At 36.1% G+C, this 144,179-nt stretch overlaps 2 protein-coding genes across 3 annotated transcripts; both read right to left on the bottom strand.

The window, feature by feature from the left end:
* Nucleotides 1–16,143: 16,143 nt before the first annotated feature.
* LOC148952410 (uncharacterized) lies at nt 16,144–17,622 on the bottom strand. Its single transcript, XM_089089202.1, has one exon. The coding sequence runs from the start codon at nt 17,620–17,622 to the stop codon at nt 16,144–16,146; it is 1,479 nt and encodes a 492-aa protein (XP_088945328.1).
* Nucleotides 17,623–34,069: 16,447 nt separating this feature from the next.
* Rpn9 (regulatory particle non-ATPase 9) lies at nt 34,070–106,893 on the bottom strand. Of its 2 annotated transcripts, none has more exons than XM_089088953.1 (10): nt 106,779–106,893; nt 88,209–88,330; nt 81,261–81,374; nt 76,802–76,991; nt 70,050–70,186; nt 66,287–66,401; nt 56,745–56,933; nt 48,203–48,283; nt 44,313–44,429; nt 34,070–34,217 (listed from the first exon to the last, which is right to left on the bottom strand). In XM_089088953.1, exons 2-10 carry the CDS (start codon nt 88,310–88,312, stop codon nt 34,119–34,121), a joined length of 1,146 nt encoding a protein of 381 aa, XP_088945079.1. In that variant the 5' UTR covers nt 88,313–88,330; nt 106,779–106,893; the 3' UTR covers nt 34,070–34,118. The 2 variants fall into 2 exon arrangements, with proteins under 2 accessions (XP_088945079.1, XP_088945080.1); XM_089088954.1 differs by having other exon boundaries at nt 106,670–106,815.
* Between the last annotated feature and the right edge of the window lie 37,286 nt (nt 106,894–144,179).

The following is a 144,179-nucleotide window of genomic DNA, read 5'->3' as shown; positions in this document are numbered from 1 at the left end:
TATTTAATGTGTTTAAATACGCCCGAAAGTGGTCAAAATAACGTAGTATACGAACTCAAATTTCTCAGTTCCAATGTATCATCATGGGAAAATTATCGGCTTACCAATATGTTAACATCCTCAAGCTCAAAAGCGGTACTGCTTGACGATGCACACATACTAAAACTGAAAGCCGATATCCGTGGAAGATATTGTGTATATAAATAATCCCGTCAGGATAATTAATAGAAGAGCTCACCAATATTAGTAAGCCGAATAGAAGAGCTCTCTCAGATTGATCAGTTATTATTTGAAAAGTGAATCATATAAATAGGCTAGTAGTGTATTAATATGTTATAAAACTAAGTCAGGAAGTAAAAACCCAAAAGACATATATTTATATATATATATATATATATATATATATATATATATATATATATATATATATATATATATATTTATATATATATATATATATATATATATATATATATATATATATATATATATATATATATATATATATATATATATATATATATATATATATATATATATATATATATATATATATATATATATATATATATATATATATATATTTATATATATATATATATATATATATATATATCGTTCTTTAAATTGAAAAGAAGGGAAGAAAAAGGTAGTTTTGTGGAAAACTCAATACTTTTAAACCTGTATGGATCTTTGGGGAATCTAATTAAGTTCGAAAAAGTAATAGCCAAGTGCAAGGTGGCAGTGGTGAACGAGTAGTTCAACCTCGACCTGAAGTTGCCTTACATTCCATTCAGAAGTAAATATTCATTATTGGTTAATATGGAGGTTTAGAAGTATCGAATTACGTCGAACGAATAAGTACTCGAGTATGAGGAAGTACTGGCGAAAATGTAGTTTGATCTCGACCTAGAGTAACTATGATTGTAATTGATCTTAAATAAAAGTAACTAGACAAAAGCCAATAGAAACTACCTTTCATTTCAGAACAATGGCCGAGGCAATGACACAGAGTTTATAACTATCAAGCATACAAAAAAAAGGTGATATATTCTGCAGCAATCCTCATTGCGAATAAATCAGAGGAAGAAGCTTTGGCGAAGAGGGAGAACGCTAAATATGATATAAGAAAATATAACGTAAATTCGTATTGTTTTGGACTACGATTGGTAAACACACCCAAATATCGACCCGCAAAAAGAAAATTGGGAATAAAATATAATGGGAGAAAGGGCAAGCACCTTCAATATATTCAACATGAGATAAAAAGCTTGCAAAAGCAATATAAAATTCGGTACTGGTTTGTTAAAGGTCCGTGTCAGACAGATTTATTGCTTCTAGACAAATGCAAAAAACAAAAATGTGTTACAAGATTGAGAAAAAACCGAACTGCGTAAAATATCAAGGTCAACATGACCCCCTCCAAGAGATAAGATATTATAAGCAATACCTCTAAAACCCAAAAAGCGTAAGATATAGTGTGAAAAGAAAAGAAATAATCTTTAAAAGAATAAAAACCAATGAATCGAAATTAAATGCAACCGAAAATTAGTAATACCTCCTCTATTCAAATAATATTGTGCCGCATAAATCAAAGTCAGTCCACACACCCCTCAAATTAAATGTGACATTCATTTTGAATTGACCCATTCAAAATAATTACCCCCTCCAACTTAACAATCATTCATACGTGGCCCATGCGTAATTAATTAATTCAGACACCAGAAACTTTAATTTCAACTTGTAGAATTCCCAGATCGAGTAAGATAACCCTTGTAATACTGATCTAAATTCTCGTTCGATTACCAGTCATAAAATCACAAAAGTTTATCCCAATATTATAATTATTGATGAGTTAATTCCAGAACTAACAAAGAGATGAGGCTAATAAATTGCATGACAATCTTCATCGTCCATGCTGTAGCCCAAGATATTGTAAAACATGAAATAATCTTCAAACACGAAAATTCATTGCTTGCAAGTCATAATGCCTGGAAGTTATTTATTAAACTGTATCCCAAACCATTCGAAACCTTGTTTCAACAAGTAATGAGACTAGAGAAAAATACTAATGAACTGTCGGACAAGAGCCTGCAATCAACCGAAGACATGCACAACAATAAAATTAGAGGAGATCTACCCCCCATAATTACTAAACTGAAATCCAAATTCATAATAGATAATTTTGAAAAGAAAATGGCAGAAATTGATAAGGCTCTAGGAACTAACACCAGAGAAAGCCAAAGAAGAGGAGCGTTCAGTAAAGTGGATGGTTCCATAAGTTAACGTACCAAGATAAAATCCACCACAAGCTCTTCCACTACTGAAAAACGTACTATGATGGGTAGTAAACCTTATTGATAGAATTACCAAACGTATGGATATACCTTAAGCACCTATAGCAAGATCATACCGCGATCAACGTTACTAAGAAAATATCACCAAAAGGAAAACATCGACAAGCCACTAAGAAGGAAAGATACCAGGACAACCAAACCCATGCCAAGGGCACGAGTCGAAGAAATTCAATCCTCACCATCGACAATCATATCAAATACGGTTCCAGGACTAATCAAACTCGATGGTGATACACAAACAAAATTAATCGCTCTGACTTATCTGAAAGCAACGGTATTCACAAAATGAACATGGTCGACCGGACAAAAAGCTACGCATACCCATCCCTTCGGCAAAATGTTTATACAAACAAGAGCAAGAATCCAAATAATGCATACCGAGACGCAAACTATAGTAGTTCAAGGGTACGATACCATAGCAAAAAGAAAAGCTCAGAGAATAAAAAAAAAAGAAAAATACGTACCCAAGAAATGTTGGACAATTGACGGCAAATATACGTGTGCCAGACTGGCCATGGCCGACGAGCCAACCAAAGATTACGTCGAATTATTACCTGAACTAAATGAGAAAAACGCCCTAAGAGTATCAATTCACCAATCCCTCTTAATATTATATAGGCAGGGACTACAAGCATTATTTGAATTATTCAATAAATAAATACAAAAGTTAAAGCAAAGTACCACGAGAATCTTCGACGTATTCTTTCGAAAAAGCAAATAACGCAGATCTGCTAGTCTAATACCAATTGTAGGAGAGTTGGCTTCACGCTTATTTGGGCTATCAACTGAAGAAGACCTGGATATCCCAAGGGAAAACGTAAGAAAACTAAATAACGCATTGAACTTGACTTTGCATGTCCAAAAAATACAAGCCAGCATAGCCAACTATCAGAGGGAAAAAATTGAGGCAATCTCAAAGAAATTCTCAAAGACAGGAAATACAATGAATTATTTGAAGAACGAAGTAGATCGTGTGATATCAGATTCGAGCCTCACCATGGTGTTACTCGACATAGTGACTATGTCGTTACGTAACCTAGCAACTAATATTAGCAAGTTTTAATTCGCGTTATTTGCTCTTACTGGAGGAACCCTATCCTACGACCTGGTAGATCCTTCGAACCTAAACAGCATATTAGATGAAATATAAACACATCTAACATTCGGTCTACATCTAACAACAGAACCAGAAGTAGCAAACCTATTCCACTATTACATCCAGCTGAAGGTTCATATCATAGAGACAAACAAACAACTGTTTGCAGTAGTAAAAATTCCATTAATAAATCAGCAATCCATATATAACATACCAAATCACTATGTTTCCAGTCAATATAAGTAAAGCCATTTCATTTATGACTATCACAACCGAAGGGGAATACTTGCTAGTCAATCAAGATAGAAAGAAATATGCCTTAGCTAATCCACAGGACATTAAGGAATGTGTAGCGTTCATAAATCTGGTATGTCAGCTAACCCTGCCTATTTACAATGTGAAATCCGGATGCTAGATATATTTTTAAAAGAAATCCAACAGGAAGAAATTCCTAATTCGTGCGAAGCTCTAGTAGGAAGTACCAAACTAGAGATACTTATTCATCTTAGAAATGATCTGTGGCTGTTTTCTGTTCCAAAAGAAAGAATTGGAACCATATCACGTTATAATAATACAGAAAGAATTGATACAAGTTACAAAACCGAATTACTATTACAAGACGTTTGAACAATAACCATAAAACAAGGGTGTCGATTAGTAACCAAAGAAGCCACAGTACAAACACCATTGATAACCACAAGCACAAATATAATAAGCCCAAACCAGTATATTTCAAACCAGTCAATTTATCATACACCATTCCAAATATTAATAACGAGGAAGTGAAAGCCACAATATGGTCAAAAATAGAGAATGTGAGAGAGAGATATTTATTTTAAAAAAATTACTATCACAGGCCCATAAAGGGCCAAATTCAGACTTCGGAGTTGTCAATATAAATGGCTACAATAGAAATGCAAGGAGAAATAACATAATAAATGAAACCCATAATTAACAATCATTTAAAAGTCAATTTTTAAAACCGCAAAAAGTCAATTAAAAATTTAAAAGATAAAAAGTGGTCAAATTAAACTTAGAGCGAGACATAAATGCATTAAAAACTGGTCAAACTAAACTTAGAGCAAGACATAAATGCATTTAAATTAAAAGGGATACTAAGAAAATGTCAATAATTCAACTACAGTAAATCAATAAAAGAGCTAAAAACAATAAAAACTGGAAAAAAAAAGGGGGACAAGCAAATGAGTGCAAGAACTTGGGCAGTACCATCAGCTAATAAAAAAAAGAGGGGCGGGGGGGGAATAAACTACTGAGAAATTTTATTTATTTTTTCTGTAATGAAGGGGATAAAAGTTCTTTCGTATCTGGAAGTAACGCAGCGAATGGGGGACAAAGCAGGGATGGGCTCAGAAACAGCTCGAGGCGGCCGTAATCTGGATGGGGAGTGACGTTTGGGGAAAATACTTGCCGTCCGAGGGTTTGTTATGACATTTTTTGCAAAACGGAGGCACAACGAAATCCTCCTCTGCTCCAGGGTTTTCAGACTAGCTTTTTTTAGGAGCCGAGAGTATGGCACCTTGCCTTCTTTGAAAATTATTCGCAAGGCCCTTTTTTGAATTGATTCGATTTTTTCCGATTCTTCGCAAGAGATACCAGGGTGCCAAACTGGACAAGCATATTCTAGATGCAGGCAGACAAAAGACGTGTAAATTCGAAAGGAGTGGGAAGGGGGGATGCTGAATTTATTTAGGAGCTTAAGGAGGGCGATAGACACATTAGCTCTATGGATGATGTCTTTAACGAGGATATCCCACTTTAAATTTGAAGAAATTGTGACGCCAAGTAGTTTATAAGAGGACACAGAAATTTCAGGAGGGATAGGATTAAGAAAATAGGGCGAGGATTTGAGGAAACAAATGGGCATTATCATGGACTTAGAGGCGTTTACTGTCATGTCTTAAGTCTAAGGCCTCGTCTCCAATTTCATTGATGATACTCATAGGGTCACTTATTAAATTTCTTAAGCAAGTTTCAACAACCGTTAGGTCATTAACAAATTTCCATCGGTCAGGAAATTCCTTTGCGAGGCTGTTAATCATTACTGAAAAAAGGAGGGGACCCAGAAGAGTACCTTGGGGTATGCCGTTGTGGACAGGGAGAGGATTTGAATAATGGTTTTGGTATTTGACAACTTGCAATCTATTTCTTAAGAAGGAGGCAACTAATTTCTCCAGTAAGGGATCAATATTGAACTCGTTGACAAGTTTCTCAATTAAAATATTGTGGTTAACAAGGTCGAATACTTTCTGAAGGTCAATAGAAATTAAATTTAGCCAGGAATTAGGCTTTTCAAGGGTTTTCCCAATGCGATCAATAAGAGAAACGAGGTAATGGGAAGTAGAGGTGGATTTTAGGTTCCCAAATTGTTTCAAGTCAGTAAGAGGTAGGATTTTTTCCTTTAGCTAATCTGCAAGTAATCCTTCATAAAGTTTCGAGAAAATAGGAGTAAGAGTTATAGGCCGAACGCCTTCAAAACCAGGCTTTCCGTTTTTCTTTTTCAAAGTGGTTATGAAACCCTAATTTCAAATGTCAAGGGAACTTTACCGCTTGAAAAAATAAGAGAAGCATTAGAGTCCCTAATCCCCCTATTCCCTAACGAAGACCAAAGATTGATGTATTTAGAAAGTAGATACTGACTGTTTTCAACAAATTTTTAGTGGAACATGCTCCTGATAGTAGCTTTCGTGTTCAAGATTTATCTGACTATAAGAAAGTTATTAACCCTGAATAATGGAAAAAATTATAAGAACACGTAGAAAAAGAATAAAGACAGATAACATCGAATCGAGTGAGATGCAAAACCTATACCCGGAACTCACTGATAATCCTTAAGCCAAACAATAAGGGAGGACATGATCGAGCGAATGAGAATGGAGGTCCTCATTCGTACCATGTCCAGTCACACCTCTCTAATTACTGTTTGCTTAAAACCATGCAGGTATCACGAAACAGGCGTTTCTTAAGCGGCATGAACGTGCGTAAACAGTAAAGGCATGAAAATTTATAGTAAATTAAGACCTCTTATTAAGCCATGTAAGCTACTTCACGTTCAATTAGAGAGTTAAAAATTAGTTTAATTATATTATTGAAAATTAAACGCAAAATTAGTTGAATGTTGAGAAACGTTTAAGATAAGTTAAACACTGAAATATGTGCTGAAGATATATGTAAGTATTGTTGTAGAAATTGACATATTGTGTCATTTTTCCTTGTAGTTAATCGTTTTTCTTATGATTACTGATATTGTCTCAAAGTAATCCAGTGTCGTTGCATTATGCAAAGAAAAGCATGAGAATTGATTTTATTTGTTTTATCTTTCAATTTAACTTTACTCATATTAATTTGATATCGTTAGTGTGATTAATCACGACAATGGCTTCAAATGATAGTCCCTTTACAATATTCTATTAATTATGTACTATTTCCTTATGTGTTTTAACTTACGTGATTTTGTAGAGCATATGATTCTTATGATTCTTCCTAGATATTTATATTCTAGGAAGGGGAGTAATAAGTGGAAATTCAATCATGGTATACCAGCACGCAACACAGATACAACCTAGTAGCATCTACTCTCATCATTCGTCAACCAACGATAAGTAATCACCAAATAAATCCCTGAAGGCAAAACCCTGATGACCATCCCAGTTACCAAAGCCTAGTACCAGGTAACACTATCTCAAACAATATCGTCAAAACGAAAAACCCCATATATATGCATTAATCGACGATTACCTAGAGAGCCCCCCCGACCAGTCATGTTGTAAAACTGCATAAAAATTCATCGAAAAACTATCCTTAGACGGCAAGATCCCAAACATTAAATACCAAGGACCAGGAATAACCCTGAAGGTTAATCCCTCAGTGATTATTTATCTTAAGCCCCGAGTCAAGGACAATATGTGCATACAAAATTCCAAGTTTGATTCTTGACCCTACCCAATCATTATTAGATGTCGCAAAAAACAAACCATCCTGCATGAAGAGAAGAGCGAAACAGGAACAATTTTGTGGGAAACATAAACTGTACGTGCTAAATTTTCCCAAAATAAAGTATTCAGAGAAGAGACCCAACCAAGTTATTGTAACTATAATCCCAGTGATTAAGCCCTCAATGATTGTGTATCATTGAACCAGGAATCAAAGACAATGCGTCGAACCGAGACCCTAAGATCAAGTTTTGATCCAACCGTAATAACCTTTATGTGTCGTAACGCAGCCCTGTATCCAAATAAAAGAAAGGCTGAGCATGAGTAATTCACAGGAAACACAGACTATACGCGTATTAAATTTTCCCGAGGATGAAAGTGATCAGAAGAGATGCCTACCCAAGTTATCAAGATACCCATCCCCAGTAATTAACTCCCCAAGGGATATGTACCCAGTAAACATATCAACGACTCTATAAAACCAACCCCTCTTATATGATGTGAAAAACCACGGACTGACAATTCTGTGCAAAAAGGCATAATTATGACCATTTTAAAATGACTTTCCCAAACACGAAGTATAGAACGGGGTATTAACAAGAAGACTAGCTAGACAAAGTTGGCCAATAAAATGAGTAACTTATTGAACGCACAAAATATAGTGATACTATATGGGAAGGTCTTAAATAAGTAGAACTGTTGGAGAAGTACTAAATCCTATGTATCTAACATATAACTTTAGTGAATATTAAGAAACATTTCATTAAACAGATGAAACAAGTGCAAGCGACATTATTCCAGTGTTGCAATCAGATATTAAGTTAAAATCTATCAATGTTTCAAATTTGTTTCCTTGCAAGTTATTTAATTCATATATATCAGTGTGTTAAAATCTAGATGTGATAAGATACTCTTAGAAGTCAGTTGCTTACAGTATCCGTAAAGCATCAGCCGGAAGAAATATATAGAATTAGAAATAATGAACGCATAATTTCATCATCAGTATTATATCAGGTAGTAGAATAGTAAAGCGTCAGGTGGAAATATTATATAGAATTAGTAGTAGTGAACGTGTAATTTCATTCTTTATATCATATCAGGTTGTAGAGTAATTGTCTTATCAGAAGTAAGATAATTGAATCATATAGAAATATTTGCATATCAGGTAAAGGTATTTTCAGTATTAGGTGGAGGAAAGTGATATTTGCATACTTAATTATATAATAAAATGCGTTAGTCAGTAGAAACTCTTTGGCCCTTTCGCCAAATAGAGTGAATAGGTGATGGATCTTTAAGTAATGTTTTCATATATGTAGTCAAATAAAGCAATCAGGAATATAAAAAAAATATACGTCTTACTAAATATGAGTTAACTCAAATAATCAGTTCCAAGTTTTAAAAACTAACAATGATAAAACGGGATCAAAATTCAAAAAATTAAAGGAGAAGTAGTAAACACAACGATGAGGACATCGTTAACAATGGGAAGGATGATATTTAACGGAATCAAAATTCAAAACCTCAAATCTTCCAAATTAAAGTTGCCCATGTAAAATAGAATCACCCAAAATACGAACCTAAAAATTCAAGGAACCCACAAATTGAGTAAGTCTTGGTCGTGCAATTTAAAATGTAACAAACAAGTGTATTTTGATCGACTAAACTTTGTATAATTTTTCCCACAGCAAATGTAGTAGCAATAAATAAATCTATCTTAGAAGGACAAATTATCAAAAAAATTTGTGAAAAATATCAGTGTGACCAAATGTTACGTGACAGGTGATCAAAAATATAGTTTAAATTTTAAGAGCTTGAATCTCCAAACTGTCAAGAGAAGGTAGAATTTATTATACAAAAAAATAGCCACGAGATATACAGAGTATTGTTCTGAAACTAAGCTTAAAGTTAGGTATTACAATGTAGCTAAATCGTATTGTCCCACAACAAATTTCACCATGACACATTATAAGCCATCTGGAAAACTAAGTCACATGTCGTTGGCAATAAGATCACAAAAGTAATACTTTGTCTGTGAAGAAAAATTCCAAAATACAAATCTTATAGCTATAAATCCTGTGAAAGTTGAAGCAGCCAATTTGTGTATTCCCTGTCCAATAGGAATATAGGACACATCATTGGACCAATGGGCCCAATGTAAAATACTTTTTAGCAACGCCTTAATGTAACCTCTGGCGAAATTGGATGGTATAGTTAGTTAGAACTTTGCAATTTCGTGTCAGTCTAGAGCAGTCTAGAGCAGTCTAATGTAAGTGAACTTATGATCTAACTATTAATAACTTTTCACAGTTTATATGAGATCATCGATAGACCCATGTTGCATTACATACATCTCAGTGTATAATTTTATCCCAGTGCCTATGACAGTGCATTAAAGTGCAGATAATTTGATGTTCCTGAATCAACTTTGTATCGCTAATGTGAGTAAAAAATAAATACATCACTTTCTTAATTTTATCTCTTCATGGTAGTATTTCTCAAGATAATTAGTCCTAGTGTCTCCAACCGCTCTCTAGGGAACCTGAATCCTTATAATCTGATTTTGACTCAGTATGGCCATTAACATATGCTCCCCGCTTGATCCGCTATTTTAATCCCCCGCCACACAAAATTCCCCCTCAAACTATGGTATAAAGTTGATATAGCCTCACTGCAAAGAAGTATAAAACCTCCATTTGAAAACGCAAAATAAAATGCCCCCATGTGAATTGTTCCAAACGAACCCCCCCCCCCCCCATTAGACTAGCCCTCTCAAGTTTCCTTTCATTGTCGCCCTAATAAGTAGGATAAAAATCAACGCCAATAGAGACAAACTATATGTTTATCAGTTTTGACCATTTTAGGTTAATAATTTTACATCAATTTTATTATTTGTGCATATAATATTATTATATATTATTATATTATTATATATATTATTATATATTATATATTATTATATATAATATAATAATTATTTTATTTTATTTTTGCGCATACCGTGACAGTATATAAATGACTTTCTATTATTTCATGCAAATAATAATAAACGTTGTGACTAAATGTTTCCTGATGTTTTTGTAAAAAGGTTGCTCACTACAACCAGGTGTGTTGTATAGGGTCGATTCGGGAATAATGTTGGTTGACTCCTTGAATCTCGTAAGATGAAGACCCTGCTACAACTCAAGGAGGCCTCTCAAACATATTCCTCTTCTGAAATTTCACTATTTTTAAGATTTTTCCTTAATTCTGTATAACTAAAAAATCTCATTTTTTTATTTTTTCGACAATATCCCCCCCTCCCCTCGAGCAAGTCCCTATGAATATCTACATACGCGTCTATTTTGCTCTGCAAATGGATAGCTTTTCTGTAGAAGTGAATGGAGTTGGAATTTCTTCAGGAGTCGGAGTCAGAGACCAAATGAAACATTAATGAATAAAAATAAATAAAGCTTGCTTTAGTGCTGAACTTCTGAAAATAAGCAGCGTAGGGTCGGATTGGATCTTTGATTATTTTGAACGGCCCTTCCATTTTGAAAATCTATTACTTTCAAAATATTCCCATAGTTTTGGATAACTTAAATCATCTTAACATTTGCTGTCTCAATAATCCCATGCACCCCTCCCCCTGGCCAAGTCTCCATGAATATCCACATGTGTGCCTAGTTAGCTTTGTACATGGAAAGTTTTTATAGAAGGGGAATGGAGTTAGAATTTGCTCAAGAAATAGAGTCAGAGCCCAAATGAAAATATTAGCGAACAAAAATAAATAAAGAGTTTGCTTAAATGTAAAACTTCTGAAGATAAGGGGAGTTGCGTCGGATTCGGTCTAATTTTTGAATGGCTCAAGTGACTTGGATATAAGTAGGGCTGTTGTACAGAGTAAAGTTGGTAGAAAGATGCAGTGCAACAACTCTCAAAAGGTGTAATAAAACTAAATATTATAAAGCTGTATAATATGTGATATATATATTTGTAATAGAATTTTATTCCTTATTCTAAGAAATATTTATATTTTGTTGCATTCCTTTTTTGATTGCTATACACTTTTCTCATTTCCAGGTTAATATTTATAGTTCTTTCGCTTTCAGCCCATGGTCTAAGCTCCCTAAGCTTAGGTGACTCTCGTGGTGGTATATCAAATGCACTGCTATATGTAATACTTGGAGCGTCTGGAGCAATTATTTTAATACTGTTGGCCATACTGCTTGTTTTTGCCTGATCACGCAAAACTGGGTCCACAGATGAATCTCCGGATCGATCAAAGAAGGGGTAACTTTTTTTTATTTCTTTTCGTTTCATCATGTAGAAGGAAATATTTTTTATTTCATCTCGTTCTTTGTTCATTTTGCACATTCACTTTTTTTTTCTTTATTCGTCTACTTTTCTTTTTGCGTTCGTCTAACTGTATAATTTTGTCGATTATAATAGACTTCATATATATAATGATTTATTGCTTCGGAGTCCAGAAAAGAGAAAAATCCTTCAGCATAATCAAGGCTACGGTATTACCATAATACTAACAGTAGTACAGATGAATTTTAGTTATAAGGCAAATCAATAAGAAAGTCCTCTTTCACACTTAAAAGCAGCAGAAGACTCATAGATTATAACCTTTAGTTTTTTCTACTCTGTAGGTAGCACGTTACTTGGTATGATGATACTTTTTAGACTTGTAAATGATGCAGACAAAGTTTTGAGAAAAGAACAGTGGGGTTTCAGGAAGGGTAGATGATGTGTCAAACAAATTTTCACTCTTAGGTTAATAATTGAGAAGTGCTTGAGTCATCAAAGAACTTTAGTCCTCAGTTTTATAGATTATGAGCAAGTGTTCGATTCAGCTGATAGTGAAGGTCTTATCCTTGTATGGTATACCAGACAAATACATAAAGTGATTAGTGCTACGTACGAAAATAACGCTGCTAGATGAAAGCATCCTAGATGAAAGTATGAGCAAAATGAATGAACCTTTAGAGGTTTTGCGAGTTCAAGGTACTAGAATAAGTTTGAAAATTCATGTTAAGAAGACTAAGTCGCTAAGGCTAGGAATAAGTGAAGATGAAAAGGTTAAGTTGGGTGACGAAAAGATCACTCAAGTTGACACCTTCACTTACTTGGTATTATTATTAGTGAAGACGGTTGAAGCAGTGAATATGTTACAAGTAGAATAGCCAAGGCTCAGGGTGTTTTTTTACAGTTGAAAAAGTTTAGAAGAATAGGAAGATTTGTCTGCGAGCTAAGGATATTGGAAGCTACAGTGATGACAGTGTTCAAATAAGGTTCTAAGCATGGGCGCTACGAAAAACGGAGAAAGATTTGCTATAATGTTTTCCAGAGAAATTGCCTACAAATAGTTTTGGGTATCCTGCTGACTGACCGTATGTCAAACAGTAGGCTGTACGATCCCGCTTTCTAGGACTATAATGACAGAAAGGTTGAGATGATTAGTACACATTCTGCGGATGACAGATGATAGATTGCCAAAGATTGTCCTTTTTGGCCAACCGTTTAGGGCTAAACGGAAAGCAAGCTTTCCGCGGCTGCAATGGGAGGATGTCGTAAAGAAAGATCAAGATCTAAGGGAAACAAAAACTTCCTGGGAGGGTGTAAAGAGGTAATATTTGAATAGATTAGGAGCTTGCGTAGCTGTGTTGGCCTCAGGCTGCTTGGTGCTGCGGTAAATTTGTTAGTAGTAGTAGTAGTTTATTCGGAGAACAAGGCTAAAGAGCTTTGAACTTACTTTCAGAAAAAAGATCTCCCAAATTTCATCTAACAACGATTTTTACCCCCCCCCCCCCCTGTTATGTGGACTTTTAAAGGGGATCGTTTAGTCCATCTTTTCAAAAAAAAAGTTTGTGTAAACGGAGGGAAGAGACCTGCTGATTCTGAGCAATGATTTATGTAGTTCAAGGCTGTTTTGAGTTTTTTTTTCTTTTACATATCACTAAGTCTATTAAGTTTTTTTTTTGAAATACCACAGTTTAGACTTATTATTTAAGGAACTGAGATCATTACTTATTTTTTTCAATTCTTATTCTTGTTGAATATACCTTCTTATGGACATAGTTCACGTATATTATGCAACGTCTCTCTCCGACTATCTACCTCCCTCTCTCTTGCTATTTCTCCTCCCTCTCTCCCTGTTTTTCTCCCTCCCCGTTTCCCTCCATCTCTTTGTGTATCTCTTTCTCCCTCCCTATCTCTCCCTCTCTTTCTCCCCTCTCTATCTCTTCCATCATTTCTCTCTCTCTCATTTTCACTATTCTCTGTTCTCCTAAGATTAAAAGGTCTCTCAATCCACTAATTTTTAGCAATGAACATTTTGAGGAATCAATCTTCTTCTTAATGTAATTTTTTTTTATTCATTTTAGTGCTTTTCAATTGATAATGATGTTTAACTGGAAATAAAGTTTTCAGATGATAAATTAATTCAATAAAAACCGAGAAAGAGACAAAGATTTGGTTTAAAACGCCTTATAGTATTAAAAGGGCCGCTGTCAGTACACTTTCGTTTGGTATTATTAAATTCTCTGTTTTGTCTTCTTCGGTTTCTGTTCTTTTTATTGTCATTTTCCTATTTGTTATTTTTTTTTTTAAGTAAATAACGTACGTTACATTTGGCGTACGTTAAAAGAACAGTACGTCCAAAAAACCCATATCGTCTCTCTCTCTCTCTCTGTCTCTTCTTCTTCTTTTAATTGTTTTCTACCTTTATTTTGTTTCTATAATCATATCTTTAAATGATCCATTAAAAGTTTTATTTTCTCTATGCTATTCTCTTAGCTATATTAAAGGAAATTTGCATCCTAAAAATCCTCCTGATCTGTGAATACATCATGGCAAAATGGAAATTGTCAGTTCACTATTGTTTGGTATTCTTAAATTGTCTGTTTTTTATTTGTCTTCTTCAGTTTCTGTTCTTTTTATCATTTTCCTATTATTTTTTTTTCTATGGTGTTCTTCTAGCCACGTTAAAAGAACGTCCAAAAGCCCCATCCGGTCTCTCTCTCTCTCTTTCTTTTTAATCTTTTCTACCTTTATTCTGTTTCTATAATCATTTTTTTAAAATAATCCCTTAAAAGTTTTAGTTTCTCTATGCTATTCTCTTAGCCACGTTAAAGGAACAATGCGTCCCGAAAATCCTCCTGATCTATGGATACATCATGACAAAATGGAAATGCAAACTCTGGATAAGCAACGCTCTGGTTCTCAAAGTACTGTTGATCCACTGCCGAGGCTTTCCCAGGACTTGGACTCAATAGATGGCAGAATTTCTGCTACTGGCTTGCGAGCAAATGATTCTCTCGACAGAAGAGGCTATTCTTCAGCTTATATGGGTATGCTCTTTCAGTAAGTCAGTGATATTGTTATGGTTGCAGTGGTATTGCCCTAAGTACCCAAAGACTAAATACTGCATAAAAAAAAACTGGTAAGTGAGAAAAAATTGCCATTTCTAAATGATTCAGAAGTGGCAACTCTTATTTAAATTAGTCTTAATGATTAAAATGATATGTTGCAAACAAATTTGAGAAAATTTTGAAAAATAAAATGAGACCTCTAAAAAAGGGCATTGGATCGATACAAAACATCATTGGAGTCCCCATGGCCAAAAACGCCAATCAGGAAACTTATAGTCCCCTAGCTTGAACTAGAAGTAATATGGAAAGACTGCGCAAAATAATTTTGTCTTGTACTTACGGGAGGAGGGGTGTCGGACCCATGCAGGCAATTTTTAAAAAAAGTTTTTTTTTCCCCAGAAAACTGTTAACTTGTGTTTCAAATTTACATATACACAATTATTGCTCATTTTATAAGATAGGTGGGAAAAAAGGTTAAAACAGTTTCTGTACCGTGTTTCATGCCAACGATATAGTTTTATCCTTATAGAAAATAGCTTGCTTCTTTCATCTATCTTTTTCTTTACTTGTGTTATACATGAGATTGCTGCCTCTCTGATATGCACTGGCATTTTAGGTATAATTTACCTTCTTTTATTTATTAGTATAGAATTTTATTCTTTTTTGAAGGGTTAGGTCCAACCAAAGACCTATAGACACCAAATAATGCTATTTTAAGCAATCTTCATGCGTCTTTTCTTTGTTGACAAAATACAACTTGTATAGATAGACCTTAGATAAGAAAAGAATAAATATAGCCCAATTATTGTAGCCCAAAGGCTTTTATGCTTGCTTTGGAATAACGAGGCTTAAGTTCAAGTCTTGGTTGCAGTATTGAAAGTTATTTGCATATGCACTTCTACTATAGGAACTTTAGTTGTTACAGCAAAACGGCAAAGGGCATGGGGTTCAATCTCAACTTCCACTGAGCCCAGAATTGCAAGGATATCATTCATTAGTGCCTTCAAATAACCAAACAATAAAAAGAAGAATATAGCCTACGAAAACTATAATTGCTATTCTTTGAAACACCAAAATGTTGCACGAAATTTTGGATGGACTGCTGACTAGTCATACACACGTGAGGTTTCTGATATAAACATTTTAGAGTTGATTAAGGATTTGGAACGGAAATTTGTATTCTACCAGTGACCAGTACCTAAAAATCATTTTTTTTTATTTAAATAAATATAATCGAACTTACTTAATAAAATTCAAGAAAGGTATACCACTTTCATCATCATCATCATCATCATCATCAAGGGTTTTGAGTTCCCCTTTGTGTTGAACACCTTGGGAACCAAAGCACTGTTTTATATATATCACTTCACATAACTTAAATGTTTTTATATCGTCAAGTCTTTTCCAATTTCCTTAAAGAATTGTATTACAATTCTGACTATTTTCAGGTTGTCTTCTAAGTCATTCAGCCCTCCAAGAATGGAGTGCAAACTTATGGGGTCAGGCCTCCCTCTGAAGAAAGCATATATCTTGTCTCTTTGCTCCTGATACTCCTCGCAATCCAATATTAAATGTTCCACAGACTCTTCTTCCGAACAAGTCATGCAATTGCTGTCTTCACCATAAAGTCTAGCTCTATAGTTATTCGTGCTGCAGTGACCTGACCTCAATCTGAACAGTAGGAGTCCTTCGTGTCTGCTAAGATTTTTATAAATTGACTTTTCGAACTTCCAATGCAGCTTGCTTGTAACAAATAAATTGCCAGTCTGATCTCTCACATTCTCAAAGCTTTCTCGTAATACAGCTTCACACACACACTCCAATTGACTGGGGGTACAGCAATTACGAATCATTCCTTCTGTGGCTGCATGTTTGGCTTTGCTATCTGCCAATTCATTTCCTATTATTCCCACATGTGATGGAACCCACTGCAATACTACTCTCCTCGATTCCATCAACATTAACAACTTTGAAGAACATTCAGCTATTTCTCCTGATTTGTACCGATGTGCCTGAATTGACTTAATGGAAGAAATCACAGCTTTAGAGTCAGAGCATATCAATATGCCAAAATATTCCTCACGCACGTCTGATAATGAAAACCCACGTGCTTCTGCAAGAGCTACAGCTTCTGCTTGGAAAACTGATGCTTTACTGTGAAGTTTAAACTGTTTTGAAACATTCATTTTAGGGACAACAAATGCAGCACCAACCATCCCTTCATTTTTTGATCCATCTGTATAAATGTCTAAGTATCCTTGATACTTTTCTAACTTCCATATCCGGAAACAGGTATTCCAATCTAAGTTATTAGTCTGCTTAAAGTCCAAACCACATACTACAGATTTCTCTTTCCAAGGAGGTGGTAGCATCACTTGAGGTACTCTTAACATCTCAGTAAAATTCAGTTCAATTCCCTGAGGTTTTGCAATACTGTCACATTGCTCAAATATATTTGCCTGGAACCTCTTATTTTTGGGGTTTGCAGTGATGATTCTTCCTTGTTTTATAACTCTTGACTTCAAAGGGTTGGTTTTATCAGCTATCCATAATCTTTGCAAATACTTCAATACACTTATTTTCCTTCTAGTCTCAAGTTCCGGTAGACCACTTTCAGATAGTAAGAATATCACTGGTGTTGTTTTTCTTGCTCCAAAAGCAATTCGAACAGCAGAGTTTTGTATTACATCCAGTCTTTTTAATGTTGAATGCGGTCCAGACCCATGTATCACTGAAGCATATGCAATTTTAGGTCGAATATACTTCACATAGAACTCCAATAACATATCTGCCTTCATCCCCCATGAGTATGAAGTGAGCAACTTCATAATATTCAATCTCTTCATACATGCACCACGAACCATTTCAACATGTGGGTACTAACTCAGTTTATCAGTAATTACACACCCAAGGACCTTAGTCTGTTTCACGTACTCAATAGGATTACCATTGAGATAAAGAATGGGTAAGTTCGTTTTTATCTTTCTAGTGATCACCATCATCTTAGATTTGTGAGGGGAAAATTTCAAATCGATTCCCTTGGCCCAATGTTCCATTTGTTGTAATGTGGATTTTACAACCTCCATTGTCTCTTCTAGTGTTCTTGCTACTGCCCAAAAAGAATTATCGTCAGCAAATATCATCCCTTTCGACTCTCCATTCTCAATTGGTATATCATATTCTGCAATATTATAATAATCAGGACCAAGTGCTGATCCCTGTGGAACCCCGCGTCTTCTTCTTAATATAATACTAGACTCTACAGAGCCAACTCTAACAGTGTCTTCTCTTCCTGTCAAATACTTCTCAGTAACAGCTAATGTCCTTCCTCTGATTCTGGCTTACATAACCCCACTCAATATCTGACGATGCACCATTGAATCAAAAGCACTATTCACATCCAAATGGACAATAACCATAATCCATCCGTTCTGCAATACATAAAGGGCATCTTGTTTAAAACAGAGCAGGTTTTCAACTGTGCTTTTCTTTCTCCTAAAACCACACTGGATATCTTTTAGAAAACTCCTCTTTTCTATCTCCCAATTTATCCTCTTTTTTATCATTCTTTCAAAAACTTTACCTAGTACTGGTAACAGTGTGATAAATCGATAGTTTTCTATTTTTGGTATATCCTTACCAGGCTTAGGTATCATCACGGCCTGGCCTTTTTTCCAAATAGTAGGGAACACTCCACTGTCCCAAGCAAGGTTCATTACTTCCAATAATGCATCCATCCATTTATTAGGCATTGCTTTCACGAATCGTGAATGAATTATATCAGTGCCTGGGGAAGTATCTGGAAGACTCGTCACAATATTTTCCAACTCTTTCATGGTAAATGGCTGGTTATAGGGTTCATCGTTACCAACTTTACTAAGTCTTCTTACTTTTGCTGTTGATCGTGCTACCTCATCATGAAAGGGATCTTCTCTTTCGATAGTCTTTAATAAATGCTTTGCACCTCCATTGGCTTTTTCTAAATTACTAATCAATATCTTGTTTTCAAAAGTAAGGGTTTTTTTTTTCCTGTCTTATCACTTTTTGCTTTCATATTCTTTATAAACTGGTAAACTTTAGACACTGGCTTCCTAAAGTCCCGACTTTCAACAAATTCTCTCCAACTTCTACGTTTTGCCTCAATCACACATTTTTTAAACTTGGTGTAAGCCTTTTTAACTGCAACATAATTCTCGACTGTAGATATCTGCTTGTAAATGTTTTGCTGGCACTTTAACTCCTTTTTGATCTGACTGCACTCCTCATTCCACCACTGTGAATTATTGCTGATGGTTTCACATCTCCATCAGACATGGATCTAGAGTTTTTGGCTGCTATTACGAGTACATCTTGAATAGCTTTCACTATTTCATCCAAGGACTGGGATTTCTGCACAATTTCTTTAATATCAATATTTTCAAGTTTACAGTTAAATTCATTACAATTTGTCTTTTTAATCCTAAATCTTGGAATGTTAGTTGTTTGATGTGGACATGGCTTATCCACGTGTACTAACACTGGTAAATGGTCGCTATACAGTGTAGGATCTTCTACCACCTCAACATCTACTTTGTTGCAAAATCTAGTCCTTGTAAACACCAAGTCTATAGTTGAATAAGTACTAGATTGCACATTCTTTCTTGTAGGTAAACCCTTGAGTGGCCAAGTATACATCTTCTTCAAGTAAAAACTGTTCTATACTTTTTCCGGAGTCATTAATTAAATCACATCTGCACCACATTTTACTGTGTGCATTAAGGTCACCAACTATAATAAGTTCTTCTGCTTTAGGTAAGGTAAATACACCACTTTAAATACACACACTGTAAGTTTTGAAGATTTACACTTCCGATCTGAACAGTATTGCCATTTAATTTTTCATTGCACACAACTGGATGTTTTCAGTGAACCACCCGTCGATAACCACTAAGAAGTAAGTAGTAAGTAAGTAACGATAACCACTAAGATATTTATATATCTTTAGAAATTTATTGATATTTATAGGGTAGATGTGAGAAAGTTTATGCAAAAATGAATGTTTTATATTTTTATATTTTTCGTTCTTCCGCTCAAAAAGGAACGACGTGTGAAATCGCTTAAAATCCAGTTATTTCGTGTCTATAGAATTTTAAGGTCTTCATTTCAGACTTAGGGCACCAAAGATCGCTGTTTTCATCTATCTAAACGTGTTTTTTGTTGTTGCTGTTTTTTGTAGGCAGAATAACCTTGCACGAAGTATGCTCAGAAAGTTAGCTCCGCTTTCTAGTTTTCATCGCGTTCGTGGTGTTATCTTGATTGAAGCTACTCCTGGGTATCTCATTTATCCTACAATCATATTCAAACCTCTTTATCACGTGGTAAATCTTTAAAATGGATACAAATTGAAAATCCTGTTACATCTGAGTTACGATCAGTGGTGTGCTTTTTAATATAGAAAGTACCAACCCAGCAAATGTCCATCGTCAAATTTTACGGGGGAAATGTGATGAGTGTTTTTGTGAGCAGAAGATGGATGGCCGCATCTTTCTATGACGAATTAGTGCCCGTTATGATAAGTGTTTAAATAATGGTCATAACTATGTTCTAAGGTAGCTTATTATTTGTACTAAAAGCCCCAATAATTTTTTTTTTAATATGTACATTATTTGACCTGTGCTCATTGCCCTACTCAACTTACTTCTTGATTATCTGTCATATGCAGGATTTTGAAGCGAAAAGAACATTAAAATGCCCTTATAAGATTCCCGCAGGAATCATATACATTCTCTTTACGGGAGTTCCGAGTCACACCTGACTTTGAGACATGATTTGACCAACATTATGAGTCTTCCGAAATAAGGTCTTTGGATCAAACTATGCAAAATTATTTTATTTTTAGACTTTGCATATGCGTAGCCTTTTTGTATAGAAATTATTTCGCTGTAGGCCTATATGCTGCATGCGTTTTTTATATTTTGTTTTGCCTTTAATTTCTGTTTTATTTTTTCTATAGGCGACTCTGTAAGTGATATCAGTAGAAGTTCAACTAATTCAGGATATCACAAAGCTCGCCGCACTAAACCTTTAATGTTACCCATACTAACTCAGCTGCCTCGCGATCATAAGTTTCGTGTTCTTTTCTTAACTAACTGCTTGTTTCTTTTTTTTCTTTTTTTTAACAGTGTCCTAGTTTGTGTATGATGATGAAGAAAATGAAGATTAAATTTAATTCCAAAATGAATATTTTTCCGTTACAGACAAGGGTCTGTAGCTGCTTTAATGTCCTTGTGGTATCCTTTGAGATAGGATGATTTTTTGACGAAAGGAGAAATAATGAAAAACGAAAGAGCCTAATGGAATAGGACCTGCGGTTGCTTTGGTGGCCTTGCTGTGCCCTTTAAAATATCAGAAATGAAATTAAAAGAAAGGAGTATAACAAAGGACGGATTGTGGTTACCCTTTGTTATGCCCTTTGTATTCGGTCAGTCAGTCGGCTACCCAAAACAATCCATGTGCAATTTTTTTTATAGAACATCTGCAAATCGTCCTCCATCTTTCGGTGTCCCCATGCTTCAGAACTGTTCTTGGCGAATGTCATCGCTGTAGCTTCCAATATTCTAATTTTGGCTTGCAGAATTATCTTTCTTTTCTTCTAAACTTTTTTCGACTGTGAAAAAACACCTTTGATCTTGGCTATTCTACATTTGAAATTTTCACCGCACCCACCGTCTTTACTAATAATGCTACCTAGGTAAGTAAAGCTGTCCACTTGATCGATCTTCTCCTCTTCACTTTCACTTATTCAACTCTTCAACATCATCTTTTCATTTTCACTTATTACCGGTCTTAGCAACATAGTCTTCTTAACATTAATGTTCAAACCTATTCTTGCACCCTGAACTCTTGAAATCTTTGGAAATTCATTCTTTCGCTAAAATTTTTGTCTAGGATGCTCAACAATCTACATAACCTAAGTCTAGGAGAGTTTTACCTCCCCAATTGATTCTGTGTTTTCCCGTTGTCGAGACCTCCGCCCAACTATCCTCAGTGCAAAAATAAAAAAAAAGACCGTTAAAAACAACCACTAGAATTAATAAAAACAAACCGTAAAAATACCACTTAAATAAAAAACAATAAAAGCAAGCGGTGAGAGGGGTTCATCGTGACTTGGAAAGGGTCTTGCTTTTATTTTAGTGGTGCTTTTTACGATTTGTTTGCATTTTAACTAGCATTTTTAACTTTTTGAATTTTTACATTTAACTTTTTTTAGCATTTGCATTTTTAACTTTTCATTTTAACTAGCTTAAAATATCCTTGTTTGTTCCTTCTTTTAGGGTTTTTTCTCATCTCATCACGCTTAGCCAGTGTGGTCTCAGAAATTACTTAATACAAACCAGATACTAACTTCATTTCCTACCTTAACCGCAGCAATGTTATTCTCGTACATAGCACTAATCACTTATATATTTATCTGGTATATCATACAAGGACAGGACCTTTACTAAAGCTCTTCTATCAGCCATGGGCGTAGGCAGCATTAGGCAGCATATTGTCTAGGGGGGGGGGCAGTCGATAGTGTGATGGAGTTTTATCAACTGCTTTTTCCAAACCATCTGCTTTTTCAGCCTTATCTAATTTAAATTTAAGGTCTAGGGGGGCAGCTGCCCCCCTGCCCCCCCCACCCTACGCCCATGCTATCAGCTTAATCAAATGCATGCTCAGAATTTAAAAAACAGGGGACTAAATGGGTTTGGCGACAAGACGAAAGAATCGTAAAGAAGAGAGATACTAGGTTAATAAGAGCCAGTGAAAAAAAAACCAAAGAGGACTATGCAAATATTTCGGTCAAGACACTAAGTATTGGTACGCTAATTCTTCAGTTAGGGTGAAGTGGAAGGGTAATGTAGGGGAGCATATTCCTGTTAAAAAAGGCGTTAGGTAAGGTGCCGTATTATCTCGGAGTATATTTAAGTGTGTTTTAGCTTCATGTCTCCGACGTCTTCAACGGTCAGTTTTTTACAATGATAGTTTAGGCATTAGTCACGTTGCTTATGCTGATTATGTTCTGCTTCTTAGCCTGACAAAACAAAGTCTAATTGCCAACTTTAACCTGCTTTCAGCCACCAGCATCGCCTCTTTGCTTGAGTTCTTCAACTATAACATGTTCAGCAAGTATTAAAAGGTTATGTCTATCTTTTTCCACGTTACTTTCGTCTACTTGCTCCGCCATTACGTCCAGCATTCTGAAAAGCATGCGGGTTGGTTACGGAAAAATTTCACCCAATCGTGGTCGGTATAACCGAAAAGGACTTTGCCGTCTTTATTCTAGTTTTTGTGCACCGGCTGTTTTTTATCATTCTGGTTTTGCTTTCCTCCTTAGCAAGAAGGATACGAAGAAAATACGCTCAGGATATTTTAAGTACATGTAAATATCTGCTGCGTTTGCCTCGGTGCTACCGGAACCATTGAATCGTTTCTAAATTTGACATTGTTGATGCGCCTTTGCGACTTAAACAAATATCTACAGATCTATGTTTCAAAACTCAGCAAATGATTGGTATTTTTGACCCTCTTTGGCCATTTCTTGAATTGAGTTAATTTATTTATGTTGTATCATAGAATCGTATGTTTTTTTTCTTTCTTCTTTTTTACTCCGCAATTTTTCTATTGTATTTTGTGGGTTATAAATAAATATTATTATTATTATTATTATTATAAAAACCAAACCTTATAACAAACTCTGAAACTAAAATAGGAAAGACCCTTTCCAAGCAAAATTATTGTTTTATTATTTGCGCTTAAGACGGTCGAGCGGAGGTCTTGACTGAAATATTTGATAGGTTCTCTTCGTTTTGTTCACTGCCGTTCTTTACAGTTCTTTTGTTTTAGATAAGATAAGATATTTATTTCAAAAGATGACTATCACAAGCCCCGAAGGGTCGAATTCGCATTTCGGAGTCATATAACAAAAACACAACATAAAAATAGCAAAACAACTAAAAAATTGGCTAAACAATGCCAAAAACAACAAAATCAGAAAGGCAGAGCCATTCATTAGTATAAAAAAAAGTGTCAAATGCAAGAAAGTTAAGAAGGCAAAAACTAAAACACAACCAAAAAAGAAGATTGAGATAAAAATAGTGTTAAAAAGATTTAAAAGAGAACATATAAACAAGGGGGAAGGAACGGAGGAACCAAACGGACACAAACTTGGGTATCACCAGTACAAAAAAAAAAAAAAAAAAAAAAAAAAAAAAAAAAAAAACTAGTGGTTTATTTGTCATGATTAGCCAGGGTGGTCACAGAAATTATTTGGATTTGATGGCCCTTTCAAATGTAACAAATCTTTTCTTAAAAGGAATGAATAACAAGAAAAATAAAAGGAACATAAGTGAGAAGTGCTGCGGTCACCTTGGTTACCTTGCTTTGTCCCTTCAAATAGAATATGTTGAAAAGGGAAAGAGGTGAATAAAAATGAATATTAGAAGAAGATTGTCAGGATCTGGTAAACGATTATGCTTCTGAAAATTAAAATGAAAAACAACCTTTAAATATTGGGAACAAATTCCACAGTTGAAGAAGAATCCTATAAAAAAGAACCTTTTCCTTTATTGAACCACAGCAAACACGCTTTTGAAGGAAAGCACCCCTTTGTATGGCTGCCCAGCATCAAGGAAAAACAGTCCAAAATCAATACAATTTTCCTAGAATAGCCAAGGATAAGCCAGGTTAGGATTAGTAAGTGCAAGAATCGAACAAAACAAAATATAGTACCTCAAACTAACAAGTTTTTCATTAAAAAAAATATAAATGCTTTGTAAATGAAAATAATAATTATAATTACAACAAAACGAATGACTATGTTATCGATCACAGCTTATCTGAAATAAGATGAAATAGCGGAAAATCGACACAAAAGTAATTTTAAACCCCATATTTATATTGAATCGTTTCGTTATTATCATTATCATTTGTATTTTATTTTATGTCATTGGGCTATTGTGGTCCAGTTAGGCTGCTTACCTTACCTTAGACCTTAGATCCTCCTGCGCCGCCAGGGGCGCCTAGGGCATCACTGAATAGTCGCCAATCGGGTCTGAGATGAGCCGCTGCGTATACATATTCCCAATCTGGTTAGACAGAGGCATTCAGGCGGCATATGTCTCTGTTGTATATTCGCGTCAATGTGCTTCGAGGTCTTCATTATTTCCGGCTTCCAACTGACTGGCCTGTAACCGTAGACTTCGGGATTCAATGTTTTTACATTATTAGAACGAGTCCAAGAAACCTTTTTCTACGCTAGCTGAAGGTTGTGGTTAAGCGTGATTATTGGGTGGTTCTCTAAGTGGTGTCGTTTAAAATCTTTTCCGACCAATGTATATTCAGAATGCTACTGAGGCAACTGTTTTCAAAAATCAGAATCTTCTTCTGTTGTGGAACGTTTTAAGTTCCAAGTCTCAGTGGCATACATGAGGACTGGTAAAACGTTACTGTTGAGTAAGCGCAGCTTCAGGCGATTTGAATAATTCCTGGATTTCCAGATTCTTTTCAGTTGATTGAAGGCTGCGTTAGCTTGACCTATTCTAGTTATGACTTCTTTTGTGGTAGATCCAGTATTCTCTATGATGCTGCCCAAATACTTAAATTCAATAACTTGTTCAATTTCCTCACCAGCACATTTGATATGTAGGGGGGAATTGGATGTTGCCATTGTTTTTGTCTTTCCTGCATTTATTTTAAGACCAAGATGGCTGGCTTTCATAATGACCCTGTGAATGAAGTACTACAAACGTTGCTTGCAGCCCTGAACTAATGTTATGTCGTCTGCAAAATCAAAATTGCTGACTGTTACACCGGATGATAATTCAAGGTCATCTGTTGTTGTGTTGCGAAGGCTATAGTCAATAGCTATTATAAAGAGCAGTGGTGACAACACGCATCCCTGTTTAACTCCAGATAAGATTCTAAAGTATCTTGTTTGGCCTTCTGGCGTCTTAATGCAGCATTCACTCCCTTCGTACAATGACATAATTATCTTAATAATTCTATCCGAAAAGCCATAATATTTCAGAATTTGCCACAAAGTTTCGCGGTAGACCAAATCGAAAGCCTTTTTGAAGTCGATGAAAGCCAAGTATATTTTGGACCGCCACTCTTGACATTCCTCTCTGGGTATGCGTAAAGTGAAAATAAGATCCGCACAGGAACGTCCTGCACGGAACCCATATTGCTCATCTCTCAGGTGTTTATCTAGTTCGGTCTGTATCCTTTCCAAAATAACATGACAAAACACTTTCCCGGACACTGATAGTAAGCTGATTTTTCGCCGGTTTCCAGGAACAGTAGCATCACCTCTTTTAAAAAGTCTGACCAGTGAGCTTCTCCTCCATTCAGCTGGTACTTCTCTATTCTCCCAGATTTTGGTAAAGAACTTGACCCAGTATGAGATTTGTCCTGGGATTGATGCCTTCATAATCTCTGCTGTTATTCGGTCTTCACCTGGCAATTTTCCGTTTTTCAATTTCCTTGCTGCAGTACCTATCTCCGTCAAACTTGGTGGCTCATCACTGATATTCAGGGAAAAAAGTCGTTTCGTTGGGATATTCGTGGTGTTTTTTGGTGGGGGTCTATTCAGAATTTTGTCAAAGTGTAACACCCATAATTCATTTACAACCTCTGGCTCTGTCTGTAAAGCATTGGAAAGGTCCCTAACGGGGCCATATTGGGAGCGTTGCTTTCCTACTATTTCATTTGTTATCCTATAAAGGGATCTAGAGTCAACTCTTTCGGCAGCTTCTTCTGCAAATTTCGCATTCCTTTCAACTTGACAACAGTGATCATTTCTGGCGCTTTTTTTGACCGCTTTGTCTGCTTCTCTATAACTGGAACTTTTAAAGATCATTTGGCTTGGTACTTGATTCTGAAGAAGGGTTTGTTTTATACATTTTCTTTTCTCTATGAGGGCCCATGTCTTGTCTGAAAGCCACTGATCTTTCGGGCTCTTTCTGTAGCCAAGAATTTCTGAGGTAGCCGATTGACAACAAGTCTTCATATCCTTCTATATGTGTTCTTGATCTACCTGTTCTGGTTGAGAGAGAGCTTGAAAGTGATTCGAAAGTTCTACCTCAAAATCGTGCTGTAATGTTATGTTTAGCAGTTTGTCTGGTCAAAAGGAGGGTCGGGACGGGGAGTCTTCTCTGTATTTCTCCTCAACTTGATTTTAAATTTTGCCATCATAAGTGAGTGGTCAGATCCTACATCAGCACCTCTAGCCGATCGTACATCAATGAGGCTTGAGCGCCACTTATGGTCTATTTGATTTTTAGTTAAACCATCAGGGGAGGTCCAAGAATATTTGTGGATGTCAAGATGAGCAAATAAGCTCCCAACAACAATTAAATCATTGGCTGCTGTAAAATCAGACGAGCAATTCACCATTCTCACATCGGTCTCCAAGCTCATGGTTACGTAGTACTTAAAGGCAGTAATCCCGGTCGTTGCCAATCTTTGCATTAAAGTCTCCAATGACGCATGTTATGCTATGCCTAGGTATATCGTTTGTTACCGCTTGTAAGGTTCTATAAAATTGGTTTTTTACCTCTTGATTTGCTTCATTGGCCGGGGCATAGCAAACTACCACAGAAAGCTTGGCATGCAATCCACTAAATCTAGCAGTGAAGATTCTGGCTTAGATTGGGGACCATTTGATCATGGCCTTTTTGGCTTCTTTTGTCATGATAAGAGCAACTCCTTGTTCTCTTCGCGAATCGGTTCCACTGAAAATAATATTGTAGGCATTTGGTAGTTGATTTGATCCCGCACCAGTCCATCTCACTTCCTATAAAGCAAGTAAATCTAGCTTATTTCCAATCATTTCATTTACTACTTGTTTAGTTTTTGATGCTTCGGCCATTGTTCGGACATTTCAAAACCCAAACCTGAGAGTATTTTTCCCAGTCAGAAATCTTGTCCCGGGACAGGCAGTCGTCGTCGCTGAGTCTATATTAGATCTAAGGCTTTGTTTATTTGATGTTTCTTTTGCGTATAGTCTTCTTACGGGTGTGGGTTGTAGGCCCACAGCTCAACCCACCCGCTTTATCTTGGCTTGGAGCAGGCTACAGTAATAGACAGGCTATTCATGCCGACGCGGTTAGTCGATAGTATTGCTGTGGTGGGTGTAAACAATTTATACTTCTTTAAGTAACTCGTTTCCTTGGAGAACCTCGGATAATCTCCCCGTAGGTAATACTCGAGAGTTTACTGCGTAAGTCATTGGTTTTTCCTAGGCACAGCTGCCATTGTTGCAAAACTATCCCTTCCCCATTACCAGTGTAGGTCTGTTCCAGGGTACCGTTGCATTACAGAAGTGAAAAGTGTAACTGTTACATAAAGTGTAACAGGAATGTAGTTCCTGCAACACAGGAGGGTAAGGGGGGCAGCTGTTCCCGGGAGGCGCCAAACTAAGGTTGTCTTTTTTTGACATTGCTATGATCTACTTTTGTTATGCTAGTGGTTTGGTGGGGGTTGTGCAAAAACTGACATAATTTATCTCTTATTGTTATACAATTGCGCTTTAACCATTATTGGTAAACTTTTGTTACTGGTTACCCCTCTGTAAGTACAGTTATATTACCTTATTGTAAGTCATTTTCCCCTCTTTGCCTAGGTTGCTATCGTTGCACAAATATCCTTTCGGTGTTATCGGTTTAGGTCTGTTTCCTGTTACCTGTTACTGTCACCTTTATTCTTTATACCAGAATTTATTACTAGAATTTTATTCTTGTCAGAGAATGATCTTTATTTTTCATCTGAGAAATGTACTTTTCTATGTAGATTTCAGTTCAGATTTTATAAGATGAAATAGAAGGGAAATGACAGGAAAAAAAAAAAAAGCTGCCCTCTCCTTGTTCCCGGCCTAGGTCATTTACCAGCTACTGTTATTTTACCGGAACATAGATTATTGGGTATCTCTGGACCCAGCTGCCATTGTTGCACAACAACAATTTCCCCATTACCGGTATAGGCTGTTACGTTTACTGCAACTGATTATTAAATCTCGAATATAGCGACGATCGAGCGGAGGTCTCGACCGAAATATCTGCATATGTATCCTTTCTTTATTTTCAGTGGCTGGAAATATCCTCCTTTTTTCTTCTTCACAATTTGGTTCATTTTTCTTACCGTGGTTACACAACTACCCTCTCCCGTTACCGGTATAGACCGTTATCGGTTACCGTTACCGGTCATTAATTTTAGGTTTTCAAAAATGAAATAAAGAGGAATTGGAAGGAAAAATTAGAAAGGCCTTTTGAAAAAAAAGCTTTTCCTTTTAGAAAAAGGAAGATTGTGTGCCGAAAGCCAATCTGACTATGTAAACTCACTTTCTATTGTGAGGGTTTCAACGATTTATATCGATCCGACACAGTTTTTTAGGATTTCCAGACTATTTTTAAAATTTCTTACATTTGTTTTCAGAGCAACATTTACTATTAAGACTAATTTAGATAATAGTTTCTATCCCCAGTGAGCTAGAAATGGCAACCTTTTCTCGCTTGCCAGTTGTTTTTTAAACTTATTTTGAATTAGATAATTTCTTAAACCACATTGGCCTGACATCACATAAAGAAAGAAAAACGAGCAAAATGGGTTTTTTATAGGCCACAAGAAAATACTGAAAAAACACAAGAAAGCGAATATTTCGAGAGGACCAACGCCTCTCTTCTTCAGCGCGAAACGAAATAAATTATTTGAACTCATGAATAGGCTCGAATCTGCCATAAATTTAAGCTGTGATTTGAAAAAGACTTATGAAAACATTAATGTTTGTGGTCAAAATTGTTCGCGCCGGCGGCACGCCGCCGACATCTTAACGGCGGCACGGTGGCGGCACGCTGTTTTCGGCCCCGCCGCCGCCGGCCTTCCCTAATCAGCGCGGCGCCGGGGTCTAGTTATAGAAGAGTAATTTTCGGCAAATACTTCCCCTAGTTTGTGCTAACATGCGCAGAATTCTTTTACTGTTATAAAACTTTAAGAGTGTACGAAGAGAAGCTTTCCTGCTTTATATAGCCAACAAGTTATTGTCTTTGACAGTAACATGGGCCTAGATTAAAAAACAAACAAAATTTTTCCATAGTTTCAAAGAGAGAAAAAAACAACCAGAATTTAGCTTGAACATGCTCATACAAAGAATTAACTACTGTATATTCTTTTCTAAATTCCAGAAAACAGATAAGTAAATTGTATACGGCTTATACAAACAATAAACTTTCTTTAGGTTATGATGTTTGAATTGCTTTATTGTTGCGTCTTAGTTTTGTGGTTTTTCATCACAAGTTTAATATTATGTATTTTTTTACTCATTTATATTGCTGAAAACGGCAACTGTTCTCCCCCCCCCCCCCGAAACGACGCTTTCGCTTGCAACGTATGTGGTTATTTGATATTTTTTTTTAATGAGTTCTTATTACACAACCCAGTGATTTTGATTTAGCTCTCACTGGAAGAGGTTACATTTACATCAGGTGTTGTCAGCTTGAACTCCAGTTTAAATAATTAGGCAGTAAGTTTACCGCAGATGATTTCTGGCTCTTCATTCTCGGTGCGAACAGAAAGCTCCTCCCACTTATTTCTGCACTTATGGGTTAGTGTGTATGCGTCAATCAATGAGAAATGGTTAAAGAACATTATTTGTAATTGCGAAAGCAGAAAAAAACTTGGTGAGCCGGCCAAGTGGTTTGCAAGTGTCCAATCTCACAGGTATGACTTAATTTGTATACGAATTATGACTTAATCTATTATTTATGTACAGTGGACTCAACTGATTGGCCTATGTAGGATTTTATAAAAAAAAGGGGCGAGGGGTTGATGAAATTTGTGAAAATAAGGACATATTTTTCTTCTAATAACTGGTAGAATAGGTGTGATGGTTTCAGGGGCGGATCCAGGATTTTTTAGGGGGGGGGGCGCAAAAAAGGTTTATCCAATAAACATACGTTAGAAGCATGTTTAATTCAGGCAAACGTGCATTAATTATGTAAAGTACACAACTTTAGACTACGTTAGGGGGGGCACCCCTCCCTCCCCCTCTGGATCCACCACTGGGTGGCTTATCATTTTTTTTTTACGTCGTGATATTTATTTTCTACGATATTTATTTTCTAGATAAGACTAGTTTCGTTTTCAATCAATGTTTTCGTATGAAATGGGCAGACCTTTCCTGAACTTTAAAAAAAAAAAACCTCTGTTTGAAAATCTTTGCACTTTGTGAATTTACATGGCAATAAGGGTTCCTGATTGAGACCAATTTTAGGACTTGGGGTCTAATTATTGGTTGCTGTGGTAAAAGTTGCCACAATAGCCCTATCCAAGAAAATACCAAACGTCTGTTAAGTGTTTTTCGTAAAATTCTTAGGGAGTTTTCAGAAAATTTATAAAACTTTTAAAACTGAAATATCAATGCGAAGCACCAAATATCATCGCTTTATGGCATTGTTCAAATAAAACTTATTTTTAACTTGATTATCGTTGTAAATTCATTCTTTGTCTTTCTTTCCATTCTTAAACAAACGTTATATTTTGCATTATTACAGCCGACTATATATACACTTATATAAATATATATGCAGTGTTACAGCCATACCAAATATTCTCCTTTCTTTTTTTATTCTTTAATAATAATTTCTGGTCGTCTTGAGTTTGAGTTATTGTAGGCTTCTATTTCTACTGATCTTAAGTTTAATATGGCCTTTACTTTTCTTTAAAAAAAAACTTTCTTTTTCGTAAGGTTTTCGTAATATATATATATATATATATATATATATATATATATATATATATATATATATATATATATATATATATATATATATATATATATCGGCGCGTACAAACAGCTTCTCTCATTTGATCTGCCATCAGCGGTCCAATTACCCTGGAACAGGTATTTTGGCAGAAACATTCTCAAAATGCCTTTGAAACCAATTTGAGACTTCGAAACCTATTTTGAATTCCTAAAAACATCTAATAATAACATTGCACTACTAATTACCAATTTTCCTGTATGTATTGGAATAAATTAATTTAAAATTAGTTTCTTCAAAATTAGAGTTCCAACGTTGAAGCCAAGTTTCGCGTTCAAGAGAGATCTGACTTGTCTACCCGTGAAAAGATCTAATGTCGCTTATGTTTATACCGGTTTATACATTCTTTGGAGCAATCGCACCTCGGTTCGGGTTTTTATAATGGTTGAGATAGGGAAAGATCATACTGCTATTATATATACTGTGGTTTGAACTGATTTCTATATTTCTTCACCTATCCTGTGAATTTATTTCATCCAAAACGTCATGATTTCTCTGCCATGTCCTATAATAGAACTGATGGCCCTCCTCCCAACCCCACCAAAATCTATCTATGGCTTGGCTTTTTCCTAACATGTCTTTCAAGGCCATATTCAGGGGAGGTGTTAGGGGGTTTGAACACTCTCCCACAAAATGTTTGTCCGACCCGTAAAACGTAATAAAAATGCATAAAAACATATTTTGATGAGAATTTTTAAGTTTTTTTGCACCCCCCCCCCTCCCCCAAACAAAATCCAGGATTTCGGTCCTGGTGTCTTATATTTTCCAAATAGAAGCGTCTGTTGTTCATTTAATCAAAGTTGTATTCCTCAAAATTTTGACCTCTCAAAAGAACATCCAGCACTCGTATCTGATCAAGTATGTACACACAGGGCCTTGCAACCCACCTGGAAACTAAAAAAACAAGATGATTTCCATTATTTTTCACATAATTAACCTTCCATTTGGTGTGTTTCGTCTCCCCCCCCCCCCCACCCCCCCCCCCCCACCCGATCCATATTTTAGTTACATAGTTTGTAGTTTAATATAATAATTAAATTCTGATACATATATTTAAAATACCTATTAAGTAATAGAAGCTTTAACAAAACTTGATCCAACTTAAATTTCGAACTTTATGCAGCAAATTAGACCCAAACAGGGGTAAATATGAATTATCTCGTTGTGGTCCATGTTTTGAGACCAGATTCTTATAATTTTGTACTTATCAATATTATATTCTTTTCATCAATATTATAATCTTTTCATCAATATTATATTCTTTTCGTCAATATTATAATCTTTTCATCCAACAAATTATGCATAATCAAGTCCGTAAATCATTCACTTCATGTATTTACAACAGAATTCACAGATTTTTTCACGAGAAATCAGTCAAAAAATAATGCAAGGCCAAAAAATTGAAAATCTTTGTACATATGTACGCATTGCATGCAGGCAATAGGAGGGGGATGGGATGCAGTCATACTGGAAGCAACACAAGAATTCCAATAATAGAAATTTCTTAAACGGTATGAATTTCGCTATTATAGTGTTTAGTGCCGAAAATAGGGTAGATTCAATGGTTGCCACAGCTAATTTAGAAGGGATACCTTGCACTAAAAATATTATTTTTTAAATTCATTTTCAGTTTAATTACATCCAAGCTCCCTGACCCCCCTAATACCTGGACATGGACCTAGGCTATTCCAAAAAATTATTGATTTTGCTGGAATTGGATAATTTTTTTTTATCGATTCGGCGTGAATATTTGATTCATAGTACCAATTTGAAACAAAAACTACAAAATCCACAAACTTTTGTAATTAACCTAGAGTTATATTTAGGCACCTGAGGGAAGTGACTGGTATACATTTGAGCTGGAAAACATTCTGAAATTCGAACAAGTACGAATTCTCTCAATTTAATAAAGTAAGAATTTGGTTATTGCAGTGTCTGGTTGAACTGCACTGTATTTTGTTTGTTTCTTTCAAGGAACAACAAATTATGAATATGAATGGTGTATTTTTCTTTCGATTTGAGGACGCATACAGGGAACAGACTGAGGAATAGAAAGAGAATGTTAGTTGACATTTTCCATAGCTGTTACAGACATCTAAGTTACAAACGGTGGCGTAATTTCATCAAAATCCTGGAAGGGGGGGGGGGGCAAAGTTGGGGCCAATTTTCCCAACTCAAGTGAAAATGACATTGAAAACTGGAAAATGAGCTGTATATTACAATAAAGGCACAGATACACTAAATAAAACTGGCCTGTTTCTATGGATGCTTGAAATTATGTAGGCTTATTTTAGTTTTGACAAGATTCTTGAAGAAAAAATTTTTATTTTGGCGCGGGGTAGGGGGGAAAACTGGTGTCTGGGGGGAATTTACACCCCCCCCCCCCCCTACCCATTAGAAAATACGCTCCTGGTTACAATAGAGCCAGTAAAGTTTTTATGTCTTTAAGAACTCTGCATTCTGAGATTAAGAGTCGAAAACACTAGCTTTTATTGTATATACAAAAGAAAGTTATGCAAAACTCAGAATGTAAGGATATCATGGGCTTTAGTTTCAAGCAACGACTCCATTGAGCTAATGTCCTGAGTCCATACATGAAGACGCTCAATCATCGTTCCAAGCTAAAAATGAAAAAAGAGATTAACAGAATGATAAATCACTAAAGAACCAAAAGAAAAAGATGAAATATATTATTTCGGAAATATGCAAACTTTAGTAGCCACCCTGGTTATTTTGTTGTTTTTTCATCAAACCTAACGTCATCGGTAAACACTGAGTGAAATGTAACGGCTCGTTTTTCTGTAAAATTATTATGAGAGAGAGGCGTCTTTCGAATTATGTCAGAGGAGGAAGTATACTATTTGGAGCCGTCATCTTCTTCGTTACATGTTGTGGCTTTTTCGGATATCTCTATTATTTGTATTTTTTTTCTTCTTTGTATTCTTTGAACTGAGCGTAAGGTTACACTGACAGAAAAGTACGATCGTTGCAGGCCCAATCTAGGGTATACTTCAACATGTCCTATTTTTCTACTTTACAATTCTGTTTTTTGTTAAAAGTACTTCTATATTTTTCTTTGGTTTTTGGATTTATGAGGTAGTTCTTCTTCTTGGATTTTATATTGTACATTCTTCTTACTACGAAAGGAACGCCAAGTAGACTGTATATTATTTAAAGTTTCGCTAGGTAATTAAGACGACCTGTAATGTCAGCTGTACATTATCAAAAACACTCCATGACAAAAACTCCAGTATTCAGAAATTTGCGTATTATGTATTGACGCGGCAAACTGAAACTTGAAAGGGATAAAATAGATTCCGAGAGCTTCTCAGCCTTTACAAGTCGTTATAGCTGGGCTAAACACAGTATACAATGCATGCAACTGAAAGGTGTGACAAATTAGCATTATGTCTTTTAGCACTGAGCAGACGACTTTTCATCAATGTTCAGCTCATGATTCGTATTTTGTAATTTCTCTTTCACAACGCAAATTTGATACCCTCTATTTTCAAAAATAATTTGGAGCTATTATTTTTTACTTCACAAAATTCTTTCTTTAATCATCAATATTGAGTATAGTGTAGGCATATTCAACAATGGGACTAAGTATGCTTTTATTCAAGTTTTGACCCTTCCACCTGCAGAAGAAACTAAGATAGACCCTTCTTTCCTTCCGCCTAAGGCTCAGGTCTAAGCGCATCTATGAATCACACTATGTGCTGATTACAACCAAGAATTTACTTTAGCAGGGCTCGGAATGATTCTTGCTCATTAGAAAAGAGACTTCACGACCTGTCAAGGGACTTTTAGGAGCAAAAAAAGGAACCAATAGAGGCCAAAGTGGGAAGGGATTTTGATTGCCATTAATGTTCAAAACATTTCTTTGCTCATGAATCAGAAATGGGGGCAAGTTCATCCATAGAATCACCATATTCATGAGCCTTGGAAGGAACTCATTTTGCCTAGAGATGGGCAGTTGTCTTTGTTTTTCAATTTTCTTTTCGTTCAAACTGTCAGCTATGTTTATTAAAACAAAAATAGAAAAACAAATCCTCAAACACGGTAGTCCGACTGAGACACTAAGCGGGCAAGCCTATTAGGCTTAGGTAGCATGTACGCCTATGAGTCCAAGCAATTTCAGCCCCCCTACCCCTTTTGCATACAAGTCCAGTCAAACGAAAAATGACGATCATCCCTTAGTTCTATGGCTATCTACCTTAGTTCTGCCCTAGGATGGATGGATGGATGATGGACTATTTATCAACATGTGAATATAATATCATGTATAAAACAACTTTTTAAAAAACATATACCAGCTGTGCCTCTCGGTCAGAATATCTGTATTGACTTTGTCTCCGATTGGCCATGGCTTGATGGCGACTTGATTTTAATTCAAAGGATATTATAGGATAGTAACGTGTTTTAGGATAGTAACAAGTAACAAAAATCCATAAGGCTTCCGCATGCAACCTAACTCATTCACTTCTTTGAGTTCTTTGAGAGATTAGTGAACTTGCTTATCAAGTTCAACTTCCTCTTTTGTATCTCCTTTTCAGCCCGCTCTTTTTCATCTGTTTCTTTTTTTTTGTCTTCTCGTGTTTTCATGACACTCTCTAGTAGGGAATTGACCAAGGCGATGTCAACAGAATCATTTAAAGTCACTGCTCTGTGTAAGCGATCGGGTGCCTCTTTCAAGAGGGCATCAACAATTGCTCGTTTTGTTTTTGAGAAGCCCGCTTTTCCTGCAATGATAACCTTTTTAGCTAAAGATGTCAACTAGTTTCAGCTCCCTTTCTTTCTCTTGGTCTTGAATGCTTCGCTCAGCAACTTGTTGTTTTGCCTAGCTCTCCACATAGTCTTGGTATTTTGACCAAGCCAACCTAGCAAAAGTCAAATATTCTTTGGGGATAGGAAACCTTTCTGGTTTGCCTCCATGTTCAATTCGTCAATCATACACAGCTTCGCATTTGAGACTCTTTCTGACATGGAGGCTCTGTCCGATGGAAGAGGTCTTCTTGAGAGCAAAAAACGCCTCTCTACGTCAGTACTACCACAGTCAACACATCTTTTACCAGCTTCGAAACAAAAGCATACACTTTTGCCCAACAAAAGCATCCATCACTGAGAAGATTTGATACCAGTAATGGTCGACGTGCGATGGCGTTGATTCTACTGAGTTCTCGGCTTGCAGCAATATTCACTCACTTTTAACATCGTCAGGACTTACTAGTACAGGGATTTTTCGGGCAAGCACAGAAATATTTGATAGACTTCTACCTCTTTTCCTTTCCGTGGGATCCAGGCACCTAAGCGTTTCGACAAGGCTATTAGAAGAGATGGGGCACTTCTTGATCAGGTGTTCGGCAGCTACCTTGAAGTACCTTCGCACCCTTCATTGGAATCCTTGTCTTTCTGCCAAGGTGAGTTTCTGAGCATCTAATGCAAGACTGAGCTGCTCACCTACAATATTGTCCTGCAAATAATTGTCCAAGTTCTCAAGCAAACAGGAAGAAATTTCATCAGCAAACATGATAATGTCAGGTTTCAAAACTCTCGCAAAAACAATGAGAAGTAAGTTTTACAGCTCGGCATGAAGAGCATGCAGAAAGGGTATGTTCTTCTGAAACGCTGCTGTGAATTTCGCAAAAAGCTCAGATGATGAATACACGAATCCGAGTTCTGCAAGCATATCTTTCCTTTTTAGGTAGCTTATGATCTTGAGCCACTTTTCTGATGACGCAACAATCTTCAAATGTTTCTTCGATGGCACGTAATGAAAAAAAATACTTCAAGAGTACCGGCCATTGATTAATCGCTCGGCGAACAGCAGGACCCAACGTCAGCCACCTTGTTGAAACATGCTGAAGGAAACTATTGCATGGGACGCCATTTTTTTTCTAGTATTCTAAAAAATCCTCACATCATGCAGGTCAGCTAAGGAAAAAAATGCCTCAAGATGAAAACAAAGACGGATGACTCTTCGCCAAATTACTGGAGCCCTTTCATGAATACGTTGTGCAAAACAAGGATGTTACGCGTTCTAAGGTTCACAAGCTCTTTTGAAGACTTTTTCTTCTTCAATGCATTCATTTGATATCATACCTTTTTATTGATATTAGGACCATTGCTACTTATCTTTATTAATCTTTCAAGAGGTAAATTCTCGCTCCAAATGCATGACATCACCTTTTATAAATTTTTCTCCCCACGGACACTTCATTGGTTTGGACATCTTTCGCAAGTGCCTACCAGCACTCCGGCTCGGGTTCTTTACGACACTGAACCAATCAGTAGCGACTGGAAGCGTCCAAGAGGAAGACCCAAGTTTCGGTGGAGTGATAGTCTCGGAATTTTCCTGGACCAAGCTGGAATTTTGCTGTCTGATGCAGAGGCCCTAGCTGCAGACCGCCTCACGCAGAAAAGGCTGACGACGCTCTCAACGCCACCCCGGCATGAGGATTAAATAAGTAAGTAAGTTGCATATCCAAGGAAATACGTCTACCAGATTGCGGCTAACAACTTGATCTCTTAAAGAGGACCAAAAGCGCACTCTAATCTGTAGCTCTTTCTTTCCTTCCCTGTATGTAGTTTTGTCATGTTCAAGAACAAAGTGAGCCTCACCTATGTCCTTCATAAGATTCTGTTTAAAGTGTGGATGAAGTGCATCAGTTATCGTGTACACAGCTTTCTTCGCACTCATCAGCGTCCCGGCCGGTAGCTTACCGAAGAATATGGCTTCAAAGACATCAATGGTTCCGTCAAATGAAGCTACAGACATAGAGGCTTGAAAGGACTTGAGTGCCCATACGATTTCTGCTGTGTATGCAGCATCTTAGTCACAAAACATCTCAGGAGTTTTACTTCCATTGCTAGCTGATGTTTATTCGCATTAGGACTGTTGCCTAGCAGATCCACACAATCGTAACTGCCATGAATTGACATAAGTCGCAACCTGTTGCTTGTCTTCTTTAGTTAAACTGGAGCGACAAAATTTGCAGTTTCCCATTGTCTTTCCTAGATACACCTGGGAGACCTGAAAGACAAGTAGGTTCAAACACAGCTGGATAAACATTAAGATTTTTGCCATCTGAATATTCCACTCATGGTACTCTCCTCATTCAACCCGCTATTAGTATATTAACTAGACCCCGGGAAAGAATGCATTATTTGTACCATTGGCATACAAGTCAATCCAAACAAATTCATACTGGTATGGTTCATTTTATGAAGCTACAGGAAATTATCTATCCTTGAATGTTATCACATCATGACCAATCCATCCCACCCACCCTATAGGTGAATGTTCCTCTCTATCCTTGAACAGTAGTACTATTTTACCTATCTATCCCACCCACCACATAGGCTAATTTTGTGACGTTATTAGCTGCCTTTGTTTACAGCAGTTAATAGACACTTTGGACACAGACAAAGTTCCCACTGTTTTGTTGCTTCTTTCTGGACTGCGAAGCGTAACCAAGAGGCCAGTATAACCGGATTTGTGGAGAAGCTATATTATTTAAAGAGGGTCTTTCAAAAATATAATGTTTCAGTTTTCAAATATACCATGCTCCCAAATAGGGACTTTGGGGAAGTTAAGGAACTTTCTGCATACAAAGGAACTTGGAAGGGAATTCAGCCCAAAATGGACTTTGTGAACTTTTAGGGACTAATTCCTAGCCCTGCCTTAGGATAGCAAAATGACATAGCCAAGGTGGAGATTTCGGGAATTTAGACACCCTCCAGAATTTGAAAACTATACAGAATTATTCAATAGTTTTTTAAAACAGCAGAAAATCCCCATGAAATTTAATTGACAGACAGTCGGTCGACTTCATAGTTGACACCAGAACACCTTTAAGAAGACCCTTGTGATAGTTGATCAACTTGATAATTGATTAAAAAAGTGGATCAACAATAATATCCACGAAAACCTTTTTTCATTATAGTTCAAAGTAAATGGCAATATTTATTTATTAATTATACTCTTGAAAACAATGTTTTGAGAGTTTTTTCCTACAAATTTTCACTGTACGACCAAATTATACAAGTTTTCAATTTTATGACACAATAAGTTTTCCAAGTTTATCAAAGGTCAGCGCTCTTAGGGGGTAAAGGGGTGGAAACTTTAAACGATAGTGCCTTCTCGCGTCTTACTAAAGATAGAAGATCAAGTTAATTATAACTACCTTCATAGCAAAATAACTGCTTTTGTCTCATAAAAATGAATTAATAAAGTAAGTTCTCCCCATTAGTATTCTACTTTGAGATTTACACTTAATTTGAACAACAAATTTAACAAAGAACGCTTTCAGCCATGGGCCAATTTCATCCATATTTTTGATTAAAAATACCTAACAAAAAAAGACTGTTGATCAACGACGCTGCAAGAAAAGGCATAAAGGCTTCTAGGGGACGGACCAGATCGAGCGTTTTCTCGACAGATTTTATGTCAAAACATCGCACCATAATAACAAGCTTCTTGTTTGAAAAGCTTAATCAACAATAATTTATTTCCAAGTATTGCAGAGGCTTTGATAAGGCACGATATAAACAAATCGCTGGTAATTACTGGTCTGAATATTCAACAAGATTGTAATATATAATTTGCTGATGGTAGCTTGCAGATCAAAACCGAGACAAACGGAAAATAAATCCCAAAATTCCCCATTTGTTTCAGTTTATGACTTCTTTTTGCTATTAAATTACTTTTGCACAGCAATCCTATCCCAACTAACAGTGGTGTCAATTCACGTCAGTGTAGGGGAGAGGGAGCAATTTTTCCATTTTCCAATAAAAGTACCGAAGCAGAGGTTTTCCATCAAAATAGACCCGAAAATGGTATTTTCCAAAATGTAGGCAGATGGAGGGAGGGTCATAAAAACCCGCTACGGTATTCTGCTATTAAAGATATAAAACTGCTTAAAGTAAAAAAGCATCATTCCCGTACAAGGAGCACTGGAACAGCCAGTGATGAGGTGTAGGGACTCTAGGACTCTTCGAAATTAGAAAACATATCATTCTTATAGGAGACCAACACTTTTTTTGTGACTGATTAATTTCTAAACGTGGACATATCTTAGTCCTCCTTCCAACCAGGGCTAATCACAAATAGTAAGTGCTTATGCTTCGGCTGTACAGCGCGAACAGTCTGTATTCGGAATCCTCGGAACTAAGATGTTCCAGAACAAATTTTAGGAATTTCAGATTTATGATAGCGACAGTTCTAAGACTAAGAAAACGTTACAGTAATTACACAGTCTAACTAACTAGGAATTAAGTGCAGAAGCGTGCACAGCTGCGTAGATTTCAAGTTGCTTAGCGTTGGAATGACTTATTGATAGTACTAGTAGTACTTAAAAACTAACAGATTGATACATATTGTTGACAATAAAAGACATTCCTGTCGCCGGAGCTTTCCAAATAGAAGCTTGCAAATATGAGTTAGGTGTTTACCCATAGACTTATTAATTTATAATAGACTATGCAATGCAGGTGTTTTGGCGAATTCATTTTATTTTTTTCTTCCCTGCCACTAGCAAAGGTTTCTTGTGTTTCTTCCTGCAAAGGTGTTTGTAGCAGTCAAAATCAGCTATTTAGGCCGCTCATCTAAACAAACTGCTTGATTTTCATTGTTTCAATCATTTTTGCTAGAAACATAGTCGCTGTTTACCTTTGCCCACTATATTTTTTTACATACATTTTTTTTGTATTCTTTTATTTTGACAGGCTATATTAATTATAAACAGCTTTTTTTTCTTTTAAATGAGGTCCTATTATCCGATAGGCTCTGTAACTTCTACCCAATGGTAATCAGCAACGTCGATAATGTTCACTGTTACTGAATTAAGTTTCGAAGATTGTGCCCTTTTCCGTTTTATTACATTGTCTTTTTACGTATTATATTATTACTTTTTTTTTATTTCACATTTTTTCATATTGTCTGTTATCTACCACGATTTTACATACCATTGGGTGATAGACACAACTGATTTTGAATTCGGACTTAAAAAGGTCAAGTGGAGAGGGGGAGAGGCATTGTTATTCTTTGTCACTTTTCAACATTCCCCTCAATCATAGGCAGCGCGATAGCGCTGCCTAAGTAAAGAACGATGTGGGCACAACGTATTATTTATCTTATTTTTTTTCCTTCTCCATACCCAGGCACGTTGTATAGAAAGAGTTGTCATAGAAACATCGAAATGAGCTCATTCGATTGAAAATTGGCGGGGCTCGTGCCCTTTTTAATAGACAAAAGTGATTGGAGAGCAACTAGCCCCCCCCCCCACGCCCATCATTCCCCCAAACATATCCAATAAAAATTGTGAGATAGCCATTTTGTTCAGCGTAGTTGATTTCCAGATAGAAAACATGTTTTTCAGCAGGAGATCCCCCAAAACCCTCGGAGCAAGGGTTTTAAGTTATGCCCTGAGGGCATATAAGAACGATGTGGGCACAATGTATAATTTTTTTTTCCTTTAGAGCAGGGCATTTCGTATCGAAGAAGTTGTAGTAGAAACTTTGAAAAAGGCTCATTCAATTGGAAATTGGAATGGCTTGTGCCCTTTCTAATAGTTGAAAGTGATTGGAAGGCAACTAACACCCCTTTCACGCCCAGCATTTCCCGAAACACACCCAATCAAAATTTTTAGGTCGCCATTTTGTTCAGCGTAGTTGATTTCCAGATAGAAATTGTGTTTTTGAGGAAGACACTCCCCCACAGCCTTCAGGGCACGGGTTGTAAGTTATACCCTGGGGGCATAAAAGGTTTTTTATTGAAAGCGTTGTCGTAAAAACTTCAAAACATGCTAATTCGATTAGAAATTTAAAGCGCTAGTGCACATTTTAAAAGTCAAAAGTGATTGGAAGGCAACTAGCCCCCCCCATGCCCATCATTCCCCAAACACATACAATCAAAATTTTGAGATAGCCATTTTGTTCAGCGTAGTTGATTTCCATATAGAAAATAGGTTTTTGAGGAGGACACTCCCCCACAATCCTCGGGGCAATGGTTGTACGTTATGCCCTGGGGGCATACGAAGTTTTATAGAAGGCGTTGTCATAGAAACTTCAAAAAAGGCTCATTCGATTGGAAATTCAAAGGGCTAGTGCCCTTTTTAGTAGTCAAAAGTAATTGGAGGGCAACTAGCCCTGCCCCACGCCCATCATTCCCCGAAACACATCCAATCAAAATTTTGAGATAGCCATTTTGTTCAGCGTAGTTGATTTCAAGATAGAAAATATGTTTTTGAGGAGGAGACTCCTCAAAAACAGGTTTTTACAGAACGCAATGTCGTAGAAACTTCAAAAAGGGCTCATTCAATTGGAAATTGAAATGGCTAGTGCTCCATCCCCACCATTTCCCCAAACACATCCAATAAAAATTTTGAGTAAGCCAATTTGTCCCACGCCGTTCAAAGTTCATAAAATTATACCTTTAAGCAGGACACTCCTTCAACAGTCGTCAAGGTGAGAGCTATAAATTAAGCCCAGGAGGTATATAAGGTTTTTTACTGAAATCTTATTTATAGAAAATTGAAAAAAGGCTCATGCAATTGGAAGTTCAAAGGGCTAGTACTGTTTTTAATAGTCGAAAGTGATTTGAGGGCGACTAACCCCCCTCTCACGCCCACCTTTTCCAAAAACACATCCAATCAAAATGTTTAGATAGCCATTTTATTCAACGCAGTTGAAAGTTTTGGAAATTAGGTCTTTAAGGATGACAACCCCTCCCGTCACAGCCCTGAGGGCAAGGGTTGTAAGTTATGCCCTGGGGGTATATACGTTTTTATTGAAAGCGTTGCCGTAAAAAGGCTCATTCTCATGACAGGCTCATGACAGCGTTGCCGTCAAAAGACTTCAAAAAGGCTCATTCAATTGGAAATTGAAAGGGCTAGTGCCTTTTTTAATAGTTGAAAGTGATTTGATAGTGAGTAGCGCCCCTCTCACGCCCACAATTTTCCAAAACACATCCAATCAAAATTTTGAGATATCCATTTTGTTCAACGTAGTTGAACGTTCTGGAAATTAGGTTTTTTAGGATGATAACCCCCTCAGAGCCCTCAGGGCAAAGGTTTTAAGTTATGCCCTGGGGGCATATAAGGTTTACATAGAAAGTTGTTGTATAGATCAACATTATTTTTTTTCCATACCAGGGCACTTTGTATCGAAGGAGTTGTCGTAGAAACCTCGAAAAGGGCTCATTCGATTGGAAATTGGAGTGGCTAGAGCCCTTTTTAATAGTCGAAAGTGATTGAAGGGCAACTAGTCCCCCCCCACGCCCATCATTCTCCATCATCATAACAAAATTTGCACTTTACTGAAAAAATACAAATGAATGTGCATTGTCAGTTTAATATACATATACTGATATTTAGTAATCAAAATGTTAATATTATTTGATTTATTAAAGTTATAAAAGTAAAAACATTTATATTTTTTTCAGTAAAGTGCAAATTATGTTTTGGCCTTGGGAAGGCATAAGGGTTTTGCGCCCAACTTATGTTAATTTTTGCTCGTTTTGAGTTTGGCTTAGTTATTTATTGTAATTTCTGTTCGTTTTTGGTTTCATTTATTTATCGATGCTGATTTGTGGTAGCTTGGTAGATTATTTGGTTTTATTTTTGCTCTTTTATTGTTTAATGAAGTTCTTTATTTTTCTTTGAAAAACTTATTTTATGGAAAAAGTTTTTTTTAATTAATATACTTTTAAAGCTTACCTGTTGCTTATCAAGTGTTCGAGGTTGTACCCAAGTGAAGTGAGCAGTTTTAGCCACTTGGTCAATTGTACCTTTCAACAGCTCCTGTGATAAAGCACGCATAACCAACAGTTCAACCTAAAATATATACATATATATATACATAAATTTAAAATATTTAACACATTAATTCATTACTCGCGAACTATTTGATATGAACAAAACGTATACCTTTTACATTGTGTCAGGTACAACAGGAATGCCCTAAAACACAAATGCACTGTACAATACACAGGAAAAAACAAGATTTAGAAGAATGAAAATTTGAAAAAAGTAACAAGAAAGAGAAATCTCAATAAACAATTTGAATCCCTCTGGATATTTAGAACATAATTAATCATAATTATTTAAATTATCGTCTTTGTAGAATTTATAATACAAAAAGACTGGCAAAATGAATAATTCTTAGGAAGCTTTGATGATTCTTTTTGGTACCCGTCTAACTGGCCGTATTTCAACGGTAAGCTGTACGAAAACGTAATTCTATCCCGGTTACTAGGGCTATAAAGAAAGAAAGGTTGCCAGATTGCCAAAGATCGTCCTTTTCGGCCAATTATCTAGGGCCAGTGAAAAGCAGCCGAATGGGGTGGCAGGAGGTCGTAAGAAAGAATTGAATGGAAATTGGAACTTCTTGGGAGGGTGTGAGGAGAGATGCTTTGAATAGACTGGGGTGGAGGGGAGCACGTTGCTGTGATGGCCTGGGACAGGTTGGTGCTGCAGCGAGTTGATAGGAGTATTAGTGTTGAGAGGAAAATAAAGGAAAAAGAAAACGAAACAAACTTACGCTATATTAACAACAAAACCAACAGAGAAAATGAGAAAATGAAAACAAATCTGGTAAATAACAACGTCATTTAAACACAGATACAGTTTAGAGCAAATCGGTAATACGTTCTCTGTACCTTGGGTATCTTCGCAGCCATGCATAAAATAGCCCCAACCACCCAGGACTCTTAATTTTGTGAAACAAAAAATTATAATGGGGGTGGTCCTTGAATAGTAGCAGAGTATCCCATGAAAACCATACACATTCAAATTCAGTTTTAAAACTTTCCACTGATCTGGATTGGGTAGTAGGAAAAAATAGTGTTTGTGGGTTTTTTAGCGTGTTGGAGATAAAAGAGTTTTTTTCTTAATTGCTGATTATTGTCCTTTTTGTTTTTAGTTGTTTTTTTTTCGCCAGAAAAGAAATAATTTCAAATTTCATCCTGTTCCATCAGGGAAGGCCAAGGAAAATTCTACACTATCTGACGAACTGTCTACTGATTATAAGGCGTTCCACCTTATTGAAAAATTTCCTAACTGGCATTTAAAAACATATGGGGTGTAAACTTTACACTGTAAAGCATTTCTATGCAATTCTTTTCAAACAGCCCTTTTCATCTGGAGCATACTGTATTTCTTTTGAATGTTCCTTCTTGATATCTAAAATAACAATGGTTTGTTACAGACAAAGTTCATATAATTATCCAGTATGATCATTCCCTATCTCACCCATTATAAAAACCCGGACCGGGGTGCGAGTGCTCCGGAGAACGTTTTTGCAGATAGAAACATAGGCGGTATCAGATCTTTTCACGGGTAGACAAGTCAGATTTCTCTTGGACGCGAAACTTGGCTTCAACGTTGGAACACTAATTTTGAAGAAACTAATTTTAAAATAATTTATTCCAATACATACATGAAAATCGGTAGTTAGTAGTGTAATGTTATTATTAGATGTTTTTAGGAATTAAAAATAGGTTTCGAAGTCTCAAGTTGGTTTCAAAGGCATTTTGAGAAAGTTTCTGCCAAAATACGTGTTCCAGGGTAATTGGACCGCTGATGGCAGATCAAATGAGAGGAGCTGTTTGTACGCGCCGATATAAATATAAATATATATATATATATATATATATATATATATATATATATATATATATATATATATATATATATATATATATATATATATATATATATATATATATATATATATATATATATACAACGAAAACTTTACGAAAAAGAAAGTTTTTTTTAAAGAAAAGTAAAGGCCATATTAAACTTAAGATCAGTAGAAATAGAAGCCTACAATAATTCAAACTCAAAACGACCAGAAATTATTATTAAAGAATAAAAAGGAAAGGAGAATAATTGGTATGGCGGTAACACTTCATACAAATTTATATGAATGTACACATAGTGGGGTGTAATAATGCAAAAGGTAAATATAACATTGGTTTAAGAATGGAAAGAAAGACAAAGAATAAATTTACGACGATAATCAAGTAAAAAATAAGTTTTATTTGAACAATGCCATAAAGCGATGACATTTGATTATGATATTTGGTGCTTCGCATTGTTATATAATAATTAGAACCCAAGTCCTAAAATTGGTCTCAATCAGGAACCCTTATCGCTATCTAAATTCAGAAAGTGCAAATATTTTCAAACAGAGGTGTTTATTGTTTAAAGTTCAGGGAAGGTCTGCCCATTTCATATGAAAACATTGATTGAAAACAAAACTAGTCTTATCTAGGCTCTCCGCCAAAACAGGTAACTAGATTTTTCAAATATCACAGGAACTACAATCTGAGAAAATAAATATCACGACGTAAAAAAAAAAATTATAAACTATCCAGTTGCGGATCCAGAGGAGGGGGGCGAGGGTTACCCCCGTATAGTAGTCTAAAGCAGTGTAATTCACCTAATTAATGCAAGTTTGCATTAATTAAACTTGCTCCTAACGTAAATTTGTCGGATCAACCTACTTTGTGCCCCTCGCCCCTAAGAAAATCCTGGATCTACCCCTGATTCCTTTTCACCTCTTCCACCAGGTATTAGAAGAAAAACAAATTCCTTATTTTCTCAACTTTCATCACCCCCCCGCCTCCTTTTTTACAAAATCCTACATAGGCCAATCATTTGAGTCCACTGTATGTAAATAATAGATTAAGTCATAATTTGTACATAAATTAAGTCATACCTGCGAGATGGGACACTTGCAAACCACTTGGCTGGCTCACCAAGTTTTTTTCTGCTTTCGCAATTACGAATAATGCACGTTGTAACCATTTCTCATTGAGTCAACACACTAACCCGCTAATGCAGAAAGAAGTAGGAGGAGCTTTTTGTTCGCACCGAGAACGAAGACCAGAAATGATCTGCGATAAGCTTACTGGATAATTATATGAACTGTGGTTACAGACAAAGGGTAATTATTTTACAGTGTAACATACGAGTTTCCTATTTAAAGAGAATATATCCACCACCACATGAATATACATCAATGGTCTACTTTTAGGCATTATTAAGAAGCTGGTCCCATTAAAAATCCCAACGTACACTCTTTCATAAGGTCTTGTGTTCGAGGAAAAGCACAAGGAAAAAAATACACAAGGATAGAGACATCCCTAAAGTTCATTAGCATTAGCCGAAGAAGATGACTGCTACAAACAGCATACTTGCACCCAGGAGGGGAATAAGTCCTCCTCTCAGACTAGCTAAACGGGCACACCCTCCCCCCCCCCCCCCCCAAAAAAATAGCAGTTTTTTTTCGTGTTTGAACATCGTCTTTTTCGTCGGAACGTCATCCCTAGTCACCAAGTCTATTTGCACCTTTAGCTCACTGTATATTCATGTTTAAATTATTTTTTACTAAATTAATTAAGAATATAGAATTCTATCCGGTGCGCAAAGTGGAGCAAAATCGTGCCCAAAAAATGAATTTTTCTCGTATTTTGACAGTCTTTAGAAGAAAAACCAATGAAATCCCCATGGCAGACACAGGTGGTATACGGTATAAGGCCTATATAATATATGGTGCACTCCTATAGTATATACAAACACAGTATCAAAAAAAAGTTTACCTCATTTTCAGGTAAGGCTGTAGTAGTTGCAATTTCGGTGAAGGTAAGTAGACGTTGAGTCGCTGATCTCTGGAAGGTCATCTGGAGGAAGAAGAAAAGAAATGACAATAGGATCAGAAGCAGTTAGCATTCAGAAGCCTTTGCTGAATTCTAACCATACCATACTTGAGGAACTAACCACACTAACCAAAACTGAGGGAAAGGACAAACTTCCCAGCATAAAGACCGTCTTTAAATGCTTGTTTCTAGAACAAAACTTGGAATATGGACATATTTGGATATTAAGCCTACAAATGTATTTTTCTAATGTTGCGGTTAATTAAGCTCAAACCAGGACCGTTCAATATTACAATGAAACTCGCTATCCTCCTGATTCTGAAACGATGCAAGACTGAAAGACTTCCAATAATATCATGCTTATTTAATGGTAAATGTCTATAACGATAAACCAGAACAAAGCAAAAAATTAGGTCACTAAGACTAAAATATCATTCTCAAAATATAAAAAAAAATCATTAAATCAGCAAAAGGAAGTAAAATATCTACAAAACAATATCAAAACTTCAGCATAAAAAATTAACTTATTTTATAGAATCCCATTATTTTAACTAAAAATATACCGAATTTCATTTTCTTCTTTGTATCTGATAAACCCGTGATCATTTCAATTATTGTAAAACAAATACAAATAAATGCAACATTGAATATTTAAAGCAAACAACGTCAGCAATACATCGTCAGTAAGATAACACAACTTCAGAAAAACAAAAATGTCACAAGCGTTCAACGTCAGTAAAACACATATACAACGTCAGCAAAATAAACACAAAATTGATACATCATTGTAGATTTAAGGCGTATCAAGTCAGAAATGTGTCGTCAGTAAAATAAGACAGCGTCGGTAAAATAAACACTTCAGAGCCATACAACCTCAGTAGAACACAGGCATAGTATCATAGGCAGCGCAAGCGCTGCCTAAGTGAAGAACTATGTTGCCACAATGTATTATTTATTTGTTTCTTTCTTTGTTTAGACGAGGGAACTTCGTAGTGAAGGAGTAGTCGTAGAAACTTCGAAAAGGGCTCATTCGATTGTAAATTGGAAGGACTTTTGCCCTTTTTAATAGCCGAAAGGGATTGGAAGGCAACTAACACCCCTTCCATGCCCACCATTTCCCCAAACACATCCCATCAAAACTTTCAGATAGTCATTTGTTCAACGTAGTAGAAAGATCTGGAAAATATGTCTTTGACAATAAAATAGTCGAAAGTGATTGGAGAGCAACAAACCCCCTCTCACGCCCACCTTTTCGCCAAACACATCCAATCGAAATTTTGAGATAGCCATTTTGTTCAACGAAGTTAAAAATTCTAGAAATTAGGTCATTGAGGATGACCGCCCCCCACAGACCTCAGGGCAAGGGTTGTAAGTTATGTCCTGGGTGTATATAAGGTTTTTATAGAAAGCGTTGTCGTAGAAACTTCAAAGGCGCTCATTTGATTGGAAAATGAAAGGGCTAGCGCCCTTTTTAATAGCCGAAAGGGATTGGAAGGCAACTAACACCCCTTCCAAGCCTACCATTTCCCCAAACACATCCCATCAAAATTTTGAGATAGCCATTTGTTCAACGTAGTAGAAAGATCTGGAAAATATGTCTTTGACGAGGACAATCCCCCCCCAGCCCTCAGGGCAAGGGTTGTAAGTTATGCCCTGGGGGCATATAAGGTTTTTTATAGAAAGCATTGTCATAGAAACTTCAAAAGTGACTCATTCGATTGAAAATTAAAAGGGCTAGTGCCCTTTTTAATAGTCGAAAGTGATTGGAAGGCAACTAACCCCCTCTCACGCCCACCATTTCGCCAAATACATCCAATCGAAATTTTGAGAAAGCCACTTTGTTCAACGAAGTTAAAAGTTCTGGAAATTAGGTCATTGGGGATGACCGCCCCCCACAGACCTCAGGGCAAAGGTTGTAAGTTATGCCCTGGGGGCATATACGGTTTTTATAGAAAGCGTTGTCGTAGAAACTTCAAAGGCGCTCATTTGATTGGAAAATGAAAGGGCTAGTGCCCTTTTTAATAGTTGAAAGTGATTGGAGGGCAACTAGCCCCCCCTCTCACGGCTACCATTTCCCCAAACACAGTCAATCAGTATTTTGAGATAGCCATATTGTTCATTGGTAAGTTCTAGAAATTAGGATTGAGGATGATAACCCCCCTCAGAGCTCTCAGGGCAAGGATTCTAAGTTATGCCCAGGGGCATATAAGGTTTTTATAGAAAGCGTTGTCTTAGAAACTTCAAAGGCGCTCATTTGATTGGAAAATGAAAGGGCTAGAGTCCTTTTTAATAGTCAAAAGTGACTGGAGGACAACTGACCCCCCTCTGACGCCCAACATTTCCCCAAAGAGATCCAATCAAAATTTTGAGATAGCCATTTTGTTCAACGTAGTTGAAAGGTCCGGAATTTATGTCTTTGAGGATGACAAACCCCTCAAACCCCTCAGGGCAAGGGTTTTAAGTTATGCCCTGGGAGCCTATTTGGGTTATTTATAGATAGTGTTGTCGCAAAAACTACAAAAATAGATCATTCAATTGGAAATAGAGAAGGCTAGTCCCTTTATTAAGAGTCAAAAGTGATTGGATGGCAACTAACCCCCCTCTTACGTCCACCTTTTCCCCAAACACATCTAATCAATATTTTGACATAGCCATTTTGTTCAATGTACTTTAAAGTTTAAGCAATTAGGTCTTTGAGGATGACAACCCCCAGGGAAACGGTTGCCAGTTATGCCCTGTGGGCATATAAGGTTTTTATAAAAAGTGTTGGGCAACTAACCCCCCTCTTACGTCCACCATTTCCCCAAACACATCCAATCAAAATTTGGACATAGCCATTTTGTTCAACGTAGTTTAAAATTTATAAAATTAGGTCTTTGAGGATGACAACCCCTCACAACCCCCAGGGCTAGGGTTGTAAGTTATGCCCTGGCGGCATATACGGTTTTTATAGAAAGTGTTGGGCAACTAAACCCCCTCTAGATTGGAGGGCAACTAACCCCCCTCTCACGCTCACCATTTCCCCAAACACATCCAATGAAAAATTTTTGATTTTTTTTCAACGGAGTTGAAAGTATTTGAGGATGAAACACCCCCCCCTCCCACAGCCCTCAGGGCAAAGGTTGTAAGTTATGACCTGGGGCCATATTAGGTTTTTATAGAGAGCGTTGTTGTAAAAACTTCAAAAAGGACTCATTCGACTGGAAATCGAAAGGGATAGGACCCTTTTTAATAGTCAAAAGTGATTGGAGGGCGAGCCCCCTCTCACGCCGTAAGTTATACCCTGGGGGCATATAAGGTTTTTTATAGAAAGTGTTAGTTCGGGAAATTATGTCTTTGAGGAAAACCACACCTCTCACGGCAAGGGTTGTAAGTTATGCCCTGGGGACATATAAGGTTTTTACAGATAGGGTTGTCGCAGAAACTTCAAAAAAGGCTCATCAACTGGAAATTGAATGAGCTAGTGCCCTTTTGAAAAGTCGAAAGTGATTAGAGGGCAACTAAACCCCCTCTTATGCCCACTGTTTCTCCAAACACATCCAATCAAAATTTTGAGATAACCATTTTTTTCAACGTAGTTGAAAGTTCTGGAAATTAGGTCTTTGAGGATGATACCCCCCCCCCCCAGCCCTCAGGGCAAAGGTTGTAAGTTTTGCCCTGGGGGCATATAAGGTTTTCATAGAAAGCGTTGTTGTACAAACTTCAAAAAGGACTCATTCGATTGGAAATTGAAAGGGCTAGTGCCCTTTTTTAATGGCCAAAAGTGATTAGAGGGCACCTAACCCCCCTTTCACATCTACCATTTACCTAAATACATCCAATAAAAATTTCGAGACAGCCATTTCGTTCAACGTAGGTTAAAGTTTATGAAATAACGTCTTTGAGGAAAACAACCTCCAACAACCCTCAAGGCAAGGGTTGTAAGTTATGCCCAGGGGGCATATAAGGTTTTTTTTTAATAGAGTTTTGTCGTAGAAACTTCAAAAAGGACTCATTCGATTGGAAATCGAAAGAGCTAGTACCATTTTTAATAGTCGAAAGTGATTGGAGGGCAACTAACCCCCCTCTCACGCTCACCATTTCCCCAAACACATCCAATCAAAATTTTGAAACATCCATTTTGTTCAACGTAGCTGAAAGTTCTGGAAATTATGTCTTTGAGGAAGACAAACCCCCCACATCTCTCAGGGCAAGGGTTGTAAGTTATGCCCTCGGGGCATATAAGGTTTTTGTAGATAGCTTTGTCGTAGAAACTTCAAAAAGGGCTCATTCAATTGGAAATTGAAAGGGCTAGTGCCCTTTTTAAAAGTCGAAAGTGATTGGAGGGCAACTAAACCCCCTCTCATGCCTAGCATTTCCCCAAACACATCCAATCAACATTTTGAGATAGCCATTTTGTTCAAAGTAGTTGAAAGTTCTGGAAATGAGGTCTTTGAGGATGACCTCCCCCCTAGCCCTAAGGACTAGGGTTCTAAAGTTATGCCCTGGGGGCATATAAGGTTTTTATATGCCCCCCATGCCCATCATTTCAACAAAAACTTCAGATCATCATTTTGGTACAGCCATTTTGTTGATCGTAGTTAAAGGGTCTAAAAATTATGTATATGAGTATGACAGCCCCCCCCCCTCTCAGCTATGAGGGCTAAGGTTGTAAGTCATGCCAAGGGAGCATATAAAGGCTTTATAGTAAGCGTTGTCGTAAAAACTTCAAAAAGGGCTCATTCGATTGGAAATTGAAAGGGCTAGTGCCCTTTTTAAAAGTAGAAAGTGATTGGAGGGCAACTAACCCCCCTCTCATGCCTACCATTTCCCCAAACACATCCAATCAAAATTTTTAGATAGCCATTTTGTTCAAAGTAGTTGAAAGTTCTGGAAATGAGGTCTTTGAGGATGACCTCCCCCCATAGCCCTAAGGGCTAGGGTTCTAAGTTATGCCCAGGGGACTTGTAAGCTTTTCATAGAAAGGGTTGTCGCGGAAACTTCAAAAAGGGCTCATTCGATTGGAAACTGAAAGGGCTAGTGCCCTTTCTAAAAGTAGAAAGTAATTGGAGGGCAAATAACCCCTCTCTAAAAAACCACCATTTCCCCAAACACATCTAATCTAAAATTTTGAGATAGTTATTTTTTTCAACTTAGTTGAAAGTTCCGGAAATTAGGTCTTTTGAGGATGATAATCCGCCACAGCTTTCAGTGCAAGGGTTTTAAGTTATGCCCTGGGGGCATACAAGGTTTTTTTTTAATAGAAAGCGTTGTTGTAGAAACTTTAAAAAGGGCTCATCCGATCGCAAATTGAAAGGTCTAGCGCCTTTTTTAATAGTCGAAAGTGCTTGAAGGGCAACTAACCCCCTCTCACGCCCACCGTTTCCCCAAATACATCCGATCAAAAATTTGAGATAACCATTTTGTTCAACGTAGTTTAAAGGTCTGGAAAATAGGTCTTTGAGGATGACACCCCCCCCCCCCCCACAACCCTCAGGGCCAGGGGTGTAAGTTATGCCCTGGGGGCACATAAGGTTTTTGTATGAAGTGTTGCCGTAGAAACTTCAAAAAGGGCTCATTCGATTGGAAATTGAAAGGGCTAGTTCCCTTTTTAATAGTCGAAAGTGATTTAAGGGCTAATAACCCCCCTTTCACGCCTACCATTCCCCCAAACACATTCAATCAAAATTTTGAAAATTTTGTCAAAAGCGATCGGAGGGCTAATGCCCCCCCCCCCCCAAGCCCATCATTTCCCCAAACACTTCAGATCAACATTTTGGTATAGCCGTTTTGTTGAACGTAGTTGAAGGATCTTAAAATTATGTCTATGAGTATGACAACCCCCCCCCCTCCAACAACTATCAGGGCTAAGGTTATAAGTTATGCCATGGGGGCATATAAGGTTTTTATAAAAAGCGTTGTCGTAAAAACTTCAAAAAGGACTCATTCGATTGAAAATTGAGAGCGCTATTGCCCTTTTTAATAGCCGAAAGTAATCGAAGGGAGAATCACCCCTCCCCCCCCAAGCCCATCATTTCCCCAAACAATTAAGATCAGCATTTTGATATGGTCATTTTGTTCAACGTAGTCTAAAGGTCAGAAACTTCTGTCTTTGACGATGACAACCTTCCCCCATAGCCCTCAGGGCAAGGGTAATAAGTTATGCCCTTGGGGCATATAAGGTTCTTACAGAAAGTTTTGTCGTAAAAGCTTTAAAAAAGGCTGATCGATTGGAAATTGAGAGGACTAGTGCCATTTTTATTAGTCGAAATTGATCAGAGGGCAAATCCCCCCCCCCCCCCTACGCTCATAATTTCCCAAAACACTTCCAACCATAATTTTGAGATAGCCATTTTGTTCAACGTATTTGAAAGGTCTGGAAATTATGTCTTTGCGGATAACAAGTCCCCCCAGCCCTCAGGGCAAGGTTGTAAGTTATGCCCTGGGAACATATAAGGTTTTTATAGAAAGCATGGCCATATAAACTTTGGAGGGGGCTTATTGGATTGGTAATCAGACACTCTAGTGCTCTTTTTCAGAGTCAAAGTAATCAGAGGGCAGCTATCCTCCCTCCACACACACACGTTGTATTGCACCCGAAATGCATCTAACAGAAATTTTGAGATAGCCATTCTATTCAAAATAGTCTAAATATCATAAAACAAGGCTTTTGGGGTTGAAACAAACCCCAGAGACTAAGGGCAAGGGTTGTAAGTTATGCTAAGAGGGTATTTAAGGTTTTAATGGAAGGAATGGTTGTTTAACTGCAGAAGAGGCTCAGTCTTTTTCCCTGAAAAAACTGAGTCAATATAAAACAAACAGAAATTAATTAAAAACCCTTTTTCCACAAAACAAGTTTTTCAAAAAAAGTAAAAACTCCATTAAAGTACAAATTATATTCTGGCTTTTAGAAAACATTGGGTTTAGAACCCTACTCATATTAATTTCTGGTCGTTTTGTGTTAGACTCAGTCATTTATTTTAATTTCTGTTTGTTTTGGGTTTCATTTATTTATTGATACTGATTTGCGGTAGTTGTATGCTTGGTACATTATTCGATTCTCTTTTTGTTAATTTTTGGTTTAATTGAGTTGTTTACTTTTTTGTACAAACTTTTATTGCGAAAATTTTTTTTTAATTAATGACAGTAAAATAAACATGTATTAAAACGTCATTTAAGGCATACAACGTCAGCAAAGTCCGTAGGCTTGAACATTCTAGAAAGATTTTTCTTTACTTAAAAAAATAAGAATCAAGGACCGTCGGCTTTCGATGGCTTCTGTCCCTCCAAAGGAAACTCCCCACATCTCCTTTATGCAGATACGGCCACACTTTTGAAGGGTTTTATAAGAACGACATAACTTTTATAAAATTTATATTAAGCGATTTACCAAAAAAGAAATGAAAGATGACAAACAGCCTTAATCAAGACTTGAAAGGAGCAGCTTGTTGTTAAAGCACACACACGCCAAATCTGATTGATTATAAATATTTTTCAGAAAAAGTATCTAAATGTATTAATAAAACACTACCACAACAGCTGAAAAAAAAAATCATATGGTAAGACTGCCATAGCATTAATTAGGGTCGTATACTAAAGCACACTTTTGACGCAATAGCACCAGCGATCAGTTACATTGCTGTATACAGTGCATCACTGAAGATTTAAGGAAAGTAGCATTAATACAATCATACTCGAACGTTCTTTGAAGCTTCTCTAAACTGAGAAAAAAGTAGTCTTAAAGACCCTCCTCTTCGGACGGAGCAGAGAAAAATAGCCAGAATCCTGGGTGCAGATATGGCTATACTAGCAGAAAAGAAAATCAGAATCAAACAGAAAAATAAACCTTTTGTGAAGATTAAATAAAAATTGTTTTATCCCCTTCCTCCCAAACACACATTTGAAGTCGTTTTAACCCTTCTCCCGACAAAACCCTCCATGGAAGTTTTAAACCGATGCTCAGTCGTGAGACAAAACAAGGTATGCTTAACAAACTAAAACTTTGGAAATACTCATTTGTAAAAAAAAAACAAAAAAACATTCCAATGTCTTTATTCGAATTCTTTTTCGACTTGCTTGCTCATTTTAGTTGAATATCGATTTTTTACTCCCAAAATTCAAATTTGACCTCCCCCTTCCCCAATAAACCTTAATACTTGTACCTTTGACAATCAGAGATAATTCTAAGTGTGGGACTCAATACAACGACGCTGTGATTAGGAGTCTTGTCGGTCACAGTCTCTACCCACACAGTCTCTGAGAAAGTGGGACTCGGTTAATGCATTTTACAACTAAAATAAATACACGTAAAAATAAACGGGTTTTCTTTAGACTTTACGGACACAATCGCTTATTACACAAGACTCGCTTAAGCCTTAATAAGGACACAAATTTTGTTTTCATCCAATCAAAATTGGATGAAAACAAATTCTGTTTTCATCCAATTGCTAACGCTTCTAACTGCACACTAACTTACAAAATAAGAAAAGCGAAAAAGACGACAAACCTCCATGAGAGCTAAAAGGACCAGCTTCTGTCGTAGCAACCTTTCGTTGGCAACTAAATCTGCTTGAGTAGACCAAAATGGACGCAACTTATCGAATCCAGCGATATCGCCACTATTAAAAGCAAAGAGCACGTCAATAAGCCAGCCTTTTTCAGTTGTACGCAACGTCTCCAAGACTGGATGGGCCAGCTGAAAATAGATTAAAATGATGTCAAAACTACAGGAACGTACCCAAGGGGGGGAGGAGACCTGAGATTCTGGGCACTTCTCTTTCAAATTATTAATAATTTGTATTTATTATTGCCCCTCGCACTGAACAAATGCTCCATATATATCAGTACAATAGAAATCATTTCATGTTATTTCAAGTAAAAAAAAAATTCGAAATTCAGCGTTGATATGGAAACCGCGTTGATCAAAAGACGACAGAACAGTTTTTTAGTAAATGCAAATAGCTTTCGGCAAAGAAAGAAATTTCACTTCAGCATGGATCCAAAAATAAGAGCCAAAATAATGTAATAACGCCTGAACAACGAGTTTTCAACCCTGACAAGACACTTCATGAAACACTGGCTTTAACACTAGCCCCCCGTTTTCCCCCACCCCTAAGAAGAAACTTTAGAAATTGAGTCCAATTTGAGCCCAAATCTGGACTTAGTCATGCAGAAGTCTCCCAATTACAAATAAATTTTCGGTTAAGCTCACATCTAGTACTTTTTGACAACTAAGAAAAGAAAATAAAATCTAAAAAAGAAAATTAATTTAATTTCATTCGTCCAGTGTCTTCATAAAAAAAAGATTCCCGGATTGTTTTGAATGCTTTACTCTTTTGTTCGATAATAATGAAAATACAACGTGCTCTTTGGCTCTATTTTGCAGATATAGAAAGCCAAATCTTAATTCTCAAATACCTTGTCTACGAACTTGCCTCGCTCATTAATAACATTAAAAAAAAATTAAAAAAAACTTTTTAAAAAACGACAATAAAGTAAAGAAAAACGACATTTAAGGGATATTAGAAAACCAGGTAGTAAAAGAAGAAAAGAACGAAAGAGACGAAGAGAAGAAAAGAGCCAAGTGAAAATACTGGGATTCTACATACAATTTTTTTTCATTGAAAACTAAGGTTTTGAAAATATTATATATTTGAAGTAACAATGTCTCTAAAAATTCTCCTCGGAGGGAGGGGGGGGGGGGTGAGTACAAAAAAATGTAAGAAACACACCAAAATTTGTTTATATTCATTTTCATTACGTTTCTTTTTTTGGGGGGCGGGGGGTCAAATCCCAATGTTTTCAGGGGGCAAAATACGTTTTCAGTTGATGTCCCTGGTACATCAACTATTACACTACAAACATGTGATTGATGTCAACATTGTTGGAAGCCACATCTAAAAATTCAACGTCGAGTTTTGGTATCATAATCATTGTAGTTAGTGAAACATCTTAGCGAATATGCAAATATTGACAAAATAGTTCCGAAACCGACAGTTTTGCTAAAATCTGAAGATTTTCTTAAGAGGTATGACATGGGTGCTTAAAAATGTTATAACTTAAAATCTTACTCCCGAAATGAAATGTCAAAATTGGTTTATAACAGATGGAATCCTTGAATCGTTGTAACCAATAAAATGGCATATTCCAAACTGTCATAATTTTAAAGTAGGATAAAAATAAGAGTATTTAAGCATTTCTCACTTTTTCAATAAGGTTTTTATTCGAAAACCTAATTAACTCAGTAAAAAAAAGATGTGAGACACTTTTTCATTTTGTGCATGACGAAATTTGAAATTATATTTACATCTTCTTCTCCTTCCATTTACTTCACTGTTCTGCAATAAATCCTCGAAAGGATAACCATGAATGCATGACAAAAAAAAAAAAAAAAATCCATATATCCATGACTATCCATGTAGTATAGATAGTTGGTCCACTTTAATTCGGAGTACTTTTAAACTTTTCTCAGACAAACCTAATTCAAAGCACTCAAACAAAAACAGAAAGCAAAAAACAGAGAATACAAAGCAAAAGCTTAGTCACACAATAGAAATAAGAAAATATCGTTATAACAAATATAAAGAGAAAAATCAAGTTGGTGATAAACTTTATAAATGCAGATTGGGGTCAGAAAAATTTAAGAACTACTACTACTGCTACTAACAACTCACTGCAGCACCAAGCTACCTGAGGCCAAAACAGCTAAGCGCGCACCTCCTCCATCCCACTCTATTCACAGCCTCACTCTTTACACCCTCCCAGGAAGTTCCCATTTCCTTTAAATCTTTCTTTATGACATCTTCCCACCCCAACTATGGACGACCTGCTTTCCGTTTAGCCCTAGACGGTTGGCCGAAAAGGACAATCTTCGGCAATCTGTCATCCTTCAGCGACAGAACGTGCCCCAGCAATTTCAATCTTGCTCTCATTATAGCCTTAGAAAGCGGGAATGAACCACATTTTTCGCTGGGTACCCAGAACAACCCGCAAGCATCTTCTCTGGAAAACATCTAGCAAATCTTCATCCGCTTTACGGAGCGCCCATGCTTCAGAGCCATATTTGACCCATATTTGATTGAAAAGTCTTAAATAAACACCAAATCTATTTCTGATATCACAATATCCAAAACCTAAATAAGATCTTAATGAGAGGCAACAGTCTAAAATAGATCAAAGCTCCAACGATGTGGTATTGAATGTTATGTTCTTGATATTAGTGACACTTTTATAAATATTTTTTTTTCTGGGGGGGGGGGGGGCACACATACAAATTAAAAGAAGTCGGCACAGGACCAGCCAAGCCCAGTCGAAGCGTGCTGGCACAGAACCAGCCAGGCCTCCTCAAAGGTATCACTTGAGGAGACCATTGCCTGCTTCATCCATATCTTCAAAACTACACTCATTATTTCTACTTTGTAGTCCAAAGCACTGTTCCATCTTTTCCCATGTTTAAAGCAAAACAATAGTAAAATATAACAACATACGCACATATATACCTAATTATGAGAAAGAAGAAACAATTGGAAGGTACGCTATAGAACGCAAAATTCTAAGAATAAAACCTAATTATAATGGTTCGTCCCACCCCTATACACAAAAAAGCGAAATCCCTCCCCCAAAAACATTTTTCCTGAAATATTCAACTTGATGTTTCAACTGACCACTGCCCGAGACAAAATTGATTATACTTACCAAACTGCGTATAAAATGTGTCACTTTTTAATAGAGAATGACGAATGTATAGCACAGTACGCATATCCATATCACACATTACTCCCATATTAGGGGAAACTCTTGTTTGTCTCTTTATCCAAACTCTTGTTTGTGGTAATTTTTGTTCGTTTCAAGCTTGATTTGCATATTCAGTTTAAGTTTCACTCGTTTTAAGATTTACGTATTAATTTACATTAATATCTATTGTATGTTTGTTTGCATTGATTGTTTATCATTTGATTAGAAATTGAAAGTTCTAGTTCAATTTTTTTTAGTCAAAAGATATCCGAGGGCAACTAGCCCCCCCCCCCCCACACACACACCCTGTTTTCCCCAAACCTATCCGATAAAATTGTTATAATAGCCATTTAATTAAAAATAGTTCAAAGGTCAGATAAGAAAAATTCCTGTGTTGACAAACCCGCCAGGGCCCGGAGGCAGGCGTTATGAGTAATGAGGGACATATATAGTTCTTATGGAAGGGATGCTCGTATAAACTTCGGAGAGGGCTCATTTGATTTGAAATTGAAAGTTCTTGTTCACTTTTTAAGTCAAAAGAGATTGGAGAGCAACTAGCCCCCCCCCCCCCCCTCCACGCTCTAAATGTATCAGATAAAAATTTTGAGATAGACATTTTGTTAAAAATTGTTAAAAGTTCTGATAACAAAAACTCCGGCGTCGACACAAATCCACCAAGCTCGGGAGTAGGCGCTTCAAACAATTCACTGGGAGCACGCAGGGTTGTCATCAACGAGATTTTTATTTAAGCTTTCGCGAGGGCTCTTGCAGCTGGAAATCAAAAGTTGTCATTCACTATATAAAAGTCAAAAAAGATTAAGGGGTAGATAGCCTCCCCCCAAATTCCATTTATTTTTTCCCAGAGGCACTGCATATAGAAGGGGTCGTCGTATAAACTTCGAAGGGGGCTCATTCGATTGGAAATCGAGAGTTCTAGTGCCATTTTTAAGAGTCAAAAGTGATCAGAGGGCAACTGTCCCCCCCCCTCACGCCCTTTTCCTCCCCTACATTTGATAAAAAATCTTGGGTGGCAGTTTTGTTAAAAATAGTTCAAAGGTCATATAACAAAAACTCCTTTACGTAAGACCATTTCGTTAAAAATAGTTCAAAGATCAGATAAGAAAAACTCATGTGTCGAAACCCCCTCACAGGGCCGGGGCAGGCGTTGTAAGTATTGCTCTGGGGGCATATATGGTTCTTATGGAAGGTACGCTCGTATAAACTTCAGAGAGGGTTCATTTGAATGGAAATGGAAATGGAAAAGTTGTATTTCATTTTCTCACAGTGAAAAAAGATCAGAGGGCAACTAGCCCCTCCCGCCCTCCACGCCTTTGGGTGCATCGGATGGATAAACCCATCCGATAAAAATTTCAGGTGACCATTTTGTTAAAAAGGGTTCAACCATCAGGTATTAAAACTCCAGGGTCGACACAACCCCCCAGGGCCCAGGGATAGTCGTTGTAAGTTATACTCTGGGGATATATATATGGTTCTTATAGAAGTGATACTCGTATAAACTTCAGAGAGGGCTCATTTGATTGAAAATAGAAAGTTTTAGTTCACTTTTAAAGAGTCAAAAGAGACCGAAGCTTAATCTAGTCCCCCCACGCCCTTTTTCTCCAAACCCATCCGATAAAAATTTTGAAATAGCAATTTTGTTAAAAATAGTTCAAACATCAGATAATAAAAACTCAAGGTATTTTTAAAAACTTGAAATTTTTGCAATCAAAAACGAACAAAAATTAATTAAAAAAAACTTTCCGAAAAATAAGTTTTTCAAAGAAAAGTAAAGGCCATTTTAAACTTAAGCTCAGCAGATACAAATACCTTTTTAAATTTAACCTAAAAACGACCAGAAATTACTATTGAAGAATAAATTAAACCCAACACAATCCGAAATTAAGTAAACAATCAGAAAAAAAACATACAAAAAGTAATAATATAAATGAATAAATAGATGTAAGAGCGAGTAATGATTGTATTGAATACGAAATTTATTCTTAAACGAAAAAACAATATTTCCTAATTGACGTATTAATAAAACTAAAAACAAAAATAGATTCACTAAACAATCAATTTGAACAAGGATAAAGTGGATATTCACTAGAATAAATAAATAAATCTATAAACAAGTGAAACTTAAATTGAATATGCAAATTAAGCTTGAAACGAACAAAAATCACCATAAACAAGAGTTTGGGTATGACATCCTTCTCTCGCTCTAAAAGTCTAAAACCTATTGCGTTATTGGCGCTTTACTGAAAACTATGTGTCTTGAACAGTCTTGGAAAGTATAAACAACATTAAATTGAATATTTGATGTATAATGATATTAATTGTTGAAAGATCCATCAGTTCAAGAATTTATTTCACTTTAATTGTATTTTTATTTTCAATTCTGTAAGAATTGGAAAAGAAATTTGTAATATAATCCGTTTTCAGTTAAGCGCCAATGACGCAGTAGGCTTTTGGTTTTTATTTACAGTTAGGACAGGAGGCAGTATCCAAACACTTGTTTGTAGGCAAACTATATTCGTCTTTAACAACTTTAAAAAGAGCTAATAAATTAAACTGAATATTTGACGTATAACGATATTAATTGCTGAAAGCACATCAGATCAAAATGTTACTATAATTTTAATGTTTATTTTCAATATTAAGTACAAAAGAAAATACTTGTCATAAAATTGGTTTTCAGTAAAGCATCAATGACTCAGTAGGTTTTAGACTTTTACAGCGAGAGAAGGAGGTCATACCCAAACTCTTGTTTGTGGTGATTTTTGTTCGTTTCCAGCTTAATTTGCATATTCAATTTAAGTTTCACTCGTTTTAAGATTTACTTGTTCATTTACGATAATGTCTATTTTATGTTTGTTTGCATTGATTGTTTATTTAATTTCTTTTCGTTTTAAGTTTCATTTATACTTCAATAGGAAAACATTTTGTTTCGTTTGAAGCTAGATTTTCATATTCAATCCAAGCATTACTCGCTTTAAGATCTATTTATTCATTTAGATTATTACTTGTTGTATGTTTCTGCTATGATTGTTTATTTATTTTCTGTTCGTTGTTGGTTTAATTTATTCTTTAATAGTAATTTCTGGTCGTGTTTATTTTTAAATTTAAAAGTTAATTTTATCTGATAATCTTAATTTTAAAAATGCTATTAATTTTATTTTTAAAAAATATTTTTCGGAAAGTTTTTTTTAATTAATAAAAATAAAACATTGGAGCCGTATGGCCTTTACTATAGGCAGCGCTATAGCATTGCCTCTGATTAAGCGCTTCATTGTATATTTCTCAGTAGTTAGAGCAACTTTGAAAAATGGTGGGAACCTGTATTATTCATGATTACGAAAGCAGAAAGAAAAGGGGTGAGCCGGCGAAATGATACGCTACTAACCCATCTCACAGGTATGGCTTATGAATTGACTGAGTGGCAAATCCAGGATTTCTAAAAGGGGGTTTGGATTAAATTTTAGCAAATACGAAAATTTCCAGTACTAACTTCTGATCAACGCTTCAACAGGGAAATAATCGAAATTTCATAAATATTGGAAGAGTGATCCGCAAAGTGGCGGGACTATTTGAAATTTGCGACAACACGTTTTACCATAAAGGGACAGCCAAATAGTTTTTGCACATATTAGTTTTTATGTTCGACAATAATATGTGCTTTTAGATAGTAATCTTGCGCCATGGAGCGTCTAAATGTTTTCCTTCTTGGTAAGGAAGACAAGTCCCTTGAATTGTTCCTCTTTTATATTCTTCAGCACTACAGCTCCTCAGTACTACAGAGAATAAATATCAAACCAATATCAATAAACATACGAGAAAAAAGGAAGTGACTAAATATAATTTAGCTGCGAGTCTGGATTCTTGCCGACCACATAATTTCCCTTTGAGAAAAAATTTATAAAACTATGGAACTGAAATATCAATGGGAAGCACTAAACATCCTAATCAAATCTCATCATGTTATAGCATTGTTCAAATAAAATTTATTTTTACCTTGATTATTCTTATAAATTCATTTTTTGTTTTCGTTTCCATTCTAAAACCAATGTTATCTTTATCTTTTGCATTATTACAATCAGACCAATTATTTTCTTTTTTATCTCTTCAACGTATTGAATTGTTTTCCTTATCCCTAAGACACCCAATTCGTCTTATTTCTCTTCCTGTTCTTTTTCTTTTGCTTCATATGTTCTCCGGAGGAGCTGCGTCGCTGTCCGACCACGTCCAGTGGTTGAGATAGGAGATGATCGTACTGTCTAGATATATATACTGTGGTGTATACACTCTATAATCAGATATAAATCCTTGTCTTTTCGCCCCAGGTACAAGAAAGAAAGTACAAAAGAAATAAATACTCCAATGAATCTTCGAAAGTCAACCAGCTCTGATTGTAAATGTACTCACAGAAACCTTTATCTGCTACATAACATCACCTGACTATTTTCACATTATTGATAGACTGTGTGTTACGGAAACTTATTGATCAAACAGTTCGTAATAACGAACTGGAAGTAAGGAGCGACCCGGCTCAATAGTAACCGAAACTCTAAAAAATGGAATTTTTATAAGATACATTAAAAGAATCGGATGTTTATGTATATTTGAAATATATAAGTTTCATCAAGTTTAGTCTTATCCATCAAAAGTTACGAGCCCGAGAAAATTTGCTTTATTTTCGAAAAAAGGGGGAAACACCCTCTAAAAGTCTTACAACCTTAGTGGAAATCACATCGTCAGATTCAGCGCATCAGAGAACTCTACTGCAGATGTTTCAAGCTCATATCTGCAAAAATGAGGAATTTTTGTATTTTTTGCCAGAAGAAAGATCACTCAGCGTTGGTACGCTGAGTGATCTGGTACAATCATAAAACAGTTTCTGGGAAGAGGCAATAATAAAAAAAACATCCAAGTACAATTCGAGTTTTAGGGGGAATCCCTCTTACCCCCATTGCGTACCTCCTTGAAGTTGGCTCTCAGCGTACAAACGTACCAACTGCGTACCAAAAGCAGATAACCAAAAGCAGATACATCATTTAACATTCTTTTTGTACTCTTTCCAAATGACAATTACTTCTGGAGCTAAGTCAATTTTTAGCCCTTAGAGGGACTCAAAACAGTTAATAGTAACCAACAAAAAAATTAGTGAGAAAAAACAGTTTGTAACTGATTCAGGAATAGTAATTATTATTTCCATTAGTCCTAATAGTAAAATGCTGATTTTGAAAACAGTTTTGCAGGAATTCTTAAAGAGTCAGAATCCTCAAACAAGGCATCAGAGCAAAACAAGAAGTATACTATCAGAACAATCATTGTTGAAAACTGCAAATAGGAAACTTACAGCCCCAACCTTGAACAACAAAGAAAATCACATTTTTGTAAGGGTAGCACTAATTTTCACATTTTAAAAGCTGACTTTCATATCTAATTAGTTTTTAACTAATTTTTTTATTTTCGAAAGTTCCTTAAAATCGTTCGATTAAAATTTTGAGATAGCTATTTTGGTCATCATAGTTGAAAGTCCCAACAAATGTGCTTTTGGATATAACCTGAGCCCCCACAACTCCCCCAGGGGAAAGGACTTCAAGTCAATAAATTGCCAATTGTTTACGCATAGTATTTGTTATTGGGAAGAATGCATACATTTTAGGGTGGGAAGACGAATTTTCTGCTTGGGTTTTTCACGGGGGAACTTTCCATGGGGAGGGAAGTTTCCAGGGGGTGAACTTGTCGGAGGAAATTTGCCAGAATTTCTACACAAAGTTCTTTTTGTATTACTTGCTTTCTTTTTTTCGTCTCAATTTTACGCGTGGATTTGTTTCACCGGGGGGTAGTTATCCTGGGTAAATTTTCACCGGGATTGAATTGTCAAGAGGATATATCCATGGGAAGCGTATTTCTCCGTGGAGGAAAAAAAAAACAAGTTTTTTCAACTGAACGTAAAGAACAACATTAAAACTTAAAACGAACATAGATTATTACGAATATGAAGGGGGTTGCCTCCTCCTCAACACCTCGCTCTTTACGCTAAAGTTCGAATTTTGTCCCAATTCTGTAAAAAGGACTCCTAAAACACAAGAGTCGTTTAATTGGAATAATAAGCTTTTTGCAAAAGTACTAAAAAACTTTAGCGTAAAGAGCGAGGTGTTGAGAAGGCAAACCCTTCATATACGTAATTATTTCTGTTCGTTTTAAGATTTAATGTTGCTCCTTACTTTCAGCAGAAAAAACTTTTTTTTTTTATTTAATCATATAAAGCATGATGTACTTCAATTTAGAAAGATTTAGAATAATACTCACCAATTCACCCAAATTGTACACTCCTTCTCCGAGCAAAGCAGCCATTCCCAGTAAGAAAGCATGTGTATGAGCCTCCTCCGATGATAGTGTGCTGATATCCGTGCAACCAAGGAACCTTGAACAATAAATGTTAACAAAATGATGAACATTTACTTTCGTAACAGGAGACAATCTGACGCTAATATTTGATATACAATACTAATGAAATACATTTCCTATTCAGCTCAATTAATGTCCGTGTCCGTTTTTATTTTATTACTTTTGCATTCAGTGCCAAAGCCAGATTAGCTTACTATGTCTGGAAGATTGAAAAAAAAAAAAAAAAAAAAAAAAAAAAAAAAATGTGTCAGCAGAAATTATGCTGATACGCTGCTTTATTTATCGATTACATGGGGAGTTAATCCATATGCCATTTGACTGTGGTTTAATTACTAAATACTAAAACTAATATAGTAAATACTAGAATACTAAAAAAAAGGCTATATACTAAAAAAACAGGCTATATAAACAAAACTAAAAAACGGCTACATACTAAAAAAACAGGCTATATAAATAAAACTTAAAAAAAAGGCTATATACTAAAAAAAACAACGAAGAGCAATCTAACAATTCGTAAAGTTTTTTTGTAAATAAGATTCAAGACGACAATAACAACGCTACCACTACAACTACACACAAGTCACTGTAGAACTAAGCCACCTGAGGCAACACACGTACGCACGTTCTTCCTTCGCCCCAATCTATTCAAAGCCTCCTCTTTACACCCTCACAAGATGTACCAATTTCCCTCAAATTCTTCTTAACGACCTCCTTCCGTCCGATTTGAGGAGGACCTGCTTTTTGTTTGGTCCTAAATAGTTAGAATAAAAGGAGGCGATATCCTACTATTAATCAATCAACCGTGGACAATCAACCGTGGACCTGCATCCTAAAGCTCAGAACATTTGCTCCTCTTCCTTCTGGTTGGCAATGCGCCAATCTTCGGTAGCTACTTGATAAAAGTTTCATGTGCTCAGCAATTGAGTTCTTAGCCTTCTTCTTTTGATAAACTATCACTAAATGCTTTTAATTGACAACGAAAAACTCAATCAAGCGTTGCTATACTATGGAGTTGTGATGTATTCTTCCGCTACTACAATAGAAAATACTGCATATTAAATTTATATATTTTTAAACTATCAATGAATATGTAGACAGGAGAATAAGGCAATCAAATACAGATGGGTTTAGCAATATCCTCGAAGGGTTTGAATTAATCTACCTCTATATCTTTTCTTCAATGCTCTGCTAATATAGAGCTACTATATATGATGCTGCATATATGACACTACTTGTTCCGGAAACTAGCATTTTAACTTCGTCTTCTTTTTAAAAGTGTGATTACCTGATTCACAGGATTACAATCCTCTTAGCTAAAAGCGTATCTTCCTTCTCCCCCATAAAATTACAATATTATTCCCAGTGAGATAAGATTTTACCCTGTCTGCCTGGAATTTACTCCATGGGTATAGAGGGCTGGGGGCTCAAGACCCAAGTGAAATTAACTATACTTAATACAATTATAAAATGCAAATACACTTGAATGTAAAATGTGAATCGTGACTTCCTCTACTGACACCTTCTGACTGCCTTTGAATCCATTACAATTGCTCTGTATCAACTTTGTACCGAGAAAATCAATTAAACTATTTTGGCTAATTGATAAGAAGTTTATCCCCCCCCCCTTGAAATTTTTGCCCTTCCCGTAAAACGTAACAAAAAACCGTATAAACAAATAAAATACAGCCTATGATTGTGCTGCATAACTAAAATTTTACCCGATGATGGCTAAGACGCTATCAACTGAAAATTATTAGATAATTCTTAGAACTATCGAAAGATAATATATATATTTTCTTCCAGTTTTAGACCAGACCCAGGAAAGTGTCAATTTCTGCTATTTTGTGCTGCGACAAAAACCTTGCATCCTGAAATTCAACACATCCATGAACTTTAGAGCAGAAGATTCAAGCTAATAAAGAGAGAAAATATCAGATTTTTCACACAAGTAGAATAGGTTTCTTTCAGGAGGCATCTTTTATTACAGAGGCAGTCTTCGTACCTTTTTTTTTATTAATTTATCCGTGTTTAAAGAGTAAGACATCATGTACTGGAGTGGTTCTTCTATTAGGTTGCGTTACCTTACCTGAATTTTGGATTTGTTGACAGTTAAAGACTAAACAGTCCATGGGAAGCTTGACAAGACTCCCGAAACAGATCACTTAATAATACAGGATAGTCATACTAAATGTTTTGCATGACAAAATAGAAAAGAAGGATAAAACCCTTTATTGTTCCTTCATTCATCCATATTTTTTTTACAGTATTTCTGCCTGGGCTTCTAACTTTTTCATTTTTTCTCAAATCTCGTCAAATACTTCAAAATTAATCATCATGGGGATACTTTTAAATTAAATTAGAGATCTTCAGTTAGGTAGCTTTTGTGAAGCTTGCGGATTTTATATATGATTTTATTTCTAATATTTGTTATTATTATTTGTATAATAGGTTGGCTTTGAGATTTTTCTAGGATTTTCCCTACTAATTCTCATTAACATAATTGTCCAACGACTCGTAGATCAGATTTTTCCTGTAAAATTCATTACACATTAATGAATTAGAGCGTGTTTCAGCATTCGTCATATTGAGTCAAAAATCAGGAAGTCAATTCCAACCCAAATCCATAGTTGTGATAAACAAATGTTTAAGAAGCTATTGACAAACTATCAAAAAGTTCAATCTGTAGGAGAATAGTTCTAGTTTTTATCTTATCAAATGTATAAATGTAAAACGAATTCTGTCTCCGTTTTTGAACTATTTGCAACGCTAAAGTAGGTCACTAGGCATATGTGCTGCCTGTCAAGCTTATATGTACATGTTTGCTTTTAAATAGAAATGTTCAATCGTGTTTAGGATATCATAAATTAGGCTGGAGTTCAATTAGCCTTGGGGATATTGTGCGAGACAGCCAGTGGATATCTCACAATATCCTTGGGGATATGGTGAGAGTGTATCTTTAAAAAGGTTGGGATGGAGGAAGAGAGAAGAAGATTGATTTAATCGACTTATAATTGTTGTTGTGTTTTTATTGTTGTGGCTTGTGTTTTTTTTTTTTTGTGTGTAATATATGTCTGTTATGATATTGTTGTGTTTTTTCGGTACTGTTTCGCTTAATGGTACACACTGAAGAATTCAAGTTTGGTTAATGCTAATCAAAAAATATAATATAAGATGTAGGCTACATATAATAGTTAGAAAAAAATTTGGACTATATATTTGCACATTAGGGGGGTCGGGGGGGGGGAGTAAAGCATAGCATATATTCGATACGTAACCTAACTTAACCTAGGTACCTCCCCCCCCCTAAACCCCAAAAAAAAACAGTTTAAATATTGTAAATTCAATGAGAAAACCACGCTCTTCCATCAGTTTAGATAACAATTACCCGCTTTACGGGTCTCCATCACGGCATTCATTCGACTGTCTATAGCCGTTATGTACCATTAAGCGAAACAGTACCCCATTTTTCTTTCTTATTTTCAACTACTATGCAGAGCGTCATTTTCACTATTCATTTGCGGTTAATAAATAAATAAATAATGCGACTTGATTTTAGCAGGAATAAAAAGACAACAATAGAACATAGTGAAATCCTTTCAAGAGAAAAACTATTAAAACATACGCAAGTTTAATTACAAAAGCATGTAATCTGTTAGAGCGTTACCTTAAAGCTGATCTATAATACTCAGCATGCTTTCCTTGAATTCTGAACAAATCGCTTTGGAGCAAGTAGAAACGACCATGAACTGGAGTCACGCCGTCAACCGAATCCAATAGTTCCTCAACTTCTTCAATATTTTTCTATAAATTCATTATATTTGTCATTAAGTTTCGAATACATTTCACCCTATAATCACACAGCTAAGTCTTTGGGTCCAAATAGACATATTCATCGGTTTGGTTAGAATATTGCAAAATACATCCGCACATTTTTTTTTTAGCAGATCAGAAATTGGAGTTTCAGAACAATCATTTTTCGGGGAAAGGTATCTTATTTTATAGCGCCAAAATTACGCCTTACTTTTCTACCAATTTAGCTAATAATAGCTATTCTGAATAAAAAGGCTATAGATCATAACCTTAATAATCTCTTTCCCAGAAAAAATCCTCTGATCTAGAGCAGCTCTAACCCGCGCCACAAGCTCTCTTTTTAAAATTATTTGGGCGATCATGACACAAAAGTTGTCTTCGAGTTGTTATGAATTGACATGATAGCCAAAAGCTTTCAGTTTTAGTTTAAAAACTTAAAAATTCCCTAAAACCATATAAAAATTGACTTGGAATAGCTATGAATTTTCATGACAAAAGTTGTCTAAGAGTATTTTTTTAGCTGTCATGTCTACCCCAAGCTTTCATTTTAATCTTAAAACATAAAATTTTCCCTATTATTGACACCAAGGAAAAAATTGTAATTATTTTTCAGTTTTCACTGCATTTTGATACAAAATCTTTTTCTAATTTTTCAGTATGCCGTTAAATTTGAAAGGATAAGTGTTTACTTATACTGTAAACACTGTATGAATTTGTTTATTCACTTCAATAGCATTAAGCTAACATAAGCATCAACACAAAAAAAATAAACTCAAAGCAACAAAAACCACATAAAAAAAGGTCCAAAGTAACAAGTTCTGCTAAAAGGTCAACAAAAAAATTAATGAAAAATTAATGGTTAAAATAGAAAAACTAAATGGCCAAGAAATTAACATTTAAAATGACGGAAAAATTAGACCCCGGCGCCACGCCGATGAGAGAAGACCGGCGGCGGCGGGGCCAAAAACATCGCATCGCCGCCACGCCACCGGTAAGATGTCGGCGGCGCGATCAATGTTGACCGCAAATGTTAATGTTTTCATCAGTCTTTCTCAAATCACAGCTTAAATTTACAACAGATTCGAGCCTATTCAAGAGTTCAAAACTTCACAAGTCGCTAGCTGGAAACTGGTCTTCGTTATTCATCAAGAAAAGTAGAAATCTGGTAGAAACGAAATGGCTGTGGCGTTTCAGAACCCTTGCATATTAGTTGAAGCATATATTAGCTATGTATTCTTAACATAAATAATTATCAAAATTAGTACTTTTTTTTTCATCGAGCATTATTTCATACAAAACTTCAAATACCGTATCTCAAAATTCGTCAGTTATCTGGGTAAAAACTTTGAATATAAGTTTCAACTTAGAAGCTTAATTTTTTCATAATGTCCTTTGCCTATATATGTTTTGTCACCTTTAAAACAGTTGAAATGGGCGACTTTGACATTGATTGTATTTTTTTGCTCTTTTGGATTAATAAAAAGCTTTACTTGTATTAAAAACTGGTTTTTAATAACAATTAAAAAAAACATTTTAAACTTTCTTTTTGGTTTCTTTATAGAATATATGTCATGTAGACTAAGGCTGAACAGCTGCTTTTTTATTGCTTTTGGCTGCTCTTTTGTATATTATTCATTTTTTCTTATGGGGATTCATTCCAAATTATAAACTCATAAATACCTAATATCAGCTAAATTATAAAATGCATCTAAAAGGAGTAAATTTATCAAATTTAAAAATACACGATGAACACTGCACATGAGAACACTTCAAATTACAATGAAACAAAAACGCCTAATGGTTTATTCGGTATGAAGAAAAACGAAGTGACAGCTATTTTCTTAGGTAAAAAATGAAAAGCTCATCCGTTTTAAATATAATTAAATGAAATAATATGCAGACTTAAGTAGCTCCAGGAAGATTTAGGATAGGGTTAAGATTTTCTTCCTAGTTCGTCACTTTTAATCCAAGCAAAATGTTAGGAACATAGTATCAGTCATTGAGTTTAAGCTTTGATTTCCAAAGGCTCGCAAAAATTACCAAATTTAAGAAAGTCGCAACAATAAGTCACCTGTGATCAAAATACTCAAAGACTCCTCTTTGATCCCTACCCAGGCTCAAAGCTTCTGCTATGGTCATTTCCATGGAAATCTCCAAAGATTTTCTTTTTAAAATAGCTTTCAAGCGTAGTTAGGGGTATTTAGCCTTTTTTTTTCTTTTCTTCTAAGCTTTGAAAAAAGTGTTATAACATTCCAAATGTTACATTTTTCATATTTGTGCATATTTTCAGTCACCATTTGTGGGGTGATCGAATTTTTTAAACAACTGTAGATACGTAAGAATATTGCAACATCTAGTACCCTAAGGTAATAAGAATGTCAAAGGCTCCTCTTTGAACCTCCCAAATTAAAAGCTTTTATTATGACCTGGCCTAATAATAAATCCCTATGCCCCCCCCCTCTGGATACCATCTTGATAGGATACCGCCTCTGCTTTAAATAAAAAATAATAATTAACTTATTGGCATCCCTGCTTAAAAAAAAAAAAATTTGAGGTTTTATCATTTAAATATGATAGCTCCCTACCCCCCCCCCCTCTGGATACCACCTTGATTGGAGGCTGTCTCTGCTTTAAATTAAAAAAAAAATTACTTTTTGGCATCCCTGCTTTCAATAAAAAAAATTCGAGATATTATCATTTAAATGTAATACCTGCCTACCCCCCCCCCCCCATCTGGATATCACCTTGATAGGATACCGTCTCAGCTTTACATTAAAAAAAAAATATTTACTTAATAATTAACTGGGTCACTATATGGTTCAAACAAACACGCAAAATAACGTTAAACAGCTTAGTGTTCTTTGAAAAAAAAATTGAGGGTATGCGTAAAGGTGTAAAAAGACAAAAACAAAAATGTCAAAATTATTCAGATATACCTCAAATTATTAGAAAACTGGATCGTAGATTCGACGTGGCATTCAATAAGATCCAAAGAATCTAATTAAAAGGGAGCACACGCAAAAGCCAAATTAGGCCAGTGACCTATGAGAAATCGCAAAATACCCAAGACAATGAACAGGTCCCATTTTCTTCCGTCTCCACTTTAAATTAAAAAAATAATTATCTTTTTGGCATCCCTGCTTTTAATAAAAAAAAAATGAGATATTATCATTTAAAAATGATCGCCCCTACCCCCCCCCCCTATACGCAATAATTTACATTTTTTTATGAATCATATTTTTGGGTAACTTCCGTTTCAATCTTTAATTCCCCAACCTTGTACATAGCTTAGTCTATAGCTAAATTTTGTCTCAATAGAGTTTTTTTTTTTGGGGGGGGGGTAAAAATTTTTTAGAAAGAAGATTGTATTTTCTTTAATCTATCAGGCGTTCAACAATTGAGTATTAAAAATTAAGAAAATCTTATCTAAAAACAGAAAAGAAAAAAAAAATTCCGCAAACTTATAATTCAGCAGCAGAAACAATCTATCGGCTATCAATTTCAAAATCCAACTGAAGACTGAAGCTGTATAGTAGTGTAGTAAATGTGTTCTATAATTCTATTCAACTTGAAAATAAAATTCTTGACTACGAATGATGTAAGAAATAGCAATTGGGAAACTGCATTCGAAATGATTTAAACTTATTTCATAAAGATGATACTTTTTTGTCAACATATGAAGAATTGTGTATATTGCAATATTTGTAATTGCATATTGCATCTGTCTGGTTTTTATGCAAAGTAACAAAAGAGACGAAAATTAACGAACAAGAGAGTAGTGAAGAATTATGGTATGCAAAGTAATACTTGGCAGGGAAAGTCACTGGTGATAAATCGCTAGGGGTGGCACCGTGACTGGGTTATTTTCGAGGATTCAGGGAACCAATTTTTTTTCAGGGTGACGCATAGATTTTCGGAGAAATACCCGAAAATTCGGTGATAGTGCAAGCCCTGCTTGATTTCTAATCAGGAAAATCGAAATACTAAACCACACGAGAAAGAAAAGCTCCGACTTTGCGATTGACGTAATAAAGAATTGCCGCAAAATTAATTTAAAGTCAGCCAAACGCCACCACCTCTGCCGGCGGCGGCGGAACTGCGGCGGACCGGCGGCGCAGCAATACTACGGCGGCGGTCGACCGGGCCTCTCGTTGGCGGCGTTCGGTCGATCCGCCAGCGTGGCGCCGGGGTCTAGAAAAAATACTGCACAAAGGAAATACGATATATTTTTGTTGCCGAAGTGAAAATATTGTTAAGCAAAAGCCTACCGTATTTTTCCAGTTAGTTTAGTATGATTATTATGTCCAATTTTCTCTTGGTAGAGAGGAGAAATGTGTCAAACGGAAAATAACCAGTAGCAAAGAAAAAAACGAGGTTAACCCCAACCGCTGAAAAAAAAGGAATGCTCGTACATATATTTCGATCGGAGCTTTCTCTAAACCGTCTGCAGTGCAGATTTAAGAATAAGAAATACCGACAAAACTCGCACTGAAAAATACAAAAGACAATCAATGGAAAGCACAAAAGACAAAACACAAACACAAACGGCTGCAACTGCTTAAATAGGGCCTCTTTCAACATTGAAAGACATACAGCATTAGCCATTCTGGCTAATGCTTAGCCAGAATGGTCTCAGAAATTCTTTAGGATGAGTGAGACGGTGAAAAGATTGTAGGCGTTTCAGTTCAGTCGTCTTTTTTTCCCCAAGGAATTCAAATGAATTTGACTAAAACCCACTCAACTAATGGCATAGGAAGAAACAGGAATGAGTTTTAGAGCACTTTTTTGAATATTCTCAATTTTAGATATAGGATCTTCGATGAGTCACGCGTGCAAAACAGAACAAGCATAATCAAGTGAGGGTCAAAGATACGAGTAAAAAGTAGTTCTTAACAGTTCTTAAATAATGAAGTCACGGTAGTTGTTTTTTTTGCATTTTTATTGATTGTTTCCACGACTAGTATATGCAGAGGCACAATTGTAGTTTTATTAATTTATTTATGACCCACAAAGTACAGCACACTATGGAGCAGTAGAAAAAAGGAAAAGGAAAATACAGTAACACAAACTTCCAACAACAACGACAACTGCAGCGGAAAGAGAAAATTAACCGCTATCAAAGCATAAAAACCAAATACAAGATTTTTCAAACTGAGTAGAGGAGCGACTTTTTCACCATAGCATCTACGACATCAAGAAATATCAAAGGGGCTTGTTTGACCCGAGACTAATTTACAATTTTAGTGTTATGAATCAATGAAGCGAATAAATAAAAAATCTACAATGTGTAAAATACCCTATAGACAGACAATTAAGATGTTTGTTTTTCTTTTTTTTACTGAAAACATGAATAAAAATACAAAAGACACTAAGACAGTTGAGATGGCTAGGATATGATTTAAGGATGAAAGATGTTAGATTGAAGATGTTACTTTTTTTTTTTCCATCCATTTTCAGCCAAACGGGTAGATTTGGAGCAGTTTAAATTACTGAAATACAAATAAGGTGAACATACAGCTGATATGCCTTTTTTCATGTTCTCTCCGAATATAATAATTGCTTTACTCAGAAACTCACTCAGATTTCTTACTTACTAATTTCAAACTTGCTATTTGATTATAAATCCATTTTTTGAAAGTTATTAAATCCACAGGCATTTTTTGTCAGGATTAAGTTGGATGAAAAAAAATTAAGTTAATTCCACCATGTTTTCTGCTTTTTCTTTTAGGTCGCTTAAAGACTGAATTTTCGACTAAAAGTCGAAAACTTCAAATTGCGCTGTCTTAAGCGGCCTGACAGAAAAAGAAGAAAACGTGGTGGAACTGATTTGATTTTTTTTTTTTTTTTTCAAACTTAATAGTGGCATACTATTCGGCATAGTGTTTTCTTGGCATTTTTGAGAAATCTCCAGCATAATCCTTATGGGAGTTGAGGTGACAAACGTTGCTCGTCATACCCTGACTCGCACTGACAATCTTCACCTAAAAATTTGTAGTCAATATTTTTTAAAAAGCTTCAGTGAGAGATGAATTTTTCACCAGAAAGCTCTCAGCAGAAGAAAAATCTCTCGAAGGTCATCTTTAAGCTTCTATAAGAAGAGTATTAAGCAAGGTAACTTATTTCTGCAGGTAAAATATTTTTTTAGGAGGGTGAAGGAGCAGATTAATAAAACAAAAACACTGTTATGAGGAAAATTACCAGAATCTCAACATATGGGGGTAGACTCGACATTGAAAGGGAAGGGGTTAAAATTTAAAAATAAAACTGTGTACTTTTAAAAAGACATTCCTTATGTAATAAAAAATATCGTTCAACAATTCATTTAATGTTTTTCTTTATATAATAATGCTATGTTTGATGCATCCAATAAGGGTTTTACGCTATTTCAACTGGAATTTTTTTAGAGATACCTCATAAGGTTATTATATTCACTTCAAAAATAACTCGGCAAGTGAAGGAATTTCATGCTCATTGTAAATAAAGATACGATTCATTCTGGTAGAATTACGTCAGGTATTCTGAAATGAAAATCTAAATGGGATCGAAATAATAAAAATTGCTGGAGTTAAGATTATAGTTATAAGATAAGACAATAGTTTTACAAACCTTAGCCTCAGCTTCATCTTTTAGTACATGAAGAATTCGATGCCCAGCGAAGATTCGACAGAGGGATTTAGCTTCAGTGCTCGAAGGAACTTTGGTTTCAATTTTCTTGATGAAAGATATCTGATCATTCATGTCCACAATTTGTTCCATTACTATACCACATATTTCAACAAGTGACAAAGGGTTAATCCTGAAATAAGCAGCATCATACTTGTACATAAAAACAGTAAACTCGCATAAAGATTACAAATAAACAAAAATGAATTAACCTTACTAAAGGCTGGGTCCACCACAGTTTCTCAGCCTCCCACTTAAAAATGGTACCCCGCCCCCCCCCCCCAAAAAAAACCCACAAACAAACCAGGTAGTTAGAGTCCTAGTTTCACATGCAGGGTATAAATTTAATATTTTTCTGTTAATCTTGGCTCTTTTGTAAAAGACAGAAATTTAAATAACCAAGAACAGTGAAAATAACACCTGCCTGAACTGGTTAAGTTGAAACTAAAACTGAATGGGCAATTCAGTTTTTAATTAAAAAGACTCCCATATGCAGTTAAGCAGTTTCGCTAGTAGCGGGCGCCAAAAAAAGAAAAAAAAGAAGCGTGGATGAAAAATCTGCTAACAAAACAGATACAGTATGTGGCGCCAAAAACAGTTTAAGAAGGTGCAGCTTTCCTTTTAAGGTGTAGCTTTCCTTTTAAGGCGTAGATTTCCTTTTATTGTGTAACTTTTGTTTTTAAGGTGTAGCTTTCCTTTTAAGGAGCTTTCTTTGGAAATCAGCAGATTCGCTATGTTGGAATTTTTACGGACAAAAAGTGTTGTAAATTTAACTAGTTATTTTTACTTACCTAATGTCATAGTTCAACACGACAACACCGACAAAAATGTGGTCTGCCCTACAAACTTCATAAAAAAAAAAAAAGTATATCACGGTTTTCAGGCATGAATGTACCTTAGATGGGATCTTTGGTACTTTAAGCATTAATAGCAAGAGATTGAAAGGGGTTGAACATCAGAAATATTATGCAAATCATAATTGAATAGAAAGAATTTTTAAAGATGAACGGTGAATTTGTATTTAACTTGCTAATTAACTCGGTAATCTAATAGCATTTATTAATTTTTTTTTCAACGTTAGATTATTAACGATTTATTATGCCTTATTATTTTGGTAGATAAACCACTAAGCTTGGCCAAGAGATTTAAAAATTCTAAGTGCTTTTATGCTGGTTTTATCAAACAGTTCGTGGTAACGAACTGTAAGTAAGGAGCGACCCATCTCAATGGTAACCGAAACTCTAAAAAACGGAATTTTGATACCAATAGATACATCAAAAGAATCAGATTTTAATTCTGACTTCAAATATATAAGTTTCATCAAGTTTAATCTTACCCACCAAGAGTTAAGTGCCTGAGAAAATTTGGCTGATTTTCGGAAAAAGGGGAAAAGACCCCCTAAAAGTTATAGAACCTTAATGAAATTCCCACCATCATATTCAGCATATCAGAAAACCCTACTGTAGAGTTTTCAAGCTCCTATCTACAAAAATATGGAATTTTGCATTTTTTTGCCAGAAAAAATGTCACGGGTGCGTGCCTGTTTGTTTGTTTGTTTGTTTTTTTTTCCAGGGGTGATCGTATCGACCCAGTGCTCCTAGAATATCGTGGGTGGACTCATTGGAATAAACATTAAAATTTCTACTGCTCTGTCTTAGTGACAAAAAATGGGGGACAACTAGGCCCCCTCCCACGCTCATTTTTTCCCAAAGTCACCCGATCAAAATTTTTAGATAGCCATTTTGTTCAGCATGGTCGAAAATATGATAAAATATGACTTTTAGGATGATTTAATCCCCCAAAGTCCCCAGGGAGAGGGATAAAAGTTATGAACTTTACTTGATGTTAACATATAGCATTGGTTATTGGGAAGTATACAGACGTTTTCAGAGGAGATTTTTTCTGGTAGGTGGGGGACGGAGAGGGTCGGGGGCTATATGGAAGGATCTTTCCATGAAGGAAGTTTTCATGGGGGAAGGGACATTGCTATGAAGGGGGCGCCGGATTTCCCAGCATTATTAAAGAAAAAGATCAGGAATTAAATAAAAAAAAACAAGTTTTTCAACTGATCAACTGATTGTGATTAAGAGGTCATTTTTAAAGAACTGCAAAAAAAATTCGAACTATAGTTTAAAGAGCAGGGTATTGACTAGGGGGCGAACCCCCTAATATACGTGTTAAAAATTTATGCATATAGAAGTTCGTTACGTAAGTTAATTATAAGTTACGTATATTTATTACTAATAAAAAAGTTCGTAAATAAAATTAAACAAGTTTAGAGAAAGCCATTTAAAAAAATATAATATGCAAATTTTGTTTTAATTATTCATGTACGGTGAGCCAAAATCAAAACATGTATTAATTCACAAACGTTCAAAAATGAAATAAAAAAAAAACAAGTTTTCTTAACTGAAGGTAAGGAGAGACGTGAAATCTTAACACTAAAAGAAATTAGTCCGTATATGACAGGGGCTGTCCCCTCCACAACGCCTCGATCTTTACGATAAATTTTGAATTTCTCAAAACTATATTTTTTTAAAAAATAAAAAAACTTTAGCGTAAAGAGCGAGGCGTTTAGGAGGGGACAGCCCCGTTCATATACAGAATAATTTCTGTTCGTTTTAAGTTTTAACGTCGTTCCTTACTTTCAGTTAAAAAAACTTGTTTTTTTTATTTAATCTCTCTTATGAGACGTATTTTTTTGCTGCTATTATGGTAGGAAGTGAGGTTGGTAGTAGACTCGATGCGGAATTTGGAGTTGAGCATGGTTGTGTCCACCTCCACCTCCAGAGATTATTTTGTTGGACTTCGTTCTAATTGGCGAAGGCTAAGGAAGAGCATGGCATCAAGCGGGAAGGTAAAACTTTCTTAGACTTCGACTGTGCAGTGTTGAAGATAAAAACTTTCGAGAAATGAACGATTTTTTGAGGTTTTAAGAGTTATGGAGTTGAAAATGGGCTCTAAAATTTATGTTAGTAAGACTACGCTGTGTAGAATAGGAATAAATGAGGGCGAAGAGGTGGTGTTAGGTAAAGAGAAAATACCTGGGCAGTATTACTAGTAAATATGGTGGACACAATAAATTAGTTAAAAGTAGAATAGCTAAGAAGAAAGGTATTTTTTCACAGTTGAAAAAAAAATATGGAAGAACAGAAAGATAAGTCCGTGAACTAAGAATAGAATATGGAAGTATGGCTCTAAAATGTAGGCGCTTCAAAAAGCTGAGGAAGATAAGACCGTATATTAAACAAGAAGCTGAAGGAAAAATATAATTTGATTTCACTTTTTATGGCTATAAATAAAGAAAGGTTAAGGTGGGTTATCTACGTTGTACGAATAAGGGATAAAGGGTTACAAAAATTGTTCTGTTAAGCTGTCATCTATCTGAGGCCGAATAAAACACAGGTCGTCCCTGAATCAGGTAGGAAGAGTTTGTAAGACAGGATTTACAGAAAACTTAGGAGTTAAATAGGAGGGAATAAAAAGAGAAACTTTAAACATATTGGGGTGGAGCGGGAGCATCAACAGGTGTCCTTTTCCGAGACGGCTTGGCACTGCAGTGAGCTGCTAGTGGTAGCAGTAATAGTTTTTTAGTCTACTTTGATTTTTATTAATTGAAATATTCTCTAATATGGTTGCTAATTGCTGGACATTTACAGTATGTTCTGATAGTTTTAAGTTTTAATGCCTTCTTTAAATCCATGAAATAAATATGTATTATTAAAATGAATACTTTTATTGTTCTAGTTTTAAATTTGTTTACATTAAAGACTGCACAATAATAAGCCTAAAAACGAAAAGCACGACTGCGTGTGACCTCGGCAACTGGCTCGGTAAATATGATCTAAAAATATCACTCAAACACTCAAAATATCTTTTCAATAAAAGCGGAGCTGCCATCCCCTTAGCACCCATACTGAACGTGGAGTCTAACTGTAGAAAGCCGAGGAGATAAATTCATTCCCTCTATATTAATATGGTAAGTTTTTCATAGAATGTGGGAAAATTTGTCCTGTAAATAATATTTATGAGATATAAAGCAATCTCTTTTATTGCTTAGAAAGGGCACTGCAACTTTTAATTAATAGTCAAAAAACCCCTCTCTTAACATATATTTCCATTAGTTGGATACGATAGTCCCTAGAAAAAGAAACTCATCTTCGTGACTGTAAATCTGAAAATGAAGGAATTGTACAAATCAAGCCTTTGACCTCCCTGTTCGAAACAGGAGGTGAAATAGTATAAAGGTCAAAGTGTTTGAACTTTACGCGCAAAATGAAAAAAAAGTGCCAGCTCCCAAAATTTGAAATAAAGGAATTGTACAATTTAGGTGTCTGACCTCCCTATTAAAAAACGGCTTCTTCAGATACAGATGAAAAAAAAAAATTAACTGTAGGCCTACCTGTTCTCAAAATCTGAAATGAAGGAATGGTACAACTCAGGTGCCTGACCTTCCTGTTGGAAAAACGGCTCCTTGACAATCTCTAATAGCTCAAGAGTCAACTGATGCCAAAGTCTACAAAAAAAGAAAGAAGAACCTCACAAGCTGTTTAATTAGGCATAAATGATAAATACGTCATAATATTAATGATTTTGACGTTAAATAGGTTTGCAAATTAGTGTCAAGGAGAATTAGTCACCATGACCAGGGTCGTTACTAGCCAAATTGTTTGGGGGAGGGAGCAAAATATCTTACCGAGTGGCTGGTCATATTTACCGACTTTTTTTGTCAAAAATTAGCATAATGTCCGGTTCGCGGTGTAGGTTTGCTCCTAAACAAGAAGGCGAAGAAATGCCTCGTATCCCACAACCCAATATCGGATAGACTACTAACTGCCCGCTTCAACCACAAGCATGGGAATATGTCGATTATTGTCTGCTACGCAGCAACGATTGTTTCTCCAGTGGATGAAAAAGACAAGTTCTACTCAGCTCTGACATCTGCTCTATCTCGGATTTCCCCTCACGATGTTTCAGCCGTAGTGGGTGATTTCGCCTTGTGAAAGCAAAAATGTCGTAACTGACTGAGAATGCGAGAATGCCTAAAAGCGAGAAAGTCATAACCAAATTGAAGCTTTTCAAAAATGGTAAACAAGATTAAGCCAATAAACTAGGAAAATCAATTAAAAGAGAAATTCGCAAATTGGCATGATCATACTACAAAAATAAGGTCGAAGTATTGTTTACTAATAAACCAAAAAACTGGTATTCTGAGGTTAAAAAGCTATGTGGAAGGAGGTTTGAACAGCTTAACTTCAATCTACCAGAGTCCCCTGATATTACTGCCAATAATCTCAATAAATTCCTCGCTTCCATTGTCCAGAGCCTTCCACCAGAGCCTGTCCGACCAATTATCATCAGGAGCCCTTTCCCCTTCTTTACCCACTCTTTCCCCGTCTGAGATAGAAAGAAGAATTCAAAAACTAAGAATGTCAAGTATTTGTCCTTTGGATATACCCTTTCCTCTTATTAGTGCCTTCGGTGATTTCTTGTCAAAGCCCTTGTCTTTCCTGTTTAACAAAATTACCGAGTCTTGGCAAATTCCTACAATTTGGAAACAGGGTTTCATAACCCCTTTGAAAAAAAAAACGGAAAGCCTAGTTTTGAAGGCGTTCGGCCTATAACTCTTACTCGCATTTTCTCCAAACTTTATGAAGGATTACTTGCAGATTGGCCAAAGGTAAAAGTTCTACCTCTCACTGACTTGAAACAATTTGGGAACCTAAAATCCACCTCTACTTCCCATTACCTCGTTTCTCTTATTGATCACATTGGGAAAACCCTTGAAAAGCCTAATTCCTGGCTAAATTTAATTTCCATTGACCTTCAGAAAGCATTCAATCTTGTTAACCACAATATTTTAATTGATAAACTTGTCAACGAGTTCAATATTGATCCCTTACTGGTGAAATTAGTTGCCTCCTTCTTAACAAATAGATCGCAAGTTGTCAAATACCAAAACCATAATTCTAATCCTCTACCTGTCCACAACAGCATACCCCAAAGTACTCCGTTGGTCCCCTCCTTTTTTCAGTAATAATCAACGGCCTCACAAGGGAATTTCCTGACCGATGGAAATTTGTTGATGACCTAACGGTTGTTGAAACTTGCTTCAGAAATTTAATAAGTGACACTATGAGTATCCTCAGTGAAATTGGAGACGAGGCCTTAGACTTAGACATGACAGCAAACGCCTCTAAGTCCATGATAATGCCCATTTGTTTCCTCAAATCCTCGCCCTATTTTCTTAATCCTATTCCTCCTGAAATTTCTGTGTCCTCATTTAAACTACTTGGCGTCACAATTTCTTCAAATTTAAAGCGGGATATCCACGTTAAAGACATCATCCATTGAGCTAATGTGTTTATCGCCCTCCTTAAGCCCCTAAATAAATTCAGCGTCCCCCCTTCCCACTCCTTACGAATTTACACGTCTGTTGTCCGCCCGCATCTAGAATATGCTTGTCCAGTTTGGCACCCTGGTATCTTTCGCGAAGAATCGGAAAAAAATCGAATCAATTCAAAAAAGGGCCTTGCGAATAATTTTCAAAGAAGGCAAGGTGCCATACTCTCTGCTTATAAAAAAAAAAGCCAGTCTGAAAACCCTGGAGCAAAGGAGGGTTTCGTTGTGCCTCCGTTTTTCAAAAAATGCCATAACGAACCCTCGGACGGCAAGTATTTTCCCCAAACGTCACTCCCCATCCAGATTACGGTCGCCTCGAACTGTTTCTGAGCCCATCTCTGCTTTGTCCTCCATTCGCTGCGTTACTTCCAGATACGAAAGAACTTTTATCCCCTTCATTACAGAAAATATAAATAAAATATCTCCATAGTTTCTTTCCCCCACCCCATTCTTTTTTGTTTATTAGTTGATGGTACTGCCCAGGTTCTTGCACTCATTTGCTTGCCCCCCCCCTTGTTTTTTTTACCAGTTTTTATTGTTTTTAACTCTTTTATTGATTTATTGTAGTTGAATTATTGACATTTTCTTAGTATCCCTTTTAATTTAAATGCATTTATGTCTCGCTTTAAGTTTAGTTTGACCAGTTTCTAATGCATTTATGTCTCGCTCTAAGTTTAGTTTGACCGGTTTTTATCTTTTTATTTTTTAATTGACTTTTTACAGTTTTAATTATTGACTTTTAAATCATTGTTCATTATGGTTTTCTCTATTTTGTTGTTGTTCTTTGCATTTTTAGTGTAACCATTTATATTGTCGACTCCAAAGTCTGAATTCGGCCCTTTGTGGGCTTGTGATAGCGATTTTTTTTTGAAATAAAATATCTTATCTATCTCTGACACCCCTAGTCAAAATTGAGTTACGAACCCTACCGGAGTTATTTCTTACGAGCTTTCTAATGGTGTAGTTCGTTTTGTTGTACAATGCTCCCCGACTGAGTAAATCAGAAATACAACTTTGTCGTAAGTGCATGTTTTTCACTTTTGTGAAAGCGGAAATTGTCGTAACTTACCGGAGGATTAACCTCCGATCAGTTGCGAAATCAAATTAACAAAGTTTGTTCATCAAATAAACAAAGCGCTGGATTTTCAGCAGGCCTACAAGATCAAGAAATATGCTAATGTTCCATTTTCCAAAGTTAAACAACTTCAGTTTAATCAAGGCTTCTCGAAAAGAGTCGGTTACAAACTGTCGTTTTCTGATGAGTCAGTCTCTGAAATAAACATTACTATGCAGGGTAAACTTAAGGCAAGGAAAGACACTTCTTCCGCAAAAGTGGTTGAGTTTCTTGTTGTCCCAAAGCTGTTGGATTTCAAACCTGTTATTCCTATTGAAAAAATCAAAGATGTGCGATCAGCCTACAGGTTTATGTCTCCTCTAAATATGGAGTACTACAAGTGTTTTTGCAAACATGAATCAAGACAACAACCACCCACCCACTGCAGTACAGAGCATGCCCAGAAGAAGAAGCTGCAACCTCCCTCCCCCATAAGAAAAATCTGAAAAAGGGGAAAAGCAGTCAGTAAAGACCCAATAAGTTACCTTCGTTTTTATTTTCTTACCAAGTAGTCGAAATTTCTGAAATTGTATTATACTCACTTTGCAATAAATTCAGTTCAAACGACCAAACTAGTGCAAAAAGGTAAAAACGCCACATGTGGGCTCTAAAATAAGGCTTGCATGTTCCTGAGAAAACTTTGATGATGAATTGTTGTAACAAAATGGAAAAGGAACCCAAGCACTGTCTGCACTTTTGTCGTAACTACTTTAGCAGCAAAACAGGGCGGGCTAAAATGTCTTATCCGTTTTTTGTTCGACCTTTTGACCTAGTAAATCTCATTCAACAGGACCAAAATTCTACCAAAAGATCTCCCCGACTAGCAACTTCAAATTGGTGTTTCATTCGTATTTCTATCTACCATACGTTCATCTCCACAAAAACTGATTTTTTCAATTGCATTTTTCTCGGGATTTTAAAAAGCGCGGTTGCGACATTCTTGCTTTCACGAGGCGATTTCAATGCAAGTGTATCTAACCCCAGTGGAGCTTTTAAAATTTGTAGTAGGACCGGTTGTTACCCCTGACTCTTTGAACGAAAATGGGACCCGACTCCTCCAGCTGTGCGCTATGCACGAACTGGTCATTGCCAACACCCTGTTTCACAGGAAAGACATCTATAAGCCAAAATGATATAGCACTGACGGGCGAATGCAGGAGATGATTGACTATATCACAGTCAACCAAAGATGGCACTAATCAGTTACGAATTGTAAAACATATCGTTGCAGTAAGAACGGGAATACAGATCATCGATTAGTTGCCACGAACTTCCACCTGCTTCTTAAAGCCCAGCCTTCAGAACGACGCCAGCCAAATTTGGACACACAGAAACTAAAAATTAAGGCATTCCGCCAAATTGAAATTAAGAATTGGTTTGAATACCTGAATACCCTTGTTGACCCGGACACGTTCTGGCAGACATATACAAACGGTGCACTAGAGGTTGCCGAATCTTGACAAGAAAACTCAGCTTTTCAACTCTGTCTTGTACGAAAAATACAAGGAGCAATTTCCAACAAAAACAGTCTATAGATCTTATACTGACTGACCGTAGATCACAGCTCAGATTAAAGCCCTCGTCAAACAGCGGGGCCAGTCACATGATGCCCGATTGCACAACAAAGTCGTTGCTCTTTGTTGCACAGCCAGAAGAACTTACGCATCTAACCATGTTGATCCTACCCTATTCAGTAACAGCAAAAAAGGCATGACTCAGTGAAAAGGTTAACAGGTAAAACCCATGATCCTCACTTAAAAATCCTGACAGAGGATGACACGTACGTAACAGCTACTGAGGTTAATGGTTTTTTTGCTGGTATCTACACCACTTACCCGAGTTTCTCAAAAGAGGAACTAGCTGCAGTCCTTGACGCTAGTGCACCTTGTGAACAACGGCCGTCAGTTGCGCCCCATCAAGTGTGCACAGAACTAATGAAGCTCAAACCTCGTAGCTCCTCATATCCGGGAGAAATCTTAGTGTGTCTCCTTTGTGAGTTTGGACCCTTCCTTGCTACCCCTCTCGCTAGTATAATCAACCTTTGCATAAAACTCGGTAAATTTCCCAACTCCTGGAATAAATCCTACATCAACGTGATCCCTAAGAAATTTCTGCCAAAATCATGCGATGACTTAAGGCCTATCTCGGTGACTCCCTGCATGGCCAAGGTAACAGAGACCTTCGTTGCAAGACTGCTGATTAGTGATAAAGAATCAAATATAGACCCTTTCCAGTACAGATGCCTCAGCGGCTCCAACGCCTCAGTGTACTTAGTGCGTCTGTATGACGACATTCTATCGTGGCTCAAGAAAGAAAAAAGCTTCGTAGACTTGGCCCTCGCTGATTACAGAAAAGCCTTCGATCTCATCAAAAAAATTATCACTCTCAATAACCTAAGAGAAATGGGTGCCAAAAGTGACTTGTTGCGTCTAGTCGTTAATTTTCTTTCCGAGTGCGTTTTCGCTCTTAGCGAAAACGATTCAAATTCTGCATTTCTCCCAATCACTTGCGGTGCCCCTAAGGGCACTAAACTAGCCGGAATTATTTTCCTCACTGTGATTAACTTCATCCTGCGTACTTTCAACGACAGATATAAATTCGTTGATGATTTGTCATTCTTACTCAAATATCTACTAGAAGGCCAACCAGTAATCCCTCTTTTTGATCCTAGTCTACCCACAGTTTTTCAGAATGAATGTGAGCGAGCTAGCCTTACCTTTAATGAGCAGAAGTGCAAGGTGTTGCGTTTCAACCCTCTTAAATCGGACTTTCAGGAGGCCCCTACCTTGTTTAAAACAGTTAGCAGTGAGAAAATTCTGGGTTGACTGCAAGTTCAACAACCACGTAAGTGACCTTTTGCGAAAAGGGTATGCAGCGCTGCAGTCACTGATTACCATGAAGCGGTTCGGGTTCAGTGTAAACTCCCTGAAGCTTGCCTTCAAGACTTATATCCTACCCATCATTGAATATGCATGCCCAGTGTGGGACCTTAGTGTACAGTTGAGTGCTGGGCTGGGATGTGTCAAGATATCGAAGCTATCCAAATTCGGGCTTGTAAGGTTATGCTGGGTTAGGCCTTCACTACTTATGACAATGCGCTTAAGATTCTTTGCTTCGAGTCGCTTTTTAAACGCCATCAGATACTGATTTGCCAGGTTGGCCATTCCCTACTTTGTAGTAGCAAATACAGGACGATTCTGCCCCTGCTAGCCCCCGTTATATCCTATACCCGGACACGATACAAGCTAAATCCAGAGACACGCCGTACGACTTGCTACCAGCATTCCTTTGTCCCCTTTTTTTACAGACATGGTCAACAAATCCTAAGAAAAGTAATATGGTTTTATTCATTTTTTGTTGTCATATTTGTTATTTAACTTGGTAGTATTTGTAAAATCCCTCGGTATTAGTGCTTTTAGCGCTAAAAAGAGTAAATTTAATAAAATATGTCTATGTCTATGGTTGAAAAGCTGGAAATAAACAGCTGGAATGACAGAATAAAAGTCAAACAAGAAGCAATTATCCATAATGTCTTGGAAATATTTAGCAATACTGAAGCTTATTGATGATTTATGATTTGTGGTAATTACTTATTAATAAATATTTCATACGTATGATAGAACTTGCTGGCAATGTAAGGTTTTGTGAACTGCCAATATAACTTCAGCCCTCCACCCTTCATCACAGAATCGACTGCCCCCCCCCCCCCCTCTCTAGTGAAGAGGCTACGTACGTCCATGCATACAAATCTTGTGAATTTGAATGTTCTCAATTTAAACAACTTATAACAGATCAATGGATAAGTAATAAAAATAAATAAAGACAAAGACTTACTTTTTGGAGTACAGCATCTCTAGTTTGTTGATCTTCCCAGCTAAGTCTGCACTGACTCTCCCTTGCAAATTAGAAAGATATTCCATTGACTTTGAAGTCTGCATTTTTTGTATTTAAATGTTCTAAAATAGGAGACAAGATGTTTAAATTGTATCTAGCATTATTGGAACAAAAAAAAGAAAGAAAAAGATTCACTTCCACCTATCATTACTTAGTAAGTCTCTATGATACAATACATATAATTTTACCAGTGCATGAAATACCAATAAGCGACTCTAATTTTCTGCCCATTGTTTGGTGGCATACAGCAAGGAGCCTTGATTGCACTTTTTGTGATTAATTTCTTGTTACACAACAGTTTTTTGTGATGATTAATAGCATCATGAAAGACTACTTTGTGAACAGAGATATGTTGACTAGACATCTATTCTAGAAATTTGCAAGAAAAATATAAAAGACCTGCATTTGAGATTCTTGATAAAATATCAAGTAAATGTTCTTCTAGAAAAATAAAAATTATTGAATATGAATTGTCAATTTTCATTTTTAATTTCCTGAATATCCTTATAAACAGGCAAGGAGTAGAGACAACTTGAAAACATGAATTTATTCCTGAAAGTTTATTCCCCAAATGCAACTGTTTCCCATGATAGCGAAAAGCTGCTTACACAAAATTTCCCCCATTAAAGAGCTTAGTTCCAAACAAGCCATCCCCAAGACTGTTACCCAAAGTTTTCTAAAGGTCATCAAAGGTTGGTACTCTTTGAGAGGGGAAAGAGTGGATGCAGATACTGTCAAACACCTGCCCATAGGAGTCATAGGACAATTTAGGCTCTGGGTCCATTCCTGAGAGTTTTATCCACCTACTTCATAAAATGACAAAAAATTCAATCGTTTAGAGACCACCATTACCATTGCATGTGTATTCAAGCCACCCTCGGGGGGGGAGGGGGCTATATATAGCCCAAGGCTGTATAATTTTTTTTAGTTGGCTTTATTCTTGTTTTATCGGCTTTATTAGGTATTAGGAGCTAAATAGTGATGGGAAATAAGCACAAAAAATCAATCTATCTGAAATGTATTTTTCATGATAGCATTAAATATATTTGAAGAGCTTTGATGAAAAGATAAGATTTATTCATAATGTAATACAGATATAATAATACACTACTATGCACTTATCCCTCCAAAGACTCCTTGGTCTGTAAAGTAGGGGGACGATATACAGCTCACTTACTCAGACAAAAAAAGTCACAAAAAATATACATACAATAGAAAGATAGATATATTCTAACAATAAAAACAAAAAAAGACGTTCAACAAAAGAGCTCCATGTCCTGTAAAGGAGAGGGAAGATAAATGTACTATTTTAACACAAACTCCTAAACAATAAAAGGTGAGACAATGAGAGAAAGGGGGGGGGGGAGTGTGAAGAATCTCAATTATTTATAAGAGTTTATTCTGATTAGGCCAGGTCAATTGGAACTGGTTTATTCTGACCAGTTCCAACTGAACCTAAACAATTAGTAACAATAATAGAAAAGAGTTTTCAAAAATTTATAATCAAATAGTTTGTGGTAACAAACTGTAAGTAAGGAGTGACCCGGCTCAATAGTACCATAACCAAAACTCTAAACAACGGAATTGTTTTTTCCACGGGTGATCGTATCGACCCAGTGGTCCTAGAATATCGAGGGAGGGCTCATTCGAACGGAAATTAGAAGTTCTAGTACTCTTTTTAAGTGACCAACAAAAACGAAGGGCAACTAGGCCCCCTCCAACACTAATTTTTTTTCCCAAAGTCACCCGATCAAAATTTTTAGACAGCCATTTTGTTCAGCATGGTTGAAAATATAATAACTATGTCTTTGAGGATGACTTAATCCCCCAGAGTCCCCAGAAGAAGGGCTGCAGGTTATGAACTTTACCCAATATTTACTTAAAACATTGGTTATTGGGAAGTATACAGACGTTTTCAGTTTTTTTTCTGGTAGTGGAGGGGGGGGGGGTCAGGGGTTACGGGGGAGGATCTTTCCATGGAGGACATTTTCATGGGGGAAGGGACATTGCTATGAAGGGGGCAGCGGATTTCCTAGCATTATTTAAAAAAACAATCAGAAATAAGTTTTTCAACTGAAAGTAAAGAGCAACATCAAAACTTAAAACAAACAGAAATTATTACGTATGTGATTGGGTTTACCCCCGAGTCAATACTTTGCTCTTTACTCTAAAGTTTTTTTAGTACTTTCATAAGAGATCTTTGTTCCAATAAACGGCCTTAGTTATTAAAAGGTCATTCTTCAAGAATTGGAACACAATTCTAACTTGAGCGTAAAGAACTATATTTTGACTAGGGGGCGAACCTCCTAATATACTTATTAAAAATATATGAATATAGAAGTTCGTAAATAAAATTAAACTACTTTCGAGAGAGCCATTCAACCAAAATACAGTAAAATTAATATATATATTTTGATTTAATTGTTCATACATGATGAGCCACAATCAAGACTTGCATTAATTCAGAAACGTTCAGAAATTAAATAAGAAAACAATTTGTTTCAACTGAAAGTAAGAAGCAACATTAAAACGTAAAATGATCAGAAATTATTCCATGTATGAAAGGGGCTGTCCTCTCCTCAATGCCTCGCTCTTTACGCTAAAGTTAAACTCTTTCTCACAACTCTGTTTTTTAAAACAATAAAAAAGAACCAGGGCACTTCAGATTGAAGGAGCTATCAAAGAAACTTTGAAAAGGGCTCATTTGATCGGAAATTGGAAGGACTAGTGCCCTTTTTAATTGCCAAAAGTGATTGGAAGGCAACTAACACCATTTCCCCCAACACACCCAATCAAAATTTTGAGATACCCATTTTGTTCAACATAGTTGAAAGATCTGGAAATTATGTCTTTGAGGAGGAAACTCCCCCAACAGCCCTAAGGGCAAGGGTTGTAAATTAAGGCCTGGAGGCATATAAGGATTTTTTTTTATAGAAAGTGTTGTTGCAGAAACTTAAAAAAAGGCTCATTCAATTGGAAATTCAAAGGGCTAGTGCCCTTTTCAATAGTAAAAAGTGATTGGAGGGCAACTAACTCCCCTCTCACACACACCATTTCTGCAAACACATCCAATCAAAATATTGAGATAGCCAATTTTTCCAACATAGGTGAAATTTCTGGAAATTAGGTCTTTGAGGATGAGAACTCCCCCCCCCCCAAAAAAAACCTCAGGGTAAAGGTTGTAAGTTATGCCCTGGGGGCACATAAAGTTTTTATAGAAAAGGTTGTTGTAGAAACTTGAAAAAGGGCTCATTTGATTGGGATTTGAAAGGGCTAGTGCCTTTTTTAATAATAGAAAGTGATTGGAGGGCAACTAATCCCCCTCTCATGCATACCATATCCCCAAACATATTCTATCAAAATTTTGAGATAGCCATTTTGTTCAATGTAATTGAAAGTTCTGGAAATTATGTCTTTGAGGATGACTAACCCCCCACACCCCTCAGGGCAAGGGTTGTAAGTTATGCTCTGGGGGCATATAAGGTTTTTTTAATAGAAAGTATTGTTGTAGAAACTTCAAAAAGGGCTCATTTGATTGGAAATTGAGGACTAGTGCCTGATTTATTAGTCCAAAGTGAGCAGAGGTCAAATGCCCCCCCCCCCCCCAAACCCTTCCGAAAAAAATTTTGAGATAGCCATTTTGTTCAATGTATTTGAAAGGTCAGGAAATTATGTCTTTGAGGATAACAAATCCCCCCAGTCTGTAGGGCAAGGGTTGTAAGTTAAGCCCTGGGGGCGTATAAGGTTTTTATAGAAAGCATGATCACATAGACTTCAAAAGGGGCTCATTGGATCGGTAATCAGATGCTCTAGTGATCTTTTTAAGAGTCAAAGTGATTGTAGGGCAGCTACCCACCCCCCCCCCCCCCCACACATACAAGTCATATTGTCCTGAAATGCCTATGATAGAAATTTTGAGATAGATTATTTAAAATAGTCTAAATATCATATAACAAGGCTTTTGTGGCTGATACAAAATTCAAAAGTTAGAAGCAGAGGTTGTAAGTTAATCCGAGGGGATATTTAAGGTTTTTATGGAAGGGATAATGTTTTAACTTTAGAAGAGGCTTGGTCTTTTTCCCTGAAAAAGTCTATCAATATAAAAAAAGCAGAAATTAATTTAAAAAACTTTTCCCACAAAATAAGTTTTTCATAAAAAAGTAAAGAACTCCATTAAACCAAAAATGAACGAAAATAGAATCAAATAATATACCAAGGATACAACTACCATAAATCAGCATCAATAAACAAATGAAACCCTAAACAAACAGAAATCAAAATAAATAACAGTCAAACTCAAAACAAGCAGAAATTAATATGAGTAGGGTTTTAAACCCCTATGCTTTCTAAAAGCCAGAATAAAATTTGTACTTTGCTGCAAAAAATTCTTTTAAATATTTTCATTTTTATAGTTTTAAGAAATAAAAATTAATTGAGATTTTAAGGAATAAATATCAGCATCTTCTATGCCTTCCCAAGACCAGAACAAAATTTGCACTTTACTGAAAAAATATAAATGTTTTTACTTTTATAACTTTAATAAATCAAATAATATTAACATTTTGATTACTAAATTTCAGTATATGCATATTAAACTGACAATACACATTCATTTGTAATATTTCAGTAAAGTGCAAATTTTGTTCTGGCCTTGGGAAGGCATAGTTTTGCGCCCAACTTATGTTAATCTCTGCTCGTTTTAAGTTTGACTCGGTTAATTATTGTAATTTCTGTTCGTTTTGGGTTTCATTTATTTATTGATGCTGATTTGTGGTAGTTTCACGCTTGGTAGATTATTATATTTTATTTTTGCTCATTTTTTTGTTAAATGGAGTTCTTTACTTTTCTTTTAAAATCCTATTTTTTGAAGAGAGTGTGTTTTTTTCAATTCTGACTTATTTTATGTTGTCAATGCCTTTTCAGGGAAAAAGATCATAACACTTAAAATCTTTTTGCTTTTTAAGAATTCGTAGTTTGTCATACTATGTGCTTGACTGGGAAAAATTTTCATCACTTTTTAACAACATACACCCTTTGAAAAATCTGGACACAAATAGTAGTGTTTAATTTAGTTTTATAGCTCATCTAGTTGACCTGAAATGGAAAACTTGATACCATTTGCAAAAAATCTGTTTACTTTCTTTGATAGCTTGGATACATTTATGCTATTTTAATTTGGTTAAATTTGAAAATAATAGCCTCAGTTGTTCTTGGGATACTGCTGAGATGCCTTATTGGGAATTAGCATTATCACACTGCATTTTGATTTAACCTTAAGACAACATTTAGTTTTTAAACATAACGGGCAAATGGGAGGGTGGGCGTGGGAATGGAAGGGGGAATAGTTGCCCTCCAATCACTTTCGACTATTAAAAATTACATCAGCTCTTTCTATTTTCAATTGAATAAGCCCTTTTCGAAGTTCCCACGACAACTCCTTTGATACAAAGTGCCCTGGTCTAAACAACAACAACAACAAAAAATAATACATTATACCCACATCAATCTTTACTTTAAAAATGTCAAGCCTTCCAATCACTTTCGACTACTAAAAAGCGCGCTAGGCCTTTTAATTTCCCATCGAATGAGTCCTTTTTAAAAGGACAACACTTCCTATTAACACCTTATATGCCCCTAGGGCATAAATTACAACCCTTACCTTTATGTCTGTTAGGGTGGTTGTCATCCTCTACGACCGAATTTCCAGAACTTTCAACTATGTTAAACAACATGGCTATCTCAAAATTTTGATCGGGTGTGTTTGGGGAAACAGTGGGCGTGAAAGGGGCGGTAGTAGCTCTCTAATCACTATCAACTATTAAAAATGTCCCTAGCCCTTTCAATTTCCAATCAAATGAGCCCTTTTGAAGTTTCTACGACAAAACGTTCAATAAAATCTTATATGCCCCCAGGGCATAACTAACAACATTTGCCCTGAGTGCTGGGGGGGGGGAGTGTCATTCTCAAAGACCTAATTTCCAGAACTTTCAACTATGTTGAACAAAATAGCTATCTGAAAATTTGATTGGATGTTTTTGGAGGAATGGGGGACGTGAGAGGGGGGTTAGTTACCCTCCAATCACTTTCGACTATTACAAAGGGCACTGGACCTCTCAATTTCTAATTTAATGAGCCCCTTTTGAAGTTTTACAACAACTCTATCTATAAAAAACTTATATGCCCCCAGGGCAGAGCTTACAACCTTTGCCCTTCGGGCTCTGGGCAGTTTGTCATTCTTAAATACATAATTTCCAGAACTTTCAACTGCATTGAACAAAATGGCTATCTCTAAACTTTGATTGATGTTTTTGGGGAAATGGTGGGCGTAATAGGGGGATTAATTGCTCCCAACTCATTTTCGACAATTACAAACGGCAATTTCAATTTTCAATCAAATGAGCATTTTTTTATATTTCTACAACAACTTTCTATATAAACCTTATATGCCCTCAGGGTATAACTTACAACTCTTGCACTGAAGGCTCTGAGGGGGTTATCATCCCAAGAGACGTAATTTCAAGAACTTTTAACTACGTTGAACAAACTGCATATCTCAAAATTTTGATTGGATGTGTTTGGGAAAATGGTGGGCGTGAGAGGGGCGTTAGTCACTCTCCAATCACTTTCAACTATTAAAAAAGACACTAGTCCTTTCAATTTCCAATTGAATGAGCCCTTTTGAAGTTTCTACGCTTTCAATAAAAACCTTATACACCCCCAGGACATAACTTACAACCCTTGCCCTGACGGCTGTGGCGGGGGGGGGCAGGGGTTGTCATCCTTAAAAACCTAATTTCCAAAACTTTCAACAACGTTTCATAAAATGGCTATCTAAAATATTGATTGGCTTTGTTTGGAGAAAAGATGGGCGTCAGAGGGGGTTAGATGCCCTCAACTCACTTTCGACTATTAAAAAGGGCACTAGCCCCTTTGAATTTCCAATCAAATGATCCCTTTTTCAAGTGTCTACAACAAAGATTTCAATTAAAACCTTATATGCCCCCGGGCATAACTTATGACCCTTACCCTGAAGACTGTGGGGGGAGTGTCCTGCTCAAAGGTATAATTTCCTGAACTTTGAACTGCGTGGAACAAAATGGCTATCTCAAAATCTTTATTGGATGTTTTTAGGGAAATGGTGGGCGTGGAAGGGGTGTTAGTTGCTTTCCAATCACTACGACGACCTCTTCTATATGAACTGCCCTGCTATAAAGGAAAAAAAAAATATATTGTGCCAACATTGTTCTTATATGCCTTCAGGGCATAACTTAAAACCCTTGCCCCAAGGGTTGTGGGGGAGTGTCCTCCTCAAAAACATATTTTCTATCTGGAAATCAACTATGCTGAACAAATTGGATATCTCAAAATTTTGATTGGATGTGTTTAGGGGAATGATGGGCGCGGGGGCGGGGGGGGGCTATTGGTCCGCCTAAAAGTCTCTGATGTTCAAACGAGTGGGATCTCATTGATTGATTGATCGAATGGGCCTGTTTTGGAGGGGACTCGGCAATACTGCCTGTGAAAACTTACCATACACCCAGGCCTGACCTCCCACCATAACATCAGGAGCTGTGAGGTTGTGACTGCCTGAAAACATATTTTCTATCTGGAAATCAACTATGCTGAACAAAATGGCTATCTCAAAATTTTGATTGGATGTGTTTGGGGGAATAATGGGCGTGGGGGGGGGGGAGGCTAGTTGCCCTCCAATCACTTTTGACTATTAAAAAGGGTACTAGCCCTTCGAATTTCCAATCGAATGAGCCTGTTTTGAAGTTTCTAAAACAACGCCTTTTTAGATACCTTATATGCTCCCAGGGCATAACTTAAAACCCTTGTTCTGAGGGTTGTGGGGGAGTGTCCTCCTCAAAAACATATTTTCTATGTGGAAATCAACTGTGCTGAACAAAATGGCTATCTCAAAATTTTGATTGGATGTGTTTGGGGTAATAATGGGCATGGGGGGCTAGTTGCCCACCAATTACTTTCAACTATTAAAAAGGGCACTAGAACTCTCAATTTCCAATCGAATGAGCCCCTTTTGAAGTTTCTACAACGCCCTGCTCTAAAGGAAAAAAATAATAACAAGTAGTATATTGTGCCAACATCATTCTTATATACCCTCAGGCATAACTTAAAACCCTTGCCCCAAGGGTTGTGGGGGAGTGACCTCCTCAAAAACATATTTTCTATCTGGAAATCAACTATGCTGAACAAAATGGCTATCTCAAAATTTTGATTGGATGTGTTTGGGGGAATAATGGGCATGGGGGGGGGGGGGGGGGCTAGTTGCCCTCCAATCACTTTTCACAATCAGAACTCCAATTTCCAATCAAATGAGCCCTTTTCAAAGTTTCTACAACAACTCCTTTCATAAAAAGTGCCCAGGAGGAGAAAAAAAACACATTGTGCCCATATTGTTCTTTACTTAGGCAGTGCTAGCGTGCTGCGTATGACAGTGACAATGCACATTTTTTTTAGTAAATTCAATTGAATTTTTTTCAAATTTTATTAGACCTACTATGGAATGGAACAAAATCATTCAAGTACATTGTTAACCATTGAATAAAAATGTTCATTCATTGCCAAAATGGCCATTTCCAATAGCCAACTCTAAAGGGAGAAAGAGTGGAGATAGTTACTTCCAAATCTCTTCCTGGGACATACTTTAGTCTGTAGACCCATCCCTGAAAGTTTCATTTCCCTAACCTAACCCCTTTCCATAATAGCAAAAAGCAGCTAAACTAGAATTTTACCTAAGAAACTAATAACAGAATATTAAGATAAAATGTTGTTTTATTAAAATTTCAATTGGTAGGCTATAGACCTGTCAAGTAGATAAACTCCTAAAACTTAGAAATCATAAGAGCGTTAACATAGCAGCTGGATAATACCTTCAATGAGTATGTTTTTGGCCCTGGATCAATGGGTGCCTGATCTAATTGATATAAGCTGAATTTTAGAAGGGAGGGGGTTACCTGATCTAATTGGCACTTCCAATGCTGTATAATTTTCAAATTTTATTTGACCTACAATGAAATGGAACAAAATCATTCAACTACATTGTTAACCATTGAATAAAAATTTTCCTTCTTTGCCAAAATGGCCATTTCCAATAGCCAACTCTAAAGAGAGAAAGAGTGGAGGTAGTTAGTTCAAAATCCCTTCCTGGGACATACTTTAGTATGTCCCAGGACAAAACAAAAATACAAACAAACAAAATACAAAATATACAAAATAAAATACAAAATATGAGGCAGCATCATTCAGCAAGGGGGGGGGGGCTGGAGATGGGCACCCATGCCTGGATCCATTACTGAAAGTTTCTTTTTCCTGTACCTATTCTTCATTTACCTCTAGCAATTTTGACAAAACAATATTTTAACTTAATTTCCAGTTATCAATTTCTTTTTTTTCTAGCTTTAGTTCCAAAAATGTAATCTATGTTATTTGAGTAGAATTTTAATCCAAATCAATAGTTTTTCTTTTCTATACTTAGGAAATGTAGGCCTATTTGCTGATCTGTGAAACCTCATAAATTGTGATTGCACAAAACTGTGAAGCTGAAAACATTTTTCTTGTACTTCATTTGGTACATTTCTAGTGGGCCACATAATTTAGCTAAGATGAAAGTGAAAATGTCATTTGATGCCTTTTTTATGCTCTTCTATAATTCAAGAATTGCATCTAGAGCCCTTAAAGGGGCCCAAAAATATTTTATATTAATAATGAAAGAGCATAAAAAAGCATCAAATGATGTTTTACTTTCATCCTAGCTAAATTATATGGCCAATTGCAAATTTACCTTGAAATTTACCTACCCCACCCCCCTAATGTGCAAATATAGGTAAATTTGTAGGTTTCACTGTAATTTAGATAAGATGAAAGGGAAAACATCATTTATTGCCTTTTTTATGCTCTTTCATAATTCAATAACTGCTTCTGTTGCAAATTGCATCTTGAGCCCTTAAAGGGGCCCCAAAGGTATTTTATATGAATTATGAAAGAGCATGAAAAAAGCATCAAATGACGTTTTCACTTTCATCCTAGCTAAATATGGCAAAGTTACCATTAAATATACTGATCCCCCTCCCCCAATGTGCAAATATATACCCTGAATTGGAATTGTCAACAGAAAATTTTTGAATTGCAAAATCCAGTGCTATTTTGGTTGATGGCATTTGAAAAACTTGAAAGGTTAGGAAAACGGTTTATATTTGAGTTGCCTAATTAATGAGGTTTGAATTGTTATAAATAAGTATTTTTGGAATTTATTACTCTTGAACAACTTATTTAAAAACTAGTGATATGTTTTAGCAATTTTTCAATAACTTAACTAGCATTGATAACTTCTTTGTGTGGTTACAAAAATTAAATACCTTTGGGCCCTTTTAAGGGCTCAGGATGCAATTTGCAACAGAAGCAATTATTTAATTATGAAAGAGCATAAAAAAGGCATCAACTGATGTTTCAATTTCACCTTAGCTAAATTATAGTGCCACCTGCAAATTTACCTAAATATATACCCTGAATTGTCAACAGCAAAGTTTTGAATTGTAAAATTCAGTGCTATTTTTGTTGATGGCATTCAAAAAACTTAAAACAGTAGGAAAACGTTTTATATTTGAGTTGCCTAATATATGAGGTTTGAATTGTTATAAATAAGTATTTTTGGAATGTGTTACTCTTGAACAACTAGTAAACTAGTGTACTATACCAGTGAACTATAAACTAGTGATATATTTTAACCGCTTTTCAATAACTTAACTAGTGTTGATAACTTCTTTATGTGGTTCTAAAAATAAAATGCCTTTGGGCCCCTTTAAGGGCTCAAGATGCAACTAGCCCCAGAAGCAATTCTTAAATTATGAAAGAGCATAAAAAAGGGCATTAAATGACATTTTCACTTTCATCCTAGCTAAATTATGTGGCCCACTAGAAATTTATCATAGGCAGCACAATTGTGCTGCCTAAGTAAAAGAATGATGTTGGCACAATGTTATTTTTTTTTTTTGTCTTAGACCAGGGCACTTGGTATCAAAGGAGTTGTTGTAGAAACTTCAAAAAGGGCTCATTTGATTGGAAACTGGAATGGCTAGTGCCCTTTTTAATAGTCAAAAGTAATTGGAAGGCAACTAACACCCCTTCCATGCCCACCATTTCTCCAAACACATCCAATCAAAATTATGAGATAGCCATTTTGCTCAGCATAGTTGATTTCCAGATAGAAATTATATTTTTGAGGAGGAAACTCCCTCAGAGCTCCAAGGGCAAGGATTGTAAGTTATGCCCTGGGGGTATACAAGAATTTTTATAGTGTTGTTGTAGAAACTTAAAAAAAGGCTCATTTGATTGGAAATTCAAAGGGCTAGTGCCCTTTTTAATACTCGATAGTGAATGGAGGGCAACTAACCCCCCTTTCATGCCAACCTTTTCCCCCAACACATCCAATCAAAATTTTGAGATAGCAGTTTTGTTCAACATAGCTGAAAGTTCTTGAAATTAGGTCTTTGAAGATGATAACCCCCTCAGAGCCCTCAGGGCAAAGGTTATAAGTTATACCCTGGGGGCATATAAGGTTTTTATAGAAGAGGCTCAGTATATAAGATAGAGGCTCATATAGAAGCTCAGCCTTTCTCCCTGGAAAAGACTATGTCAATATAAAACAAACAGAAATTAATTTATAAAAACTTTTTCCACAAAATAAGTTTTTTCAAAAAAGAGTAAAGAACTCCATTAAACCAAAAATCAACAAAAATAGAATCAAATAATCTAGCAAGCATACAACTGTCACAAATTAATATCAATAAATAAATAAAACCCAAAAAAAACAGAAATTAAAATAATTAAAATACAAAACAAGCAGAAATTAATCTGAGTAGGGTTCTAAACCCTATGTTTTCTAAAACCCAGAATATAATTTGTACTTTACTAAAAAAAATTCTTTTATATATTTTCACTTATAACATTAAGAAAACAGAAATTGATTGATATTTTAAGGAATAAATATCAGCATATGTATATTAAACTGACAATGCACATTTTTTTCAATAAACTCATTTGGATTTTTTTCAGTAGTATAAATTTTATTCTGGCTTTTAGAAAGCATAGGGTTTAGAACCCTACTCAGATTAATTTCTGCTTGTTTTGAGTAGAAGAGTAGAGTAGAATATTTTTATTTATAACACGTACATAAATAAATGTCACAAAACAGCGCACATGCCTGGTGGCATACTTTAGCGCTGAAAATATTGCCAATGAAAATACACAGCCATTTTCTAACTAAATTTTACAACAACGAAAAAGAAAATCCCAATGAAAAAAATGCTTAGCATGTCATAAGATATTTCTTCACCAGTCTTAGAAAATGTCGCTTGTTGCTACATTCTCGAACTGATGCAGGAATTGAGTTTCAGATTTTTGGGCAAATGTGACGGATGCTGAATCCCGCTCTCGATGTCGGGCGAATTTCGCACGAAAAGTCTGAACGATGCGTAGTAGGATAATTATGAAATTGAGAATTAGTTGAGAAAATGCCGGAGAAATTTACAGGTAAATTACTATATTGATAATCATGACAAATACTAGAAATAGAAATTAAATGAAGTTGGTCCAAAGAGAAAATTCCTGAAGTCCCATATAGGTGTCTAACTGAAGTTCTGCAATCAACATTAAAAAGAATCCTCATTGCTTTATTCTGAAGTATTTGGAGAGATTTGAAAACAGATGGAAAGGTAGATGCCCAAACCGAAATGCAATAGAGAAAATATGGGTGGACAAAAGAATAATAAATAGATTTTAGAATAGCTTTAGGAAAAAAGTGGCAAAGACGAGTTAGCATACCAATATTTCGGGAAATTTTTAACGACAGTGTTTTTACATAATTATGAAACAACAAATTTTCATCCAAAATAATCCCAAGATATTTGAACTGATCCACCCGTCTTAATTCAAAACCATTCAAAAAAAGAGAGAAGGTATCTGACACTACTGATCCAGTTCGCGAAAATAACATATACTGGCATTTTTTTTCATTAAGAGCTAGTAAATTCCTTGAATACCAAACAGATACAGTTAGTAACGTACTTCCAAGGTTCTGGAAAAGAACTGATAGGTCCCGGTGAGAAGCAAAAATTACTACATCATCAGCAAACATTATAATTTTACAAAGAGGCAAAATTTCTGGCAAATCATTTATAAAAAGAATAAATAGAATAGGCCCAAGAACAGAGCCCTGAGGCACTCCGTAATTAATTGGAAAAGTTTCGGAACGGAGATCACGAGATTTATCAACACAATCTAGTCGTCTCCCAGAAAGGCAAGATAAAAAAAATTTAACAGCTTGTGTTGAAAACCCAGAAGACTTTAGTTTAAAAAGAAGTAACGAATGATTTACGGTGTCAAACGCCTTTGCGACATCAAGAAAAATCGCCAAAGCGTGTTGACCATCATCTACTGAATCATTAATATTTAGTAAAAGCTCATGAATTGCCAGTTCAGTTGACTTTCATTTTATAAAACCGTATTGAGACGTGTGTAAAATCTTACTATCAAATAAATATTTTTGCAATTGAATATTTGCAAGTTTTCCCAAAATTTTGCTGAAAATCAAAAGCCGAGAAATGCCTCTCTAATCTGAAAGGTCAGTTGAACTCTCAGCTTTAGGTAATGCTATAACATTTGCTTTTTTTAAAAGTTCAGGAAAAACCCTATGCATAAGTGATAAATTAAAAATATGTGCCAGCAAAGGTGAAATGCTTGATGCTATTTGCTTTACGGTTTGAGCCGAAAATCCAAATTCGTCCTTAGAAAAACTCCGTTTAAGCTTCAGAATAACTTTTTCAATCTCATGAGGCTTAATCTCAGAAAAAGAAAAAGAAATTTCCGCATGTTGCTCATTAACTGGAACAGAAGGGGAATTCAGTTGCATATTCATAGTCAATGCAAGTCTAGAACCAATATTACTGAAATAATCTCCAAAAGCATTTAAAATTTCATTGGGCTCTGTAACATTTTCCCCATTTAAAACAAGGCAATTAACACTAGTATTCTTTCGACTATGAGGACGTATCTTTTCATTTATCAATTGCCATGTTTTTCTCATATCCTATTTATACTCAAAAATTTTCTCTTTATAATATTTTCTCTTCTCATGTCTTATATTTTAATTTAACTTATTCATATAAACTCTTAATTCTTAACACGACTCAGGTGTCTGTAATTTTAAATAATTCTTAAATTTTCTATTTTTATGTTTTAACGATGCCAAAATACCTTCAGTAATCCATGGGTCAAATTTCTGTGCAAACTTTCCATGCGAAACTCGTGTTGAAGAAGCCCGATCCCGCAGTTGCATCATTTGATCAATAAAATCTGAAAACGCAGAATTTGCGTCATCTGAGCCATAAACCGAACTCCAATCATGGTCACCAATTAACTGACGTAGAACTTTACAATCAATCCATGTATATCACTTTTTTGAATTATCAATTGTTGAATCTCAATGTTGTTTATTGCTATTATTTAAATTTAAAAGAACACTCAACGGAAAATGATCTGACATATCAGACAAAATTACTGACGATTTTTCAGCATCAAATAAAACAGGAGAAAAAAATATATTATCTAATAATGTAGCTGTGTTAGCTGTAACTCTTGTCGGCAGAGAAATAATTGGAAGAAAATTAGAACACAACATCATAGTTAAAAACTCCTTATTATTTCCAACATCGAGATTCAAAAGATCAAAATTAAAATCACCCGAAATAATAACCAGTTTTTTCAACGCTTCCAGATTTTTCAACAACGGTTCAAAAACTTCAAAAAATATTTTTGGGTTACCCGACGGAGATCGATAAACAGACCCGAAAATAAATGGATTACATCCCAAAGGTCCAACTTCAACAAAAATAGTCTCACAGAAACCCTTCATCAAATACAGACAAATCACTGAGAATACTAAAAGACCAGTCATCACGAATATACAGCATCTGACCTCCTCTCGCATTCTGACACCTTGTATGCGAAATACACTTCATCCCGGGCAGATCTAACATTGTAAGGGGTGTATTAGCAGACAGAAAAGTTTCGCAAACTCCAACAATGTCTATAGGACTAGATGCAAGCAAAAGCTTCAGTTCATTGAATGCACTTTGTAGCCCCCGGGCATTTACATGTAACGATCTGATTGGAAAATCACAACTTTTTGTTTTATCTGATAGAAACTCGCCTGAAGAATAATCACATTCAGGTAGATTATTTACATAAGGCATATCTTTATCACTTCTGGTAGCTGAATTAAGAATAACATCTAATTTCAAACGAGAATCAAGAAAACACTGAAAACGATCCATAAAACAAAAAAAGAAAAGAAAAGTTCACAGCTTCTTAGTTTAGACAACAGGTTCATATGACACATTGCGAATCTGAACTACGTCGGAAATCGTTTTACACGGAATGATTTGCGAACCGCACTTGACATAAACAACACCTCGTAAAGTCCATACATTTTTCAATTCAAGCTTATTGCGCGCAAGCTTGTAGATTTCTTGCCTTTCCTTGGTTAGAGCCTCATTTACATAGATTCGGGTACCTTTCAAATTCTTGTGATTGCGCAGGATCTCAACTGCAGATGCCTCAGTAAAAAATGTAAGTTCAATCGGAGTTTTTATTTCTGAGGCACCTCCAGAACGCCTTGCACCCTTGACAACAGATTTATCAAGATTGAGTCCCATTTCACTGTTAAGTCAAGCTAATACTTTCTCAACAAGGTGATGAAAATCACGCGTGGGAGAGTCTATCCCAGATACAATGACCTTAGTCAGAAGAGAAGACTGGTTTATATCATCCAGCTTAGTTTCAAGCTTTTGGAGCTTAGCGCCATTTTGGACAATTCTTGCCCGCAAATTGCCAAGTGATTTCTCAAGTAGTTCAAATTTACCCCTGAATTGCAGATTGATCGCCTCATAGACAGCTTGCGTAACAGTATCAAGAAAATCTTACTTAATCTGTGTCACCGGAGAACTCCCTAATCTACTGCACTGGTCTTCCACTCTCCTACGAATTTCATCCTGTATGCCATCATGAAGGTTAACAATTTCTGACTGCATCAAGTTAACCGACTCAGATAAATCCCCGGCTAAACCTTCCAAGTCCTCCGTACACAGCCTTATCGCTCTCTGAAAATTTTTTCTGCCATCTCTCAACGCTTCTTCATATTTCTCCGCATAAGCCCATATATTCTTGGACGTTACTATTTTAATTTTGTCAGTTCCGTAACAGCAAACTTCATAATTACTTCCATCACCTTTGACAGGTATCACCTGCATAATTTTGCAAGGCCACAGCTTGTAATATTTAAATTGAGCAAACGCCCGGTTTCCACTTGCATAGCTTCGGCAAATGACAAAATGAAAAAAAAAAAGCAAAATCTCTCTCAAAACGTCCGCAAACCTTCTGTGCATGAATGCCTAGCAGCGACTGATGACAGTGGGCGGGATCAAAAAAAGGTAGAGCTGAAAACAGCGAATGGAAAATTTACCAAGTATCCAAGTTAAAATATCCGAAAAAGTATGATACAATTCTCTTGTGTTAACTAGATTAACTAATTCTCTTGTGTTCATTTATTTATTGATTTGTGGTAGTTGTATGTTTGGTACGTCATTTAATTCTATTTCTGTTCATTTTTGGTTCATGGAGTTCTTTACTTTTTTTTGAAAAGCTTATTTTGTGCAAAAAAGTTTTTGATTAATTTAAGAAAAAGATCTGGGTAGAATTCTACTTTAGCTACTTTTGGCTATCTTGGAAAGGCGGTAGGTTAGGAAAATGAAACTTTCAGGAATTGGTGTAAAGGCTAATGTATGTCCCAGGAAGGTATTTTCAAGCACCTATCTCCACTCTTTCTTCCACTAGGGGTCCTGAAATTTGCCTATATGACAAGTATATGCCTATTGAAATTTTGACAATACAACATTTTACCTTAATTTTCAGTTATCATTTTCTTCTTCTCTGGCTTTAGTTCTGAAATGCAATTCCTGTTATTTGAGTAAAATTTTAAGTCTTTAAAGTCTTTTAAGTAAAATGTTTTTTTTTCAAAATCTAGGAAATGTATTTGCACATCTTTAAAACCTTGTAAATTGGGATTGAGCAAAGTTGTGAAGCAGAAAACAATTTTGTTGTACTTCATTTAAGCAGCAGGTTTATTTTGCAAGGTTTCACTTTTATATCAGTCATATTTTTAAAGGTCATCAAAGGTCAGGACCCTTTAGAGGGAGGAGTAGAGGTAGGTATTTCAAAATACTTTCCCAGGGCATAGTTTAGCCTGTAGACCCATCCCTGAAAGTTTCCTTTTCCTAACCTAACCCCTTTCCAAGATAGCCAAAAGTAGCTAAAGTAGAATTTTACCGAAATGATTATTATATTCATAATCAGCATAAAAAAAGGCGGTAAAATTCTACTTTAGCTACTTTTGGCTATCTTGGGAAGGGGTTAGGTTAGGAAAATGAGACTTTCAGGGATGGGTCTACAGGCTAAAGTATGTCCCAGGAAGTTATTTTGAAGTACCTACCTCCACTCCTTCTCCCTCAAGAGGGTCATGAAATTTGCCTACATGACAGGTCCATACCCATTGAAATTTTGACAAAACAACATTTTACCTTAATTTTCAATTATCAGTTTCTTCTTCTCTGGCTTTAGCTGTGAAAAATGTTATTTCAGTTATTTGAAAAGAGTTTTAAGACACAAATAGTCCTAGTTTACTTCCAAAAATCAGTAAATATATTTGCATAGGCCTAGCCTATCTTTAAAACCTTATAAATTGTGATTGAGCAATGTTTTGAAGCTGGAAACAATTTTGTTGTACTTTATTTAAACCGAAGATCTATTTTGCAAGGTTTCACTTCTATAACTCACATATTTTTAAAGGTCATCAAAGGTCAGGACCCTCTAGAGGGAGACAGAGTGGAGGTGGATACTTCAAAATATCTTCCCGGGACATACTTTAGCCTGTAGAACCATCCCTGAAAGTTTCATTTTCTTAACCTAACCCCTTTCCAAGATAGTCAAAAGTAGCTAAAGTAGAATTTTACCATCATTTCTATTGGAAATGAATTTCAGCCCCCCCCCCCTATACATGCTACTTCCGGTTATATATTTCGACCTTAGGGGGGTAAGGGCAAATTTTGTTTCTGATGGAAATGAGAGGTTAGTTTAAACTTTACCCCCCCCCCCCCTAAGTGATAACTGTATACTCGTAATTGGCCTATATAGGGGGGGGCTAAAATTCATTTCCAATAGAAATGATTACTGGGCTATACTTGTAATCAGCATAGGCCTAATAAAAGGCATTGAATGGATTATTCACTTTATTCCTAACTCAATAATATGATTTGGTAGAAATTTACCGGAAAATTTAACTCCAAGGGTTTGATCATAGCCTAGCTTAGAGCTGGAAGCCTATTGTGGGGTAGTCTGGAATTAGGCAATAGCCTATTTTAAATGATGTAGGCTTACTGTGGACAAGTAACTTTGAAAGCTAGTCTGCTAGCCAAGACCACTGATCAAAGGTAAATCTAAACTAGCAATCTTCCTTCTTCTTCTTCTTCTATTTAACAGCAGGCAATAATGCCTACTAATCTTCTTCTTCTTCTTCTTCTTCTAATTCTAATAGGATACTAATAGAGCCTCTTTTTCAGGCACCGGGTTCAAGCACGGGTTGCTATCGAGTTCTACATTAAGCGTTTTTAGGGTTGCGGGTTGAGCAGGAATCTGCTTCTAAGCGTTTTCAGCTGCCGGGTTCTCCCCGTGTTTGAACCCGGGTTCCTTGAATCTGGAACCCGAAGAAATACAAGGTTCAAACCCGAGTTCTGCGTTCATTGGGGGTAAATTCAAAAATGGCTAACCACCCTGAATTCACAGCCCATGAAGTTTGCTCATTGGGAACCCAAACAGTTGATTTTGAATTGAAAATCAATCATTTTGCAATAGACATCAATGCATGGCTAATTGTAGAAAAACACAAGACAGATAGTCCGAGTAATTGAGAGGGTAATTCTATTCCTCAGCATCAAGCGTTTTCAGCTGTGAAGTTTCAACCTCGTGTTTTCCATGAGAACCCGCTTTGTGAAAACGCTTCTTCTTCTTCTATTTAACAGCAGGCGGGCTTTTCAGTATAACTATTTAGCCCTTTTCCTTTTGCTTCACTCTGTGGGCTACAGAGCTACTGGCTTGATTGCCTCATATTTATTAGATATATTCAGATATCTTTCAGCAGATCTTTCGACTCTAGGAGTTCAAATATAAGATGATAGATGTCGATTTCTATGCTCTGTGTGCAGGTACAGTTGGCTAGGCTCTTGGCTGATAGTGGGATTTTGTGGTGTTTGAAGTATTTTAACAGTTTACAAAGCAAGGTATGTTGTGCAGACGTCAGCATATTACATTCAAATAGGCAATGGTCAATTGTTTCATTATTCATATTACAATGCCTGCAAAGAGGGGACAGGGGAATTGAACCACTTGAATTAGAAAGCTTATATGAGAATGCAAGGAAATTTAGTCCATTTGTTCCAGAACGAATTCTATGATAAATTTTAGAAAGATACTTATTGAGAAAGGGGGGAAGGATAGGATTAATCTTATTAAAATTAATATCTGATAGCCTCCATCGGTAAATATCTCTAATTGGGATTGGTCTCCCACTTGGCTGGTCAATATTTATAGCAATTTTTGCTATTTCATCAACTTGATGATTACCACTTATGCCAGAGTGGCTAGGAATGTACTGAAAGTAAGTTTTTATGCCATTTGAAGCAAGATTATCAATAATACTGAGACTACAGAGCTACTGGCTTTATTGCCTCATATTTATTAGATATATTCAGATATCTTTCAGCAGATCTTTCGACTCTAGGAGTTCAAATATAAGATGATAGATGTCGATTTCTATGCTCTGTGTGCACGTATAGTTGGTTAGGCTCTTGGCTGATAGTGGGATTTTGTGGTGTTTGAAGTATTTTAACAGTTTAGAAAGCAAGGTATGTTTTGCAGACGTCAGCATATTATTTTCAAATAGGCAATGGTCAATTGTTTCATTATTCATATTACAATGCCTGCAAAGAGGGGACAGGGGAATTGAACCACTTGAATTAGAAAGCTTATATGAGAATGCAAAAAAATTTAGTCCATTTGTTCCATAACGAATTCTATGATACATTTTAGAAAGATACTTATTGGGAAAGGGGGAAAGGATAGGATTAATCTTATTAAAATTAATATCTGATAGCCTCCATCGGTAAATATATCTAGTTGGGATTGGTCTCCCACTTGGCTGGTTAATATTTATAGCATTTTTTGCTATTTCATCAACCTGATGATTACCACTTATGCCAGAGTGGCTAGGAATGTACTGAAAGTAAGTGTTTATGCCACTTGAAGCAAGATTATCAATACTACTGAGACAATGATAAGTGTCAATGTCCAACTTATATTGAGGAGCTGAGGCCAGCAACTCAAGGCTTGATAAAGAGTCGGAATAGATGATAATATTATTCGAGTTTTCAATCAAAGATTGGTTTTGCTTTAGGTGTTCTAATGCCAGGATTATGGCATTTAACTCAGCAGACATTATAGATAAATTATTAAATAATCTCTCGCCCATTGCAATTTTCAGGTGAGGAAGGAAAACACCACTTGCAGCCTTCTCATTCATTTTTGACCCATCAACAAATATTTGGAAGTGATTTTTATAGGTAATTTTTTAAGTTCTGCAAATTTTTTCTGGACAAAAGCAATGGGGGTTAAATCTTTATTCCATTTTGAAAATTCAGTATTTATTATGGGAAATGACCAATTCCATGGAGGGGATTGGGGGAAAGTAGGTGCAATAGACTTTGCTGGTACAGGGAACTTCTTTTGAATATTGGCATACTCATCTGCAATACCTCTATACATGGCTAGATTTCTTAACCAATTATGTAATGTGTGTGAGCTATTTGATTCAGTTCTTGCAAGATGTTTTATCAAAAGTAAACTACGTCTCTCCCTTATTGTTGTTAATCCACCCTCCATAAGCAGAAACTTGGTGCTTGTGGGTTTCCTAAGACCAAATATGAGACGTATTCTATCATTTTGTGTTGTTTCAATTTTTTGCATCTGGGTCTTTGCACATGCACCATAGACAATGAGCCCATAGTCAATATGGGGTCTTATATGTGATTTATAAAACTGGAGTAAGGTTTTCTCCTTACACCCCAGGGTGTGGAAAGAAGTCTTTTTAGTATATTTGCTTTTCTATAACATTTTTTTATTGTGTTTGAAATTTGGAGGTGGAAATTAAGTTTTTGGTCAAGCATGAGACCTAGGTAATTAATATGATTATCCTCTGGAATAGTTGTTTTATTTAGAGTTAGTTTTGCATTAACATGGTTTCGCTTCCGGTGAAATTGGATTATTTTTGACTTGGTGGGTGCAATAGGTAAATCTGAATGTTGAGAGAATTTTTCAAACTGGAAAAGTGACTTTTGCAGATTTGACTGTGCTATCTGTTAGGTGTTGCCAGATGACCATAGCACCAGATCATCAGCATATTGTAGATTCGTGTGGGGTAGGTTCATGTCCCAGAGATATAGGGCAAAAAGGAGGCAACTGAGGACTGCTCCCTGAGGTAGGCCTTTGGAAATTGTCTTTTGGGGTGAAGAGGCTGAACCAACACAAACAATGAAATTTCGCACTTCTATGAAGGATTTAATAAAGGATACTAGCTTAGGGGGTACTCCAAGGTTTGCAAGTTTATTTAAAAGGATTTGGTGGTTCACATTGTCATTAGCTCCTTCAAAATCTAGGAAAGCTGCCACTAGGATATCATTTTTTGAGAAAGATTCATTTATTGCATTTGTTAGCAAAATGAAAGCATATGTTGAGGAGTGGTATTTCCTGAATCCAGTTTGAGTGTGTGGGATCAAGTTATTTTTCTCAACAAACCAGAGGAGTCTGTGATAAATCATTTTCTTCATTATTTTCCCCATCACAGGTGTAATCATTATGGGCCTATAAGACTCAGGGTTATCTTTTGGTTTATTTTTCTTTAGGATTGGTAGGAGGGACGAACATTTCCATATATTGGGGAACCTAGAAGATGCCCAAGCGTGATTATAACAATTTAGCAGTTCTTGTTTGTATGAAGGTGTGAGATTCTTTATCCATGTATGGTGTATATTGTCATAGCTACTGCTAGTTTTGGACCTAATATGATGTATTGCATTATTCAATTCCTGGATTGAAAATGGATTAGTTATGTACTCGGATCCTGGGCGTGGTTGGTAACTAGGGTTCATAGGAATTGTGGACAGTTTGCTTTGATTATTTGATGTTAGCTTATCAACAAAAAGAGTTGCAAATAGGTTAGCCTTTTCATTATCATTGTCATAATGGGTATTATTATGTATAAGCTCATACAGGAGTGGGTTGGGAGAAGTCTTTTTCCCACATATGTGGCTTATGACTTTATGTATAATTGGCTCATTTGTTTCTCTGGAGAGATTATTTGCAAAATTATTCCAGTATTTATATTTAGCATCTATTATAGTCCTTTTTAGATTAGATTCTGCTTGTAATTTTTTTAAATATGTAGTAGGTGTTGGTTTTTTTATGAATTCTGTCCTAGCTGCCTTTTTTATCCTCCATTTATTTAGGCACTCATTTGTCCACCATGCTTTAGGGAATTTGTCTAGGGAATTTTTTCTTAGGTGTTGTCCTGGGGATAGCATGATTAGCTGAATTTATTAGTACAGATGTCAATGCTTCAGCATGTGTCAAATGTTGTGTTAGAAATGCATGAACTTTGGGTGAAACTTGTAATTTCATCATTTAGCTTATTTTGGAAAATAGACCAATTTGCTTTAGTGTTGATATATTTGGATGTATGAGATAAAGTTTCAGCAGGTTCATTTAGGGAGCAAACTATAACAAAGTGGTCTGTACATAGACTATCAATTTTATTTATGTAAATTTTGTTCAAAAAATTTAAAGACACAATTTGTAGGTCAATTGTGGAGAAATTGCCACTTTTGGGGTTGAAATAGGTATTCAGGTTTGGAGGGGTAGCAACAACTAATTCATTATTATTTGAAGTCATATGCTCAATAAATTTACCAGCTTTATTTGCTGGTTTATTCCCCCACAAAAGGCTGTGGGCATTGAAATCACCACAAATAATGATATTTTTTAACATATTAGAATTATTTATATAATTAAAGAAATCCTTGGCATCTGTAGTTTGGCCATTAGGGTTATAAAAGCTTATTATGTAGGTTTTTAAATTATTCAGCCAAACACTTATACCAATTACATCAACATCATTTTCAAAATCTGGAAAATTGATGCCACAAAATTTTAGATTATTATTAACTAATAAAGCTACACCACCTCCTTTTCTCTCTGAAGATCTATCCTTTCTCAGGATAGTATATCCCAGAGACTTAATTTGTTGATTTTGGGTTAAATGAGTTTCCTGGAGGCAAGCAATATTAATTGAATTATTATTCATAAATGATATTAGTTCATTTAGCTTATTTTCTGTGAGTGATCTTACATTCCATTAGAGTATTGATAAATGTTGTGTTATTGATTTATTCTTCATATGACTGTGTATCAATGTTCAGCTTTGTTAACAGTAAAGCAAGATCTTTTTTTGCTTGAATGAGCATATCATCTGGGATGTAGATTTTTGCCAATTCTGCAATAATTTTTGTTTTCTGTAGTCGATGTATGTTCATGGCCTAAACTGCATTACAGTTTAGAATGAATAAACATATATTTGGGGATTGCATTTTTGGTAGTGCATCCTGTTTGATGGTTAAGGGACTGATTCCTGGTAGTGCTTTTGGTTTGTTCCTTCTTGGGAGGGAGGGCCAGGCTGGCCTCATCTCCCCGGAAACGAGGCTTGGTGGCTTGATGATACCTTCTGATAGGGATTTGAGCTAGTGAGCTTGGAAGATCTTGTTTTATATGGGGTGCTTGATGCATTGGGGGCATTTGACTTAGGGGTTTTGGTTGGTTTCATTACAGGCTTTATTTGGTATTGTTGGGCAGCATTTGCTTCCATTGCTGCAAAGGGGTATGGGATGGCCTTCTCTGTTGATATTTGGAGTGTTAGAGCTCTTTTCTTGTATGCAGGGCATAATGATTTATTTGTAGATTCATGTGGGCCTTTGCAATTGATGCATGTAGGCTGAGTGTTGTTGCAAGTTGTAAGCTCTTTAGGATGGAAAGATTTACTACTACACTCTTGGAGAATTTCATTGCATTTGTTTGTTGTGCGTCCCAGTTTGAAACACTTCTGACACTGAATAGGCTTAGGTTTGTATTCCTTGTGTGGTTTGATTTGCCCAAATAGGAATAATTTTTCTGAGATATCAATTTTATCCTTTAGTGTGAATAAGAAGGATCTACTAGGTTTTAGGCCAGTAGAATTAGGTTTTCCAAGTTGGGTAACATCCTCAACTGGGATTGTTTTTCCAGCCCTATCTGAGAGGCCTTCTTTTAACTCCTGAGTAGATATCTCTGGGGGAACATTATAAACTACAATTTTTGTTGGTGATTGTTTTGGGTTCCAATTAGATGCAATAATTGGGATATTCAGAAGGGATTTAAGGTTAATTATTGTATCTGCTGATTTCTGATCTTCTACAGCTATTAGCAGAGATCAATCACGGTTAATGTTAAGAGAGAACATTGATTTTAGCAATTTAAAAATTGCAACTCTTATTGCAGTGATCATTTTTATGTCAAAGGGGGTAGTGGGAGTAATTTTAAGGTAAATTCCTAAATTTTTGGAGGGAGGATCTTGGGCAGGGAGAGGGGAAATTATTTTAATTGGGGAGATTTTTTTCCTTTTTTTAGAGCTTCTAGAGAGGATCTCTTGAAACCCATTATCATCATTTATGGTTGCATTAGGACCTACAATTATCAATGTCCTATTCTCCGAATTGGATCAATAATTAGAACTTTCATATAATGTGCTTGACCAGCCAGGATTGTTATATTGCATTATGGACTTTGATTCGGTATCTGGGGGGACGTTTTTTTTTGGAGGACTTCTAAACATTGCCTTTTGGAAAAATGTTTAAAAATACAAATAAAACCAAAACAAGAAGGGAAAATAGATGATATAAAACCGTCTGCACTATACTATGGGGAGGATAAACACCACAGTATAGCCCTGAGGATGACTTGAGCAGGATAGATTTGGTACAACTGCTGATTAGAAGCGATAATAATCACAAGAAAATATATTTCGATTTTCTTATAAGGTTGCTGTTGTATATTTTTTGGGTTAGGAGGCTTAGGATTTTTCTATCAAAATTCTTCTTCTTCTTCTAATTCACAGCAGGCGGGCTATTCAGTTAGTACCATTTAGCCCTTTTCTTTTTGCTTCACTCTGTGGGCTACAGAGCTACTGGCTTGGTCGTCTCTTATTTATTAGATATTCTCAGATATCTTTCAGTAGATCTTTTGACTCAAGGAGTTCAAATATAAGATGATAGATATCGATTTCTGTTTCGATTTCTGATCGATATCATCTATCGATGAAAATCTTCTTCTTCTTCTAATTCACGGCAGGCAGCTATTCAGTTGGTACTATTTAGCCCTCTTCTTTTAGTTTCACTCTGTGGGCTACAGAGCTACTGTCTTGGTTGTCTCTTATTTATTAGATATTCTCAGATATCTTTCAGTAGATCTTTTGACTCAAGGAGTTCAAATATAAGATGATAGATATCGATTTCTGTGCTCTGTGTGCAGGTATAGTTGGCTAAGCTCTTGGCTGATAGTGAGATTTTGTGGTGTTTGAAGCATTTTATTAGTTTACAAAACAAGGTATGCTGTGCAGACGTCAGCATATTACATTCAAATAGGCAATGGTCAATTGTTTCATTATTCATATTACAATGCCTGCAAAGAGGGGACAGGGGAATTGAACCACTTGAATTAGAAAACTTATCTGAGAATGCAAGGAAATTTAGTCCATTTGTACCAGAACGAATTCTATGATACATTTTAGAAAGATACTTATTGGGAAAGGGGGAAAGGATAGGATTAATCTTATTAAAATTAATATCTGATAGCCTCCATCGGTAAATATCTCTAATGGGGATTGGTCTCCCACTTGGCTGGTCAATATTTATAGCATTTTTTGCTATTTCATCAACCTGATGATTACCACTTATGCCAGAGTGGCTAGGAATGTACTGAAAATAAGTTTTTATGCCACTTGAAACAAGATTATCAATAATACTGAGACAATGATAAGTGTCAATGTCCAACTTATATTGAGGAGCTGAGGCCAGCAACTCAAGGCTTGATAGAGAGTCGCAATATAAGATAATATTATTTGAATTTGCAATCAAAGGTTGGTTTTCTTTAATGTGTTCTAATGCCATGATTATGGCATTTAACTCAGCAGACATTATAGATAAATTATTATACAATCTCTCGCCCATTGCAATTTTGAGGTGAGGAAGGAAAACACCACTTGCAACCTTCTCATTCATTTTTGACCCATCAACAAATATTTGGAAGTGATTTTCATAGGTAATTGTATTAAGTTCTGCAAATTTTTTCTGGACAAAAGCAATGGGGGTTAAATTTTTATTCCACTTTGAGAACTCATTATTTATTATGGGACTTGACTAATTCCATGGAGGGGATCGGGGGAAAGTGGGTGCAATAGACTTTGCTGGTATGGGGTACTTCTTCTGAATATTGGCATACTCATCTGCAATACCTTTATACATGGCTGGATTTCTTAACCAATTATGTAGTGTGTGTGAGCTCTTTGATTCAATTTTTGTAAGATGTTTTGTCAAGAGAAAGCTACGTCTCTCCCTTATTGTTGTTAATCCACTCTCCATAAGCAAAAACTTGGTGCTTGTGGGTTTCCCAAGATCAAATATGAGACGTATTATATCATTTTGTGTTGTTTCAATTTTTTGCATCTGGGTCTTTGCACATGCACCATAGACGATGAGCCCATTGTCAATATGGGGTCTTATATGTGATTTATAGAACTGGAGTAAGGTTTTCTCCTTACCACCCCAGGGTGTGGAAAGAAGTCTTTTTAGTATATTTGCTTTAATTTAGCATTTTTTTATTGTGTTTGAAATGTGGAGGTGGAAATTAAGTTTTTGGTCAAGCATGAGACCTAGGTAATTAGTATGATTATCTTCTGGAATAGTTGTTTTATTTAAAGTTAGTTTTGCATCAACATGGTTTCGCTTCCGGTGAAATTGGATTATTTTTGACTTGGTGGGTGCAATGGGTAAATCTGAATGTTGAGAGAATTTTTCAAACTGTAAAAGTGACTTTTGCAGATTTGACTGTGCTATCTGGAAGGTGTTGCCAGATGACCATAGCACCAGATCATCAGCATATTGTAGATTCCTGTGGGGTAGGTTCATGTCCCACAGATATAGGGCAAATAGGAGGCAACTGAGGACTGCTCCCTGAGGTAGGCCTTTGGTTATTGTCTTTTGGGGTGAAGAGGCTGAACCAACACAAACGATTAAACTTCGCACTTCTATGAAGGATTTAATAAAAGATACTAGCTTAGGGGGTAGGCCTACTCCAAGGTTTTCAAGTTTGTTTAAAAGGATTTGGTGGTTCACATTGTCATATGCCCCTTCAAAATCTAGGAAAGCTGCAACTAGGACATTATTTTTTGACTCATTATTTATTATGGGACTTGACCAATTCCATGGAGGGGATTGCGGGAAAAAGGGTGCAATAGACTTTGCTGGTACGGGGAACTTCTTCTGAATGTTGGCATACTCATCTGCTATGCCTCTATACATGGCTGGATTTCTTAATCAATTATGTAGAGTGCGTGAGCTAGACCCTGAAGCCGCACCGAAGTCGACGGCGGGCTGCCGAAAAAAAACGGCGGCACGCCGCCGAGATTGCATCAGCGCGCTGACGCCGCCACTGATTCTATCGGCGGCGGCGTCACTAATACATCGCCGGTTTTTTTTGTTTTTTGCTCTCTTTTTTGGTTATCAATATCGACCTCCGGGCTTCAACCGTCATCCCGGCTAATCTGTTTCTTAAAAATAAATACTGTCATCTTGGGCTCGCCATGTATATCTGTTCATAGGAAGGAGAAGAATAAATTTTTCTTGAAACAAAAATTCTACCTTCCACTTTAAAATTCTGTTCATTTTTCTTTCTGATTTTTTGGATGAAAAGAGGTAGGTAAAAGAGCAATAGGCAATTCAGGATGTTGTCATAGGCAGCGCAATCGGGCTGTTCAAGTAAAGAACAATGTTGGCACAATGTATTATTTTTTTTCCCATACCAGGGCAATTCGTATCGAAGGAGTTGTCGTAGAAACTTCAAAAAGGGCTCATTCGATTGGAAATTGGACTAACTAGTGCCCTTTTTAAAAGTCGAAAGTGATTGGAAGGCAGCTAACACCCCTTCCACGCCCACCGTTTCCCCAAACACATCCAATCAAAATTTTAAGATAGCCATTTTGTTCAGAGTAACTGATTTCCAGAGAGAAAATATGTGTTTTGAGGAGGTTACTCTCCCACAACCCTTAGGGTAAGGGTTTTGTAGTTATGCCCTAGAGGTATATAAGAACGATGTTGGCCCAATGTATTATTTATTATTTTTTCCTTTAGACCAGGGCACTTCATATAGAAGAAGTTGTTATAGAAACTTCGAAAAGGGCAAATTCAATTAGAGATTGGAGTGGCTTGTGCCCTTTTTAGTAGTGGAAAATGATTGGAAGGCAACTAACACCCCTTCCACACCCACCATTTTCCGAAACACATACAATCAAAATTTTGAGATAGCCATTTTTTTCAACATAGTTTAAAGTTTTGGAAGTTTTGGAAATTGTTTCACGTAGTTGAAAGTTCTGGAAATTAGGTCTTAGTGGATGACAACCACCCTCACAGCCCTTAGGGTAAGGGTTGTAATTTATGCACTAGGGGCATATACGGTGTTTATAGAAAGCGTTGTCGTAGAAACTCAAAAAGGGATCATTCGTATGGAAATCAAAAAGCTTAGTACCTTTTGTAGTCATTGAAAGTGATTGGAAGGCTTTACATTTTTATATTATAGATCGATGTGGGTATAATGTGTCATTTTTTGTCGTTGTTATTGTTTAGATCAGGGCACTTTGTATTGAAGAAGTTGTCATAGGAACTTCGAAAAGGACTCATTCGATTGAAAATAGAAAGGACTGATGTCCTTTTTAATAGTCGAAAGTGATTGAAGGGAAACTAAACCCCCTCCCACGCCCACCCTTCCATTTGCCTTTATGTTTAAAAAGTAAAGGTTGCCTTAAGATTAAATAAAACTGCACTGTGTTTATGCTAATTCCCAATAAGGCATCTCAGCAGTATCCCAAGAACGACTGAGGGTATTATGCTCAAACTTTCAGGGCTTCTGCTGCTCTTAAAATTTGACCAAATCAAAATAGCGTAAGTGTATCCAAGCTATCAAAGAAAGTAAACAATTTTTTTTGCGATTGTTATCAAGTTTTCCATTTCAGGTCAACTAGAGGAGGTATGAAACTAAATTAAGCACTACTATTTGTGTCCAGATTTTTATAAGGGATTTTGCTGAAAATTGTTTTCCAGCATACAAATAGCAGGCCAAACTATAAATTCTTAAAAAAACGAAAATATTTAAAGTATGATTTTCTTTTTCCCTGAAAAGACTATGTCAATATAAAACGAACAGAAATTAATTAAAAAAACTGTTTCCAAAAAATAAGTTTTTTCAAAAAGAAGTAAAGAATTTCATTAAACAAAAAATGAGCAAAATTAAAATCAAATAATCTACCAAGCGTGAAACTACCACAAATCAGCATCGATAGATAAATGAAACCCAAAACGAACAGAAATTACAATAAATAACCGAGTCAAACTCAAAACGAGCAGAAATTAACATAAGTTGGGCTCAAAGCCCCTATGCCTTCCAAGGCCAGAACATAATTTGTACTTAACTGACAAAAATACAAATGAATATGCATTGTCAGTTTAATATACATATACTGATATTTAGTAATCAAAATGTTAATATTATTTGATTTATTAAAGTTATAAAAGTAAAAACATTTATATTTTTTCAGTAAAGTAAAAATTATGTTCTGGCCTTGGGAAGGCATAGGGGTTTTGAGCCCAACTTATGTTAATCTCTGCTCGTTTTGAGTTTGACTCAGTTATTTATTGTTATTTTTGTTCGTTTTGGGTTTCATTTATTTATCGATGCTGTTTTGCGGAAGTTTCCCGCTTGGTAGATTATCTAGAGCTAGTATAGAAATATATCTATAGAAATGAATTACATTTTTTTGCACAGTTAGCAGAGCACACTGAAGTTGAAGTAGCCTTAAACTTTGACTGGAAAAGTTATAACTTGACCACTTCTTTCAGAAAAGAATTTCGGAGGGTTATTCCGTGTTGATAAGAAAAGAGGGTAAAGGTGCAGTTTAGTTCCTCCTGTAGTTTAGGGCGCAGGAGCCTTATGATGAAGGTACAGGTTTGTTCTCCCTTATAAAACAACTTATTTCAGCAGATACAAAGAAGAAGCCCATTTGCGGCATTCTGTGGGACCCCAAGGTCCAATACTAGTATCAGATCCCGCGAGTGGCAGTTTACGCTCGTCAAGTTCTGGCTGTACTAGCCACATATGCCCCAGCTAAACGGCTTTGTAGCATGACAGGACTGATAGTGACTGCAAAAAGATCAATGGCTCCAGGCAGAGCGAACAAACTCACTTTTGTTACATCAATTGTAACTGAAGTGATGTAACCACTGATTTAAAATTATTGGTGTTGTTAAACCATGGTATCTGATTTGTATACGGTGTTTTTTCGATGTTGTTATTTGTTTGATTTTTTTCCCAAATCATTAACAAGCAGGAAATGACTAAACACGGGATTTTATAGGCATAATGTGATGTTAGACATAAACACAAAATAGGTTTCCCTGGGTCTACTGGCTCAAAATGAGAATTGTACTTGGTCTGATCGACGGTGAACATAAACACTTTCCGCATGTTCCAACAATTTCCTGTTTTGTCATATTGTTCTTGTATGTTTTTAGCCAACCATTTAAAAATCCTTACTAAAATCGAGGTTGAACGTGCTTGGTGAAGTGGAATTTTTATTTTTATTTTTAATCAGAAAAATAGGGGCGCCGTGGCGCGCCGCTGGTCTCAAATCGGCGGCGCACTGCCAAAAAAATTTCAGCGTGCCTGGCGGCACGCTACCACCGATACTGAATCACACATTCGCCGCCGTCATTTCGGCGTAGCGCGGCTTCGGGGACTAGTGTCAGCTATTTGATTCAATTTTTGTAAGATGTTTTGTCAAGAGAAAGCTACGTCTCTCCCTTATTGTTGTTAATCCACTCTCCATAAGCAGAAACTTGGTGCTTGTGGGTTTTCTAAGAACAAATATGAGGCGTATTATATCATTTTGTGTTGTTCCAATTGTTTGCATCTGGGTCTTTGCACATGCACCATATACGATGAGCCCATAGTCAATATGGGGTCTTATATGTGATTTATAAAACTGGAGTAAGGTTTTTTCCTTACAGACCCAGGGTGTGGAAAGAAGTCTTTTTAGCATATTTGTTTTTCTATAGCATTTTTTTATTGTGTTTGAAATGTGGAGGTGGAAATTAAGTTTTTGGTCAAACATGAGACCTAGGTAATTAATATGATTATGTTCTGGAATAGTTATTTTATTTAGAGTTAGTTTTGCATTAACATGGTTTCGCTTCCGGTGAAATTGGATTATTTTTGACTTGATAGGTGCAATGGGTAAATCTGAATGTTGAGAGAATTTTTCAAATTGGAAAAGTGACTTTTGTAGATTTGACTGTGCTATCTCAAAGGTGCTGCTAGATGACCATAGCACCAGATCATCAGCATATCGTAGATTCGTGTGGGGTAGGTTCATGTCCCAGAGATAAAGGGCAAATAGGAGGCAGCTGAGGACTGCTTCCTGAGGTAGGCCTTTGGTTGTTGTCTTTTGGGGTGAAGAGGCTGAACCAACACAAACAATGAAACTTCGCATTTCTATGAAGGATTTTATAAAAGATACTAGCTTGGGGGGTAGTCCAAGGTTTGCAAGTTTGTTTAAAAGGATTTGGTGGTTCAAATTGTCATATGTCCCTTCAAAATCTAGGAAAGCTGCAACTAGGACATTATTTTTTTGATAATGATTCATTTATTGCATTTGTTAGCAAAATGAAAGCATCTGTTGAGGAATGGTGTTTCCTGAATCCAGTTTGAGTGTGAGGGATCATATTGTTTTTTTTTCAACAAACCAGAGGAGTCTGTGATAGATCATTTTCTCCATTATTTTCCCCATCACAGGAGTAATCATTATTGGCCTATAGGACTCAGGGTTCTCTTTGGGTTTATTTTTCTTTAGGATTGGTAGGAGGGACGAACATTTCCATACATTGGGGAACATAGAAGATGTCCAAGCGTGATTATAACAATTTAGCAGTTCTTGTTTGTATGCAGGGGTGAGATTCTTTATCCATGTAGGGTGTATATTTTCATAGCTGCCGCTAGTTTTGGTCCTAATATGATGTATTGCATTATTCATTTCCTGGATTGAAGAAAGACTACTTATATACTCGGATCCTGGGCGTGGTTGGTAACTTGGGTTCATAGGAATTGGGGACATTTTGCTTCGATTATTTGATGTTAGCTTATTAACAAAAAGAGTTGCAAATAGCTTAGCTTTTTCATTATCATTGTCATAATGGGATAAGCTCATACAGGAGTGGGTTGGGGGAAGTCTTTTTCCCACAGAAGTGGCATATGACTTTATGTATAATTGGCTCATGTGTTTCTCTGAAGAGATTATTTGCAAAATTATTCCAGTATTTATATTTAGCATCTATTATAGTCCTTTTTAGATTAGATTCTGCTTGTAATTTTTTAAATATGTAGAAGGTGATGGTTTTTTTTTATGAATTCTGTCCTTGCTGCCTTTTTTATTCTCCATTTATTTTGGCACTCATTTGTCCACCATGCTTTAGGAATGTGTTTAGGGTAGGTTTTCTTAGGTGTTGTCCTGGGGATAGCATGATTAGCTGTATTTATTAGTAAAGATGTTAATACTTCAGCATGTGTGTCAACTGTTGTGTTTGAAATGTATGAATTTTGGGTGAAACTTGTGATTTCATCATTTAACTTATTTTGGAACATAGACCAAATTGCTTCAGTGTTGATATATTTGGAGGTATGTGGTAGAGTTTCAGCAGGCTCATTTAGGGAGCACACTATAGCAAAGTGGTCAGTACATAGACTATCAATTTTATTTATATAAATTTTATTCAAAATATTTAATGACACAATTTGTTGGTCAATTGTGGAGAATCTGCCACTTTTGGGGTTGAAATAAGTATTCAGGTTTGGAGGGGTCGCAACAGCTAATCTATTATTATTTGAAGTCATATACTCAATCAATTTACCAGCTTTATTTGCTGGTTTATTCCCCCACAAAAGGCTGTGGGCATTGAAATCTCCACAAATAATGATATTTTTTAACATATTGGAATTAATAATATAATTAAAGAAATCCATGGCATCTCTAGTTTGGCCATTAGGGTTATAAAAGCTTATTATGTAGGCTTTTGTATTATTCAGCAAAACATTAATACTAATTGCATCAACATCATTAGTAAAATCTGGAAACTTGATGCCACAGAATTTTATATTATTTTTAAATACTAGAGCTACTCCACCTCCTTTTCTCTCTGATGATCTATCCTTTCTCAGGGTAGTATATCCCAGAGACTTAATTTGTTGATTTGGGTTAAATGAGTTTCCTGGAGGCAAGCAATATTAATGGAATTATTATTCATAAAAGATATTAGTTTATTTAGCTTATTTTCTGTGAGTGATCTTATGTTCCACTGGAATATTGATATGTGTTGTGTTGTTGATTTATTTTTCATATGACTGTGTATCAATGTTCAGCTTTGTTAAAAGTAAAGCAAGATCTTTTTTTGCTTGAATGAGCATATCATCGGGGATGTAGATTTTTGCCAATTCTGCAATGATTTTTGTTTTCTGTAGTTGATGTATGTTCATGGCCTGAACTGCATTACTGTTTAGAATGAATAATCATATATTTGAGGATTGCATGTTTGGTTGCGCATCCTGTTTGTCACTTAGGGAGATAATTCCTGGTAGTGTTTCTGGTTTGTTTCTTCTTGGGAAAGGGGGGCCACGCTGACCTCATCTCACCGGACAAGGAGGCTTGTTGACTTGGTGATTCCATCTGATAGGGATGTGAGCTAGGGGGCTTAAAAGGTGGTGTTTTATAAGGGGTACTGGATGCATTGGGGGCGTTCGACTTGGGGGTTTTGGTTGGTTTCATTACGGGCTTTATTTGGTATTGTTGGGCAGCATTTGCTTCCATTGCTGCAAAGGGGTATGGGATGGCCTTCTCTGTTACTATTTGGAGTGTTAGAACTCTTTTCTCATATGCAGGGCATAGTGATTTATTTGTAGATTCAAGTGGGCCTTTGCAATTGATACATGTAGGCTGAGTGTTGTTGCAAGTTGTCAACTCTTTAGGATCGTATGCTTTACAATTACTACACTCTAGGAGAATTTCATTGCATTTGTTTGTTTTGTGTCCCAGTTTGAGAGACTTCTGACACTGGATAGGCTTAGGTTTGTATTCCTTGTGTGGTTTGATTTGCCCAAATAGGAATAACTTTTTTGGGATACTAATTTTTTCCTCCAGTGTGAATAAGAAGGATCTACTAGTTTTTAGGCCATTAGAGTTAGGTTAGCCAAGTTGGGTAACATGTTCAAATGGGATTGTGTTGCCAGCCCTATCTGAGAGCCCTTCTTTTAACTCCTGAATGGATATCTCTGTGGGAACATTATAAACTACTATTTTTGTTGGTGATTGTTTTGGGTTCCATTTATATGCTTTAATTGGGGTATTCAGAAGGGATTTTAGGTTAATTATTGTGTCTGCTGATTTCTGATCTTGGACAGCTATTAGCAGAGATCCATCACGGTTAATATTAAGAGAGAATATTGATTTTATCAATTTGAAAATTGCAACTCTTATTGCAGTAATCATTTTTATTTCAAAGGGGGTAGTAGGAGTAATTTTAAGGTAAATTCTTAAGTTTTTGGAGGGAGGATATTGGGCAGGGAGAGGGGAAATGCTTTTGATTGGGGAGATTTTTTTCCTTTTTTTAGAGCTTCTAGAAAGGACTTCTTGAAACCCATTATCATCATTTATGGTGACATTAGCCCCTAAACTTAACATTGTCCTATTCTCAGAATTGGAGCTATCATTTGAACTTTGATATAGTGTGCTTGACCAGCCAAGATGGGTATCACTTTCACTGGCATTTGAGGTGGGATCTGGGGTGACTTTTTTTTTTAGAGGACTTATAATCATTGCCTATTGGAAAGAGCTTTAAACAAAAACAAAACTAAAACAAGAAGGGATAATAGAATGATATCAAACCGTCTGCGCTATACTATTGGGAGGAAAAACACCACAGTATAGCCCTGAGGATGAATTGAGCAGGATTGGTTTGGTACAACTGCTGATTAAATGCGATAATATCTCACAAGAAAATTTATTTTAAATTTCTTATAAAGTTGCTGTTGTTGTTGATCAACAAAGAAGTACAAACTGAAAGCCTTCTTGATCTTCTTCTTCAATTATAGGCTTCGGATGAATCCATTTAACCTTTTTCGTATTGTCTGATTATGTCAGGGGTGTCCTGGGAAATCAAATATAGAAATTAGACTATTATTATTCAATAATAGAATTTATATATCATTGATGAAACCATCTATATTTAGGCAGTTAAAGAAAGCTTTGAATAATTCGGCATCATCAGTTGAAGAGTGTCTCCTTTGTGTTAGTCGGTCAATATTAGGGGTAAGCTTGAGGCGCTTGAATATAGCAGATAAAGTTAGCCATTCTTTTTTATGGTTTAGAGTTGCCACAGGGCAACCAAAAAGGACATGGTTGATGGTCTCATCATAGGTTTGCCATAGGCGGCAAAGAGGGCTCATTACTGTTGGAATGGTTGTGTTTTGATAGTGATTATTTTGTCTGTTAAGGCCAGTAGCATTTGATTGTCTTCTGTGGTACATCTTTTAGTCTTTCCGGGATTTAAATGGAGAATGGTTTGGTGGACATTGGTTTGCACGATAAATTTGTAGGCGCCAGTGGTATACATCTTTTACTAGGATAGGTCTTCCAAAAATTATTTCAAGCTGAAGGACAGATTTAGCTATTTCATCTGCCTTGTGGTTCCCTTTTATACCCATGTGACTTGGGATGTACTGGAATTTTGTGGATATACCTTGTTTAAGTAGCTGGTTCAATAGTACAAGAGTGTTAGAGGTATCATTGTCTGGGTAGTCTGACTGTTCTGGTGATATTGAGGCAAGTGCTGATTTTGAGTCTGAGTAAATTATAAGAGGGGTGTTTCTTGGGGGGTTTGGCATCTTTATAATGGTTTCCAATGCAATGTTGATGGCAGCTATTTCAGCTGTCATGATACTCACATCATTTTGAAGCCTTTCTGCAGCTGCTTTACCTAAAGAAAGATCTTAAGCCGAACCGGCCAGCCATGAGAAAAAACCAACAAAGAGAAAAATCTCTAAAAAAAACAAACAAACGAGACTGTGGCCAGTGGAGAGAAAAGGAAAACAACAGAAACAAAACAACGCGGATATTAACAGAGACGTTTTCAACTGTCTAAGGACTTAAATTATGTTGAAAACTTTTTAAGAAATAACCTTCCATCTGACATTTTTATACGAATTAAGGAAATGGCCACTAGATCTTTTCGCCATGATTTTCATTTGTCCAAGGTTCGTTTGGTTGAAAAGTTTAATAAAATGTTGTTTGAGAAGTTCCAAGATTTAGATGTTTTTTATCCTCGTCATTGTCTGGGTCCAGGAATTAAGAATTTGTCTTCTAAGCCTCTTAATATTCAACAGGAAGCCGTTTTGTTGAACGGTTCAAAGTTCTGTTTTCCAACACCAGTCTCCTATTCAAAAATAATTTCAAAGGTGGAATCAGGAATTATGGCTTCTATAGATAAGGTTGATACTCCTCAAGAACTCAGAGCTGAGATCGGAAGAAAACTAAACACCTTTAATATGAACTTCATTGGTAAAGACATTTTACAAAAAAATGACATTAAAATCCTTTCTGATTTGAAAAAGGATAAATTCCTTACTATCAACAGAGCCGATAAGGGAAACACGATCGTAATTATGAACACTGAAGATTATAATAATCAAATGAAATCCATTATTTTGGACACTATTACATACAAAAAACTTGATTTTGATCCTACAGATAAATATGTAAAATCAACAAGAAAGGAATTAGAGTCAATGAAAAATAATTTTCACATTACCCCACAGTTTTATAACAAATATTATCCTAGGGGTTGTTCGACACCCAAGATCTATGGTCTACCTAAGATTCATAAGACTGGGTCCCCCCTCCGCCCCATTGTGTCAACTTTTCTGTCACCTGTTTCAAAATTAGGAAAATGGTTGTCGGTTGCTTTACGTCCACTTTTATGAACACAAAAATCATATTTAAAAAATTCGACTGATCTTAATAATAAATTGCGAACTTTCAGGCTGGGGGAGAGCTCAATTCTTTGCAGTTTTGATGTTGTGTCCATGTATTCAAATTGTGATTTAAAAAGGTGCGACGATATTTTAAAAAGTAAATTTGAAAGACTCTTTGATTTAATACAGGATGTGACGTTAGCCAGTTTGGATATTGATGTCATTATGAAACTAATTATGCTGGTAAATGAATTTTCTTTTTATTTTGGTTTTCGAGGGGAGTTTTATAGACAAATTTTTGGTTTACCTATGGGGGCTTCTCTTTCTCCTTTATTGGCAAATCTATTCATAGATGCCATTGAAACCTCCGCTATAAACAGTTTTAGAATCTCCCCTTGTTTCTGGGGTAGGTTCATGGATGATGTGGTCTGCGTTTGGAAACATGGGTTGGACTCCTTAGACCTTTTTTGTAAGCATTTAAATAGTTTTGATAATAATATTAAATTTACAGTTGAATTTGAGGATAATAATAAATTACCTTTTCTGGATATTTTATTAATTAAAAGGGATTTCCATTTACTTTTCTCGATTTACAGAAAACCTACGCACAATGATAGGTATTTAAATTTTCAGTCTTGCCACCCTATGTCGGTGAACAGGGGGGTTGTAATTTCATTAGTGGATAGAGCCTTTAAAATCTGTTCCCAGGAATTTCTGGATTCAGAATTGTTATACTTGAGGGATATTTTATTTTGTAATAGTTATCCAATTAAGTTCATTGATAAAATAATTGAAAATAGACGGACCAAACATAGTAGTAGGGTTATTGAGGTTTCTCAGTCTTTAGATTTAGTTGTATCAAAAACCTTCATTTCATTACCATATGTACCTGGTTTGGGGGAGAAACTTTCACGGGTTTTACGTAAATTTGGTATTGATACATGTTTCCAATCGCTGAGGCCAATGGGTAGTTTTTTTAGTTCTGGTAAGGATTTAACTCGGGGAAATTTAGTAAGTGGGGTGTATAAAATTCCGTGTTCTTGTGGGAAGTTCTATATTGGTAGGACTCACCAACAATTTGTTGAAAGGTTTATTGAACACCGTAATTCAGTAGAAAAAACCCTACAATTAAGCAAGCCTCCAGAAACTTTCGTTTCAGCTTTAGCAGAGCATATTTGGCTTCAACCAGACCATTTTGTAAAATTTGATGAAGCCTTGGCTATTTCTAATGATAAGGGGTACACCCAATGGGCCAGGGAAGCCATAGAAATTAAAAAACATATGTTTGCTAACCTTTCCATAAATAGGGACACGGGTAATTTAAATATTGACCCAATTTATGATAACCTTCTAAAGAGTGAATCAATTGTCAATAAGGGAGTAAAGATTTTAAATAATCACCAGGGGACTATTTTACCTGTTAGACCAAAACGATTTGCTTCAGTAATAGCTAACAAAAGGATTATTTCGCAACTGAATAATTAAAGTAATTTACAGTTTTTTTATTTTTCCTCAGTTACTCTGGTGTCCTCACTGAAGTAACTCTATTTTAGCATCTTTTCCCTAAGTGGATTAGTTTGCGCAGTTTGTACATTTTTGTTTTTTTTTGGTGGTGGTTTTATTGGTTTTTAGTTTTATCTTGTTTTTTTTTTTTTGTGTCTTTCGTGCTGAAGACGCCTTGTTTGTATACAGGCGAAATATCCGCGTTGTTTTGTTTCTGTTGTTTTCCTTTTCTCTCCACTGGCCACAGTCTCGTTTGTTTGTTTTTTTTTAGAGATTTTTCTCTTTGTTGGTTTTTTGCTATACCTAAAGATGGGAAGTGGACTCCACAAGCAGTCCTGGATTCTGTTTTTGAGCCATCCACAAAAATTGGGAGGTGGTGGATATATCTCTGAGACTCAAATTAATGGAAAAATGATTTTACATAGGCAAGAGAAAGGTCTGTTTTAATAGCTGGTGCAAACAAAAGGTTCACTTCTGGGTAGTGGTTAGCCCAGGAAGGTATCCGGGGGTATATTTGAAATAAAGAAGATGAAGGTATGGGGTAGGTCATTTGGGTGGTTGCAAATTCCCGTGCAAGGCCCCTAAAAGCTCCAGGGTTTCTTAGCCAGTCATGTAATCTATGGGAACTGTTACCTTAAATTTTTGTAAAGTAGCGGGCAAGTAGGATGTCTCTACGCATGGCAATAGAGGTGAGACCACTTTCACTGAGGAGGAAGTTGGGTTTGGTGTGATTCCTGAGGCCAAGTATAGCACGTATCATAGTATTCTGGACAGTCTCCAGACTGCATAGAAGAGTATTTGAGCGTGAGCCATATACAATTAGTCCATAATCAATCTGAGATCTAATATAAGTCTTATAGAAATTTATCAGAGCTTTTTCATGACAAACCCAAGGCGCATTGAGTAGCCTTTGTAAGATAAGCATTTTTCTGAGGCATTTTATTCTCACATTTTCAATGTGGAGCCTGAAAGTTAGTTTTTGGTCTAGAGTGAGGCCAAGATATTTGATGTGTTGTTGCTCTTGGATGACAACACCATTTAGGGTTAGTAGGGCAGATTGGGGATTTCTCTTATTATGAAACTGTACTATAGCTGATTTTGATGGGGCGGTGGGTAGGCATGAATTGTTAGAGAAACATTCAAAGGCATAAAGCAACTTTTGTAACTTGGATTGGGCTAGTTCAAAATTATTTGAGGTAGACAGAATCAGAATCAGAATAATTTATTAACATAAAAAGCTTTCGATGTCAGGGTTTAAATCCCGACTAAATCGCGCTATTATTTACAAAGTAAACAAAGACACAAAAAAATTAATACACATGTCACTTATTGTAGACAGAAACATAAAAAGGCACAAACGAATTGCTGAAGCGATTAGTGCGACACTTGGACTGGGCTAGCCTTGTTGCTTTTGATCTTTTAGTTACTTTTTTTTGTCAGCATTGGGGGTAATATATTTCTGTGTTTATCACTTGTCAGATGAAACTGGCCAAATTTACAGATAAGTTGAAAACGGCGATCGTGGAGTGACGGCAAATTTAGTTGAGACAGTGCTGATTCGTAATCGGTGTACTGATCAGACAGTATGGCCTTCACCGCTCTTTTCTGGACTGATTCGAGTACTTTGCTCATATAGGCAGTGTTCTGAACCTGTGGACCCCATGCAGGGCACGCATACTCTAATATCGGGCGAATATATGTCAGATAGGCTGTTTTCAATTGCGGCACCGAAAAACCAAATCTTCGCATCAGTAAAAGGGTACGCATGGCACAGTTCGCCTTTTTCACTACCTCTTGGACGTGGAGGCTAAACGAACAGTCAATGCTGAACGTAACACCGAGAATAACTGCCGACGATACGCTTTGGTATGGTGGAGGGGGGCACTGAAAATCCCTTTTGAGAGGGTTAAATCGAAGAATTTTGGTTTTCGTTTCGTTGATTCGGAGGCTGTTTTCAGAACACTGGTCTCTAAAGTTGTCGATAAATGATTCACTGAACTGGGGAACGGTTTGAGACTTCTCAGTGAGGTATTTTAAGAGGGTGGAAAGGTCATCTACGAATTTGAACCGTTCGTCAAAATCGGCAAGGACGAAGTTGATCACTGCCAAGAAAAACAATGCATAAAGTTTAGTGCCTTGTGGGGCACCACACGTAAGCTCAGACCATTCCGAATCAGTATCACCCGGGTAGAGACCATATACACTCTGTAGTCGGTCGCGTAAGAAATCTATTATTAATAAGAGAATATGTCTGCAAGCTCCCATAACCTTCAGATTGTTCACTGCAGTATAATGGCGTATCAAGTCGAAGGCTTTTCTAAAGTCGGCTATGAGGAGATCTACAATTGTGCCTCCTTGGTCAAGCCATTCAACAATAAGGTGATACAGACGCAAATGATAAACAGTTGTACTGCTACCTTTCAAGCACCCGTATTGGTATGGATCAAGAGAGCCCTGGACTTGTGACATAAGTTCACGATATATAAATGATTCCGCTACCTTAGAGAGGTTCGGAACTATCGAAATTGGGCGGAGTTGGTCACAAGATTTCGGGTTTTTCACTTTTGGAATGACGCGCACATAAGCTCTCTTCCAAACACTGGGGAACACTTGTTCGCGAAAACACTGGTTAATAATAGAGCTGAGTGGCTTTGCGAGAAAGATGGAGAACTCCCGTAACAACTTGAAAGGGAGTTCACCAGGGTAAGACGCACAGTTTACTTTCAGTTTCTGAAGTTCCTTAAAGACGGCATATTCAGATACTTCACATATCTCATCAGTCCCGGTGTCAGCAATGATACTCTCAATTTCTGAGTTTTTGATGGATGGGTATGTGGTGCATATACCGGAGAAAAAATTTTTCACTTCAGTAGCTGATGTCAGTGTGCCGTCATCTTTGAGTAGTCTCCGGTCCTTTGGCGTTGATTTTCCTGCAAGGGTTTTGACCGAGGAGTGCCATTTATGAGGGTCAGTTTGCAGTAATGGCGTTATTTTCTCTTTTACATACTGTCTTTGGGCTAGTCTGTTTAACTTCACAATTATGTTACACAAACTGGCTGCAGCCACTTGATTTCCAGCTTTTTGGAGACTACAGCGAGTTTTTATCATCTGCTTGAGTTTGCGGGTGATCCATGGTTTGTCAGTGTCACAAACCGCAATAACTTTTATTGGAAAAAAAATCGTGGAACTTTTCCAACAGAAGGCTGTTCAGTTTGCTGACTTTGACAATAATGTCGGCCTCTGCACAAATGTCCTCAAAATCGTAAGTACCAATCCAGCGACCGAATTGAGCTATTGAAGACATTGTGATGGGGCGAATTGTGGTTTTTGTTCGTTTCGGTCGTGGGAGACCATATACTATACGTCCATATGTCCTATACGTCCTCGTGGGAGACCATATAGACCATAGGACTATATCATATCCAAACTGATTATTTGTTTGGGGTAGGTTCAGATCCCATAAATATAGTGAAAACAGGAGACAGCTGGGGACCGCCCCTTGGGGAAGGCCTTTGGGGACATACTTCTTAGAAGAGATGAAGAAATCTACTTGGAGAACAAAAAAGCGTTCGGATTGGTAACTTTTAAAGAAATTCACCACAGATAGTGGGAAACCCATTTTTGATAACTTTTGCAGTAGGAGTGGATGTAGGATATTATCATATGCGTTTTGGAAGTCCAAGATGGCTGCAACTAGGATTTGGTTGTTTTTCAGACACTCAGATATGGCATTGGTTAGGCAAACAAATGCATCAATGGAAAAATGATATTTCCTAAATGCTGTTTGGGTATGTGGGATGAGGTGGTTAGACTCAGCAAACCAATACAATCGGGAGTGAATTATCTTCTCATATAATTTTCCCAGAACTGGGGTAATCATAATGGGTCTGAAGGAGTTGGAGTCCTCATTGTGTTTGTTTTGTTTTAATATGGGGATGATGAGTGATGTTTTCCAAGCAGATGGGAAGATGGAATTGCTCCTGGCGTTGTTGAAGAGATAAAAGAGTGCTCATTTAAACTCTATTTGAAGGTATTGGAGAAAAGATGGCTGTATCTGGTCGTGGCTGCAAGATGTTTTGGGTTTGATTGAATTGATTGCTATATTCAGCTCAATCATTGTAAAATCTTGGAGTAGATACTGGGACCCAGGCAAGTCAAAATGGGGTGTTAGGCTGATCTGAGGTGGATTATGAGGGGTGTTTTTGAGTTTCTTCTAAAAAAACATATGCTAAAAATTCAGCTTTTTCTTTGTTGGTTTCCAGCTGCTGACCATTTAGAGTTAGCTAGTAATGGAAGGGGTTCTGTGTGGAGAATTTGCCACACATCTTGTCTAGGAATTTATGAATCTTAGACTCTTGCGTTTTGTGGGACACTGATAAGAGAAAGTTTTCGCATACCTCTCCTTTTGCAAGTTTGATTGTTCTCCTTAGTTTTGCCTCTGCTTGTAGCTTTGCTATATATTTTCCAGTGGATGGATTTCTCTTGTAGGATCTGATGGCATTCCTTTTATTGTGCCAAGCCTCTTGGGAAGAGGATGTCCACCATGGCTTAGGGGGTTTGTTATTCATCAGTGTTTTAGGGCGTTGGGACTGGGGTGTGGTAAGTTTTGCAGCATCAAAAAGTAGTGATGTGAGATTTTTGGAGAGTTGGTTTGGGTCAGTGGAGAGTGAAGAGTAGTCATAGTTTGAGAGAATGTGGGAGAAGTTTGGCCAGTCTGCTTTATGCCACAAATAGTGTGAAATGAAATTATCAATGATGGCCGGGTCACCAATTTTTGTGCATATGGCAAAATGGTCACTTAGGAGGTTGTCTATTCTGTTGACAGTAGTTTTATTTATTAAACTTGATGAAACTAATTGAAGATCAATAGTTGAATAACTCCCACTTCTTTTGCTGAAGTAGGTATTTGGGTGTCTAGGAGTCACTAGTACTATATCGGTAAAATTGGTGAGGAATTCCTCTATGTATTTTCCAGCCCATTGTCATGTCCATTGTTATTACCATTTCGATTATATAAATTATTAACAGTGACCTCCATGTTTGCCAGCCAAAACTTTACACCAATTGCATCAATGTCATGACTGAAATCAGGGAGGCTTATACCACAGAATTTGAGGTGAGATTGTACAAGGATGGCAACTCCACCACCAATTCTATTGGAAGATCTGTCTTTTCTTAGGACATCATAACCAGGAATGTTTAGATTAACTGATGAGTTTAAATGGGTTTCTTGGAGGCATAGTACGTCTATGTTGTGTGAAGAAGTATACTTAAGAAGGTCAGTAATTTTATAATCATTTAATGATCTCACTTTCCATTGCAAAATTGAGGAGGATAGAGGTAACTGAAGGTTAGCCAATGATAGATAGATTTAGTTTTTTGAGAATAGTGCTGAAATTTGAGTTGGCTGTGTCCTTGAGAATTTGTGGGAAGTAGGTATTAGCCATCTCTTCTAGAATTGAGGACTTTTGATCTTCTCTGAGGGATATTCTGGAGAGTGAGTCGAAGTTGAATATGCATAGGCATAAGTTTGTAAGTAGATTTGGATTTTCTTCTGATGTTTCCTTTGGCGATTTTGATGAGGTTGGTTTTGCAGGTTTACTTATAGAAGATTCAGGGTCTTGGTCTCTGGCTGGAAGGGGGGAAAGTCTAAGGTCTTGATTCCAGGGACTGTTTTTTTGTGGTTGGGTCCTTGTAGCTTTTTGCTGTAGAGTTTTTTGATTAGGTTGTGTGTTTGATTCAGAGAATTCGGGTGCATCTGCATTGTGCACCATGAGTTTAATTTTTCCAAACTGAAATGGGATGTTTTCTTTTTCAGACAACCTGAGAGCCATTGATCTTGCCTTGTATTTTGGGCATACAGATCTGTTGTCAGAAGAATGGGGACCTTTGCAATTAATGCATGATAATTTCTTGTTTGCACAGTTTGCTGTGTTTAAAGGATGGATATTTTGGCATAGGTTGCACCTTTTCAGGTTTGTTTTGCAGTGTTGTTTTGTGTGACCCATTATCAGACATATTTCACACTGTATTGGCTTAGCCTTGTGCTCTTTGTAGGGCTTTATCTGGCCAAATAGGGATATAGGTTCACTGAAGTTCTCTAGGGTGGAGTCCAGGGTGAAAAGGTAGGATTTAGATGTGTATACGCCATCATTGTTGGGTTTTCCAAGTCTGGTGACTTTTGATACTGATATTTTTTGGCCTTTGCAGTTTATAAGGCCATCTTTTAAGTCAGTTTCAGGAATACCGTTAGGGATATTGTATATGACAATTTTTGTTTGGGCAGAGGGAGGGCGAATCCATTGCTTTGAATGGACGTTAATGCCTCCAAGGGATTTAAGTGACAAAAGAGTTGTTTTTGCATTTTCAAAGCCTGGTTGAATAGATATTAAGATTGAACCATCTCTGTTGATGTTGAGGTTGAAATTAATTTTCAGAATTTTGAAGAGCTCAAACCTAATTGTTTGGATGTTTTTTATTTGGAACATGGTTTCAGGAAAGGTAGGCAGAATGTGGATGAAGTGCTCTTCTTCCAAAAAAGATGGGGGTGTAGTAGAAACTGTATTTAATGGGGAGAAACTGGTGTACCGTTTTCTCTTGGATCTTTTAGGAGTGACTGTTTTGAAGACATCATCATGGTGATTTGAGTCCTCAGAGTGGACAGTGACCATGGTTTTATTGGAGTCTGAGTCCTCAGAAAGGTCACTTGGTAATGGGGAGATGGGGCCTAGCATTTGGTTAGATGTATCTCCCTTCTCAGGGGGTAATTTCATTGGGATCATGGTTGAGATAAATTCCCCACTTTATAAAAAATAAAAATAATCAAGAAAACTTCACTTGATAGTCCTGTTTTCACAAAATTTTCAAATTCTCTAGCACAATTATTTTTAATATTTTTCTTCTTTTCTTTCCGGATTGCTTGTTGAAAACAGGACTCACCTCGAACTCACCTCGATAGGACAAAACGAACTCACCTCGATATTTTTCGTCATCTTCTTTTTTCTCTTATAATAAAAAAAACCTTTAATATTCGAACACCAGTTTACTTTACTTTTTACGCTTGCAAAAACATAGGACTAAACGCATAAAATATAGTACTAAATAAAAAACAAAATACGAAATAGAAAATATAGAACTAAAGACTCTGGTAACCATCCCCTTTCTCTCCGAACAATAAATAATTTCAGGAGTTGATCAATGACTAATCACGTAAATTACTTTCAATTCTTCTTTCAAAGGCACATGAATTAAAATCGGGACCGCCAGTGCAAACCAAAACGAGTTCCCACTACGAATGGAAACGAGCTCTTGCTCAATCGCTGATGCTTGTGAAAACTGATCAGTATTTCAGAGCAAATTAATGGGAAATTATATATAATAAAGATGTGCAACTAAGCAATTATTTATCGGTAGCCAATAGTTTATTATAGAAACTAAAGGCTTTTTCAGTCAAGACATTTAGTCTTTTCCCTTTTCATTGTCTTGATCGTTTCAGTTGAACTTGATGTTGTTAAGCTATCACAAGAGGTTTAGAATATTGCTAGTTATAGCTGAATTTATTGAGCTATAACTTTGTCACAGGCCCTCTTCTTCCTTCAGTTTCTTCTAATTTTTTTTTTGTTCATTTATGTTGCCAGTTATAAACATGTTTATTCAGAATATCTAATCTCCACACTAAAATTATATATAATTTAATATAAAATTTAATAAACATGATTAATGAAATGATCATAAGTATTCTTATGATTATCTATCATTTTTCTAACTATGTATAAGTATGTATGTACATACTAGTATAGATTCGTTAGACAACTGTGTTATAAATATTTTGTCAGTTGCTGGTCAGTAGAAAGATTCAACTAAACTATTTTACTTTTATTCGAAGCTCCATTAGTCAGATTCAGAACTAGCTTTTCGTCAATCCTACGATATTCAAATTATCTCATTACTTTAAGCTGCAAAACATAGCTTAGGTCTCAAGAAGTAAAATTGATATAGATTTGAAGGGACTAAGGGGTTCCACCCAATTATCTTGCTTGTGAGGGGAATGACCTTTTGGGGAAACAGCAGGACGTAAAGCATTAACAATATTGACATATGTTTACTTTTAGTAAATTAAGGTCTTGTGCTTTTGAGAAGTGTGAACATTATATTTTTGAGATGAAACGCTCTAGTGTCAAACTAAAGGTTATTTTGTTGCCTATTTTTTTTTTCCCAGAAGCACTTTATATGGAAGCGATGTTCTTATAAATACTGGGGAGTGTGGCCCATTCGATTGGGAATAAGAAGTTCCAGTGCCCTTTTTTACAGTCAAAAGTGAAAAAAAAAGAAAAAGAATACCCGACCCGTGCACGGTTGTTCAGAAAAAAATAGAGATTATATAGGAGCTTAACGGGAAATGAACTTTATGATGCTCTGCAATAATAGTGTTTATTTGTTGTCCTTGTGTATATATATACCTGTTCGTTTCTTATTTGTTATTGCTCTATTTTTTCCCCATTTTTTTACTGCACTATTAACGTTTTGTCTGTATTTAGTGGGAAATAAAATTCATTCATACGGCACTAGAACCTTGAAGTACAAACCGGCAGTGCTGATCCTTGTATCAAGGCCCTTCATCCAGGAAGTGTGATGGGTTGATGGGGGCCAGCCATCCTGTGCTTTCGTATACACTTCCTACTTACCTTCCCCATATTTCTTCAGGTGCCCATTTAGAGCTGGGTTGACTCTAATTGAGTTTACAGAGTGACGCCACGGACCCCCGTTCCAAACCAAATAACTGGCTACACCAAGAATCGAATCCTTGCCCTTCGGACAAAGGTTCAAAGAGTCAAAATTGATAGGAAGGCAACTAATTCCAACTACACCATCTTTTCTCTAAATCCTTACTTTAGACCTTAGTTCCCCGGTCACCTTTAGTGTCACATAGGGCGTCGACAAAGCCTCTCCACGTGTCCTGGAGCAATGCTGCAGCGGTGACATCTTCCCATTCAGGTACTAATGAAGTCTCGGCCATCCTCAAATCTCGGTCAAAACTTAGCCGCAAAGTGTTCTTTGGATGACCAAGTCTTCTTCTGTCGCCTGGCTTACAGTCGTTGGCCAAAAAAACTGCAAGGTTTACACAACCCCCCAGAGACATGGGGTACGTTTTGTAAGTTATGCCCAGGGGGCATATATGGTTTTTATATAAGGAATTGGTCGCAAAAACTTCGAAGGGGGCTCATTTGATTGGAAATTAAAAGTTTTAGCTCCCTTTTTAAGAAACAAAAGTCGTCAGAGGGAAACTAGACCCCCACACCCTCTTTTCCCCAAAAGATCCAATCAAAATTTGAGATAACTATTTTGTTCAAAAAAGTCCAAAGATAAGATAATGAAAACTTCAGGGTCGACCCCCCCCCCCAGCCCTGGGAAAATGTTTTAAGTTATGCCCCGGGTATGCAAGGGTTTTCAAGGAAGAGTTAGAAGAAATTTACAGATCCAGTTGCCTTTTAAAATAGTATGGGGTATCGAACTGTAAGTAAGGAGCGACGTGGGTCAATATTAACCAAAACTCTAAAAACACGGAATTTTCATATCAGTAGATACATAAAAAAAAATCAAAGTTTTACCTTGATTCCAAATAGATAAGATTCGTCAAGTTTTGTGCTACCCATCAAAAGTTACGAGCCTGAGAAAATTTGCCTGATTTTTGAAATACGAATAAAGTTTTTTTTGAAGAGCAGTAAGTAGGAACCTATATTGACATTTGAATGTTATATCCATATATGGGCATTAATGGTTATTTTGATATTATGTTATGATTTTATGTTATATTGATGTTGTTATGTTGATGTTATGTTATGTTGGTTATGTTATGTTAATGCTTTTTTATGGTTCTTGTTGGCTATGTTATGTTGTTTTATGGTTATTTTATGTTAATGGTGTTTGATGGCTACTGTTGTTATGTTATGTTGATGTTGTTTTATGGTTATTGTTGGTTTTGTTATGTTAATATTGTTTGATGGCTATTGTTGATATGTTATGTTGATGCTTTTTCATGGTTATTGTTCTTATGTTATGTTGATGTTATGTTGGTTATGTTATGTTTTTTGATGGCTATGTTATGATGATATTGTTTCATGGTTATTATGATGTTAAGTTATGTTGTTATGTTATATTGATATTGTTTCATGGTTATGTTATGTTGATGTTATGTTATGTTGGTTTAGTTATGTTAATGTTATTTGATGGTTACTGTTTTATGCTATGTTGATGTTGTTTCATGATTATTTCGCTGTTATGTTATTTTGATGTTGTTATGCTATATTGATGTTATGTTATGCTATGTTGGTTATGTTATGTAATATTTTTTATTTGGGTGGTTCTCGACTGTGTTCAGTATAATACACAAGTACCATATGAACAGTGTTGCTTCATGGTTATTGTTGTTATGCTATGTTGATGTTATGTTATGTTGGTTATGTTAAGTAATATTTTTATTTGGGTGGTTCTCAACTGTGTTCAGTATAATACACAAGTACCATTTGAACAGTGTTGTAAGGTCTCCTAACCCGATCCCCAAGGTCTCCCTCCCCCCATTTTTTTAAATATTTTTTATTCCGCGTTTGAGACACAGAAGGCCCCCCCCCCCTTTCTGTGTCTGTGACAAAGTGAACAGTGACAAGGTAAACCACGACAAAATACTACTTAAATATTCCAACTCTTACATTTTAACTAAAAAAAACAAAATGAACTTTGAAACATCAAGAGAATGTAATAGTGACAAAGTAAACCACGACAAAATACTACTGAAATATTCCAACTCTTACATTTCAATGAAAAAATCTAAAATGAACTTTTAAATATCCTGAGAATGTAACAGTGACAAGGTAAATAACGACAAAACACTACTGAAATGTTCCAACTCTCACATTTCAACGAAAAAAAAACCAAAATGAACTTTGAAACATCAAGAGAATGTAACAGTGACAAGGTAAACCACGACAAAACATTACTGAAATATTCCAAGTCTTACATTTCAACGAAATAAATCCAAAATCAACTTTGAAACATCTTCAGAATGTAACAGTGACAAGGTAAACCCTGACAAAACACTGCTGAATTATTCCAACTCTTACTTTCAACGAAAAAATCCAAAATGAACTGTGAAACATGAAGAGAACGCAACAATGACAAGGTAAACCACGACAAAACACTACTGAAATGTTCCAACTCTAACATTTCAACGAAAAAATCCAAAATGAACTTTGAAACATGAAGAGAATGTAACAGTGACAAGGTAAACCACGACAAAACACTACTGAAATATTTCAACTCTTACATTTCAACGAAAAAAAAAACCAAAATGAACTTAAAACATCTTCAGAATGTAACAGTGACAAGGTAAACCATGACGAAACACTACTGAAATATTCCAACTCTTACATTTCAACGAAATAATCCAAAATGAACTTTGAAACATCAAGAGAATGTAGCAGTAAAGAGGAAAACCATGACAAAACACTACAGAAATATTCCAACTCTTACATTATAACGAAAGAAAAAATCTAAAATGAACTTTGAAACATCTTCAAAATGTAACAGTGACAAGGTAAACCACGATAAAACACTACTGAAATATTCCAACTCTTACATTTCAACGAAGAAAATCCAAAACAAACTTGAAACATCAAGAGAATGTAACAGTGACATGGTAAACCCCGAAAAAACACTACTGAAATATTGCAACGCTTACATTTCAACGAAAAAATCCAAAATGAACTTTGAAACAGCAAGAGAATGTAAAACTGACAAGGTAAACCACAACAAAACACTACTGAAATATTCCAATTCTTACATTTCAACGAAAAAATCCAAAATGAACTGTGAAACATAAAGAAAATGTAACAATGACAAGGTACACCACGAAAAAACACTTCCGAAATATTCCAACTCTTACATTTCAACGAAAAAATCCAAAATGAACTTTGAAACATGAAGAGAATATAACAGTGACAAGGTAAACCACGACGAAACACTACTGAAATATTTCAACTCTTACATTTCACCTAAAAAAAATCCAAAATGAACTTTAAAACATCTTTAGAATGTAACAGTGACAAGATAAACCACGACAAAACACTACTGAAATATATCAACTCTTACATTTCTACGAAAAAATCCAAAATGAACTTTGAAACATCAAGAGAATGTAGCAGTAAAGAGGTAAACCATGACAAAACACTACAGAAATATTCCAACTCTTACATTATAACGAAAGAAAAAATCTAAAATGAACTTTGAAACATCTTCAGAATGTAACAGTGACAAGGTAAACCACAATAAAACACTACTGAAATATTCCAACTCTTACATTTCAACGATGAAAATCCAAAACAAACTTTGAAACATCAAGAGAAGGTAACAGTGACAAGGTAAGCCCCGAAAAAAACACTACTGAAATATTGCAACGCTTACATTTCAACGAAAAAATCCAAAATGAACTTTGAAACAGCAAGAGAATGTAAAACTGACAAGGTAAACCACAACAAAACACTACTGAAATATTCCAATTCTTACATTTCAACGAAAAAATCCAAAATGAACTGTGAAACATAAAGAAAATGTAACAATGACAAGGTACACCACGAAAAAACACTACCGAAATATTCCAACTCTTACATTTCAACGAAAAAATCCAAAATGAACTTTGAAGCATGAAGAGAATATAACAGTGACAAGGTAAACCACGACAAAACACTACTGAAATATTTCAACTCTTACATTTCACCGAAAAAAAATCCAAAATGAACTTTAAAACATCTTTAGAATGTAACAGTGACAAGGTAAACCACGGCAAAACACTACTGAAATATTCCAACTCTTACATTTCAACGAAAAGAAAAATCCAAAATGAACTTTGAAACATTAAAATAATGTAGCAGTGACAAGGTAAACCACGACAAAACACTACTGAAATATTCCAACTCTTACATTTCAACGAAAAAATCCAAAATGAACTTTGAAACATCTTCAGAATTTAACAGTGACAAGGTAAACCATGATAAAACACTACTGAAATATTCCAACTCTTACATTTAAACGAAAAAATCCAAAATGTACTTTGAAACATCAAGTTTATGAAACAGTGACAAGGTAAACCACGACAAAACAATAATGGGGGAGGGGCCCAAAAACGTTGGGGAAGGGGGCCCTTCTGTGTCTAAAGCTCGCAAAAAAAGAAGTATTTAAAAAATGTGGGGGGGGCAAATAAAGTTGGGGTGGAGGGGGGCTAGGGGGGTCTAAAAGTTGGGTGAAGGGGAAGGGAGCCCTTTTGTGTCTTAGCTCGCAAATAAAGTATTGAAAAATAAATAGGGGGAGCAAAAAGTTGGGGGGGGGAGAGGGGGGCCTTCTGTGTCTCAAACGAGGACAAAATATATTTAAAAATACGGGGAGGGGCCTAAAAGCTTGGGGGGCGGGGGACCTTGGGGTTGGGTTAGGGAACCTTACAACACTGTTCAAATTGTACTTGTGTATTATACTGAACACAGTTGAGAACCACCCAAATAAAAAACATTACTTAACATAACATCAACATAACATAACATCAACATAGCATAACAACAGCAAAATAACATAACATAAAAATGACAATGAAACAACATCAACATAACATAACAACAATAGCCACCAAACAACATTAACATAACATAACCAACATAACATAACATGACATAACCGTGAAACAACATCAACATAATATAACAACAATAACCATCAAACAACATTAATATTACATAACCAACATAACATTACATCAACATAACATAACCATGAAACAACATCAACATAACATAACAACATAACTTAACATCAAAATAACCATGAAACAATATCATCACAACATAACCATCAAACAACATAACATAACCAAATTCTCGTAACATCAACATAACAAAACATTAACATAGCATAACAACAATAACCATGAAGCAACATCAACATAACATATCAACAATAGCCATCAAACAACATTAACATAACGTAACCAACAAAAACCATAAAACAACATGAACATAACCAACAATAGCCATGAAACAACATTGACATAACAACCATCAAACAACATAACATAACCAACAATAACCATCAAAAATAATTAACATCACATAACCAACATATCATAAAATTAACATAACATAACCAACATAACATAACATCAACATAACATAAAAAACATAACATAACATCAAAATAACCATCAATGCCTATATATGGATATAAAATTCAAATGTCAATATAGGTTCCTACTTACTGTTCTTCAAAAAAACTTTTTTCGGATTTTTTTTATTTAATAAAAAATTGCTACATCAAAATTTTGATCCGATTTTTTTATAAAAAATAGAGCTTAGGGAGGGGGCGGTCTTAAAATGGGGAACTAGAAAGTTTAATTTCCAATCAAATGAGCTTTCTCCAAAGTTTATACGACTAACCTTTCCATAAAAGCTTAATATGCCCCTGATTATAACTTACAACCCATACCCCGGGGCTCTGTGGGGCTGTTTCAGCCCCGGAGGCATTGTTGTATAATCTTTGGACAGTTTTGGACGAAATGGCGATCTCAAAATTCCGATCAGTTGTTTTTGCAGAAAAGAGGGAATGGGGGCCTGTGACCCTCCAATCACGTGTGACTCTTAAAAAGGAAACTATGTCTCTCAATGTTCAATCAAATGAGGCTCCTTCAAAATTTATGCCACAACCTCTTCAATAAAAAATTGTAAGTGCCCCGGGGCATAACTTACAACCCTTGTCCCCGGGTTCTGGGTGGCTATTTCAAGCACAGAGGCATTTTTATATGACGCATAAACTATTTTGAACAAAATGATTACCTCAAATTTCTCTGAAATGTATTTGGGGGGAAAGGGAAATGGGGTTGGGCTAGTTGCCACGCAATCACTTTATATTCTTAACAACAGAACTAGAACTTTCAATTTCCAATCAAATGAGCCCCAACCAAAGTTTATACGATAACCTCTTCTATAAAAATCTTTTATGCCCACGGGGCATTTCTTGCACCACTTACTCCCCGGGCTCCAGAGAGCTTTATCAACCTAAGTCTTATATATATGATCTTTTGACTATTTTGAACAAATGGCTATCTCAAAAATCCGCTCAAATGCATTAGAGGAAAAGAGGGCATGTGTAGGGGTTAGTTTCCCCCTAATGAATTTTGACTCATAATTCAATTTAAAAAAAAAGTTTGTTTAACTGAATGTAAGGAGCAACACTAAAACTTAAAACAAGCAGAAATTGTTTCGTATATGAAGGGTTGCCCCCTCCTTAATACCTTGCTCTTTACGCTCTAGCTGTTGGCACTTTAAAAAAGCTTTTTATTATAATTAAATGGCCCCTGTGTTCCAGTAGCCGTTCTTAAAAAATTTGAAATTTTTCTTATAGGAATTCTGTCAAATCTCCCCAGTGTAAAATTTCCTCTTGAAAATTCACCCTCCTAAAATTTCCCTCTCCAAGGAAGATTTTCCCAGTGAAAATCCACTCCAAGCACAAAATTCCCACCTCGCGAAAAATGTCTACATGCTTCCCGTTAACAAATACTTTAAGTGAACAATAGGCTAATTTCATAACTTACAGGCCTCTTTCCACGGACTGTGGGGGTCATTTTACCCCAAAATATATAGTTATTTGATTTTTAAACTATACTGAACAAAATGGCTATTTTAAAATTTTGATCGGATAACTTTAGGGGTAAAAGGGGCATGGGAGGGGGCCAGTTGCCCTACAATCTTTTTGGTCACTTAAAAATTTCACTAGAACTTTTAATGTTTGTTCGAATGCACCCTCTCCCGGTCTTCTAAGACCATTATTTCGATAATATAATCCCTGGGGAAAAACACCAACAAATAAACACGCATCCGTGATCTTTGTCTATAAGAGCTTGAAACTTCTACAGTAAGGTTCTCTGGTATGCTGAATCTGATGGTGCAATTCTAATTAATGTTTCTTGAGTTTTAGGGGGTTTTCCTCCCTATTTCAAAAATCAGGCAAATTTTCTTAGGCTCGTAACTTTTGATGGGTTGCACTAAACTTGATGAATCTTATATATTTGGAATCTAGGTAAAACTTTGATTTTTTTAAGTATCTACTGATATAAAAATTCCGTGTTTTTAGAGTTTTGGTTTATATAGACCCACGTCACTCCTTACTTACTGTTCGATACCCCATACTATTTGAAAAGGGAACTAGAATTGTAAATTTCTTCAACTCTTGCTTGAAAACCCTTGTAATAGTTTAGAGTTTTAGCTTAGAGTCTTAGCTTAGAGTTTTTGTTAGAGTTCTAGTTTAGTTTAATTTTAGTTAAGAGTTTAGAGTTTTACCTTTGAGTTTCAGTTATAGTTCTATTTTAGTTTAGTTTTAGTTAAGAATTTATAGTTTTTAGCTTAGAGTCTTAGCTTAGAGTTTTTGTTGAAGTTCTAGTTTAGTTTAGTTTTAGTTAATAGTTTAGAGTTTTAGCTTAGAGTCGTAGCTTAGAGTTTTTGTTAGAGTTCTAGTTTAGTTTAATTTTATTTTAGAGTTTATAGTTTTAGCTTAGTCTTATCTTAGAGTTTTTTTTGTTAGAGTTCTAGTTTAGTTTAATTTTAGTTAAGAGTTTGATTTTTTACCTCTGAGTTTCAGTTAGAGTTCTAGTTTAGTTTTAGTTAAGAGTTTAGAATTTTATCTTAATTTCTTAGCTTATAGTTTTATTTTATAGTTCTATTTTATTTTAGTTTTGGTTAAGATTTTAGAATTTTAGCTTAGAGTTTTTTT

Source organism: Artemia sp. Qi Xiang Cuo, chromosome 5 (assembly GCF_049724085.1).
Source record: "Artemia sp. Qi Xiang Cuo chromosome 5, ASM4972408v1, whole genome shotgun sequence".
Taxonomy (NCBI): Eukaryota; Metazoa; Arthropoda; class Branchiopoda; order Anostraca; family Artemiidae; genus Artemia; species Artemia sp. Qi Xiang Cuo.
This window is presented reverse-complemented; position numbering and strand designations above follow the sequence as displayed.

Excerpts from the sequence above, each read along its gene's own strand:
- LOC148952410 (XM_089089202.1), bottom strand. The coding sequence starts at position 17,622 with ATGGTTCGTGGTGCATGTATGAAGAGATTGAATATTATGAAGTTGCTC.
- Rpn9 (XM_089088953.1), bottom strand. The coding sequence starts at position 88,312 with ATGCAGACTTCAAAGTCAATGGAATATCTTTCTAATTTGCAAGGGAGA. Across the intron at positions 81,375-88,208 it reads GAGATGCTGTACTCCAAAAA|ACTTTGGCATCAGTTGACTC; the intron begins GTAAGTCTTTGT and ends CTTTTTTTGTAG. Across the intron at positions 76,992-81,260 it reads ATTTCAGATTTTGAGAACAG|GATTAACCCTTTGTCACTTG; the intron begins GTAGGCCTACAG and ends TGCTTATTTCAG.